General features: G+C 49.3%; 23 protein-coding genes across 23 annotated transcripts; 8 read left to right on the top strand and 15 right to left on the bottom strand.

Annotated features, from left to right (window-relative positions):
• Positions 1–22,149: 22,149 nt before the first annotated feature.
• On the bottom strand, positions 22,150–23,560 carry UCRPA7_7030 (putative -transferase family iii protein; the record flags this gene model as incomplete). Its single annotated transcript, XM_007919565.1, has 5 exons — positions 22,150–22,655; positions 22,710–23,214; positions 23,273–23,399; positions 23,456–23,487; positions 23,540–23,560. 5 exons carry the CDS (start codon positions 23,558–23,560, stop codon positions 22,150–22,152), a joined length of 1,191 nt encoding a protein of 396 aa, XP_007917756.1.
• An 826-nt stretch (positions 23,561–24,386) lies between these two features.
• Positions 24,387–25,946, bottom strand: UCRPA7_7029 (putative extracellular invertase protein; the record flags this gene model as incomplete). The annotated part of the gene is made up of 1 exon (XM_007919564.1): positions 24,387–25,946. The coding sequence occupies one exon, from the start codon at positions 25,944–25,946 to the stop codon at positions 24,387–24,389; it is 1,560 nt and encodes a 519-aa protein (XP_007917755.1).
• Positions 25,947–32,832: 6,886 nt separating this feature from the next.
• Positions 32,833–33,327, bottom strand: UCRPA7_7028 (putative l-xylulose reductase protein; the record flags this gene model as incomplete). Its single annotated transcript, XM_007919563.1, has 1 exon — positions 32,833–33,327. The coding sequence occupies one exon, from the start codon at positions 33,325–33,327 to the stop codon at positions 32,833–32,835; it is 495 nt and encodes a 164-aa protein (XP_007917754.1).
• A 950-nt stretch (positions 33,328–34,277) lies between these two features.
• On the bottom strand, positions 34,278–34,964 carry UCRPA7_7027 (putative phosphoribulokinase uridine kinase family protein; the record flags this gene model as incomplete). The annotated part of the gene is made up of 1 exon (XM_007919562.1): positions 34,278–34,964. One exon carries the CDS (start codon positions 34,962–34,964, stop codon positions 34,278–34,280), a length of 687 nt encoding a protein of 228 aa, XP_007917753.1.
• Positions 34,965–35,277: 313 nt separating this feature from the next.
• On the top strand, positions 35,278–37,898 carry UCRPA7_7026 (putative d-xylulose reductase a protein; the record flags this gene model as incomplete). Its single annotated transcript, XM_007919561.1, has 4 exons — positions 35,278–35,289; positions 35,354–36,379; positions 36,985–37,647; positions 37,698–37,898. 4 exons carry the CDS (start codon positions 35,278–35,280, stop codon positions 37,896–37,898), a joined length of 1,902 nt encoding a protein of 633 aa, XP_007917752.1.
• Positions 37,899–47,422: 9,524 nt separating this feature from the next.
• Positions 47,423–48,214, top strand: UCRPA7_7025 (putative nefa-interacting nuclear protein; the record flags this gene model as incomplete). The annotated part of the gene is made up of 1 exon (XM_007919560.1): positions 47,423–48,214. The coding sequence occupies one exon, from the start codon at positions 47,423–47,425 to the stop codon at positions 48,212–48,214; it is 792 nt and encodes a 263-aa protein (XP_007917751.1).
• A 434-nt stretch (positions 48,215–48,648) lies between these two features.
• On the bottom strand, positions 48,649–50,494 carry UCRPA7_7024 (putative chromatin structure-remodeling complex protein rsc7 protein; the record flags this gene model as incomplete). The annotated part of the gene is made up of 3 exons (XM_007919559.1): positions 48,649–49,162; positions 49,218–50,220; positions 50,440–50,494. 3 exons carry the CDS (start codon positions 50,492–50,494, stop codon positions 48,649–48,651), a joined length of 1,572 nt encoding a protein of 523 aa, XP_007917750.1.
• Positions 50,495–51,642: 1,148 nt separating this feature from the next.
• Positions 51,643–52,695, bottom strand: UCRPA7_7023 (putative transcription initiation factor iib protein; the record flags this gene model as incomplete). The annotated part of the gene is made up of 1 exon (XM_007919558.1): positions 51,643–52,695. The coding sequence occupies one exon, from the start codon at positions 52,693–52,695 to the stop codon at positions 51,643–51,645; it is 1,053 nt and encodes a 350-aa protein (XP_007917749.1).
• Positions 52,696–54,321: 1,626 nt separating this feature from the next.
• Positions 54,322–54,931, top strand: UCRPA7_7022 (putative aldo-keto reductase protein; the record flags this gene model as incomplete). The annotated part of the gene is made up of 3 exons (XM_007919557.1): positions 54,322–54,393; positions 54,456–54,515; positions 54,593–54,931. 3 exons carry the CDS (start codon positions 54,322–54,324, stop codon positions 54,929–54,931), a joined length of 471 nt encoding a protein of 156 aa, XP_007917748.1.
• A 1,960-nt stretch (positions 54,932–56,891) lies between these two features.
• Positions 56,892–57,932, bottom strand: UCRPA7_7021 (putative cyclin-like protein; the record flags this gene model as incomplete). The annotated part of the gene is made up of 1 exon (XM_007919556.1): positions 56,892–57,932. The coding sequence occupies one exon, from the start codon at positions 57,930–57,932 to the stop codon at positions 56,892–56,894; it is 1,041 nt and encodes a 346-aa protein (XP_007917747.1).
• Positions 57,933–68,712: 10,780 nt separating this feature from the next.
• UCRPA7_7020 (putative mitochondrial import inner membrane translocase subunit tim-54 protein) lies at positions 68,713–70,126 on the bottom strand (the record flags this gene model as incomplete). Its single annotated transcript, XM_007919555.1, has 2 exons — positions 68,713–70,038; positions 70,094–70,126. The coding sequence occupies 2 exons, from the start codon at positions 70,124–70,126 to the stop codon at positions 68,713–68,715; spliced, it is 1,359 nt and encodes a 452-aa protein (XP_007917746.1).
• A 1,764-nt stretch (positions 70,127–71,890) lies between these two features.
• UCRPA7_7019 (putative serine threonine-protein kinase cot-1 protein) lies at positions 71,891–73,602 on the top strand (the record flags this gene model as incomplete). The annotated part of the gene is made up of 4 exons (XM_007919554.1): positions 71,891–72,057; positions 72,165–72,665; positions 72,719–73,192; positions 73,284–73,602. 4 exons carry the CDS (start codon positions 71,891–71,893, stop codon positions 73,600–73,602), a joined length of 1,461 nt encoding a protein of 486 aa, XP_007917745.1.
• An 820-nt stretch (positions 73,603–74,422) lies between these two features.
• On the bottom strand, positions 74,423–75,166 carry UCRPA7_7018 (putative splicing factor 3a subunit 2 protein; the record flags this gene model as incomplete). Its single annotated transcript, XM_007919553.1, has 1 exon — positions 74,423–75,166. The coding sequence occupies one exon, from the start codon at positions 75,164–75,166 to the stop codon at positions 74,423–74,425; it is 744 nt and encodes a 247-aa protein (XP_007917744.1).
• Positions 75,167–75,431: 265 nt separating this feature from the next.
• Positions 75,432–76,315, bottom strand: UCRPA7_7017 (putative glutamate-1-semialdehyde - protein; the record flags this gene model as incomplete). The annotated part of the gene is made up of 2 exons (XM_007919552.1): positions 75,432–76,040; positions 76,109–76,315. The coding sequence occupies 2 exons, from the start codon at positions 76,313–76,315 to the stop codon at positions 75,432–75,434; spliced, it is 816 nt and encodes a 271-aa protein (XP_007917743.1).
• A 2,850-nt stretch (positions 76,316–79,165) lies between these two features.
• UCRPA7_7016 (putative bilirubin oxidase protein) lies at positions 79,166–80,622 on the top strand (the record flags this gene model as incomplete). Its single annotated transcript, XM_007919551.1, has 3 exons — positions 79,166–79,206; positions 79,710–80,274; positions 80,350–80,622. 3 exons carry the CDS (start codon positions 79,166–79,168, stop codon positions 80,620–80,622), a joined length of 879 nt encoding a protein of 292 aa, XP_007917742.1.
• A 2,536-nt stretch (positions 80,623–83,158) lies between these two features.
• On the top strand, positions 83,159–84,031 carry UCRPA7_7015 (putative 3-hydroxyacyl- dehydrogenase protein; the record flags this gene model as incomplete). The annotated part of the gene is made up of 1 exon (XM_007919550.1): positions 83,159–84,031. One exon carries the CDS (start codon positions 83,159–83,161, stop codon positions 84,029–84,031), a length of 873 nt encoding a protein of 290 aa, XP_007917741.1.
• Positions 84,032–85,512: 1,481 nt separating this feature from the next.
• UCRPA7_7014 (putative c6 transcription protein) lies at positions 85,513–86,325 on the bottom strand (the record flags this gene model as incomplete). The annotated part of the gene is made up of 1 exon (XM_007919549.1): positions 85,513–86,325. One exon carries the CDS (start codon positions 86,323–86,325, stop codon positions 85,513–85,515), a length of 813 nt encoding a protein of 270 aa, XP_007917740.1.
• Positions 86,326–87,187: 862 nt separating this feature from the next.
• On the bottom strand, positions 87,188–89,095 carry UCRPA7_7013 (putative small s protein; the record flags this gene model as incomplete). The annotated part of the gene is made up of 1 exon (XM_007919548.1): positions 87,188–89,095. One exon carries the CDS (start codon positions 89,093–89,095, stop codon positions 87,188–87,190), a length of 1,908 nt encoding a protein of 635 aa, XP_007917739.1.
• A 6,953-nt stretch (positions 89,096–96,048) lies between these two features.
• UCRPA7_7012 (putative acyl- thioester protein) lies at positions 96,049–97,128 on the top strand (the record flags this gene model as incomplete). Its single annotated transcript, XM_007919547.1, has 1 exon — positions 96,049–97,128. One exon carries the CDS (start codon positions 96,049–96,051, stop codon positions 97,126–97,128), a length of 1,080 nt encoding a protein of 359 aa, XP_007917738.1.
• A 2,478-nt stretch (positions 97,129–99,606) lies between these two features.
• UCRPA7_7011 (putative actin-like atpase domain-containing protein) lies at positions 99,607–100,867 on the top strand (the record flags this gene model as incomplete). Its single annotated transcript, XM_007919546.1, has 4 exons — positions 99,607–99,662; positions 99,714–100,290; positions 100,342–100,806; positions 100,862–100,867. The coding sequence occupies 4 exons, from the start codon at positions 99,607–99,609 to the stop codon at positions 100,865–100,867; spliced, it is 1,104 nt and encodes a 367-aa protein (XP_007917737.1).
• A 1,428-nt stretch (positions 100,868–102,295) lies between these two features.
• UCRPA7_7010 (putative secreted protein) lies at positions 102,296–103,066 on the bottom strand (the record flags this gene model as incomplete). Its single annotated transcript, XM_007919545.1, has 1 exon — positions 102,296–103,066. The coding sequence occupies one exon, from the start codon at positions 103,064–103,066 to the stop codon at positions 102,296–102,298; it is 771 nt and encodes a 256-aa protein (XP_007917736.1).
• A 999-nt stretch (positions 103,067–104,065) lies between these two features.
• Positions 104,066–104,764, bottom strand: UCRPA7_7009 (putative sulfate permease 2 protein; the record flags this gene model as incomplete). Its single annotated transcript, XM_007919544.1, has 2 exons — positions 104,066–104,644; positions 104,699–104,764. The coding sequence occupies 2 exons, from the start codon at positions 104,762–104,764 to the stop codon at positions 104,066–104,068; spliced, it is 645 nt and encodes a 214-aa protein (XP_007917735.1).
• A 33,532-nt stretch (positions 104,765–138,296) lies between these two features.
• UCRPA7_7008 (putative myo-inositol 2-dehydrogenase protein) lies at positions 138,297–139,091 on the bottom strand (the record flags this gene model as incomplete). Its single annotated transcript, XM_007919543.1, has 1 exon — positions 138,297–139,091. The coding sequence occupies one exon, from the start codon at positions 139,089–139,091 to the stop codon at positions 138,297–138,299; it is 795 nt and encodes a 264-aa protein (XP_007917734.1).
• Positions 139,092–140,627: the final 1,536 nt, after the last annotated feature.

The raw sequence follows: 140,627 nt of genomic DNA, 5'->3' as shown, positions 1-140,627 counted from the left end.
AAGCCTTTTTATTGGAGAACAGTGATTCAGCGTCCGTCTGAAGGTTGTATCGTTCTGGCAGTGCATAGTGATTGTTATTGTGAATGACTCTGAATATTGTCATTCCCTACTAGGCCCTGATTGGCTGAGCGCCGGTCTAGATGACCACCGTTCCAGGTGGCCACTTGGCATGCACAAAATAGCCGAATTTCATTGTCCGAGCAGACTAGCCGCAATTAGCAGTAATTTTGTGTGCATAATGCGGGCTGACCGCTCAGAACGGCGACTAACGCCTTATGCAAGCATTTCACCAAAAACCACCCCTATTTACAATGTACCGTACTAGTAGTGGTATCAGAACGGCCTCAATTCGGTTTATATGCTAAGAAAACATACTGGAATGGCGGTCATTGTAATCGAATACCTTTGCGCCGTTCTAGCATGTTTTTGTGGCCATTTTGGGAATGAGAGGGTTTTCTACACTTTGAAGAGAACCCTAACCCTAACCCTGGCCTAATTAAGTATAGTAAGGTGGGATCTGAAAGCTACTTGACGCTTGGGCCATGTTTTGTGAAGAGCTTGAAGTATCTCCTGGAACGGTGGCACGCTGGAACGGCCCTAGAGAAGGCACTCGAAGTAGTTCGGGCGGACGCGCCTACTATAAATAGGTAAACAATGCTCGAGTTAGGTGGGGTGCGTGCCGGGAAAACAATGTCGCATCTCCGGGGAGCAAATGTACGTTAGCGCCTATGATGGGCTCGCCTATGATCCGGGCCCCATCTAGCATGCCAATGTTTCGCAAGCAACCGTCATCAGCACAGATCCCAAACAACCCCGCGTCCTGTGGCAGCGTAACAAGCATAAAGATAGACGGCCTCAACGAGATCCGGCCGTTGATTCTGTTACAAGGCTTGCACTTCAATCAAGACCATTCTGGCCAGCAGCAAACCCCGCCCTGGCGTGTTGGTGATCGCCTCGAGCTCCTCAGCTCAGAGCTCCAGCTCTTCAACAACGATACCCTTCCGATCGAAGCTCCAGCATATGTGCATGCATGTCGCCTCCCGACCCGCCGGCGAGCCTCTCAAACCAGCCAGATCAAACTGACCATGGGTGGAAGGTGTCCTCAGAGATATCCACGAGCTCCCCGGAGCTAAAGCCAGTAGTGTCAACAGAGTTGAAGGGCTCTGGCCCAATAGTTGAAGACAACATGACGTCCCAACTTGATCCCACCTCGGCCAAGGAGGAAACCGGCAAATCAGAGGATTTAATCGACTTTGGTGACGATCCATCGAAATCAGTTTCCAAAGACACAAATGAAAGTACAATTCATGGGAAACTACCAGAAACTGGCCAAGGCGATGACAAAATTCGGGCTGGCGATGGTGGCGAGGCCATGTCTTCATCATTAGCGACGCTGAAGCCAACCACGCCGACCACCACCACGCCTCAGTATCTCACGATAGAAACCGTACCATATGTAGACCCGACACCACCTACGCCTATGGCATCTCAACCTCCCTCGAGAACTCACTCGACTACCGCGCCTCGCTCGAGACAAAGCTCAGAGTCATCTCCGACCAGATCCGATGCCGCATACGATGAGAAACGATATATGAGTGAAGACGAGCAAGAGAACGGCTCAAGGTCAGAAATTCAGAGTATCATGGAGCAGTTCAGCGAGGCGGGAGGTGGTCCTGGTGCTGAAGAGGTCATGAGTCCACGTCTCGAGATAGCTTCCCCACTGCTAGGTGTTGGACCGTCCCAACACCCACCACGGAAGTCGAGTCTGGAGCCCTTGGCCCCAAGCATTGCCCAGCAGCTACAAGATATGCAAGGCCTCCGCTTATCTACTGGCTCACCAGCGAGCACTAGATCTAAAGGGAAGGACCATGACGATAAGGGCCCCCCCGTCCCTCCTAAGGACGTTTCCTTTGGCCCTGCTTCACCAGGCTTCAGCTCAGATAGCATCCAGGAGTCACCGATGTCCCCAACTATGCCACTACACCGACCACCGCCTCCAGAACCAGAGCCTGAGCCCACTTTGGCATTCGATTTCCACAGGTTTCTCGAACAACTTCGCAACAAAAAAGCCGATCCTGTCGCAAGGTATTTAAAGTCATTCTTGTCAGAGTTTGGAAAGAAGCAGTGGATGGTACACGAGCAAGTGAAGATTATCAGCGACTTTCTCGCTTTCATCGCGAATAAGATGGCGCAGTGCGAGGTCTGGCGGGACGTATCTGACGCTGAATTCGATAATGCGCGGGAAGGTATGGAGAAGCTGGTCATGAATAGACTCTACTCTCAGACATTCTCCCCGGCAATCTCACCACCACAACCGATACCTGGCGCAAAACCTAAACGCAGAGGTGGTGAACGGCCTATGGGCCCCGGTCGAAGGGGACAGCATCAGGAGGATGTTGAACGTGACGAGATTTTGGCGCAGAAGATCAACATTTACGGTTGGGTCAAGGAGGAGCATCTCGATATTCCGCCTGTAGGTGATAGCGGGAGGCGTTTTCTAAGACTCGCTCAGCAAGGTATGTATGAAATATCCTGTTTGTGCTACGATGCTAACCGTAGCAGAGCTCTTGAAGATAAAATCGTACCGCGCCCCTAGGGACAAAATCATATGCGTTTTGAATTGCTGCAAAGTCATTTTTGGTACGTCACTGCGATTGCGCTTGGTACTCGCTGTTTTTCTACCCTTATGCTGACCCGAAGAAGGCCTCTTGAAGCACTCCAAATCAGATTCATCAGCAGACTCGTTTATGCCCATGCTTATATATGTTGTACTACAAGCGAATCCAGAACATCTTGTTTCTAATGTCCAGTACATACTTCGGTTCCGTAACCAAGAGAAACTTGGTGGTGAAGCGGGCTACTACCTTTCATCGCTCGTAAGCTCTCCGAAGCGGTCTACTCTTTTCGTTGGCTAATCAGAGTAGATGGGAGCCATTCAATTCATCGAGAATATGGACCGGACGACTCTCACCATCACGGACGAAGAGTTCGAGAACAATGTGGAGGCGGCAGTTTCAGCCATTGCGGAAAAGCATCGTCTCGAGTCTCCGCCTCTCTCAGCGCAGTCAGAAAAGGCCTCGCAGACTCTCAAGCCTCCTACACCGGGGGAATCATCATCTACTCGACCTTCACTAGATGTAGATCGCCCTGCTACACCAAGACGCTCAACGTCTTCTAATGAAGGAGGCTCCGAATATGACGAGAAGGCCGCTATCAGTGGGCTTCTCCGGTCGATTCAGAAGCCTCTCTCCAGCATCGGTCGAATATTCTCCGATGAGCCGACCGCTGGCCCGAGTACCAGTGCTCGCAGTCCCGCCCACACACCGCAGCCAGAAGGCTTATCTCCACGTCCCAGTGGGGATGGGTCACGGCCAGCTTCGGGTCACCAGCTTTCTGCTGAGGAGGCTGCCGCTAGACAAGCCAGCGCCGAAGCAGCAGAGGCACAACGACTACACCGCGCAGAACACGCAAATGTTGTCGAAACACTAGCCGGCATGTTCCCAGATCTTGACAAGGAGATCATCAGCGATGTTGTCTATCAGAAGGAGGGCCGGTATGTAATCCTTTAATTCCCTTATCAGTTCAATGTGCTAATCCACTTCCCCAGTGTCGGCCTAGCTGTTGATGCATGCTTAGCGCTGTCATCGTAGTCGAACAGTCTCAACGAGCGGAGAGTTATTGCAAGGCGGAGTCTACTAGAAAAGTCTATCATGAAGTTTAGGCCAGATCGGAGTGCATGCATTGGCGGGAGTCTCATCTAATCTTGTTTAATGGCACATTGCCTATCAGCTATACCCCAGCACTTCAAGCGATCTATTAGTTTAATAAATACACAATAGACTGCAGTCTTTCTGCATGATAATGTTTAACTTCTCTGCGCAGTAACCACTAATCACAAGGTCGCGCTTAGCCTTGAGATGATGATTCTATATCAACGATGCGCAAGCAAAGAAGTCGTATCTAAACTCGTCTATTAGGTTTAGCCATATAACTTTACGCTTATACACGGTAACTGGGTAGTGACTTATAACACTCTATGCCCGACACCCTCGCCCAGCTCTAGCAAGAAGATGCAAATTATACGCTGTATCAGAATTAGCGATTACTTTGTATATTATGTAAGGTTAAACATATTAGATATTTAATCCCGTAAGGACCGATATCTTTTGATAATCTGCTTGGTGAGGGTCTCCTTTCCATTGCTCTCTACATTCTAAAAGTTACAGCTCAGTCCCCATGTCGCATTCTGTGGATCTAAGGTCTGGATCTCATGCCTTATCGAACAGATACGAGGTTTCCCCTTCTGGGACAAAAATGTATTTAGCCGACTTAGTACAGCAGCTCTATCCCTCAGCTCTTTGTGTGTGTCTAAACCATGGAACATGGCAGGTCTTCCAATGATGGCTCCGGATATCCCACTCGAATCAAAATCAAACACTGGTATCTTTCATCACCAGTGAAACCTGGATAATCTGTCTGGACCAGATCGAGAAAATATACGTCTAAAAGGTGATCTGACTTGAGGGTTGGCGAGTTGTAGCAGTTTGTAGCTATTTGCACATGGTGACTCTAGTGGAGGTGTACACGATCAAGCAACATCTATTTCGAAAGCTCATAACATGAGTCGCTAAATGGGCACGCATACACTCCCTCCCAATATGTGAATGTCATGATATTGCAACATTCATTTGACAGGCCCGCACAGCCTTTCCTGCTTGTCACAAAGCTTTGGAGGTCTGCTGCAGATTTTCATTCAAGAACCACAATCTTGCTAATGATGAGTTAAGATTGACTTTATAATACTGAGTCTTGACCAAGGATGTTCTAGTATTGATGTGACCAGGTTTCTTCTCTCTGTTTGCGTACGTTTCTCTGCATGTGATTAGTTTAAGGAACTTCCGTGGATCCTAGTGTTGTGTGAACTTGTGCGAAAACCCCACTTGAGACTCTATGTAAGGAGGCAAGCTCCTCGAGGACAATCCAATAGTGTTATGCAATAGGAGCTCAAAGTTTGGACTTCTTGTGTTGACTTCCTGATCTACTGCGGTCTTTCTCTAACCAATTGTCATGTCATAGAACGTCATCTTCTGCTGTAGCCAGGTCTGCTAGATCATATCAAACGAGTGAAGTGTACCAGTTTTGGTTCATCGTTCACTCCCAAATAAACGACCGAAACTGTCTCGAAATATAAGCCCGCCATTGCGGTTGTCAGGCGGTGGCATGTTTTAGTTGGAGAGCGTTGATAGTCGGTGAAGAATGTCAGACGGGTGGTTGTTGAACCGATACTATTTATGACTGAAAACTTCAGCTAAGAATATCATGATAGCTGTCTCATGTAACGACTATATACGTCATATGCGAGTTTGTTCGAGCGCTAAGCTCAAAGCATTCCCCGGAATATGTGTGCCGTGGCTGACTTCGCCTCAAGAGGTTGCTGATCTAGAGTGCGGCTGAGATTGGTAGCCAATGACAGATCAACATCCTGCACGAGATGCCGTTAAGCCCAGGGCTGATCCTGGGGTTACCTCCCCTTAGCCCCACATGCCATACCTATGCAACATTGGATAATGAATAATACGTTGAATCAAGAATAGTTAAGCTTATCGCCAGCCGACTGGTGATCGCCTGGATCGACATGAAACGCTACAAGATGTCAAAATTTCTAATTGTAGCACAACTAAGCAGCGCTCCTCAGACAGTGACCTAGAGTTGCTGATGGACCTCATGCGCTCAGCGGCGTTCGAGTCCGTCTGTATGACATCGACAAGGCATTTTTTTGTATGATCATACCTTCTTCTTCGTGATGATGGCTCCATAATCCCTTTCAGGTGTGAACATCATGGCGTCATACTCGGATGGAACACCCTAACCTGAGGACATCTGGGATAGCAGAGGAGGGATATTACTCCGAGGATATATCTCGAATAACGAGACGCAGAAGTATAAAGACGAAGGAAATCCGCTGCGGTTGCGTTGAAGATGCATCAAACTCGAACAGATAAATCGACAAATCAGTAACTGACGCTCTTCTAAAGCAAACCCTCAAATCCATCATGAAGTTTATATACATATCCATCATCACGGCGTTTGTCATTCTCGTTCAAGCGGACAATGCTTGGTACGTCCCATCACGGAACATAACTTGCAGTGGCCACGCAGACGGTCACATTGCATGCGAATCTGGCCATATCCAGGATGCACCCGAGGTATACAATCATGTACAGCTTACATGACCTAGACTTAGGCATGCTGATCAAACTCAAGGTGCCCCTTACACACCCCGATTCTTCACCGGCCATTCGTGGTCGAGAGGCGAATCCTCTCGAAAAGCGTGTCACTTGCAACATTGACGGCGTGACTCAGGGGCTTGCTTGCTTCACTCATTGCTTCGGCATTGGATATTGCAACTCCCATTGTGATGACAACAATATCTGTCACTGCACCTGCGTAAGTGTTGAAATTTATTCTGCCGTTAGGCAACTTTGAAACCATTCAAGAGACAGGTTTCCCAGTTGTGAACCTGCTCTCGGACCATCACCAATGAAACCCTCTCATACATTTCATAGTCTCAATGAGCAGTCACTAATTGAATCATTTATAGATGGACGAGACGCCGTGGTATAATCCAATTGTCTGCAGTAAGACTAGCTGCGCTTGAGAGCATCGGCTTAGTGTTTGTAACACGAAGATGGATAAAACTGGTGTAACGCGATGGGAACTTGTGCAACAGCAAAAGAGCCTAGAATGAGAGGCTCAAATCATTCTTTCAAGTACTGTATTGACACTGAAATAAAAAAGCTGCCAATTTGCAAATTTCCTGCTTCCTCAAATGACCAGGCCCATCCAGTAACGTGTGGATTACTTTAGACAGCTATGAGCTTCTATTCGTTTACCTTTGAGCATTTGGTCCATACATTATGCTACTCATTCTATTATATTAGAATAGTTTCATGGCGTGGATTGAAATTGGACAGCAGGGTCAGTCTGCTGATTGACCGTATTGAGATAATCAACAGCCCTACACACATGTCTACACATAGGAAGACGCCAAGGCCAATAGATGCGAAATGCTGCATTCTTCGTGTTTTTTCTCGTTCGTAGGTAGTAAACCGCCTGGTCTGTACCAAAGGCACAGACTTCATTCCCGACTCTTGCGCCAAACTTAGATTCCTGATCATTGCTTACTCATACTTCGCGCGACAATGGCTATACAGACCATGTTCTCATCCAATATTTTAGAGAATCAGGCTTTTGATTAAGGAGGCAGACTAGCGATCTATACGTCGGTTGTCATTCAAGCCCTAGAGAGCACTTGCTGATAATGAGGAAAAGGCTGACTCTCCCCTGACAACCGGTTGAAGCCTCGTTATAAATATATCTATGATGCTAGTGAGCATGATTTTCTTCAGCTCTCGCCAGATTAAAGAATACATTATATGTAATTTGCAATTGCTATTGGTCGAGAGACTACTAGAATTTGGGCTTACCGGTCAGGCATTATCCTGCTACGAATTAATACAGGCGCAGACCACTCATTTTGTGTTGACTACCTGACCCACTGGCGCTACGTTATCCATTGTACCATAGCATTTACTATCGCTATGACACGATGGCTTGAGTAACTATAACCTCGGTGTTTCGTCTGGAGAAAAGGAGATTGATTGTGAAGCATGGCTAACTCCCAATCGGGCAGGCCGAACCGACAAGCTAGGATGTATGCTAAGCTTACCGATCTACCTAAAGCTTGTTTCAAAGTAGTAAAGCTTTGCACGGTTCTGCCCGCGATTCAGGAGCGGGACCTTGTCATGCAAACCTCTTATTGGGAATGAGGATAACATCGGTAATACGATGACGTGGGTACTACGCTGGAATGTGTGGGGATGCAGCCAACTCCCGGCTTGGCCGGCACCGGAGATCACGAGGCGAATTCATGTGTAATGAGATTGAGTATTCATTACTAGATCTCCTCCTGGATACTGTTCTTGTTGAATTTAACAGTCTCGTCTCTCGCCCCTGGTTTACGCGTTGAATATTTCAACTGTATCCTGTTGACCTTTTCGTTCTTAGAAGGGCCTAAGACATACAATGGAGACCGCTGAGAAAAATTCTCAGCGACGGGCCAGCATCGCGGAAGATGCCGCAGCACTCGAGAGGCTCGGTGTTAAACAGGAATTGCAGCGTAACTTCTCGAAAGTGTCTATGCTGGGTTTGGCATTTGCTATCCTGAACAGCTGGACGGCACTGGCTGCATCGCTCTCCTTAGCCTTACCCTCGGGCGGACCAAGTGCCATTATTTGGGGCCTCATTGTTGCAGGCATCTGCAATTTGTGTCTGGCAGCTTCACTCGCCGAATTCTTGTCTGCTTATCCAACTGCTGGAGGTCAATATCACTGGGCTGCGATCATCAGCTGGAAGCGATTCAGCCCTGCCATCAGCTATACTACAGGATGGATCAACGTCGCGGCTTGGGTGTGTCTAACAGCGACGGGTGGCCTCCTTGGTAGTCAATTGATCATCGGTGTCATTGCACTGATGCACCCTGATTACGAAGCTCAAGCCTGGCATCAGTTTCTCATCTACATCGCTTACACACTGATTGCTTTCTTCATCAATGCTTCTGCGAACCGGCTTCTGCCGTACTTCACCAAGGCTGCTTTCTTCTGGTCTATAGCCGGATTCGCTATCATAAGCATTGCAGTCCTTGCGTGTGCCACACCATCGTATCAAAGTGGTTCCTTTGTGTATGGGAGCTTTATCAACGAGGTCGGTTGGCCTGATGGGTTAGCGTGGCTACTTGGACTCTTGCAAGGAGGTAGGGTTTCAGTCGCAAACGTTTCTCGACCATTTTATACTGACGCGCGACTTCTTTAGCCTTTGCACTCACAGGCTTTGACGCGACCATCCACATGATCGAAGAAATACCTCGTCCACAAGTCGAAGGGCCTCGCATTATGCTCTATTGCATCGGCATTGGCATGTTCACCGGTTTTGTGTTTTTGAGCTGTCTGCTTTTCGTGCTGAAGGATGTTGATGCCGTGATCGAGTCTGCTGCTGGACCACTATTGCAAATCTTGTACGATGCTACGGACAACAAAGCCGGTGCTATTTGCTTGCTGATCTTCCCTCTGGTCTGCATGCTCTTCACCACAACCTCCATTATGACGACTAGCAGCAGAATGAGCTATGCATTCGCACGCGATAGAGGCCTGCCTTTCAGTCGAATCTTTGCTCAGGTGCACACGGGTCTCGACGTTCCGCTTTACGCTTTGGTTTGGACAACAGCATGGGTCATTATCTTCGGCTGCATTTTCTTAGGCTCATCTAGCGCCTTTAATGCCATCGTGTCTGCAAGTGTGGTAGCTTTGGGAGTAACCTACGCAATTCCACCTACAATCAACTGCATGAGGGGTAGGAGAATGCTTCCCGATACTAGACCTTTCAAGCTCCCTGAATGGTTTGGATGGACAGCAAACCTCGTGAGTCCCATTCGAATGAAGAGATCGTTTATTTGTCTCGGTGACAATCTTGCTAACCTCTCAATATTAATAGGTTGGAATTGCTTGGACACTATTGACCACAGTCTTATTTGTTTTCCCGCCCGAGTTGCCTGTTGATGCAAACAATATGAACTACTGTATAGTTGCCTTTGGCGTCATCCTGTTCATCGCAGTGTTTCAATGGATTATCGATGGTAGGAAGAACTACCATGGACCGCATCTCGACGTGGATGGTCTTACTAAAGGTGCTGTAGAGGGGATCACTGGGATTGATGGCGAAGGTAGTGACTCTGGTACTATGACGGAGATTGAGCCTGCATCAAAAGAAGCTAGAGTCCTTGAATGATCACACTATGATTCGTGGCACTGTCATACTACCATAAAGCAGTTGTCTCATATATAATCACTGTCAAAACAGACTCTTCTCTTCAAGCCAACCAGCATATAAGAACTTCTCGAGTAGACTCATTAATTATCTTGATATCTATCAATTACCAATCTCCTGTCACTAACATAAATAAGATAACTCTCTCGTTGACACAAACCGCCAGCAAAAGCCAGCAAACAATTACCATAGATGATCTATGGTGAGCTAGCACAGGTTGATGATAGACATACATAGAGTAAACGTCATCGAACAAGCAACATGGATGATTCATGGAACAGCTGAATGCAGTTGGTGATAACCATATATAAGTGCAAATACATGTATCTAGTGAAGGCCTCGACTTTGTCGTTGATGTTCATCAACACCAGACTGGTGAATACTCTCGGGACACACTCGAAAGTTCGCACGACCAAATGTCAGCTGGTTCAGTTTCATGTAGCCATCATCCCTATCTTCCTTATTCTCCCTAATCATGCGCAGCAACACGACCAATTCTCTGGGTTGGTCAAGTCCGGGAAGGGTAGGTTCGGCGATGACTTTGTTGATGTTGTTCAACTCGAGGACCCCATAACGAATCTTATTGGCGTATGCTGAAAAAGCCTTACGTGTGCCTGGGAATACCGGTGGTACTACAACAACTAGGCGGATATGCAATCGCTGACCCCAGGTTTCGTAGAGTCATTGTAAGCTTAGGACGTCTGTGGTGAAACCATCAATCCTTACAGAGAGAAGCTCGATAGTCATTCCATCTGCAGCCGTGTTGAGAACAGCTCTTATCTCCCCAACCAAGGCTTGCGCTTCGCTCAATGGCCATTTGCTTGCGACTCGCGCTCGAGGTAACGACACAATGAGGGGTGCGCATTCAGGTCGAAGTGCTGACCATGCCTTAGCGACTATCCCTCTACGGTCAAACATGCCTTGTGCACCATAAGTAGGAGGAGCCGAGCTTACTCTGATGAAGGAAATGATAATTCTCTTATAGTCGTTCGGTGGATGATCCACGAGGCCCGCCTCAATATCTTCGCCGTTGAGAGTGAAGAGTCTCACAAAAGGTCGATTCGTCACCCTGCCGTTTGAGCCACCAGCGCCTTTGTGCTCTTGGGCAGATTTGCCTTCAAGATGTTTGTAGGCCTTAGTCCATTTTCCATGCGAGGTCCACACATCCGGTCGCAGCTTGTAGAGTTGGCGGCCAGACTGGTCCTTGTACATCTGGAGTAGCTCCGCATCTTCGTTTTCCATCTCGTCTTCACTCTCGTCTTCGATTTCGGCATGCTTCCGCTTGGTACCAGAAACGAGTGATTGCCCTGAAGTAAGACGCATTAGTATGAAAGCATGCATTCATCATGTAATCGGACTTGCCATCGGGACCGAAAAGCGCTTGAACTTGCACCTTGATAGTATCTGCTACCTTCAAGGCTAACTGGATCTCAACCGTCTGTTCAGAATCGGTCAAGAGCACGCCAGACACTCCCGGCTCCTTCAGGAGTTCTGCCAGCAGAAGGCGCACTCGTTCTGTTGCCATTGGAACGATCCCAGTGTTATTGATACAGACTGCGCAGTCGGAACGGGGATCATGGTTTGTGAAGGATTGTCGTAGGATGATGCATTTAGCCCTTAGGTTCTGCCCTAGCACGTGCACCTTCTTTGACTTGTGAGATGCAAGCGTGTTGCATTGGCTGACGAACCTGGGTCGTGCTTTCCCCCGCTGGCCTGGAGTGACTCTGTTGTGGATCATCCACGAGGTATCCGCTCTTCAGACATGTATCATCGCTCCTTCCCATCTACGAACGAGTAGAATAGTAGTTTCATGTGAGTTGACCAATGCAGAGGAAGAATTACCCCACAGGGCTGGTAGTGGTGGGTGCCGGCCAAAACATCGCAGTGACTGGGCAAGCATTGGGCTTTGTTCAAATCGACAAAAACCTGTTCTCATGGTCAATTAATACGTCTACAGCATGCGTGGGTGACATACTAGTATCAACGGGGATCTTTGATGCTTGGACGCCAAGGAGCGTGCCTGTTCTTGTGATAGGTATCGAGAAACGAGTAACTCGTCCCTCAGGAGCCACGACGGCTTGATGTCTTGTCCAGGCTGAGATGATACGGCAGTAGATGCGTAGAAGAGAGGCGAAAAGATAAATTGAAGCAGGTCACCGAAGCGTATCTTACATGATGGCGAAGAGGGAAAGATTGGGTCACCGAAGCGTACCCCAGACGAGTTGGACAGTTTAAGGTCATGTCCAGGACCATATAAGTCGTGCTTAATAGGGTGATCGAAAGCCACGTGGGACTGAGGTACACGCGGTGTCCATCCACGAGGCCTTCTTCAATCTTGCCTAGCAAAAGGGGAGTGAACTAGGTCACCGAACCGTACCTGTGTTAATGTTGTGGGGGGTGAGGTAGTAGATCGACGAGGTGGTACCACAAATGCCGTTCAACGTCTTGCCCAGGAAGGTGCAGAAGATATATCTAGGTATGAGCAGAAACATCCCTGGGAGGTGTGAAAACATTAGTTTACTTTACCTTTCCGACCTACCAAATTGTACCAATACAGCCACGAGTGGGAGCTGTGCAGAGAGGAAAGCACAAAACCAAGGGGCAGGTATCAAAAGATAGAGGCGAGCAAATGATGCTCACTCGATGATTAGGTAGTCACCAGGGGAACCCACGCGCGAAGGTGTGTGATCAGACTGAAGCCGATAAATGATGACTCAATCGCGACGTGATAGATCGATCTTCCTGGTCGAGAAACGTTCGTGATTATTTGGTGAAACTATGCCAAGCTGGGACCGGGCTTTGAAACTGAGCCACATGCAATTTTACTTGTTTTGCATCCAGTTCGGAGCCTTGGTGTTTTGGCTCGTCATGCTCCTGACGCAACGGTCCGCGCAGCGATCACTCGAAGATCCTTGAGTAATTCCAAAGACGCCAAACTCATCTGCCAAGCAAGTTCACTAGGTAGATTCAAAGGAGCAATATGTGGAAACGGTGACTGTGGAGGGAAACCTAAAGAAATTGGGATGAGTTGCCGGGAGAAAGGTGGGAAGGCAGGCGAATCCTCGAGATCACAGGCTCGATTAGGCAGACTTCGGACGTGTTGACAAGAGGACGCGCCTGCCAGAAGACATGTCTTCGATGACATCATGCGTGGTATGTTCTCTATCAAGCAAGGCTTTTCTGGAGGAAATGTGATAAGATTCAGACCTTTCTCAATAGGACGGCTTGCCTTTGCAGTGCTAGCGACATGATGATTTTTGCAGAGACATGATATGCAACAAGACCTGCTACTGCTCATAGCAACATAATGCTTCATAGTGAATATCCAAAGCACTTGCTAGGACGACCACCTATCTTTCATTGTGAAGGATGACTGCTAAAAACTCGCCGAGTTGAAGCTGATCGGGGACATGTATCTGGAGCTCGGCACGGTAAAGTGATCTTGACATCCCTCATTTGCCTCATTGGGTGCTTTTCCCTTTGGAGGGAAGGATCTCGGTACCTCATGCGCTCATAATTTGAGATGGTGTCCGCAACACGATTGCAGGCGTCCACCGTTATGACCATGAGAGTGAGACCAGTGTCATGAGGATGATAAGAACAAGGGGTCAAAGCACAACGGAAAGCCTTTCGTACCTATTGGCCGTACTCGTTTCTATGCCACATGTGTTGCAACATAATCCTGCAGAATAAACTAAAACTATTATGAGCCCGGGGGAAGAGTGTGATGTAGAGGAGGTCGGAAGTTGGGCGGTGAGCACCTGCGTCATTGGAGATGGGGAAAAAAAGTTACTTACTTGCCTGTTCCTGACTTGAAGCTGTGAGAACAATTATTGTTGTTTGACATAATTCATGAAGACTTGGGGCGTAGGCAGAAGTGCCAAGTTGCTGGGGGGCATGCCATGTTTACCTTTTTACATAAAGCTTGATGAAAACAATATTTCGTTTAAGTCATAACGGAGGCTATGATTTGCTGATTTAAAAGCTATATTGATGATTAGCATCTTCTCATAATTAAGAGAAGACAAGGGAATCAAAAAAGAAAAAAAATTACGAGATAGCACGGCCTCGTTTCGATCGAGGGCTGAGTGAATGTTAATCTTAAGCACGATTGGACGAGGTGCATGTGTGTGGGGGTGTACTCACTCCTCTAGAGTTGAGAATTAGTGAAATGTACTGACACTCGATTGGTTGCCAACATACCCGGGTTATGAGCCCGGCTACTGAATGTTAGTCGATGCCAGTCACGTGGAACTTTTAAAGACATACCGCGCTTCCGCTGCGCCACCGTGCTGTGGTTGTCATTCAGCCCAAATAAAAAACCTATGTTAGAACTGCAAGTTTGACCCAGTGGGGTTAACGCTTTCAGTGGCAATTCAATTGACGTTGAAGGAAACCATTGTTCACATAACTTGCAAGATATTAATCTATCATTCAAAAAGCTATTACTCTAATAAGTCTATAACAGAAAAATCAGAGCCAAATATATTGTTCAGTTGGAGTGTAAGGAAGCGTTAGCAGGTAATAGCCACTGCTCTGGTCCAAAACAATGAGAGGATAGAGGGCTGCCTAACTTCTAGCACCCTAGCATACCACACTGTAGGCTCACTCCACCCAAACTTTTCCCCCTCGATCGAAACGAGGCCGTGCTATTTTTCTACAATTTTTGATGATATCTTTTTGTTCTGGAGATATAGGGGTTCTTTATGGGCAATTTTTGTCGATTGATGCATATTGAGAGCACTTTGCTTAATTTTAGAGCTTTAGGCTGATTCTGCAAACAAAATACTACTTCCATTCAACCATTGCAAGTCTCGGAAGTATTGCTGTATGTGAATGATGGTCCTCCTTTTGTGCGCCTTGGAGGCTTTAGATGGTGTTTGGAGAGCCGCACCCACTTTCGGACTGAAGGTTAAAGGTTAGTGGGGCCCTGTCGTCCCAGTGCGCTGGGTGTGTACGCGACTGCCCTAAATTCACTGAAAACTGGCAGCCAGCACGACTGCTCCTTCCTGGTAAAAAAGTTTAGATGTCACTGAATATGGATTCTATCTCGTCGAAGTTGATGCTTTACCACTCGATTGCCCTGGGAGAAATGAGGGACTCTAGAACCCCCACAGACATGCACACTGAAATATATTTTCATCCTGGAGGAGACGATTCGACAACTATCAGACGATGACTACCTATACTACTGGTAGGCACCGGAGAAAGCGCGAATCGCTGTCTGAACGTCACGCAAAGCATGCGCCATCCCCACTGTCAAGGCAATCAGTCGAGATATGGAAGCAGACCGTAATTTTGTGCCAGTTGATTTGATTTGACGGAGGAGGCCATGGTGCCATGGTGGGCTCGCAACAGCAATGGTATTGGCGGCTGACAACGAATCCCCATGACAAGCAACCTCGAGAATAGAAGCCTGGAACTGAAACGTTTATTGCCCTACGATTATGCTTCCTTAAAGCGAATAAACAGAACCCAAAATCCTATTCATGAATGTTTGACTAAGTTTGCGATGAGGTGATAAAAAGTAGTGGTGGGCTAGCGTCGTATAAATTTGCAGCTTCTTCCTGATTCATTGCTCTTACTGCAATAAAAATTCCGAAAACACTGGCAAATATCAACCTACGATAATATCTTGAGAGGTTTCCTAGGTAAGCAACGCCACCTATCAGGTAATCAACACTGCAATGATCGTAAAAGAGAATTGATGGACAAAGCCCAAAATTCCACCATCCTCCCACAGTAACCCCACTGTAGGGGGTCGGATGCGCACCTTACAGGGAGGGGCTCTGCAATCACAAGGCGCCGCCCCTCCCTCAAAAAAATTTGGGTGGAGGCCTACCTTGGGCACACCATAACGAAAAGACCTACACGTCCCGCCACCACAACACGTAGCATCAATGGCATCATGTGCGGTATATGCGCTGTCGTCTCTTCGCGTGAATCGCCATCGATAAGTCACAATCTGAAGAGGCGGCTGTGCAATCGCGGGCCAGATCACCTAGGAAGTCACGAGGAACGCGTTGATGGTGCTGACGGCGCTGTGGCATACCTATCATTCACATCCACCGTCCTGTCTTTGCGCGGGGATCATGTTGCAAAGCAACCATTTGTCAGCCCCGACTCTGCAGACTGTGTCTTCTGCTGGAATGGCGAAGCCTGGAAAATACATCACCACGATGTGGCGGGAAACGACGGCGAAGCCATCTTTGGACTGCTCATGAAGGCTGCGTCATGTGCGAGCGGTGATGGTTGCGAGGATGCAATCCTCAAGGTTTTGCGGTCTATCGAAGGTCCCTTTGCCTTCGTATTCTGCCACATCTCTGCAAAGAGGTTGTATTTTGGCCGAGATCGACTCGGTCGAAGGTCTCTTCTGATAAAGAAGGACCCAGAGCAACTATTGCTGTCGAGCATCGCAGATTCAACCGACTCCGCATGGAAGGAGGTAGAGGCCGATGGCATATATGCAATTTCTCTGGATTCCCTGGGAGATAATGAGGCATCACACGTTGCAACACTATCTAGATACGACTGGATAGAGAGCGCGGAGGGGAACCTGGTAAGTGTGCGCTCCCATTTCATGGGTCTTCTAGCTAGTCTTGAGGAAGTAATACGTGCTTACTCCTCTAGCTCTCTAGTATTGGCTGTTTCAATACGGACCTACCTACAGGAAGTATTCCCAAGTCCACTGAGGCATCTGCGGTTGGACCACTGCGTGAACGCCTTCGTGAGTCCCTCAGGCTACGTGTTTTAGATGTACCAACTCCGCCAGCCCTTTGCGAAACAACATCAAATTCAACAGTCGCAATACTATTCTCAGGAGGACTGGACTGCACGATACTTGCCAGGATGTGCCATGATCTCCTGCCTTTCAACCAGGACATTGATCTCATCAATGTCGCATTCGAAAACCCGAGGATTGCAGCTAATGCGAGAAAGTTATCGAGCACAGATGGTAGTGCTGTTACAATCTACGAAGCATGTCCTGATAGAGTGACAGGAAGGAAGTCTTTCTGTGAACTACGAGCGACGTGTCCTACACGGAGGTGGCGTTTTGTTGCTGTAGGTCTTCTTCTCCCCGTTTCTTACGCGCTACTCATGCATGGGGCAGGTGGATGTGCCATATGAAGAGTACTCCAGCCACCGTGCTGAAGTCATTTCTCTTATCCATCCTCACAACACAGAAATGGATCTTTCAATTGCGTGTGCATTGTACTTTGCAGCGCGTGGCCAAGGAACATGTCATATGAACTCCAACATAGACGACCGTCAACCAAGTTATTGTACACCGGCGCGAGTCCTGCTCTCTGGGCTCGGCGCAGATGAGCTCTTCGGTGGCTACGTGCGTCATGCTACCGCTTACTCCCGACAAGGCTATCCAGGACTGGTCGATGAGTTGAAGCTCGATGTAAGTAGACTTGGAAAGCGAAATTTGGGCCGGGATGATCGCGTCATGGCTCACTGGAGCAAGGAGGTGCGCTTTCCATATCTAGATGAGGCGCTTGTAAAATGGGCCATCGAACGTCCTGCTTGGGAGAAATGCGATTTTGCGAACCAAGAGGGGCCTACCGAACCTGGGAAAAGGGTCCTGCGACTTGTGGCCCTTGAGATGGGGATGCCTAGCGTCGCTGGCGAGAAGAAGCGAGCGGTTCGTTGAGCTCCGGTACCATCTCGTCCTTGGCTTACTAACTCGTCGCAGATTCAATTTGGATCGCGGACGGCAAAGATGGAGAGTGGTCGGGTCAAAGGGACGACATTAATATCATGAAGCGGTGAGTTCCAAATTGTGATTTTGGTGAACCCGAACAGCCTTAGCTCCTGGTGGTGATGATAGCATCAGATACTTCCGAGCCGGAGGGATCGATGCAGCTGAAAGCATCGTGCTAGCAACTGCGCTGTTTCTTTGAGAAACCCTTTGCTGGCCGATAATCTGCACCCTCTGGCAATGACGTCGTAAAGGCAAGTCTGAGCCAGGATAAAAAAGAGGAGCCTTTCGATTAGAACTAACACACTGAACCTGAGAAAGCTGACGTAGGCTGTTCAGTCTGGGAGATAATACGGGCTTACCCGTAAAGTTTACAAAGCCGTGCCGGAAAAGCCGCCAAGGGCACCTGTCAGGTTATCGCGATCGGCACTCAAGTGGTGGAGCGGACAAGGGGCAATCAGCAAGCGATGATACCACAGATCACATTGGGCTGTTTCACGTTTTAATCTGGTCTTGGCCCCAATTCAATTCGAGCCGCTTACAATCTGCATTACAACAATGTCTATTTAACGAAAGGAGGGCATCATGCAAAGTCTTTAATCCAGGTCACCAAGGTAGGAAGAAAGCTTTATCCAAATCGTCACTGACACACACCCATGTACAAATTGCTGTGCAGACCTGAGCGTGGGCGTCACCCTAGCAAAAGCTAAGCTGCTAGGGGCCGTTGTAGAAGCAGCAGGGCCTAGGCCCCACCGAATCCCCCTGGAGCTCAAACGAATCTAGGCTTGCTTCGACTGCCAGAACATGGGGGAAGAAACTGAGGCTTGACTCGATATAGATATCGTCGAGTTGATCTTCAAAACATTCTGCCAATGGGATTCCCTTCAAATTGCTTCTCTCTTAACGATGATGCTAGTTGATTCGTCATTTCCATGGGGCTTCTTCTTCCCTGCATCAGCCCTGAAGTATTAGAAGCTTGAAAAGTTGGCTGGCGCCTCCATTTCTTCTTCTCTTCAGTTCCAGATGAGACGATACAACTTGAAGCGACGCAACCGTTTGAGGCTCTGTGCGGAATAGGCAAATGAGCCGTTTTGAAGAAAGCATATTGCATAGCTGCGTTCAGGCCAAGAATCCTCTTTGTGCCGCCAGATTTTCGTCTACTCACTTTGAGGGCGCTAGATGATATCTCGAGGCTCGAAAGGTTCAAAGAGAGCGCCTTTGGAATCTCTATTGAGTAACGCATCAAGCCCACTACCATCCTGGGCAAGTGCTGTGTGTTATGATACTGCCCGAAAGGTGCGAACAGTGTTGCGCCTAGTCTTACAGAAATATGGCGATGGCAGCAGTAGAGGCGCCGCCAACTGCAGCGCCGATTCTTAGTCGGCCTGCAAATGTCAGCCGGACCTCGCACTTCAGTGAAGGGCTGGTGGACAGCTATGCTGCGGAGTCCATATATCAGGCCTCTTCAGATATGCACCATGACAGCTGCCATCTACGAAAGTGGATGCGTGTTTTCAATGCCCTCGTGCATATCACAGTTTGCATTCTACTTCTTATGAATATGGCCGGCTTCCTGGCTGAGTTTCAGGGGACATATTTCAAGTATATGACGTGAGAATCCGGCTCCTCTGAACCATCGGACATCAAATCTAACGTTCGTGTTAGGCCACCAGCAATTGCCGTGTGTGTACTATTAAGTTTTGACAGTGCAATTGACATCCTGTCTCTCGTCCGAGTACAATGGCAGTGGGGTGGCGGGTCACTCTTCTTACGCGCCGGTTGTGGGTTGGGATATTTTGCCGCCTTTTTGATCTACGTTACACGTGGATCAGTCTTTCCAAGCCAGTACTCTTACTGGGGCTTCGACGCGAAATACTCTGGGCCTGTTGTGTATGCATTCTTGTGGCTCATAAGGTAAAGCAGGTTCGACACTTTGGTCGCTCGATTCTAGCTAATATGGTCTGTCGCAGTGTTTGGGATCTAGTGCATGTTGGTTTTCATAGACAGGCGCTGGGAAGCGACGCAAGGACGTGCCTTGTGGCTGTCCGTTCAATGCGAAGACGACTCTTCAGTCACACAGCGGGCGCACCATGGTTCGCGTGGCTTCGAAGGCCCCGGCAAAGAACGAATGATCGGGTTGTAGATCTGGAGCAAGGCCAGACGAATGGAAGCAATTCAGCCCTGTCTGAGAGGCAGTCAGAAATGAAAATGGTGAGCACGACAACTACTACGATCTCTACGAGATCGATTGACGAAAGCCAATCAAGTGATCAAGAACCGGTCGAGATACGATCATGACAGTAGTGAAATGATACAAATAAAATCAATTCAGCTCTTCCTTCTTTTGTCTATTGCATCAAAGAATGATGTTGATACACTATGCAATCAGCAAACTCACGTTATTGAGCTCTGCAAACACAGCTACCAAAGCGACGAGGTAAGACATGCTTCAAAGTAGGTACAACCCTGGACCAATCCTGGACGGACCAGCACTGAAGTAGCCTTCACCAGTATCAGAACGTAATCGTAATGTCTCAGTCAAAGTTTTGCGGCAAAGATAACGAATCGCTTTCGAAACATTCATTCAAGGCATGCTCCGAATGCCGTTCTCCTCGATCTTTCTGCCCCTCTCATCATACACAATGACGCTGAATGCCTCATAATCGTTGCCATCGACTAGATGACGATCGTCATCGAGCTCAGACGGCAACATGCTATACAATCCTTTGCCCGGCTTAGGCCACGGCGGCGCAAATGGGGAATCCTCTCTATCATCTGCATCCTGATCTCCATCCTTGGACTGACTAGGCCCTTTGCCGTTTTTCTGCGGCGACTTTCCCTTCGGAGACGACTTGCCGCCATTGGATTGAACGCGACGAACGAAATTTATAGGGCCATTTGGATTCGCCTCGGCGCGGCTGAAAAGTCCATCAGTCGATGATCCTGCAAAGAACGACTTTGGCATGGTGGATTGTCGCGGTGATGCATCGTCAACGGGGAAAATGGGAAGGTCTGGGTATAGCTCAACAGAAACCATGAGCAGATTGAGCAACTCCGTGTGTGATAAGTTAGATAGATATGCTCGTTTCTTCAACCTGCGTTAGCCTTCATGGGCTTCTAATTGACGCTGGTACTTTCACACTTACCTGCCCAATTGGCCTTCCTGACCAACTTCCCCTAACCAGACCCTCAGAGGATGGTTTCTTCTTGACCATTAACGGAACCCGCTTTGCTTGACAGGCTGAGCAGAACCAGTTCTGATTGACGTTCTTGATGACTGAGTCATCGATCCATGGATCATGGCATCTTTGGTGCCATCCATCATTGCATCCATCACAGAACACCATCTGATTGTTTGATGGACTAGACATGCGTGTGCACAACTTGCAGAGCGCTTGCTCCTGGGTACGCTTGCCATAGTTGAGACGCTTCTTTGCCGTATCCATCGCTGCTGGATTGTACGCGGTCGGCTTGAGTACCTGCCGGCCAGACTTAGTCGTGGTAGGCGGTGCCGCAACTTTGTCTGAATTGCCACCCGCATCCTCGGCATCAGAGACCGACGAAAGGCTGCTGCCGTCGTCGTTACCCCTGCCTCTCTTGCGTTTCGTGCCGGCTCGGGATGAGCTCCTTAATGTTCTCGGTCTCTTCAACGGCTTTTTCCCAACACTAGGTTTGTTGAGCACTGCTTTCATTGGCAACCCTTTCCCGGTCAAGCCAGCGGTGACCCTCCTGATAGCACTCTCCTTCAAGGCTCGGCTGGGCGCACTCAATGCTTGCCCCTCCGTCCCCACAGACATACTTTGACCAGGCATTTGGAGACTGCTGGATACGTTCATAGACATGACGATACTTTCTCGAGCCTTCTCATATTCAGCTGGCTTGATAGATGACCTGGCGGCAGCAGAGGTGGATGCCGACGCCAGCGCCGAGCTCAAGCTGCTCGATTCCCCTTTCATTCTCTTCAGTATCATCTGCGTTGCGGCCGTAAACTGCGGCACATAGGGTGGTCGGGTGGGAGACAATGCCGAGGGCATCACTCGACGGGCTGGAGGCGGTGGGGTGGCCGTTGCAGATGGGACAGCAACAGCAATAATCCCAGCATCAGCACCAGCAGGAGCTGGGCTGTGCGATTGCTCTTTAGAGGCTATTGCCTCGACATCGCTGACAATAGGGTCGTTCATTGTGCCAGTTGAAAGCAAACCTAGAATACTGAAACATAGACTCTTGCTTCTTGATCGTCTGTGAATTGTTGCGTCAGCACCTTCATCGTCAACCTGGAAGCTAGCCCTATTGAAGCACTTGAAGTCATACCTTCCCGCGCGTAGAATGGGGCTGAATTGGCCGAATTGAGGCTCGTTCTCGGGTGTTGGGCTTACAAGTTAGAATATTCGTTGGTTTGGTCAACATTGAAGAGTGGCTCGTCCTCCAAAGTCAGATCACGAAGGTTCTCTCCGACGGCACGTGACCATCACATGACTCGAATGACCCACACGCGGACTTCTGGATTGTGCTGGACATGGTCCTTTTTAAAACCCTGAAGAAGTATATTTCTTATCATCATGCTACCTAATTACACCTCTATCTCTCAAGTCTTTGATTTGTGGTGCATCCAAACCTAGGTGGTCCTTGAGAACCTCATCTGTATGTTGTCCGAGTGTTGGTGGTGTGGTTCTTAAGCCGGGCTTGCTGTTGGAATATTTGACCGGCGTGTTCACCAATTTGATAGGTCCGCATGTTTCGTGCTCTGCTTCAATCACCATGTTTCTCGCCTTCGTATGCTCGTGATTGAGGGTGTCTTGGACATCATTCACGGCAGCATATGGCATTCCCTTTCCTTCGAACACCTCCAGCCACTCCTGGGTGGTCTTTTGTGTCGTGATCTTCTCAATTTCTGCTTCGAGTTCATTTCGATTGGCTACACGTTGCGCGTTGATCTTGTATTTGGGTTCGTCTTTCCATTCCGGCCGACCAAGGCCATCGCACAGGATGCCAAACAGCCGGTCATTTCCTCCGCCGAACAGGACATCACCGTCTTTAGTCTTGAATGCTTTGTAGGGTACAATGGAAGCTGAGTTGGTATTAGTTTCGACTATCATTCTTGTATTGTGGCGCAGAGACTCACGGTGTGCTGTGCCCCATCTTCCAGTATCTCGTTCGCCGCTGATCAAGCAGCTACTGGCGATATTTGCCAGTGTTGCAGTCTGACAATCGCTCAAAGCCACATCGAGGTGCTGCCCCTTGCCCGACTTGGCTCTGGCTAACAGGGCAGCCATGATACTGTTGCTCGTGTACAGGCCGGTTGTCAGGTCGGTCACGGCCACACCGACCTTCACTGGTGGGCCGTCGCGGGCGCCTGTGATGTGCATAAGGCCGAATTCAGCCTCAACCATGACATCGTAACCCGCTCTCTGCGAGTAAGGTCCTGTCTGTCCATATCCTGTGATCGACGCGTAGATCAAGCCCGGGTTGATCCTATGGATTGTTTCAAAGTCGAGCCCATACTTCTTCAATGACCCCGGGATGTAGTTCTCCACAAGTATGTCGCATTTAGCTGCCAGCTTATGTAGAATGTCCACTCCAGCCGGGTCCTGGAAGGAGAGCGCCAGCGACTTCTTATTCCGGTTTACCTAGGCTCAACGATTAACAGCCATTCAGCGATACAACTTGGCGGTATAAATCGCTCACGCCTAGGAAATAGGCAGACTCGCCTGGGCCATCATGGCTTGATCCGGACGTGTATTTTGCATATGGTGGACCCCAGGCTCGAGTGTCGTCACCACGAACGGGATGCTCGATCTTGATAACCTCGGCACTTGCAGACACGCCTTCAGCATAAAAAATTTAAGGAGTCAATTGACAACCACTCACCCCAAATCCCCCAAAATCTGGGTACAGTAAGGCTAAGATCCTATCAGTCATGATTGATATCAAATCAAGGAGATATATACTCACGCCAGCGAGGACTCTCGTCATATCAAGCACCCGATAACCTTCGAGCGGAAGAGGCCCTGCCGTCTCGGAGAGGCTTGCCAAACCACGGCGGTACCCCGCAGGCCGCTGGAGCTTCGCAATTGATGGTCGACAACATCCCAGCAGAGCCCGAGAGGACCGTGAGATGTTTGACACGCTTGAGGCCATCGTGTAGTGAGTTTAGACACCGCAGATCCTCAGCGTTGATATCTGCAGGTCAAGGCAGACCGCTTCGTCTTGAACTTGAGATGAAGCCAGAGACGGGGTCCGACCCCGTCGCCCTAGGTAGCTAGGCCTGCTGCTACCCCCTGGACCTTAGTGCTTTCGGTGGAGCACGGAGCTCAATCACAAGCTCCGATGACGCCGTTAGATCCCCACCATCTTAGCATTCCGGGGACACACCTCACTGGCGGTACAGCGGCATTTGCCGGCGGGAATTGGACACTTCACTTTCGACGATAACGGGTCAACAAAATGCATGTTTTCTTGGCTTCACTGTAGGTATCATCTATACTTCCTTCATGATCAAAGTTGATTTATCTCTGCTCATCAATGGCTGGCTGATCACAAAAAGTGGCCACCATCGATTCTCGGAGCCCTTGATAGCTTAGATAGCTAAAAACCGCCTTGATAGCTCATACATACAAATATCCCAATGGTTTTCAATCAGCTCTGTCTGGCCAAGCATCATATAGTCCTTCGTAGATTATTACATCTCCAAATGCCGTCTCGCCAGATCCTTCCTGGAAAAAGCGAATTTCCTTTGAGGAATTATACCAAGACCTGTTGAGTTAGCGGGTGCTTCCAACTTCCAAGACACATCTATCACTCACCTAGCCCAAGTGCCCAAGGCAAACCTGCTGTTAGCGTGCACCTCGACGACTGCATTATCGACTATGATAGTCAAATCAAGTGTTTCTACTTCTTCCTCGCCAGCCTGGACGACGTCGAACAATCGCAGTTTGCCAGCTTCGTTTCTTGAATCAATGTCATTCGTGGTTAAAGCCGCCGCGCTTGTGTTGCTCCGGTCGATAATGATAGACTCGTTGGAGAATTGGTAGTAAATTGTCGTCGACTCATACTCAGAAGCCAAGATCTGGAAGCCCGCTTTGAGATCGCTTCCACGAGCTGACTGTGGAAACTTGAGAGACGTCTTGAGAACATAGAACTTGGTATCGGGCGACTTCTGAAACGCTGCAATTCCAGAGGCGTTCACTGTTCGGCCAGGCTCGGTGGATGTCGTGCCGTTCAGCAGAGCAGCCAGCGGCTCTCTCGCAATCTCCTGTTTGAGAGTGGTGAGCTCCAAGACACCAGAGGTATTGCTTGCTATCCGCCATGACCCAGTTTCCCGTGAGAGGTCGTTGTCCACAACATTGCTGATTTTGCCTACGCTTAATTCTCGAGGGAGTAGCAGAGCACCTGTCCAGTTCTGTTGATTTGTCGCAGGGTCAAGGGTACCATAGAAGTCGCCAGTAAGCCATACGTATGAAATGAACCGATCAGGCGCACCGCTCTTACTTGACGCCAGTGAAGACGCTGGCAGGACTTTTCCAGCCGCGGCATATGCAGATGCGCCCCAGTCCAAACGTCCAGCCATGGTAGGCGTGAACTTGGCAGTGCCGTCCTTCAGAGAAACGTTGCCGGCTGCCCACAGCATGTCACGGAAGTCTGAGACCTGCGGTACAATAGGATCGAGCGACCATTCAGCACCTAAAGTGGTGAACACTTCACCTTCGGTATTGTATCCATCTTGGTCAAGGCTGAATACGTTACCGACTTCAAAATTGAAGCCCCATCGTCCAGCCCAGTCACCATTGCCCCAAGTTGAGTTCGCGGGTTCATGCCACCACTGGCCGAGCTCTTCCCAATATTGGAAGTCTGTGTCGTATTGTCGATATAGGAATTGGCTGGGACCATCGCCATGCACACCACCCGATATAATCACATACCAGGTACCCTCATCACTGCCGAGGAGCGAATCCAGCTGCGCGTTTTGAAAGACGTAGGGATCGCGGAAGCCGGTCACGTTGACTGCGAACGGCGGAGAGGGGATGACGGGTCCTTGTTCAAGCTTGGTGAAGTTACGTCCACCATCAGATGAGACCGCTAGAGATTGCGTCTCACTTCCTCTAGTGTAAGCAATGGTCCACTGAATGGGCAAATACGACACCGAGGTGTACAGCAGAGTTGGTTGCCCCCCAATACCACTAGGAATGACTGAGCCATCAAAGACGGCAATAGGGTCGTTCACACCGCCGGCAACGATGAATGGGGCTCCGTCGGGATTGAGATCGTGGTAGGTCACAAGATCATCGGTCGTAGCCCCGGCAGCACCACTGTGTAGCCAGCCAACGTGGAAGAGACCCGTTTCTGCATCAGTGTAATGCATACACGGATCTCCTATTTGACCAAATGGAGGTAAGACATGCGCTCTAGGTCTCCATGTCTCGAAAAGACTAGAGTTTGCAAGAGTTGAGAGGTTTGGCGGCGCCGCATTGTAGTCTATTACAGGCGGCTTACCTGTGCAGTTGCTTTGCCTGGCGGCAATGGCTCCGGCGGCAACGATTGGTGACAGCTTCATGACAATTGACTTAGACGCGAAGACAACCCTGGGCCAATAATATTTCGAGCGATCGGAGTCAGCTCGGGCGATGCATCTGCTTATCTATATGTTGAATGCTCTTGAGCCCGGCGCCACAGCCGGAGGGCATCCGGTAGCTACGATATTGTAACCTGGTACCGGCATGCGGGATCTTGAGACTTGGAGATGCTGCGGGGATGCCCAGGCCTTAATGCCCTGCCCATGTGGAGGTCCAACAGGGTGCGGACGAGTCATTGGAGAAATTTGGAGCAAAACATGGGGTATGTGTGGATTTCGGCCGTTTTATTCGGCAATTTTGTGGAGTTGTAACGACGTCACTAATAGAACATATGACTTTTTAAATACGCTGTGGGGGACAGTTGAAGACGATTCCTCTCTCCATGACTTGGTTGAATCCGTGAATCGGACTTGTCGAACTAATTAGAGCACGAAGTCAAGAGCATGTTTGCCCAGGGAAGTGTCGAGGCTGGCTTTCAAGACCACAGACACGCTCCACTCGCTTCTTGTCTGCTTCCAGTGTGTGACTTCTTGACGTTCCATGATTTTGGGATAAAATCATAAGCCAGGTAAGATCAAAGCCCATCGCTATTGATTCGGGCCTGCCCAGTTGTCTATACTTCCTGCTCGCAGAAATTCCATCCATCCAGCGTCGTCACCCATTACAACATTCGCAGCCTCCATAGGAGGCACATTCGGCCACATCATGCTAAAGACGCTGTTGATTTGTGTTTGAAGACTTTCTGCCACAGGTTGTTCCGCTGGCCACGTATCCATATGCGCTGTCTGCTCCGCAGTCTGATTCTCAATGGCAAGACCATTTCCATTATCGGGCTGGGCACCACCCCCCTCAAGTTGAGGTGTATTGAGGTATCTCCCACACAGATCAGAGATGATCTGATAACATCTACCCGAGCTTGCGTTCACAGGAGCCAATGCCATGATTGTGTGAAGCGTGGTATTGAGTTGGGCTCGCCAGTCGGGAGCAAAACTTGACGAGGGCTCATTGCGAAGGCAGATACACGGGATGAGAGCAGCTTGAAAAAGAAAATACCTAGAGAGAATGAGCCACTACAGCAGTGAATATTCGATATTGTTCTTACAGTGAATACCATGCGGACAGTCGGTTGTGCTCCTGTCGTCCCCAGTAATCCGCAATCATCTCGATCGTTGATTTTGCAGCTGCTAGGCAGCGATCGTATGCCTCTGTGCTAGCCGTATCGGAATCCGTGCGTCTTCTAAGTGCCTGGCGTATCACAAAGGATCGATACATAATAATGCGCAGGTTTCGTAGCCGCCAAGACATGACTGCTTGACACAAAGCGTATTTCGGAGGAAGTATAGCAGCCTCCGAGAAAAAGGACGGTAACGCAGCTTGCCAGCTTCCAATGAGCTCGTTATCTAGACGAAGGAGCTCTTCGGCTGATGGAAAAGGCTTTGAGATGACCTTTTCGTAGCATTCGTGCGTTGCTATATGGAATCGAGCTTGTGTTGTCACCGCCGTATACGGTGTGATTTGATTTGTCTCGGGGGGGTACGACGTAGATGCAGCAGTTAAATCCTATATCATGATTAGAACCAGGTATCACATTCAAATAGGTTCGAACAACTTACCTTATCATTTACATTCAGGGGAAAAGCAACCTCGACCCCCTTGTATGGCCACACGTCTGGTCGGCTAAAAGTGACCGTTGCCCCAACATCAAATACACATAACGACCACCATACTCGCCTACGGATTTCCATATTTAGTGGTGAGATATTCCACCCCTGAAACTCCTTATGTAGTCCTAAGCCCATGGCCATCCTCACAGCTAGGCCAAGATAATTATAGCCCGAATTAGGCTTGTCGCGCTTTTGCTGATAATTGGATGCGAGTGTCAAGGCTTGCACGAGGGTTAAATTCCCCAATTCCAGAAAATCAAAGCTTAGCATCGAACGCGCCTTCTCAAATAATGCCATGTCAAGCGTGTCTGTTGATGATGTAGCTGTAGTCCAGACACCAATTGCTGCCACAATGTAGGCTAATACTACCCAGCATGACCCGTTCGGACGACTGATAATCTCGCTGTACTGTGCACGGAATGTGGGCTCATGGATGATAGGATAGCTAACGTGATATACTCTGAAGTATGCATCGATCATCGCTTCTGCTACATGGCGATTGGGATTCGGTTGTGCCGTCAAGGGCAGTACATGTTGCGCAGTTTGCTGAGAACGTGAGTAAGTCTTCCAACGCGAGTTTGGCTCGAGAAGCCGCAGGAGGGCCGCGCCGGATGCAACTCCCAGGTAACCTGCTTCCCTTTCGTTGACAACTAAGGATGCCATCCCATCGGAGGGGCTCTCCTCCTCCACAGCTTCACTGGTTCCATCCGGCGACAGGCCATGAGGTCGTGTAGGCTCCTTTTCGCACCATTCAAAATCATCACGCGGTGTTCCCTCGAGCATTCTCTGATGATCTAATTCGGTGGGACGTGGGGCGTGCTCATTGTCAAGCCCGCTCTGCTGAGAGTTCAACGCAGATGTCGAGGTACTCCTACTTGATCCCGGCAGAACACCCTCAGCATTGTGATGCCTTGGTTCAGGAGCATTTGAGAAGTTGAACGGCTCTTCCGGTTGTTGCTGGTGAACGGCAGGCGGCACATGCCCCCCTTTCTCCCATGATCGAAGATGAGGTGGGACAAGTGTGCGCATGCGCTTAACAAGCGCCTCTGCTCTCTCAAGTTTTGTTTCAACCTCAGTTAGGTGCCTAGATTTGTATAGAAGGACCAGTCAGAATTTTGGTTTCGCGGGTTCGCACTTCTCTAGCAATCCTTACTTTCGTGTAAGTGGCGTCCTCGAGTGCTTCTCGTACAAGCAATGCCTCCTATACTTGATACAGACATCACATGTCGGTAGTGCCCGGTCACAACGAGCCTTTCTTCTACGACACTCTTTGCATGCCTCATCGGATAATCCAATATACGGCATGTCGGAAAGAGGGTCATTGTCAACTGCAGTTGAGGACAGTTGACCACTCGCCTGCGGTGCACTATGGACGGATAGGTTGGCATCCATGATGCATTGACTTGGTATCCCGACCTCCGATTGAAAGTCGACTGTCGCCTACGTTGTTTCGGTCAGGTTGACAGTCGATCGGAACTGGGCTCCGGTGCCTACAAGCTAATTGTGGAGATAGGGGGACTCTCGACCTTGGGACCAATGACGTGGGGAAACAGGGGCCGCGAGTCATGATAAAGGCACAGCGCTCGACGGGGTCTCCACGCTAGATCGATTTCTTGATTCAGGTTTGGGGCAGAAACTGGGGATCGCTCTCTAATTCTCGGGGGTAGCATAAACCCGCCTCGGCTCCGCTGCTAGTTCTCTCACATAGCCCAAATTGATGAACAATGGGCATGTGTCAGGTCTTTCGCAACGACCATTCAGGTGGACCAGTAGCATTTTGTGTATAACTTGTAATCCTAGCTGCACATGAAGGAGGACAAGAAGAGCATGTCTGACTCAACAGGAGATGTCTGCGGAAAGATGTATGTGGTGAAAGATGTTGCTGCCGATCAACACTCAAATAACACACTACATTGTAACCAAAACAGTGGAAAGTGGCATCAAGAGTTTAGGGGGTAAATGTTGTTGATCCGCCTCTGACAAGTCCTGTATAATAAGATTATATCTGAATGGCTCCCACTTCAATCATCAACGCAACACTCCGTTCACGATAATCTAATTTTCTTTTTTTCCCCGGAGGATTTGAATGGAATTGAGTCTTCTATGTCATACAAAGATAGATTGTGACGCAGCTATTATAATGGGCTAGTCTGCTCAGGAAATTCACACCTTCTCGTAATGGCTGACGTTATCAGCTGCGTCGTCGCCCATTTTGGTCTCTGTTGCTCGCACCCTGCTCTCGTTGATAGCATCTTCGCCATCAAATATCTTAGCAATTTCTTCCAAACTGTAACCCCTAGTTTCAGGGAAGAGATAGTAGGTGATGACGAGGAAGCAGAGGAGGAGAACACAAAAAACGATGTAGAATTTCCAGCCAATGTTTTCGAGGCCGATAGGATTTGTGAAGGCAGCGATTATGAGGGACCCATAGATAGCAAACAGTTCTACCGCAATTCCCTTTGCCCGAAGTGCGTAGGGGAAGATTTCGGTGGGATACCCCAGTAGGAGAGGTGTCCAAGCGATATCGTAATGGAAGAAGTAGATGAAGAGACAAACAACCACAACGATGCCAGCAGCCTTGTTGCCTGTATCGGAATTAACAGCAGAGCATGCAGTCCAGACAATATAGGAGACAAGCATTCCCACGCTCGACCACAGAAACAGCGTTCGCCGTCCAAGTCGATCGACAAGGAATGCTGCACTAAGCGCAGCTCCAAAGTTGAAGATTTGGAGAAGGCCATTGATGAGAGTCTGGTCAAAAGAGTCCGTGATTCCCACAGTGTTCAAAACCAGTGTAAGATAATAGCTCACGACGCCAATTCCATTCCACTGAGCGAAAGCGCCTGTACACACTGCAATAAGTGTTCTTTTGCGGTTGCCTGGAGTGCTAACAAGGGCTGACCATGTGGTTGACTTGGCTTCTTTGGAATCCTGAATCGTTTGGACAATCTCAGCCAGTTCACGACTAACAAGGGGGCTATTTTCTGTCACTGGGTCGTGATAACGGGTGAGAACGGCGCCTGCTTCGCTTGTGCGGTCCTGAGCCACGAGCCATCGAGGAGACTCAGGGACCCAATAATAGAATAGCAGCTGAACCAAAGGAAAGCCTGCTTGAAGTGCCGAGGGGATTCGCCAAGAGATAGTACTGTCGTGAGCCTGTGTTCCAAATGTTGTCCATGACGCGAGGATAGCACCCAAATAATAAAGAGTCCAGAATGCTGAAGTGTACTTTCCTCGATGTGTCGGGTAGGCCAATTCAGCAATCAACATTGGTGAAGGATGCACAACAAACATCCCACCAAACCCAACAATGACTCTTGAGACCACAAACATAGCGTAATTTACAGATGCAGCTTGTATGGCCGATGCAATGCAGATGAGAATTATTCCAGTGAGGAGGATGGGCTTGCGGCCAAACTTGTCTGCAAAAGTTCCAACGAGGGGCAAAGCTGCCACCGAGCCGATGGATTGAGCTGCATTGACGAGTCCGAGCCGTGCTCCTTGTGGGTTACCGAAGTAGTCTCGCCATTGCTCGAGAGACTGGAGGCCGTTCATTAGAGATCCTGAGGGAAAATCACGTCAGCGATTGTGAAGACTATTGACAGGCCAAGTACTCACCATCATATCCAGAGACGGAACTTGAAAGTAAAGGAACAAGGAGCAGAAGGTTCAGCTGTAGCAGATGAGGCTGTTGAAACCAGTATTTTTCAGTCTGAGGCAAAACTTCTGCCAGCGCCATGCCGACGATTTTGGCATCCCTTTCCACCTGAGAAGCCATAATGAAATGTCACCCGACTAGAAGAGGAAATGAGTCAATGAAAATTGGAAAACTGGGAATGCCTCTGGGCCAAGACGAAGGAGCCTATAGCTGTAACTTCTCTGATACTCGACAACGGAGAGACAACAAAGAGAGATCGACTCCATATATACACGCCAGAAACAATAACATAGACCGGGGTTAGGGAAAAGAGTGTATGTACACTTCAGCACCCCAGTGGGGATTTGATTTCAAAATCTGGAGAGAGGGGAACGATGTGGTGGGTCTGGGGGAGATGGATCGCAGTGACGCTATCGCGCTATTTTGGCGGGGAATGAATCCAAGCCTGGTTGACTGTCAACCTCCGCCATGACTCGCTAATCATTGCTCGGCGTATAGATAATTGCCTCGTAGGTATCGCTAATTTGGAGCTACTAGGCTGAGCTACGGGACTTCACGGCTGTGCTCCTGTTCACGTAGATCATGTTGTAGGACACCACTCAAACGAGCAATGAGGCGGCAATGTTTCAAGGAACAGGCTGGATTCTTACACGAATATGATTACGGGTGTGGAAGGGACTCATGGACAAAGTCTTTCCAGAAAATCATCTATTTCCAGCATTGTAATGATGGATCCGGAATAGTTGCTTCAACCACATTGTACAATTCAATGTGTTGACTTCATTCAAAGTGAAGGTTGGAATTTACTCAAACTTTCCAGGATCATTGCCTTTGTATCCTTGCATAGGGGGCTTTTAACCCCCGCTATTTCACCAAGTCATCAGATGACTGTCTGACGTTGACAGAGCCACGGAGAGACTTTATGGAGCTAGTTGTAGATCAAGCACCCTGCGATCCCGCGACCATGTGACAATAAAACCAGATTTGTTGAAATTACCAATGAAACCTATGCTTTGGAGTACTAATGACTTAAATGTCTGTAGTGTTTTCTTGAATGTAATATGTCGTTCTCGAAAGGGTTCCCACTGCCGCGATAAGGTACGCATTAATAGATATATGTATTCGAGCTTGAGACCGAAGTCATGAGTCCCTTGGACCTAGTATTATATTCCTCCTTGACTAAATGTTTTGCATCAGTTATAGACTCGTATTCCTTCCACAATATGACACATTGACCTTCATGTTTCCATATTTGTCGCAATCCATGTCTGAAATTCATATAGTATCAATCGGAAGCACTCTTGAACAACGTTAACGTTACTTTTGTTTTCATATTTAGACTATCTGCTACATTTACCTAGCTGTATAGCCGCCATCGACAACAAAATCCGCTCCCGTAGTGTAGGAGCTGGCGTCGCTAGCAAGATACAAGTATACGCCTTTTAGCTCCCTGGGATCAGCATCTCGCATCATTGGGGTCAAACTGAACCACTCCTCCTTCATCTCGAATGGGCAGTCACCAGATATGGCGGTATCGATATATCCAGGACTGACTGAGTTGATCCGTCCTCCCCACTTCGCCCATTCAACTGAGAGACTCTTGGCGAGATGAATGCATCCAGCCTTGCATGCATTGTAGCAGCTCTGCTCTTGAGGAACATTCGCAGCATGTCCACTCATGCTTGCAGTGATAATACCAACACCGCGCTTCTGTTCACGGAAGACACGGCCAGCAGCCCGCATGCAGTAGTATGCACCATCAAAATCGATAGCACGGACATTGTTCCAGTCCTCGATCTTATCATCTAGACCGCCAGCCTTGGTGGGAATGCCGGCGTTCGCAATCATAACATCAAGTCGACCAAAGTCGGTAACCACCTGAGCAACTGCGCCTTCGACTGCTTCATGACTGCGAACATCCACTTTATAAGTCTGGACTTTGACACCAAAATCTGAAGCAATCTTAGCGGCCAGTTTCTGTGCCGTCTGAGAAGTGTGATACCACAGAGCAAGCTGAGCAGAGATAATAATCACTTAGCAATTTTGCATCAACAAAAAAAAAGGTTAGAATTCGTCTCTTACATTGGCTCCAGCTTCAGCAAGGCCTCGAGATATTTCGTAACCAATGCCTCCGCAGCCTCCAGTGACGATAACGGTCCGACCGTCTAATCTGAATGACTTGAAGACACTGTCCTCGACAGGAGGGTTCGGTTTGCGGATGGACTGCCGTCCATTTGTACCGTTAGTAGCTGCCATTGCACAAGAGTATTTTACAAAATTTGTTTGACAGATTTGATTTCTGTTTATGACAAGAGCTTTGAAATGAAATCGAGTTCGCTCTGTTTTGGAGAATAAAGACCCTGCCTGAACTTGAGATAGCACTTTCCAAAAGTTCCCAAGCTGATGAAATGCCTCCTCATCTCGATCTATGTATCTGTAAACACCGGCGAGTTACACCGATTAGGGTGACTTTCACCGTGACTTGACTCTGGGGCCGCTAAGCCAACGCACTAGCTAAATCGTCCAAATAGTAGCGGGAGGTGACAGTCACCTTTCTCCATTGATTGTCAGGAACGTCAATGCACATGATGTGTGTAGTGTGTTCTGGTTCCTAACCCGTCTTGGAGAATGGACATGGGAGCAGTGCTCTAAGCAGGGCAGTCGATGATTAAGTTGAGAGTATAGATGTGTTGTCCACTATTCACTTGCACAGAACGTCACTCAAGACCGTGTTCGATGTGGAATACTGAATTATAGGATGCGCGGAGTTTGTATTGTGTTTCTAATTATCTCGTAAATCAGGGCTTCCTTTGCTCTATACTGTCGATCAGAACATCGAAGCGGCCCTGACTATGAATCATGACATATTTCCCATTCACCATGTCATTTTCTTCAGCTCTTTTAAGTGCTTTCTCCATCGTATCCTCAATGCCTGCCTTTAGGTGCCGTCTAGCAACTCGATCTCTGGCCAGTATTGGGTCGACCTTGACAAGCCATCTGTCATCAACAAGGTCTGCGATATCGCTCCAGGGGGGCTCATCGCTGAGCAGGTAGTTGCCCTCCAGAAGGCATACTTCAACATCAGGGCCGACTGTCAGCCCATCGATAACGGGATCCTTGACCGCGTGATCAAATGTAGGGGCGGTGACAGCGTGCTGGCCGCTTCCAGACCGAAGGCTCCGGACTAAGTTGACGATAGCGGCACCATCGAAAGTCCAGGGTGCGCCTCTTCTAGCTATTGCTTCGGCTGCATTAGGAAGGCCACGTAGGGTAGCTAATGAGAGATGAAAGCCGTCTGCGGAGATAGCAACAATAGAGGGGCTGAAGGGCAGGGCAGCCACGTGCTCCACGATGTGCCTGGCGATCGTCGTCTTTCCAGACCCAGGGGGTCCAGCCAGGGCGATAATGAGCCGTTGGCCTTGTGACTTCTTCTCGAGCCATTGAGACTGCACGCGCTGGGCTAAATCTTGGTAGGTGGCATCCATGTTTGCGATTGGCTGGCTCGTTTTGATATCATCTTTACAACGTCTTTTGGGGTCTGTCTCATCGCTATGCATATATCTTTGTGTGTCGAAGGTGTGTGTACTCCGATAGTTGACTGTATGCTGCTGTGGGGAAGCGGCGGGTCTTTGTCACCCTTAAGCCTGAGTAGCGGTTGAGAGACCACCCCCGCAAGACATCGTCAGATACCTAAACAATGAATGAAAAGGAACATGAGAGCCATTACACATGCGTTGCTATTTGAGGTGAGCCTTCTTGCATCATCTCATTTCCTTCTCAAACTCATAACAAATCACCATGACGGAAGTAGTGAGTCAACATCTTATAACCTCCGTGTCCTGTTGATTAATGCTATTTGACTAACATGATGTAGAATCGAGCATTTGTTCTTCAATCGATTAAGAACGTCTCGTTCGAGGATCGCCCAGTTCCTTCACTTCGTGATGAGCACGATGTGCGCATCCATGTAGAGCAGACTGGCATCTGCGGCAGTGATGTGCACTACTGGCAAAGAGGTCGCATTGGTGACTTCATCCTCCAGAGCCCAATTGTGCTTGGCCACGAAAGTGCTGGTGTTGTTGTTGAGGTCGGTAAGAAAGTAAAGAACGTTAAGGTCGGTGACCGTGTGGCAATTGAGCCTGGCGTGCCCTGCCGGCGATGCGACTTTTGTCGGTCAGGCGCGTACAACCTTTGTGAGGACACAGTCTTCGCAGCTACACCCCCTCATGATGGCACACTGCAAAAGTACTACACTGTCGCTTCTGACTACGTCTATCCTATTCCCGAGCATATGTCTGCCGAGGATGGTGCTCTAGTAGAACCGGTCGCAGTTGCGGTTCAGATCGTCAAGGTGGCCGACCTCCGTGCTGGACAAAGCGTTCTAGTTTTTGGCTGTGGACCTATTGGTGTCCTATGCCAGGCTGTAGCCAAGGCTTCCGGTGCTAGCAAAGTCATTGGCGTGGACATTTCCGAGTCTCGAGCACAGTTTGCACGAGATTTTGCGGCCGATGGTGTCTATGTGTCGAACACCAGCGCCCCTGAAGGAACAGATCCCGTGGATGCGGCTCGTGCAGTGGGCGAGAAAATTGTAGCTGAATTTGGACTTGGCGAAGGAGCAGACGTTGTGCTGGAGTGCACTGGTGCAGAACCGTGTATCCAAGCAGGGATTTTTGCTGCTAAGAAAGGTGGCACGTATGTTCAGGCGGGAATGGGTAGAGAAAATGTTACTTTCCCCATCACGACAGCATGCATTCGGGCCCTAAATATCAAAGGCTCTATCCGCTACTCTACTGGATGTTATCCCCAGGCTGTTAAGTTGATCGCCAGCGGAAAGATTCAGCCAAGCAAGCTTATTACCCATCGTTTTAAGTTCGAGCAGGCGGTTGATGCATTTGAGCTGGTGAGACAAGCTCAGGAGAATACCTTGAAGGTTATCATTGAGGGCGTTCAAAAATAATGGAATACGGACATCAGTTAAGCTCGTTGCTCTATGTATTATTCACTGTCTGCCATTTTTGTAATCGTCAAGTGTCTCACAGCATTCTATATTTATGTCCTGTGCATTTCTATACCAGAATCTAATCTGGACACTAGGATACACGGTATCACCTTCAATCAATAATTTTCAGGTCACATTTGCTCTGAAAACTTTTGAGAGGCATTCATCACGATACGCATTTTAGATACGAGTGCTAACCTGTAACCCCAACATCTCTGACCTCATTAGCTCCACTCTCCTTAATTTTGCGGAGGTGGTCGACAGTCACCCATAACCCGGAGACTCCACAATAGAACACAGTTTCTGGGGTCACCTGAAGATTCTAGTCGTGCTCGTGGTTTGATGAAATGGACAATACGGGCGGGATTGGACCTTGTAGTCTACAAATTTCTACTTGTGAGAGTGCGGTTGTTGGACAGGTTGAAATACTATACTTTCCTTGATCCTCACTCCCAATAATATTTTGTCAGACCCAAAGCTGCTTTGTGACCAATCAAATTACTCAGATCCATCCCCTGAAGCCATTGCAAGCCGCTAAGAAGATCGCAATCATGGTTCTCGCTGAACATCCGAATCCCACTGCTCCAGTGCTGTCACACTTCTCCCTCGATGGAAAAACAGCACTCGTGACTGGTGGCTCCCGAGGCATTGGCCAACAAGTCGTTGTTGGGTTTCTTGAGGCCGGCGCTTCGGTTGGCTTTACCTACTCATCAACCTCCACGAACGAGGTATCATCGCTAGTCAAGTCACTATCATCTGCGCACCCAGGCCGTACTATCAAGGCCTATCAGTGTAACGTCACAGACCGCGCTTCCGTTGTTGCTGTCACAGAGCAGGCAGCTAAGGATCTTGGGGGGCTCGACATCGTGGTTGCGAATGCTGGTATTGCAGACCATATTCCTGCAGAGGACTACCCCGAAGACAAGTTCAGAAAGATACTTGATGTGAACTTCCATGGGGCTTTCTGGACAGCACAGGCTGCTGCCAATGTCATGAAGGGCTCGAAGACGAGAGGAAGCATTATCTTCACCGCCAGTGTCAGCGGCATTCTTGTGAATGTGCCACAGAAACAGGCCGCTTACAATGCCAGCAAGGCAGGTGTGATTCATCTGGCCAAGAGTCTGGCCGTTGAATGGACAGATTTTGCGAGAGTCAACTGCGTGTCGCCAGTGCGTACCTCAGAGGTTTCGTTACTTTATTGAATGCTAATAGTTACCAGGGGTTCATTGCAACCGAGATGCTAGATGTGCACCCCAAGGAGTGGAGAGATAAATGGTTTGGCATGATCCCAGCTTCGCGATTATGTCAAACCTCCGAGCTGAAAGGCTCGTACGTATACCTCGCCAGCGATGCGAGCAGCTATATGACTGGTATGCACCAGAACTATCCCAGCTACTTCCAGATGCTAATAGAGGGTTAGGCGCAAATCTCGTGATTGATGGCGGTTACACATTGCCATAGAGTCTAAGACCCTAACTAGATAAGATCCATTCCATGTATCCAATTAAATCACATTTGATTTTTTAAATCTACTATGCTGCAAGACAACTCGAGACTTCCGTGAGAATTGCTGCCTTGCATCTTCTGTTATCATTTCCGCCTATATCATCAGGCAGGGACCGATACATACTCAAACGTGCTGAAGGGACCAATACTTCCAGATTGAGCTTCGGCAGGGCTGTTAAAGCTTTGTCCACAACCCTTTCTTGGTGAAGTTTGGCTGTCACCTGCTAATTTAGGTAAGATGGGTGTCAGATTTTCCATATTTCATTCGACTCCTATCTTGATGTTCTTTGCATTTTCCAGACTGGTTGGATCCAAATCGGCAGAAGTTCGCTTACGCGACCCAAGTAATTGGGTTGCTATCTCGTTGCCTGGGGGGCGATTGTTTTGAATTTTCAGGCAACAACTTAGCACCACACACAAGTTGCGACATTGGACATGTCGGAATCATTTCGGTATTTTAACAATCAACAGAATAACTATAAAATTCATTCGTGTAGTAATTCTAACTGAAAGCCCTCGGTTCAAAAACTTGGTGACTCTTTTCTCCCTTGGAACTATTGAGACATGGAGCAGTTAATGATTGACAATGCCGAGCGATATCGAAAGCTCGTAAGAGAGTACAAGCCAAAGCCTAGAAATGCCAAGGATAGCACCACAACAAGCGCTACAGAGAACATTGTTGTGAGCACGCGAATCCGGCCGCTCCTAGAAGATGAAATCTCAGCAGGGTTTCCAGCTGGCGTATTTGTCCGAGACAGTGAAGATGGCGTAGTCGATATCCACGAATTGAGACAAAGAGTCAGGGGTCCACCAACAATCACGGTAAGACGAATCAATCTCAGGGGCTGTGATTCTTTCTGACGGCAACCCATTCAGTCATCAGATTATGCCATAGATCACGTCTTCGGTGAGAATTCAACCACAGGTGAACTATATGAGTTGTTAGTCAAGCCATTGGTTTCATGGGCCTGGAGCGGCGGCGTTGCAACTGTATTTGCATACGGGCAAACAGGTTCCGGAAAGAGCTTCACGGTCAGCGGGCTTGAGCGACTTGTTGCAACAGATCTCACCGGAGGTCAGCTAGAAGGTGAGAAGAAGGTCTATGCTTGCATCGTTGAGCTTGCAGGCAACAATGCCTACGGTAAGTACAGTATTGTTTCTGTTGTCTCGAATTCATTACGAGACTAAAACTTCGCATCCCAGATCTTCTCAATTCCCGCAAACAGATATCCGTCCTTGAGGATTCATTTGGAACAACACAATTAGCAGGTGTCATAGAACATCTCGTCAGCGACACCGAAACCTTGCTCAATTACATCGAGACTGCGGCCTCTTTCCGGAAAACAGAAGCAACTCTCAAGAATGACACATCGTCCCGTTCTCATGCAATTTGTCGTCTCCGCATTGAGAACACTGCAATACCGTCGGCACAAGATGGCACACTATATCTCATTGACCTTGCCGGGTCAGAGGCTGCTCGAGATATTGCCTCCCACGATGCGAATCGCATGAAAGAGACACGTGAGATTAACAAAAGCCTATCAGTGCTCAAGGATTGTATTCGTGGTAGAGCAACTTTGGATTCTTTGTCGATTGCTGGCAAGCCTCCGAAGAAGCCATACATTCCTTTCCGCCACAGTGCTCTTACCAAAACCTTGAAACATGTCTTTGACCCTGCGGGAACTCGTGGCTGCAAGACCATTGTCATCGCATGCGTCAATCCTTGCTTGGCCGATATTGGTGCCAGTAAGAATACTCTACGGTATGCAGAGCTGCTAAGGGTTGTTGTGCCGAAGGCGGGAACTTTGAAGTATGACCCTGCTTCACCATCGACATGGTCCAATGAGCAACTCAAGCAGTGGATTGAGAACAATGTAAGTCTTTTCTCCTTCATTCCAAAGAAACCGATATCTCACAGGATTATTCATCAGTCCGGAACTCCAGCAGTTTCAGGAGCCATTCTTGCTCCTACCGAGTCTGGACAGCAACTCCTACGCCTGCCAATCCCCGAGTTCTTGGGTCGGTGCCTTCGAACTCCCGGTATCATTTTAGAACAAGCACAAGCATTTCAGTCTAAATTCTGGCAACTTCACATCGACTCCCAACGCAGCGCATCTACGACTGCTAGTAATCCCAGTGTGGCTGTGACTGAATCCGACGATCATCCACTATTCTTCAACTCAAGTTTTGATTCATCACCTGGCGCACAGTCCATTCCTTTCAAGGAGCGCATTCGACCTGGTATGGTTGTCAGTTGGACTCCTCCAAGGGGAGCTCTACGCTTGACTGGATTGAACATGGTTGTCGTCTTGTGTCCGGCGTCAGCCATCCAACCGGGATCACGGGATCTTCTAGAGCGAGAGATAAACATAGAATCTGGAGAAGGTGGCGGAGAGTCAAAAAGATGGCTTTGCGCAATGGTTTCCCCAGCTATTATGTCTGGGGCATATGACGTGAGTCTATGGCGACAAGTTGCCATAAATGTAGATCAGATGGAGACGGAAGTCGTGTTGGAGTATGATATGGGCACCAGGTACTATTACATCAAAGTCTAGAGTACTGATCTCCTTAGCCTAGAATGGTTTAAACATGCGGACCCTCATTCATAGAATAATATTCCCCTCCTCTTAGCTCACTTTTAAGTCAAGTTGCTCATTATATATACTAAGCCCTCTTGACAGTCTACTTGACCCCGAGAGAGCCTATCCCAACCACCTTCGACTCCATCTTTATCACTTATTCCCTGCCCCTGAACAACACGAATATCTGGCATGAGAGTATGACTGACCTCGAGCCAACCGTTCCAGGCCCTGCCGAAAGCCTTATTGAAGGCCTCTGCCCCAAGGGACCCAGTAGCGGCATCACGAACTCCCGAAGCGTTGAATTGAATCTTACCAAACTTTGACATCTCTTGGGCCGCTGCTTGTTGGTCTTTGTTTGAGTATACCTAATTCACATAGTTTAGAAGATTGTAACAGCAGCTCCATGGTGCTGCGTACCTTCTGCTGGCTTCCAACTTGGAGAATAGTCATTTTTACATCTGCTAAAGCTCCTCTAGCCTTCACGGAATCGACTAGACTGGCAAGGGCATTCTCTCTGGCACCAAAGTCCACGACGACAACTCGAGACGGGTTGAGTCCCGCCACCCATTCCATCGTGTCACTTATATTAGAGTATGATATTGCTTTAGTCGGTATTGGTGATTTCAATATCTGTGGCACATCGGCGATCAAGGATGGCGAGGATGTGACTTGCAGAAATCCCAGAGGTCCCGATAATTTCGACCGTCGCAGTACATTGTATGCAAAGGATCTGGCCGTCTTGCCGGATGCTGAGAGGCTGACTAGAAGAGTGCGCGAGAGGTCTGCATCGGCCGTTGACCACTCACCAACACCTAGCGGATGAATTGATGCTATACTATCGTCCTTCGGAGAGAAGACATGCTGGCTGATCAGATAACCACTCTGCCAAGTGGGTCGGAAGAGAGCTTCCCAAGCCATATTTTGAAGCTCATCTTGTCCTATTGTGGGATTCAAGGGGCTCGCGAGAGTCTTTCCCGTCTCATGGTAGATATTGTAAAGCGTCATCATCCTTTGACGATGTTGACTGACTTCCTTCCAGCATCCTGCTGGCTTTGTAGGCTTCAAGTCAAGAAGAACTAACATGTCCGCAGTTGGCCAGAATCCCCAGAATACTGTGCCTTGGGGTATAGCAGAGTTGCCGGATCTTACGACCACGCCATAGCCCCACGCTGGAACTATGCCCCAGGCCGTGGAATCATTGTAAGGAGGAGGTGCATCTTCAGGGACAGGATATGCGTCCCACCTACAATTGTACTTGTTAGCAGATAACAAAGATGATTTTTGTCATCAAGTAACGAACCAATGCAGGAACTCTCCTGCTCGAGCGTAGCTGAGATTGTTTGACGATAGGCTGACGAGTAATGGCCGAATTTGGAGCTGGGATGTCAAATGCGTATCCACCGATGCAGCAGAGCTAGGCTTAAGGGCGAAGGCTGCATGGTGGCCGTTATCAGCCTTTGATACTACATGAACTTCCATATTTAACGAGGCGCGACGATCAGTCAATGTGATTCAGTAGATTCCAGTAATTGACCTTCTACCTATTATCCCATTCGACGTGATCGGTCTTCCGAGCATACCGAATTCAACGCCTTTCGCGGGCCAAGACGTCACATAACGGCACAGTACGGCGTGTTAGTACGTAGCCTATTGGATAAGCTAAACAATAACGGCTGCATCCTCTAGCTCAGGATATCCTGCCAGCTCGAGGGGGCTGTTGCCTAGCCGTTGACTACAGGACTTAGGATTGTTCGGCCGAGAGCTCATACACTTGAAGATCGCCGGAGTTATCTGTTAAGTTGTCTGCTCTTCCTTTCACATCACCAGTTTGCCTCGCCGCATCAGCCTCTGACTAAACAGAGGCATGTTGCTCAAGCTCCCTAACCGAGAGATATAACAGCAAGATCGTCAAGGCTCGGCCATCTATGGTCGGACATGGCCACACTACTGTGCCACCTACCTTGCAAATGTTTCTTTTGTTACAACCGGTGAAGCTCTCGGTGAGTGTGTTCTATGAAGGCAGAGGAATGCTGCGACTATAACTGCTTTCTCCGATGGCTCATATTGTCACCTGTAACATCTTACCTATGCTTGTAACGTACGGCAGCTTCCCAGCGATTGCACATAGGTATCTTACAGCGTTGCTGTGAGATTATTAGCCATTGTAGTAGCCAATCGCAAGAGCCGCGTTTGTCGTACGGTCGAGAAATATAGTCAATATCATTGCCTTGCTTATCGATGAAATAGTCGTACTCCCATATCAGCTCGGTCAAGTCAATAGCCGTCGGTCGCTCAGTCTAGCCCCCAACGGTGACGTGCGACAGCTGGGGTGATTGTCGCAACATCTACAAGGACACTCTCCTGATCTCTGGTGATAGCACTGATAGGAAACTGATGTACTGCGGTCCTGAAACATCTCCACACAAGTTTACAAGTAAATCCTTGCTTTCAGGGTGAAGAGGCCGCTGGACTGTAAGCTACAGGACACAGTTGCTTTATTTGAACTGAAGTGCGATCATCTGTTCCCCCTTTGGTCAGATCGTCCGATAGCTTCACGAAAATCGTGCATCCCGCCAGCTTACTCCCGCCCGTCCAAAGTAGGTAGCTAACAGCTTGCCCATAAGATGCTTATATGTTCTCCCGAGTGGGGTGCTCCGCCCCCTAGGGCGGCCTGTTCTGATAGGGCCGACGGTCACTAAATCGCCCCGGACTATTGGGGGCTGGCTCGCTAACCGTGTCTGAGGCGTGGTAGTAATCGCCCAACGCCGTACACTATCAGGTGAATGCGCCAGCGAAGCCACGAATCCTACGGCAAGGTGCATGAACCCCCGGAGGACCGTATGCGCAACACACCCTTCTAATTGGGCATGTTAGTTGATATGCCCTAGCTGAGGGCGTTTTACGCAGTCCGGGTAGCACCATCTCGTGTAAGTGAAACGGCCCAATTATAGCAACGAAGGGTTGCAATACGGTTGATCCCGCCTGGAGTGGGTGTATATCCTCCAGGGATGGCAGGTGAATATAGGGCAGCTTCTGGGTTGATGGGCTGGTTGATCGTAGGTAGGTCGTTGGACGGACGAGTGTGCAACTGATAATAACTGCCTTCTCAATCGCACTTCAGTTTGTACCTTGTCGCCCACGCCCCGTGTCATTTATTTGATAGATATATATGGCCGGATTGGCCCATCCTCTCGAGTGACTCTCCTGGCCATGCCATCTTCCCCCATTGACTTGCCTATATCAATTAACGGACATTTGGTCGAATGACTTGGCAGGTCCATTGAAGACGTCCTCGCAAAGTGAGAGCAAGATGCATTCACTTCCTCATAGTCGAGCCTATGCTCGCAACGATCTATTTTCAACTTCGACAAATACAACAGAGAAACCACAAAATATGAGCCCTGCTCATATTTGGATGCTGATAGGCATCGTGGGCGGCATTGTCGTCCTGGCTATAGTGGTTGCATTCGCAATGACCTACCTTCTCAGGCGCCGACGGCTGCGCCAAGCACAACACAATGACCCATATCTATCCCACAAAGACTTCACCAGGAGACGAAGGAGACGAAAGATGAGCAAGGCTGAGCGGGTCCAAGAAGAGGAGCTTGAGAGACGAGCCATCATCCGCAAGTCTCTTGCTAGCAAGACATCTAGCAGGACCAGCCAAGCCATATCCGAACGGCTGAGTATGGACGACGAGGCAGAAACAAGCCCGACAAACAGCCTCAAAGACGATTGGAAGGAATGGGAAGCGCGACTGCAGCGCGAGCGGTCTAACTCGGTTCAAGATCACCCTTTGATATTGACTCGCCTCGATATGGCTATTCCAAGTCAAACAAGATCACAATCACCAAGCCGAAGAGCAGCGGTGATTAGCAAGACAGCTTCTCGTCCGGCGACGCTTCCTTCGCTTCCTCCGCTTCCACCACTGCCGGCGGATTGAGTTGGGCAAATGCATGGAACAAATGGAAGGATCAGTATAAACTGCCGAAAAGCGTTCGGCATTGATGTGCAAGCCTACCCAGGTCGGACGGTCGAGGCAATTACCACAGCCACAAACCACCACGGCTCCGCCGTGTCTCGAGACAAGCCGTATCCATGATCGGATGAATGTATACTAAAAAGCAAAAGTGTTTGTCACTATTTAGGTAGCTTGATTAGATTGTTGTATTAAACTCCAGGGTTGCTCCATAACTAGCTTGTGTGGCTTATCACACGTACTGGATTGGACAGGCAGAATCCATGGTGGTGACTTCCAGTTCTTCGCTGCATTGCTTCTCAGCTTCGGCCTGGACCAATACACGTGACAGGCTGGCAACAGCCTTGCATGGTCATTGACTGCCCTCAGCTGAACTTCATCTCTTCAATGATCCCTGAGGATAATTCAGCCATCAAGGCCACCCGTCACCCAATGGCTCGTCATAGCTAGATAGACGCATGGCTGAGTTGTATGGCTCGATCGAGCGCTTGCCCGGCGGCCCGCATATTAGACTACTCAAGTTGCTTCCGAGCTCTAGCTTTGATGATGAAGTTCAAACCAACCTAAGCGTTTTTCCACTGGAAGCACTGCCGAAGTACGAGGTACTCTCGTATGTTTGGGGCGATACAACAGTGAAGATACCAATCCGGTGCAATGATGTTTCCGTTTCTATCACTGAAAATTTACTTTCTGCGCTCAAGCACCTGCGCCTCAAGGATGAGTTGCGCATCCTTTGGGTCGATGCGATCTGTATCAACCAAATCGATTTATCGGAACGAGAGAGTCAAGTGGTCCTAATGGGGCGTATTTATGCTTCAAGCGAGACGACACTAGTATGGCTTGGAGAGGCTTCGTCAAGCACAGAGGACGCGATAGCTCTCTGCACCGCGCTGTCAACCGGAAACCCAACCGGGTATCCCTTCAATGACTCTGAAGGCCACCGCGTTCTTCGGGAAGAAGAACGGCATTGTTTCATGGACATAGTGCGAAGACCTTGGTGGACGCGTGTATGGGTAGTTCAAGAGGTTTGCCTATCACAGAAAGTTGCGCTAGTCATAGGCTCGATGACGATGCCCTGGGACGTCTTCGACGTTGCAGTAATGGCGATTACGGATTTCAAGATGGATGATTTTCGCGAATCCATGAGCTAAGCTCTTCAAGCTGCAGAGGTAATGAGGCTTCTCTTTGTAAGAGAATTCTTCTGCTTGCTGTTGATGAGGTTCATGCGCGATCGCTTTCGAAAGGCCGATTATCATGATGAGCTTTTGACCAACCTCGTCCGCTTCCGAGAATTCGATGCTACTGATTCGAGAGACAAGATCTACGCACTGCTAGGTCTGACGAATGGTTCCGAAACTCTCATACGTCCAGATTACACTACGCCCACGGGTGAATGCTACAAGAATATAGCATTCTCAATTATTAGTACCTCTCGTAACCTCCTCATATTCAATATATCATCTTTTGGTGGGCGTTCCCAGAACGCAGATCTGCCGTCCTGGGCATTCGACTGGAGTTCCCGACTGCCCAATCACTTTGGGAGCTCGTCGATTGACGAGTCATTATATCCTTTTGAACAGGATGAGAAACTACCTGTACCATTCAATGCTAGTGGCCACAGTCACATATTCACGGTTGAGAGAAAGGGCTTAGACTCGCTCTGTCTCAAGGGAGCTGTCATAGACTCCATTGTCGCGCTTGAGAAAGTGATGAGGGCACCACAAATTGACACAGATACCAGTGCTCCCGATATCGATAATTGGTCAGATGTAATTCCCATGTTTGGGATGATCTTTGGTCGTATCGGCCGGAACATTCACGAGTTGTACAGGTTCTATGCAACTATAGACGACTGGAAGCGATTTGGTCAGTCGCTCAAGGCATATCCGACGGGCGAGCCACCAATGCAAGTCCTCTGCGTTACTATCAGTCGTGGGGTTGCTTGTAGAAACATAGAGCTGTACACTACAGAGTTCCTGAAAGCGTGGAGGGCCAGAGCACCCGGTTTTCGATTCTTTCGTACTCTTATGTTACCGTTTCGCCGTTGGTTCCCTCGATTGTACGAGTTCCTTGTCATCCTACCATTTCTGATACATGGCGCATTCTTTCCTCGAGCAGGGCTTTTCTTAGCCATAATCTTGTCAAGGGCTACAGAGCGACGACTTGCTCGAACGCATGAAGGTTACTTGGCACTCGTCCCAGAGTCGGCGCAGGTCGGCGACTGCATCGCGCTCCTGCCTGGCGGGATTACACCTTACGTTATCCGCGCGAACGGCCTGCAATGGGAACTCGTGGGAGGGAGTTATGTACATGGAATCATGTTTGGAGAAGCGTGGAGCGATGAGAATTGTCACGAGATGGAGTTCGTATGAGACTTGATCTGGAGTGATGGACAAGGGTGCATCGTTGTTGAACAATTATAATGTACCATAGTCACTAATAATGCTGACACCACAACAGCGAAACTTGGCGTAGAGATATTTGATCCTTCAAGATCCGGGATCAAATATGAGTTGAAGAGTAATTATCAAGGAGGATCCTGTGTGAGTTCGCTCAAACACGATATCCCGATTCGCTACAGCGCTGGGACTTCAAATGGGAGAAGGAGGGAACTGGAAAGAGATCGATCCAATCGGCACTTTCCCAGGGGTCCAGCAGCTCGCTAGAGCGTGTTCATGCACCCCACCATGGCATGGCCACAAACTGAACAGGCTTCTGGAACTCTTACCCGCGTGCTCCATGACAGCTTTTCGACCTCGAGCCGCGATGCATGAGCTCTGCTCTGTCCAGCCTCCTGCTGCACGGAATCGCTAGCTCCAGAGCCTTGTTGCCAGCAGCTTCTCTCCTACCCCAAAAGGCGCTCCCCAATATTCAACAATGGCCTCGCGTTTCGTCTCCGCCGGACAGATCGACGCCGGCACAGGCGACGCCGTCTCCCCGCCACGGGCGACAACCACACAGGACCCGTCTTCCTCAGCAGTATCCTCGCGCAAGCAGGCAGAATGGGCCGCCGTCCAAGCCCAGCTAGACGCCGAGAAGAAGCAGCGCGAGGAGGCACAGAGGGCCGCCAATGCCGACGTGGGCCCGAACGGCGAGCGCTCGCTGTACGACGTGCTGCAGGCCAACAAGGCAGCCAAGCAGGCGGCGTTCGAGGAGGCCAACAAGATCCGTAACCAGTTCCGCGCGCTCGACGACGACGAGATCGAGTTCCTTGACGGCGTGCGCGAGAACAGTCGGCAGGAGGAGGAGCGTCGGCGCATCGAGATCGAGGAGGGACTGAAGGCGTTCCGCGAGGCGCAAGCCAAGGGGGCCCACCAGGCACCGCAGGACGACGACGAGGGCTGGAACGAAGCGACACAGGAACTGGGCGGCGGCGGCGACGAGTGGGCCGTCAGCAGCCGTAAGCGCAAGAGAGAAAAGGAGAAGGTGATCAAGGGCATCAAGAGGCGGACAAGCTCCCTGGGCAAAGACGGGGAGCACGGCGCTGCAGAAAAGCCTCCAGCCAGCCAGAGTCGCAGCAACAAGGGTGAAGAGACCAGGTCAGCCAAAGAAAATGGGCTCCCAGAAAAGCCGGCCGAGAAGGATGCCGCTACCGCTGTCCCAGCTGCCCCAGCGGCAAAGCCGAAAGCTGGCCTAGTAGATTATGGTTCAGATGATGACAGTGAGTGATGGATCATATTGGCTCAAGACAGCCATGCAGTCGAGCGTGCAAAACACGTTGCGAACATGTCATAGGCATGGGAGGCGCATACGTCTGTGCAGTACTGGCGCTACCATATATCGCAAAACATAATAAGTATCCCAACGAATCGACCGAAGCAAGCAGTTATGACTAGCTTAAGGGACTAGCTTTACGCGATCACAGCACGATAAAGAGGGCGATATTATCAGCAATATCAATTGCTCTAGGTAGCCTCCATAGAATGGAGGGCAATGGCGTCACTCGTCTAATCTGAGACGCCCTGTGATGCCTTTGGTATAAAATACAAACAATGATACAAGCCAATCCCTTTCCGTAGACAGCTGGTGTCAACCTGTCCATAACCTAAACGCCGCAACCTCGAGAACCCGCATGGGCAACATGACATGCAAGCCCCTGCTCATTACTGCATCATAGAGTACGGAACAATTGCCTTATCGATCGTAGGCGTGCGCCTAGACTTGGCCTCTGTCTCGGTACCCCATTTCTTATGCCAAGCTTTCTCCTGTGCAAGAGCCTCGTCGAAGGCTTTGCGGCACTCAGGGGGCAGCTCGTTCTTGATCTCCTCGCTGATAGCGGACAGACCGCGGAACGGCGCCAAGAAGTCACCAGCCATCGCGTTGTTCTCGGCAGCAATAGCCACATCGGGGCCCTCGAAGGTCGCAGGGGCAATGCCTGTAGGTGGAGTCTTAAGATATGTGTCGGTGACCATGAAGTTACGCGCAACGCTGGGCTTCAGCTGAGGGAAGACTTGTGAAGACGGCTCCTCTGCAGAATCTGGATCAGCAGGCGGGACCTGCACGATCTGAGCATGGGTTGGTTGCATGTTGGCCGGGTACTGCATGGTATTTGTGTGAATGTCATAAACGCCATTCTGGTTTTGACGGCGGATGGCGTTGATCTGCGAGTTGAACAGACTAGACATAACGGTCAGCAATTGAAGGCGAATCTAAACATCTATGGTTAACTTACGATGCCTCACGAGCATGCTCCAACTGCCAGTTCACGTCATTCACCGCAACTCGGCGTTTCTTGACATCGACCTTTCCGGTTTGCGCGGGGACTGCTGGGGCACTGGTGTGGTAGACAGCACTGGCGCCATGCCAGGCGACATACTGGTTCTTGTTGTAGGGCTCGCCAGGTATGAATTTGTCGTTCGGATCGGCGAGCTCGCCCTCCACGGCACCTTCCTCCTTGGCACGTGCGATATCGTAGTCGTCGATGATGCGACGTCCGCCAACGACGATGAGGGCGCCAAACTCACGGAAAACTGATCGCGCAGTGACGATACCGATGGAACGGCCTTTGTAGGAGTGAGGAATGATCTCGCGCTCGATCATGTCGCGCTTCTCGTCATCGTCGATGATGATCTTGCAGAGCTTGCGGTGCTTGGTGAAGAACAAGTACGAATCTCGGAATCCGACGCAACGGGCAGGCTCGGTAGACAACATGTAGAGGCGGTCTCCGCGACCGAGGACTGTGAATGTACGGCATCGATACTCGCGATCGCCCAGAAGGTTGCCAAGCTTGTCCACCTTGGTCTCACCTTCAGGATCCTCGGGAAGATCGACCTCGTCGTTGATGATATCCATCATGTTGCCGTCCTTGTCGATTTGCTGTTGTGTGACTGGGGCAGGTGCACCTTTGCGACCGCCGCGACCGCGCCAACCACCTCGACCACGTTTGCGCGGAGTAGCGTCGGAATCGCGAGCTGGAGTCTCGATGCCTAAATCCCAGTCGGGAGGCTTGTTCTTGGGAGGGCGGCCGAGGCGCTTTCTTCGGATGACTGGCTCCGGAGGTGGAGTGGGAGATTTTGCAGACTCTTCTTCTTCGCCAGCTTCTTCCTCGGCCTCGTCCTCGGCGTCTTCGTCTTTGGCCTCTTCCTCAGGCTCGGGTTGGTCCTTTGTATCGGGCTCCGCATCGGGCATGGGCTCATCGTCGTCATCAAGAGCTTGCCATGTCTTCGGGGTGCTCTCTAAAATGTGAAAGAACAGTCAGCTAGATGCCCTTGAGGCTGGTTCACGGACAGCTCCTTGAGCGCTTGCATGATGCTGCGCCCTGACACATGAAATTGGATCACATCTCTCTCAGATTGGCACAGCAGGCATTTTATGAGAGACTGTTTGGGCGCCAGCCAATCGTGCTCACAACGAGCTCAAATGGCAGGGGAGAAGGGAGTCCGCAAGTTGCTTACCAAGAGCTGCAGCTGCGCGCCTAGCGGCAGCACGGCCAGAGCGACGACCAGCCATGTCGACAGTCAAGACCAGCTGAAAGGGCAATGTCTTGTTGCCTTGTTGTGGTGGATCGTGAGGCGGGTATGCTGTCGGCAGGGACAAGGAAAGATGAAGGTGTCGGTCGCCCTGTGAAGCGACAAGGCTGAGGTTGACAGACAAGCTCAAAATTACGAGACGCGCTTTACGGGAATTTTGGCGCCTGCACACCCCTGTCCGGAGGATGGAATATTCCGCATTTAGTGGGGCCAATCCACCACTGCTCAGGTACTGCATGGACCACCCTCCCCAAGATCTGCACCCCAAGAGCTCCAAGGCTGCCCTTATTCTGGAGAAATCTACTAATTCAATGACATAGATCATCCACACGAGTCACTGTCTCATATATTCAAAAGCATTGAAGTTCTCAGCTTCCTTAATTTAGTAATTTGTTTGTATGTATTTTATAGCATTAGTAGGCTAAGGTTTCTCAATAGAGTTGCCAACTCTGACTTACCAGTGTCATGACATCTCAAAGCTCATTCATTCGGGAAGATTAGTCTGTAGTTTGGGGTATCTGGCAGCAGGAAGTGTATGGCCATTGTCGACAGCTTCATGTATCTCATGAATTCAAGTAATATAAGGATAGGGTCCTACCTGGAATGTCGGCTAGCAAGATCAACTCTGTTGTTTGTCGTGGAGAACAAGGGTTGGTCACAAGCAAGAGGACTAAGGCTTCAGCAATGATGCTTTTCTCATCTGCATCTACCTAAGACCCTGATGTTGATTAACCAGCCTCAACAGGCGAAATTCCGTCAAAACCATGCAAAACGCGGAGCATGCAGAATCTGTTTTTATCTCCACAGCAGAAAGACAATGCCACAACCATTTCCTTCATGAGAAGGAGGTCCCTCGAAAGCCAGTCTGATAGGAAATGTAACGAAAACTCCTGTTGCTTTGTTGTCGATTATCGCAAAATTAAGAGACAAGCCGGTAAAAGGGATCGATCTCGGGTCCAAACCCAAGTGAGAGACGTCGCAGAATCGCAGATTGATTTCGCAGTCTGTCTTGCTCTAGGCGACAACCTCAGGGCACAGCTCTGACCCCAGCTCTAGTTCCAGCTCCGACTCCAGAGTGGGTTGCTTCTTGAACTTCTTAGCCGGCAGTTCGGGCAACTGCTGCTCCCACTAGTTGGGCGGCAGTTTGTCTAAGCTGGCCTTGACATTCGGCAGCAGGTCCGCAGTGATCAAGGTCTCTCGGGCCTGGTACAAGAAGCGATATGCCGTCTTGATTGTGCCGTCGCTGACACCTGCAATGTTGGCGATCTCCTTGGAAGTCTTGGGCTCGCTGATCAGGTGGCTCGCCATGTAGATGCAAGCAGCAGCAACAGATAGAGGTGAACGACCTGCCAGGTCCGGAACAGATGAGGTCTTGGCAGCGAGAGCCTTCGCAACCTTCTCAGCCAGAGCTTGGTTGCGGATACCCAGGTTGGAGATGTAACGGGTGACCAGATCAGAAGCACTCGTTGAAGAAGTGGACTGGAAGCCAGCCACGTTCTGAATTGAGATGAGAGAACCAGTGGGATCCTCCATCTGCTTCTTGATCAGGTAAGACTCCAGCTGCTTAAAGACACGCCCAATCTCCTTCTTGGACACATGGGTCAAGTTGTAGATCTCACGGAAGGTACGTGGTGTGTTGTTGGAACGACAAGCGATGAAGATACATCCGGCGATGATCGCTTCCTGAGGCTTGCCCTTCATCACCTTGCCGTCCTCGACCAGCTTGTAGATATGCTGTGCGGAATCACGTACGACGTTTCCAGCTTGCAGAGTGTCCACGAATTGCTTGATTTGCGCAAAGCCCTCTTTCAAAGCCTTCGAGCCCTTCTCGACGGTCTTGTTTTGGGCGCGCTGGAGGTGGAATGCATTGGAGCCATCTCGACCGATGTTGGTCTGTAGAGTGCCAACGCTGTCCTCGAAGAGCGGATTACCAGCATCACCGACACGGGAAGGATCATCATTGTTCTGGTCGTCATTCGCGAACGTACGCCACTCGGATCGAGTGTCGACGATACGACCAGGAACAACGAGACCGCAAGTTCCACAGACAAGGTCACCGGAAGAGAACTCCTCAACCAGATTGGGAGGGAACTCCTTGCAGTCCTGGCACATGACGATGTTGTCGAGGTTTTCCTTAAACTCCTCGGCGGCCGAAGAGCCGGAGCCCAGAACGTCCATCATCTTGTGACCGTGGTGTCTCGAATGGTTGATAATCACCTCGCTGAAAACAGGGCGACCCTTAGTCGTCGTCTCTTTCTTGGAAGCTTTCTCTTCCTTTGAAGGGGTAGATCGAATGATCTTCTGCACCTGAGGCTTCGACACACGAAAACCTTGATTGATCTTCGCTTGCTGTTGCTTCGGGGTGTAGATGTTGTTTTGCGCGTCAAATCTGGGTCGCGACTTGGCTCGCTTCTCCTTCTTGAGGTTCACTCGATGTCTGGCAAGAGCCTTTGCGACACGAGTGGTGGGGATGGTGGTGTTGTCGGCAAGGTTGCCGATAGCAAGTTCGCGGAAGAGTTGTGAATGCGTCTTGACGGTGTCAAACGGCCGCCGCTGCGTCGCGACAACCGAGTCTTACGCAAAAATCGAACCCTGAATCTCCCGCTGAGGATGTCGCTGAAATGATTTGGGATGGAGATCGTGCGCTGTCTTACTCGATGGGTGACGTCGCAGGAAGGGATGGTGCAGAAGAAACAGAGATGAATCTCGGATCTCTCAGGCCAAAGTGAAAGTAATGCGAAACACGTCGCCAAAGACGGGGAAACAAAAACAAGATATCAATGAAGGAGAGTGCTCTACCAGCCGCCCGACAGACAGTTCGTGACCAGTGAAGGTGTCTGAACAACGAAAAGCGGACAATCGCCTTTGATCGTCCGCAATCAAATCGCTGCGCAGAACAAAAGAACTTTGTCGGTCGGGAGAATCGCCTTGTCTACCGCTCGAGATTTGACCGGCAGCTCTGACGAAAAGGTTGACGGGTGTCGTAGGACGTTGGCGATGCTGTTGGCGGAGAGCGAGTGACGAGGTTGGTGGAGGGAGGAGATGATGAAGATGGGAAGATGAGGCTGACTGTGGGCAAAACCTGCGAGAGTCACTTGTACGCCGAATCTTCCAGGCTGCGACAGAGGCTAGAGCACGTGACGGCAAACTCAGAAGTCGGTCGAGACTAAGGTGATTATTCAGCGTGACCAGAGCGCGAAGCCGCTAGCCCTTTCTACTCTAGTTTGCACCCCAGACAAGCCTGGCCTGCGAACAACCTCTGCAGCGAGACTACGCTGTCACCGCTATCCTTGGGCACAGCGGCCAGTCGACTGGGAAAGGCTCAAACAGAAATTCCGTGTCAAAAGCTCTTCGAAGAACCCCCACATCTGTGTCAGTGACGGTTTTACTGACAAGTCTCTCTAATATCGCTCCGAAGTCCGCGATCATTAGCTAAGCAGGTGTCCAGGGCTCGGCTTTAGGTTGAGGTTGACCCTCAGGATTCAACACCAGCCGGCAATTATAGCTCAAATCCTAGAACATAAGGCTTGTTAGCTCCGGTAACTGCTGGAAGGAGTTGCAATTGTATGTTTCGATGCCCAAACATGTAGCAATGTTCAATATGATACCACTACGGATATGAATTATTGTTCAAGTATGTCTTATAAAATGGGCTGCCGAGAAGCGGAAAAGGGGCGCCTGAGAATTTGTCGCCAGACAGCAACCATACAGCTTCTTGCCATATCTTCACTTCAAGATACTTTCATATCTGTTTGATTATTCAATTGCGGTGTCTTTTGAGACGTGAATTGTACAACTATCGTCAAGATGGCGAAACTCACCCCTGAGTCTACCGTCACGCTCAACACTGGTTACAAAATGCCAATTATAGGACTTGGAGTAAGATTCTCTACCTCTACGGCATGTAAGAGAATGCACCAGCTGACTCCTACCCTAACCAGACCCCTCCTGATGTCACCGAGTCTCTCTGCACCGACGCCCTCAACGCAGGCTCCAGACACGTACGTGCCCCAAGTAATCCCAGACCCCAAGCAAGAAACTTCCAGTATAATCTCTCCATACTAACAGCATCCCACAGATCGACTCAGCGGACTGGTACGATAACGAAGCGGGCTGCGGTGCCGCCATCCGCGCTGCGGCATCGAGTATCCCCCGCGAGCAGATCGTCTTCACGTCCAAGGTGCCCTACACCAAGATGAGCTACGAGGCGGCGCGCGACGTGGCCGTCCAGGCCTACTGCCCGCTGCCCGCTGGTCCGGGGCAAGCGATGGGGCGAGCCGGTGCTCCAGGCGCTGGCGGGCAAGTACGGTACGGCGTCTCGGACGGAGGCGCAGGTGCTCCTGCGTTGGGAGCATGCATGCAGAAGGGCTTCGTGCCGTTGGCCCAAGAGCGTCAACCCGGAGCGCATCAGGGCTAATAATCGATTTGTTTGGCTTTGGCTTTTTCCTTGACGGAGGAAGAAGTCGCCGAGCTCGAGACAGGTGAGTTACTCGTCGGCGCTATGGGACCCAACTGTTGAGCCCTGGAAGAAGTAAGATGTGTCTGCATTTAGATGATCGAGAAGCCCTTCGCCTAGTTAAGACTGTAGCATGCAGAGCCGAATAAGTGTATTAAAGCATTTCAGACAAGGCAGCACGGTATTCACGCAAAGATACGGACGTAGATGTGGTAACTTTTCAATTTTGTTTTGTGGTTGGGGGGTTATTTCATCTAATAATCCGATTATGACCTGCGATACCTGTCTCAAGTGATTGGACCAGGCTCATCATCAACAAAGGATTCAAGGAAATCCACCTCTCCAGCTATCACCACAGGTCCGAGTAGACGGTGCTTGCCCGTGCTTGCCCAGGTCGCTGGGCGAACCACGGGTATGCACCATGAGATAATACATGCTCGGCCATTTTGTTCTTCCTCTTGATGCTCAGCCCCTTCCAATCTCGAACTAAGGCGTGTCCTGCCTTTCCCTGAAGTCCCCCAAATTCTGTCATCGTTGCGTCGTGAGCGTGGAACTTGTTTAAAAATTCGTCCACCTCGTCAATACCAAGAAAACCATTAGAAGCCGCAACAAACGGTAAAATAAAGACCAAGCCAGCCGAAAACCCCCTTTTCTAGTGCATGCCGTTTCGAAAAAGCAACCTCTAAACCTGTGTCATGCCCTGAATGTAGAAAATGCGAGTCGGAATGCCCCTGACCACTATCCACGAGTTAAACCTAGACCGAGGGCCGTGGTTTACCGATGAACCTAATCTCGAGGCATCCTCGACAAAGAAAGAATTCGTCGATAAGAATGCAAAGAAAGCCCCCCCAATTTTGTTCCACTGAACGCGATGCATCGAAGAAAACGACCGTGCCGCCGTTCCACTTTTCATCCTCGGTCCGAAAGCGAAAGAAAAAAAAAATCCAAGCTTTGAAAATAGCAAGAGTATGTACCGCATTCCAGCAAACTTTTAGATGGGATGTTGCAGATGATCTTTTTCCGAATCCGCCCAGCCTCGAATAACCGTGCAATCTGAAAACGCCTTGCTGATGCCACAAGGTGGCAGGCTTCTAGGAGTATAGCCATCGACCGACGACGAGCCGCGGTGCAAGATGACTATCTGCCATAAAGAATCGAAGACGGTCTGTGTGCCCAGAAAATAATTACAAGAAAAATTTAACTTCGTCCTGATCTCGACACAAATGGAAGTCGATTTGAGCGATTGTGATAATCGGGCGAGTAGCGCTCTGGAGCTGGGGTGCAGGGTCTGGTTCATTTGTTGAGTGTTCGTTAGGAAGCTTACCACAATCCAAGTCCAAGACAAGCGTCAATTGGATGTCGTCGACTGTGATACGAACATTTGCTGGAAAAAATTGACAAATGAATGACCAGAGCCGCTTGTACCGCCAGTGAACGCATTCAAGCTGTGTAGGTGCAGCAATCTATGTGAGGGAAAACCGAAACCGAAAAGCCGATGGTATAGATCCAAAAATAAACGCCGGGCGATGATATATTACCGAGTCGCAACCCAAGGAAAGAAGTAATTGTTCACGATCATTAGATCAATAAAGCAGCGGACACGTGGCTGCTGATGTCATCGAAGGGCAATCTGGTCGGCGCGCGACCGTCATGCCAAACGAGAACGTCGAAATATAGCCCGCGCTGCAAGTCGTAGAGACAGAGTCTCGAAATCGTAAGGATGAGTTGAAGGCCGATTAATGATGTTGTCCAAGTGGACGACTAGTTGGTCCTTCTTTGGCCGTGGGGTATCGAATGCAAATTGAATCATTCTTCCAGCGTGATAACCAAGCCCTCACCAATGAAAATGCAAAGCTAAACTTTTTGTTGTCATGCGTTCTTAACATGGCAGGATGTCACCATGGACACGGGATCAAACGGCTTAGCCCATCACCGGCTGCCCATAACCCTGAGGAGCCATGTGGAAGTACTGCTGAGGCTTCCCGTGAATTGGTCCGACGCAGTTTGCGCAGTTGCAATCCGCGATACCATGTTCCCAGATACTCGAGCCGTAGTTGTAGTAGCCAGAGAAATTACCATGTCGAGCAGAATGATGGAACATGCCTTGTCCAGGGTTCTGTCGCACAGATCGTTGAGCGTGGATGCCGTTGCTTGCAGCCCGATTGAAGAAGTCGCCGTAGTACTGCGTGTTGGCAGACGTCGCACAGTTCATGTACTCAGGCGTACCATATCCGGAGTCAGGAGGCGTCAGAGGTGCTGCGCTTGCCCATCCCGGTGCCTGGTACTGATTCCACACAGCCTCATGAGGTCGATAGGTTGTCTGCTGAACATGTTCGCTACGCTTCATGCTCGAAAGGCGCTCGTACTCCGCGATCTGCTGCTGATGCCAGGAAGAGTAGGCAGGATGCGTGCGTGAGTGGACGTCGGTCTCGATTGGTGGGACGAGGGCGGCCAGTCGCTCTCGGCTGGCCTGAGCCTGTTGTCTCTTCTTGTTCTCCTGCCACTCTTGCCAGCTGTTGAGCCACGCGTTGTAATCCTTGCTCTTATCCAGGTTGACATAGAGGCACCAGTTGATTGCACCAAGCCACTCGTGTTCCAACGAGTTAAGCTCCTGCACAGGAATGCCGCTCACTTCAGACCATGAGCGATTCTGGAACGTGTTGTCGTCGAGGAACTTGCTGCCGAGAAGCAAGGCAATGGTCAGCATTCGCCAGACCTGACCCTCGGTGGTCTTGAGCGGACCAGCAGCGCTCAGCATGTTCGTTCGCTTGGCGAGATAGTTCATGCCGAGAAGGATGGTGGTACTGGGAAGACGGGTAGAGGTGAGGATCTGAGAGACGAATTTCCGGAAAGGGGCTGTGACGTGAGACTGCGGCATGACCAGACGCGTGGCCATCTCCGCAACGTATTCTGCCATCTGGTCGACCTCATAGTCGAGGACAGCACAAACACCTCCAGGCATGATGGCGGTTGGAAGTAGAGAACTTGAGGAAGAATTCTCAAGTTCTCGGGGAGAAAAGCTCGGGGGCTGCTTCGAGCACCTGGAAAGTACAGCTCAGCAGGGGAGGGCAGAGTGCCGCTACTTGCTGGCGAGTGTTTCCAAGGCTGAAGAGTCGTGAAATCGCCGAAAGACGAGGGAGGGGGGAAAGTAACACAATTACAGAGACGACCGATCCATGAAAGCGTGAAGTAGCCAAGATCCGGTTGAAAGGTCTAAGCAGAAACGGCGAAAAGAGATTCGATTCCGAATATATGTAGAGCGGCGATGCTCAAGAAAGATGACAAGCCGATTCGTCTGGTGTGAGGTGTTCTGAGCCGACAGAAACCACTCGCTGATTCGGAACAAGGTTGTTGAAGTCGTTAAAGTAGGACGCAAAGGCAAAGACACCGAACCCGAGAAGTCCTCCGCAAGGTTGCCGTGAAGAAGTGTCAGGTGCTCGTAGGAAGAGATTGTATGCACTATACAGTTGTCGAATTATTAGTCAACGCGTTCGTTTGGCTTCTTGCAAAACAGAATTCGCCAATGAATCTATTGGGTGAACAGTCGGCCAGGGGGGGGGAAATAATAACGACGGGTGTGGCGGATTTTGAGGATGTTGACGTCGAGGAGAGGAGGCGTGGAGAAGACGAGATGTGTATGGATGATGGATCGAGGCGAAGGGGACGCTGGAGATTACAGTGACAAGCGACTGTGGCTGGTCACCGGTCTCTTCAATGTCGTCGTCGTCAACGTCGTCGGAAGGAAAAGGTGAAGATGGTCCCAAGAAAGAGTTGAGATGAGTTGGAGTTGTCCTCCTTTCTGGGGGTGAGGATGAAAACCAGAAAGGTGGGAAGGTAGGTAATGTCTCCAGGAGGATGGTTTTGTGTGTGTCGGGGTCGGTCGGGATCTAGCAGGGACCGTAGGGGTTGTGGTGTGGTGGTGGCTCCTCTCTCGCTCTCTTCGTCTCTCGCTAGGCGGACAGGGATAGGGTGGATTAGGGGACGGAGACCAAAACAAACCAGGTCCAGGTCCAGGTCCAGGTCCAGGTGGTAGGCAGGCGAGGCAGGTCCTGGTCCCTAGCTCGCGCCTTCGAAATTGTCGAAATTTCCGGAGTCGCCCAACGAAAAAAAAGACGCTGCACACCATAAAGAGAAAAAACAAGGGACCCGGAGCCGGCAACAGGCGAACTTATTCGGATAGAGAGAGAAGCAGATGAAGTGAATGAAGTAGAGTAAGTAGTGACTAACCTGATGGATGAATGGGGAGGCGGATGCAGCGGCTTTGACGGATGCTGGATGCTGGATGATGAGGATGATGATGAGGATGCTGCTGCTGCTGTGTGCGTAATCGTTCTCTTTCGTAGTACCGGTAGCTGCTTAGAGCGCTATGCTCGCCCTTTTTTGGGGTGGTGTGTGGTGGTGACTCTCCGGGGCGGTGGCCACACAGAAAAACGCACTGGCTGCTGCTGGCTTGGCTGGCTGGCTGGTTTTCCGAGCAGGCGTAAAACGTGCACAGCAACGCAACACACACGCGGAGAAAAGGAGCGGGATACGCTACGCTAGATGAGATATATCTCTTTCTCGTCGTTGCTGTCGAAGGTCGAAATGTGCAAGCACCGGAATCCCTGACGTGGACGACACAAAAGCGAATTTGGCCGTCGTCGAGTTTGATCGTTCGAGAGGAGATTTCTGGGAGGATTCGGCGTCCTTGACAAGACGGAAAGATAGAGAGAGAGAGGAATACAGGCGTGGAGAGGAGGAGGAGGGGAGTGGCAAAAGAGAAAGAAGATCGAGTAATAAGAGAGAGATGGAGACGGGGGATGAAGAGATGAATTGAGAGCAGAGTAGGTAGAGTAGTAGAGTAATACCTACCTAGTAATAGACCGGGGTTTGGGGGGGCGGATGAGCATGGGATGGGATGGGATGGGATGGGGGATGGGGAGCAATGATGATGACGACCACCACCAGCACCAGCACCAGCAGTGACCACCGGCGACCAGCGGCGACAGCGGTACAGTACACCACAGTACCCCCTACACCTACCTAGGTATAGGGGAGGATGGGTGGACAGACCACGCCTAGGTACCTCACTACGGGGCCCCCTAATGTAGGAGGTTCCTTAGCAGAGGTAGAGTAGGTACTTTCTGCACGCTACACCTGCAGTACGAGTAAAAAAGCCCAGCAAGTCCCAAATCCAAGTCAAATCGACTCGAATTGGTCCTGGGCGGCGGCGGATGGGACGGCGAGATTTGCTAATATGGGACAGGTATGGAACTGGATGGGATGGATCCAGTGGGCGGTGGGCAGTGGGAACTGGGAACTGGGAACTGGCCAGCCAGTGGGGAGAGACAACCTGACTGCCTGCGTGATGAATGACCAGCAACTCAGACGCCTCTCGTGCTACAACTGACTAATCCAAGAGTCACTCAGCCGTTCAAGGTACTTCAGAGCCAGGGCAGGAATAGCCCCATTTCCGCCGTCATGCAAAGTATCTCGCTGCAATGTGCTACCTGGGAAAAAAGTGTGTCTCTTGGTGTGGTGGTAACGTTAGTGGTGGTGCTGGTATTCTTTAGCCTTCAAAAAAGATCTTTCTGGCGCCTGTCCACTCTTCCACTTATTTTGTCCTTCTCCTCCTCCCTGCACCCGCTAACAAGTACACTACGGCCTACTACGCAGTAAGTACTTCGAGAAGAAGAGTGCGGAGGCATACATAGGCAGAGGAAGAGGAGGAGGCGTGCTGTGCTCTGTGTGGGAGGAGGCAAGGAAAGGAAGGTGGCCAACCGGGCCAGGGAGGGAGTGCGAGATGGAATTTGCCCAGACGACACACCCCCTCTCGCCCTCGCCTTGACTCTCCTCAGAGTCTCCTGAGTCCTTCAGAGCAAGGGAGCAAAAGAAGGAAGGGGGGGGCGTGTGGAAGTGTGTCAAATCGGTGTGGTGTGGGAATTGCACAAAAATGGCCGGGCTCACAGTCTCGAAGCCACCCAGCCTGAGCCAGCCAACCAGCCTAACACAGGGAAAAGCAGGATGCTCGTCGATCACCGCCCGCACCGCACCATACCATGTACCATGCTACACGCCAGCTGCGTGTGGTACTTTGTGCAGAGAGAGCACAGCCTTGCACCTGGCGTACCCGATCTGCCTGCACTGCACCTCACCAACGTTGGAAGCGAACTGATCTGGTCTGGCTGACTGCTCTGGCTGACTGGGCAGGCATTCCAATTCTTCCTGAGAGACACCTCCGGGCGCGTGGCCCGCAATCCACACACCCCCGAATCACTCCCCAGCGCTGTTGCTGATGAGGTCGATGTGTGCCCGCCCTGCATTTCCATCAGGATGGGGCGGTCCGGCTACCTGACTGGGGAGAGTGATTCTGACTGCTCCCTATTGAGGTAGGTCACCTCGTAACGTACCTCCGCCAGTGCGGTACTGTACATCCTTCAGGTGTTTTCCCAAGGCAGAGGACAGTTGCATCACAGATCCAACATGGACATGCAACAAGCAGCCTGTGATCTCTCACTCTGACCTTCCACCTCGGACACTTGGAGTCTCGGTTGCCCCAGCCTGCCGGTCTTCCGGCAACCTACGGGGCCCTCCAAACGACGTAGTCTCGTAATCTTTTTCCGCCAGTCGGTAGAGCGCTGGGCCATTTACTCTACAGTGCTGAGTGCTGCTCAACGGGCTGTCTTCTTCCATTTCGTCCAAGATCAGCCTGTCCCGTTGTGCGAGGAACATGTCGCGCTACATTGCCTTGAAATTGTCGAACGGTTAAAATCGACCTCGGTTGGAGAGAAGTGTCCCAGCAATCTCGAAGTAGCGGTACTCGGCGATGCAGACCTGCAGATGAGCTGTACCCACCGAAATTTGCACAATTCCACCGCTTAAACGCGGCCGTCTTGGGCTCTCTGGCTCTTCATCTGGCGGTGGAGATGACTGAGGGATATTTTGGTCCTGTATCGGTACCTCAGCGACCAATCTGCTTGGCGAGGCTTGGGCTACCTTCTGCAAGTACCTCGCTGGGGAAATCTGGCGTGCATGCCAGTCCCAGTCAGGTAGTCTACCAGAGTGGCCAATGTGCGTGCACTCTACGGCGTATACAGTTCATTCATTCATTGCTTCTTCCTCTGCGCCCGCCTGTCATATCGTATGTAAGATGCATCCCTTCGCTGCAGACCGTCTGACGGCTTGCACGGCCAGCCATTGGGAACGGCGCTGCATGTCGCTCAGTCAAAGGGCGACAAGGGATGGCGGAACAGAGTCAGCGAACAGACGTGCCGTGAGGATCAGCCGTGACTCTTTTTTCAGGACATCTTCCATCTAACCGTTCATGTCTGATAGCTGATAGCTCCGTCTCCTGTCACGCCTGTCTCTCGCTGCGGCGCCTGCCCATCACATTTTCCAGACAGACAGGCTGTCCTTGAAACTAAAGAGAGGGCGGAGGCGTGTCTCGAGGGGCACTCCTGGTGTGGTGGTATCCATGTATCTTCTCTTCCGCGATCCGCGCGTCCCAGACTTAACAAGTTTAGCGTGCCAGAATCCCAGAATCAGGGTCTTGGGCTCGTGAGGTACCCCTTGTGCCTGTCTCAAGCAGATTGATACTTCGAACCGGAGCCTGGAGACCGGCCGGTTGTAATTCAATATCTTCAACTCAGAAGGCATCCAATTTCGACACATATCCCTGGCCATAACTGTGTCATGAATGACTCCGAATCATTGAAATCAGTTGCCTAAAGGTATTCGCGTCGTCTCATGGTATAGATCGATGAATAAGGAGGAGGAGGCTAGGTAGCCATATCTTTCCATTCATTCTCCAGGCACTCCGATACGTCCATGGCAATCTGGCACCATGAAGCAATTTCAGTATAGTATGGTAGACACGCGATTTGAGTCTCTATTCACCTAGTTACTAGTTACTAGGCAGGCTAGGACCTCATTGCGCAAATGATCCCCTTGATGATTGCTCCTCAAGCACTCTTTATTAGGGCAGTCCGCAGGCTCGAAATAGCCATAGACGAGAAACGGATCGACAGTGCTTCGCCATCGTGATAAAGCCATCTCTGTACACGTCTTGGGCAAGGTGGTCTCTGCACATCTTCATCTCCACCAAAAAAGTTCGAGCTTGACCTTTCTCCAGAAGACCCTGAAAGCGAGCACTGTCTCCAAAACAAGGAGAGCAGGGTTCAGCTAGTGAGCCTGTAACCTGTAACGCGAGTAAGGCAAGTTCCAGAAAGCCGTTGTGAAATTAAAGGAAAATGGCAATATGCTCCACCCCGCGAACAGGGCCTTGGGAGGCGAGCCTGGACCTCCACCGCAGCCTATCGGAGCGGCCAGATAGCGGATTTTGTCGACGTTTTCCTGGATTTCGCTGTGCAGCCGGGGCCTTACTCGAAGGGGCATCTTTAGTGTTCCTGCTAACATTTAGCGCTCCCAGTCCCATACATGCACGCCCCGTGGTTCACGTGTCGCCCTTGGTGGTGGGAACCCGAAGAGATGGCGCCGGTTGGGCCCGGGCTAAGGACAAAGTTGGACAGCATCATTGCATGGCTCAGCATGGGTTTACGGCGGACTTGGGACTGGCAAAACTCCAACCCCAAATTTTGCTCCCGCGGGCGAGTGTGGGTGGGCAGGTGGTTGGATGGGTGATCTCGTGTCCGCTGCTTGTGGCGTTGAAGCATACGTCTTTTCTTCACGGGCCTTGCATTCGTTTTGAAGATGTCATGTGGATGCACCTATAGAACTTTTCTTCGTCTCTCGTGATACATGACTTGTCCGCGATCCGCGCACCGCTGAGGCGGGTGGCAGCGGAGATCTGTCCTTGACCATGAGTTCACTCAACCAGTGGGTACACTGAACTTACTTACGCAGTCAGTGCCACTGGTGACCAATATGTCTCGCTTGGTTGGCAAGGCAGCCTTGTCAAGTCGAGTCGACTGGAGTTGAGGAGGGTGCCAGTAAGTCGGTCGGGACGGGCGATTCCTCCTGACCGGACTGGATCTCTGGATCACACTGCCCGGTTCTATGAATAAACCTCACTCTCACTCACGAACTCATCTTGCGACCCCACTTGCAGTGCAGCCAGACTCGATGCACTATCGAAAACTACTGTGGTGACCTACCATTCATGAACTAGACCCCAACGAGGCAGAGCAGATATCAGCATAAGCCAGCCTCGACAGCATGGGCCGTTGACAATAATAATGCAATTTTCACGATGACATGCACGTCTTTGGGCTCTCAGCTGCTGCGATGCAGTCAGTCACAAGCGACTAAGACTACCTTACAGACGAGCTGGCCGCGAGAGCCGATTTTAGGGACTGACAAGCCACCAAGCCAATTGTACGATTTGGCTTTTTTTGGTATTTGAATTCTCCACAGCTTGGCATCCATCCTGCAGCCATTTCCACGACAACTCGAAATGTTCTATGGAAGCAGCAGATGAGCATGCCGAAGTTCGGCCGTCTTTTGGAAGACCCAAGTGGCAGCAGAGATCCGGGCCCGGGCGTTTTACCCTTTCTCCGCCAGAAATTCAAGCCGGCTTGTTCGCTTGCATCTCACGATGCGTGAAAATGGAGTCTTCGTCGCGGACCCTGTTTTCCCCTCTTTCCCGCCCGGAATTGTCGCGCCAGAGATGCAGCAATGAGGGGGTTTAGGCATGGTGAAGCGATCAGGTAGAATGGGGGTTGGTCCCTCAAATCCCTCCTCGCCGTCTTGTTAGAATCGGTTGCCTGCACTTGAAGTCTCTTTGGATGATCAAGCTCATCATTACCGAGGATAGAAAGGCATCCCGCTCGTCAAAGGGCGTAGACTCCCGCTGCTTTCCCATGTACAAGCCTAAGGGTCGTGGCTGACCATTCATTCTGCGGTAAGTCGCCGTGCAGCTGTAGGAGTGGCCACTTAGTATCACCTTCAATACGCCATGATGGGTCCGTTGATGGAGCCGTCACTCGACGATTTGACGCGAGCAATGGGAAATGAGAAACTATCCCAAGGCCTCCCCACGGCTAAAATCTGTAGAAACTCTACTTTTCTCTAAGATATTGAATTTTTAACGTGTCCATACGCCGAGCTTCTAACAAAAACTCTTTGGGCCGCTTTCATCATTGGGCAAGAGCTGGAACACAGGATCGGCTCTTTATCCCTCAACTGGCCGATCCTTCGTTACGTTTGGTCACTAGAAAACTAGACCAGCAAACTGTGACTAGATATGCGGATGACACTTGAGATGACGCCTCCATATAAGGGCCTTTTTCCGCGTGGCTGTCTCTCCATCAGACTGAGGAGACCATTGGCTGGACGACACAATTGGGAACAACCCTGCTAAAGGACTAAGCCGCTCGATCATGTGCAGCATTCACAGTAGATACGTAGGTAGAGTAATTCCCACGATGCCCATACGTCTTGGACGTCCTGTACCATCTCCCGGGCATGCATCCGAACTGATGGCTTCATTATACACCCCGCCATCTCTCAGCCCGCGTGCCGTTCCCGGCCGACCCCACCACTAGATCTTGAGATCCTGCCATCAACTTTGTAGTGGAATATCAGCTCCGGTAGCCGGTTGCTGATTCAACTAATTACCACACCGATTCGATATGCTCCAGCTCTAGAACTATGTATCCCCATATGGCTTTTGAGTCACGAGTGTTCTATATGCAAGTCATTGTGGGCTAGCCCCAGACTTGCACAATCCGGAGAGCTGGCGGTGAAGAGTCTCACGAGGGGCAATTTGGCAATATGGCTCGCTGACTGGCTTGCTTGCCGCTCAGAGATCACGCCGGGCCTTGCCCAATCAGGCCAGATTCCAGCTATCTTCCTAGGTCACAGCCTTCCACCGTCCAACAAGATTGCACAGATGCACGTGCGGTCAACGAGGTGGATGCATATGTAAGGTGCAGAATGCTGGCTCCGGTCTCTTGAGTGTTCACGAATGGAAGTAAAAACACCCCACGGGCTCCCAGGGCAGGGAACGGATGACTGGACCCAACGACGTATGCAGGACCGTCCCAGCGTGCGAGCAGGCTTCGAGCATGCAGGTCGATGATGTGGACGGCGGGCACTGGCGAGACCGGACAGGCAACCGTGGGCCCAGCTGAAGGGCCCCTTCCCACTTGCGGTCGCCCGTTTTGCTCCTCAATTCCGCACCCATGTTGCATATGCAGAACGTCTGTGTCTAGCCTATCATCGCTGTCGACGTGAGAAAGCAGAGCTCGGCCGCCGGGGTGGCACTCGTCAGCGACTGCCTTCGGAATCTTACACGATGATGAACGTGATTCGCGGCGGCGGGTCGCCGGGAGACTTGCAGTGATGAACTATTCGATAATGGGCATGTCTAAGGTTAGAGTCACCCAACGACGAGATATGCTCACGAGAGTCATCGTATGAACCAAGTTGCCACAATTAGCCGTCAGAGTTCGAAATTCAGGGTCCTCCCGGGGGCGAAAGAACGGTGAGACAGACAATTTGGCTCCCTTTCGAAGGACGCCGAGCTTGTCGATCATTCACTTAGGGCAACACAGGCAGGTGGCGGATCAAGATATGGCCGGAAGGTACCTAGGACCGATGTGTGACTTTGAGCCGATCGAATCTCAGCGGATGAATCTACCTGGTTTGACAAACTGTTCCGTCACCCCCGAAGAAGTGGTTTTTTGATATGGTGCTGCACTGAGGACTCCATCCGCCAAGGCTTCGTTGTAGTCCGCACCACTTGCCTTCCATTCATTCTTCAATTTTCAATTTCTGGGTAAAAGGCCCTGCTCAACCAGGATACCGTTCTTCCATACTTGCTCAAGTCAGGAAACTCGAAGGGTAAGCCCCACCCGATCAGGCGCGAGTTGGATGCTTGGGTGGATAGATTCGGGCTGTCTTGCAGGTGTTCTCAGTGTGTCCTGCATGGGAGGGGTGCTGTTAAAGTGCTTGCAGTAGCGCGACCTTCAAAATATCGCTCTCTCCTCATGCTTCGGAACTGCTAGGTAGGATGACTGGACTAAGGATGCTGAACGGAGCAAGCGGAGGTTGTGCACACGATGATCTCTAGCAATCCTGCCAGGGCGATGATCAACACTCATTGTGGCACGAAGGATGGGATGGTATCGATATCAGCCTTGCGTCCAAACGGTCCCGCCTAGCCCGGGCCTTACAATGACGCTTAGTTCAGATTCTAGAGAGATTGACAGCATTTTCCCACTCCACGACATGAAAACTTTGTGTCCAGATTTTGTCATTGGACTCTGCATTGTATAGTCGCCTCGGTTAAAGCCGACCAGTGATCGACCATGAAAGTAGGATGTGGCGTAATGTATGGGACCGCTGATCGCCACACCAGACAGGTCTTTGATGACATGCCTCTTTCATGCGGGATGCTCTAATTCACTGGCCAGAGTTGACCCTGCTATCATCAGGATCTTAGGAGCATGATTACGGTAGTGACGTCCTGGCGGCTGTGCACGAGATTCGTTTGGAATTATGTTGATCTTTGGGCGAAAATGGTGAACGGCTGACCTACGTCATAGCTGGAGTCGCCAGCTGTCAGCACCTGATCTGGGCGGTCACTTAGACACAGCTGCCAAAACTGCCAGGTGGCAGAGCCTTGTCTCTGATATCCACCTCCTCCTCCATTCCTGTCGGAGGTTTTCGATCGTGAGAAGCCGTTGAGTGCCTGAGAATAGGAGAACCCATCTTGGAAGGAAAAGCATGATGATTAGACATCAAACTTTTCTCGTGTTCTATCAAAAAATTCTTGATATATTCTCCATTGTGACATTTGGTCATAATGGTTGACTTTGACTTCGAAAGTCCAATGATGTAGGGTTGCCCTGTTTCCAAATAACTTGAAATAGTAGGTTGCATACAGTATGTACTTTACGTTGCCAATAGTCTAAAGAAAATATTGATTCCAAGGTTGACAATTCTGAATTAATGCTAAAGCTACTCAATTAGAGGTTTGGGCAACATTGATTATTCATACCGGCAAAAGGGTTGGAGACGCCTCATTGAATCATTACACTCTGTTGTGCACAATCAAAAGGCGTATAAGCTTGAACCGTCGAACTCAAATTCGATATACTTGCTTGCCTAAGCGTATGATTATTCTTGACTTTCAATATTCTCTCTCCGTGTACAATGCAAAACGTATCTACAAGTAGTTAAACCCTCAAGTCAAAAGTTGTGAACACCATATTCTAGCTGTTGTTCATTAATATATTTAATATTTATAAGTTGCTCTGGGGAGCAGGAATGTCATCACATCGAGGAGGAAGGTTGAACCGCCCAGATTTACAGACGCCTCTCGACACGCTGAATAATTGCTCACGTTCAAAACAAAATCTGATGATCTTTGAAATCTAACTCCCGGCTTTGGGAAGAGCTTATATTTGAAACACTGCCCAGATCGTCTTCGAGCTAATGTCAAACAGGTGGTTGTGCTCAGGCTGGGCAAGTAAGGAATAAAGAAGATGTGGTGGCTCAGCAAGAGGAGTGAATTATGCTATGCTACACGGTCTTCTGGTATTGGAGTTGTTGGTTCCCCATCTATGCCTAATCCATATGATCTTGTCGCCGGTCAATGACACGACACCCTCCTATATAATTGATCCATATCTTACACAATATTTATAACAGGGGAGGGGCTGATATCTACACTCCTATTTTACACATATATCGCGTCCAAGGAAGGGTTGGGAAGCTTCGAGGTCAGAACCCTATCCGTTATATCTCAAGAGATGGACAACCTCAATATGTCTGTTATCCGGAAACAGATTGGCGCATCTTTACTCCGCTTCGTCGTCGAGGGGGATTGTCTTCTTCTCCTTGGAGAACTTGCCAGCTCCCCATCGCCAGATGTGCCGGAGGTTCCCCTTGATCCAGCCCTCGATCTCTTCTTCGGGGATGACGATCTGTCTTGCACGCTCTTCATCCTCAGGAAGGAGCTCGAACCTCCGCATACGCATAGCAACCCTTGGGTCCATGACAACTGGCCGGGGCCATATCTTCTCTGTCTTCGGCGTCTCTGCTGTAGGTTTGGCATCGTCTACCGTGGTTTCTTCTTCCTTCCAAGTGCTCTTTACCCAGTTTTGCTCCTCGTGAGCTAATGCGGTCTGCTGCTCCCACTGTTCCTCTGTGGTTGTGGCTACATTATCAGCCTGGCGGAACTCTCGATACGTACCGAGGCAAACCGCAGCAACCTCACGGCCAATTTCGTCCGCAAGTCGACGCTGTGTGAAGTAACGGTAGGTTCGAATAGGGGTGTTGAGGAAGCCGAGAATGTGAGGGAATGGTATCGGTGTGGAGGGAGTAAGTTCTGAAGGGATCAGAAGTGGAAGATGAGCGGTTGAATAATCTTCAACGCTATTATAGGGCTTGATCTGTGGCGGACGTTTCGGCTTCTCCTCTGCTTTCTCGCCTTCGGATTCTGAATTCTCTATAGCTGGAGGGAGTTCGGGCTCAGGCTCAGGGGGAGGGGCCAGGGGCCCCAGCCAGCCCTCGTGCAAGCCTCGAATGTATTCTTTCCACGTGTGTCGACCGATCACAATATCACCTCGCACGCCCTCGAACTCAGGTACATTATTCTTTCGTCTCCAAGTTTCGACTGCATCATCTTCAGTCTGTAGGGATGTTTCGATGGCCGAATCTTTACCGCCAATATCAGCCTCCGTGTTTCTTCTTGCTCGCCTGACGCGTTCTGCAACGACGGCTCGGACATCTCCCTGCATTCGTCCCTGCACAAAGTCCCAGTCAAGCCCGCTGGCTGCCAGCACAGGCTTCACGTACTCGGTGAAATGATCTTGGGCGATGCGCAAACCGTCACCCGGAGGTGCTTGTAAGTAGATGGTCAACTTCCTGGGCATGGCGCTTGGTGACGGGAGGGGCTCATTTGCAAGATGAGACACAGCATGCGCCCAGCGTGCGGTCGCGCGCTTCTTCTCCCGTCTGTCGTATATAATAGCTCCGGTGATCGTTGTTGAGACGGTCCAGAAAATCATCCAATTTCGGGACGGAAGCTTCCGGGGGAATACCGGCAGCCCGAGCATTCGAAATGCCTGATTCTGCTGAACAGGCTTCGGAGGCTTCGGGACTGTGGATGACGGCGCTGAGGCCTGAGAGACAGAGTCAATTGAAGCTCCCCAAGAGAAAGCAACGAGGGTAACTTACAGCAGCCGGCGCAGAGGAGCTAGGATCAGCCATTTTCGGCCACTTGATTATGACCAGCTACAATTGCAGGTTCTTCAGAACTCTCTCATGCAGAGACACGTAAATGCATGCCGTGATGTCTTAAGTAAGCTGCTTTCCAGCCACTTATGTTGTCGTGCCTAAGATTTTCGCGAAGGTGGGAGGGAAGCTGGTCTGGGATGACCTCGAAAAATTCACGACATGGGTTCTGTCGGGAGGCTAGTCTGCGCCGATAAGGATTGCGATAACGGATTTATGATGGACCGTTGTAGAGCACCTCGATTTGAAAGGTCTCTTTTCATGGCACAAGTCAACAAGATATTTGATTTATGTATATAGAGCCTACGGCATCTATTCGCCTGGTGGCTGCACTGGATTTTCTTGAAAAAATGGGTGTATAGTTGTTGTTGTGATTGCTGTCTCTAGGATCATCCCCATCGATGTATAAAGTAGATAGATGGGTTACGACTAAGTGCTTGATAGCATCGTGCCTCTCTACGTCTACCTGCTGGTATAATCATAGCATTTTACCAGATTTTATCAGAAGAGAAAGAATTGCACCATGTCATTTTCTATAAACAATCAAAAAGTAATACCATCAATGAATTTGAAGAGTATGACAGCAGTAAATGTCGTGAATAAATCTAGTAAGGGTTGAATTGGATGGGTGAGGCTCCTTTTGGTCTGAGCGCCAGGCGTACCCCCTAGCTAACAATTTTTGGCGTCTTTGCAACTTCAGGGGTTCGTTTAGGAAACCGAAAAACACGCCCCCCAACAGCTCCACTGCCAGAGTGAGAGCTATCTGTCTCGGTTCTCCTCCTCCATCCTCACCAACAGCTCCATATCGCCTGAAAGAACACAGGAATCTCCTGGATAGCAGGGTCTTTGTGCGTCATCTAGTACCGTCTTTTTGCCCTCTCTGAGGCCCAGATTAGCGTCGTCGGGTCTTGCTGCATCTAGCCGCGTGCTTGCTGCCCCTCCTTTTCCTGCTTCCCCTGACCCAAGGGCGGCGGCTCAGTTTGTTTGACGGGGAACAGCGACCGACCGACCGACGACCCAGATCACACTCAACACACTCAATCCCTTCATTGTCGAAGCTGTTCATGCTCTGACGCCAAGATCATTTGTCTTCTGGCCCAGGTGCTCCTGTCCACCAGCCTGACATCCTCTCACCTCCCCCTCACCGCCAGGCTCCACACTTGCCAGGGGCTCTGAGCTGGCAATCGCCCACCTTAGCGACAAGGTGACCGCCTCCTAAACTACCAACTCCCTCATCCACGACGCAAGACTACAGGCGAGGTAGCAGACAAAATAGAAGCCATGGACAACCAGGGGAACCGACTCTATCTCAATGTTGGTAACAACAACAACGATCGATTTGCTGGGAATGATCGGGCCTATCCCACAACTCCCTCCACCTTCCCACAGCCTGTCTTCAGTTCCAACCAGGCGCCTTCGTCCTCCTCTGGCCTCGGCTCTTCTCAGCAAAGCCAGCCATACTCGACTGGATATGCGCCTTCTGGGTACTTCCAACAGAATCAATACCCTCCTCAGTATCCTGCCCAGCCTCTCTCCAATGCTTACGGCCAAGCCCGATCTAATACCCCAGGCGCCAGCAATGACCCCAACACTGGTCTAGCCCACCAATTCTCCCACCAAAACCTCGGTGGTGCAGCAAGAGCTTCGCCCTACGGATCGCGAGGCCCCTCTCCCTCCCAGCGCCCTCGAACAGCAGGCGCTTCGGGCCAGCAACCTTCATACGACTACCTTAATGCTCCAATGCCCAGCCAGCCCGCCCAGACCCCAGTCTTCGAGTTCCAAGCTGCACCCGAGCGAAACCCAGACAAATATGGCCCGAATGCGAACAACAACCAGAAGAAATGCTCTCAATTGGCCGCAGACTTCTTCAAGGACAGCGTCAAGCGTGCTAGAGAGCGAAACCAGAGGTGAGTGACATGGTCTTGCTGTCGCCGCTGTAAACGATTTTCGATTTTATGCTGGACACTTGCTGGAGTGATTCCTCAGTACCCTTGCTAACGTGCCTTCTTTACAGACAGAGTGAGATGGAGCAAAAGCTTTCCGAACCAAATCAATCGCCTTCAAGGAGAGAGCAGATTTGGTCTACTGGTGGCCGTCGCGAGGGCTCTTATCTGCGTTTCCTGCGCACTAAAGACAAGCCCGAGAACTACACCACGGTCAAGATCATCGGAAAAGGTGCTTTTGGCGAGGTCAAATTGGTCCAAAAGAAAGCAGACAGCAAGGTCTACGCTATGAAGTCATTGATCAAGACCGAGATGTTCAAGAAGGACCAGCTTGCTCACGTTCGGGCCGAGCGAGACATTCTTGCCGAAAGCGACAGCCCTTGGGTGGTCAAGCTCTACACAACATTCCAGGATGCTAATTTTCTGTACATGTTGATGGAGTTCTTGCCAGGTGGAGATCTAATGACCATGCTCATCAAGTATGAGATCTTCTCGGAAGACATCACGCGATTCTACATTGCAGAGATTGTGCTAGCGATCGAGGCAGTTCATAAGCTGGGCTTCATTCATCGGTATGCGCCCTCGTGCTATCTCTCCCTTCTAGGTAAATGCTGACTGTACTCAGTGATATCAAACCCGACAATATCCTCCTGGATCGCGGCGGTCACGTCAAATTGACCGATTTTGGCCTTTCGACGGGATTCCACAAGTTGCACGACAATAACTACTACCAACAGCTTCTCCAAGGAAAGAGCAACCGTCCTAGAGATAGAAACTCTATTGCCATCGACCAGATCAACCTGACTGTCTCTAACCGTGCTCAAATCAATGACTGGCGACGAAGTCGTAGATTGATGGCTTATTCCACTGTTGGTACCCCAGACTACATTGCGCCCGAGATCTTCACAGGCCATGGATACAGCTTCGATTGCGATTGGTGGAGCTTGGGCACTATCATGTTCGAGTGTCTCGTTGGTTGGCCCCCGTTCTGTGCAGAGGACAGCCATGATACCTATCGCAAGATCGTCAACTGGAGACAAAGCCTGTACTTCCCGGACGATATCCAGCTTGGTGTAGAGGCGGAGAATTTGATCCGAAGGTATGTCTCTCTAAATTCTAGGTCGAGCTCAGATTGTTCACTACAATCTCCCTGCAACTCCCTCTCGATTTGGCCGCTAACATTTCATCAGTCTAATCTGCAACACTGAGAACCGACTCGGCCGTAGCGGTGCTCACGAGATCAAGAGCCATAGCTTCTTCCGAGGTGTTGAGTTCGACTCTCTTCGTCGCATCCGTGCTCCATTCGAGCCCCGCTTGACTAGCAACATCGATACAACGTACTTCCCCACGGACGAGATCGATCAGACTGATAATGCGACGCTGCTTAAGGCGCAACAGGCCGCCGCTAATCAGCAACGCGCTATGGCCGGAGTTGCTGAGGAGAGTCCCGAGATGAGCTTGCCCTTCATCGGATACACTTTCAAGCGGTTCGATAACAACTTCCGATGATGTGTCTATCGACGGCTCTTTAGCTCACACTCTGCGGCAACTCTTGTTTCTCCCAGCCTTGGTATTTGCTCTCGTGGTCGATAACTATCTGCAATTCTGTCTACCTTATCCTGTTCGAGACGATTCAAGTTGCGATACAAATTCTCCTGTAATTGCTCAACATTCCAGAACTGGCATCTATCGGTGCTTGCAATGTTTGAACATGAATTTCGTGACGTTCCGGTTTCGAGATATGCCGAGTACATCCATGGTTGCGAGCTGCTTGATTCTCGGGTAGAGCTAGAGAGAGGATACGGTCTGGAACTGGATACAGTTGTGGCCCGCGAGGAGCTAGATGTTGATGACAGATATCATGTAGGTTTCATTACGATAGCCCACTGTGAGAGTGGCTTGTTATAGGTACGCACATGGTACACATGAGATGAGCAATGGTAGACGATGGATCAAGATGGTAGATGACGGACATTTCAGCTCTTTGAGCGAATGTTGCATATAGGGGTATCATTAGTACATAGTACTCAAGATCTCTCGATGAGATCGCTATACCAAACTATCAAGTACAAAGATCGCATTCTATATCCCACTAACACATGCCGTCACCCGCCATCGGCATGGTCATGCTGATCTGATTGCGGTCAGTGACTTTGAATGGATGACAAGCTGTAGCCATAGCGTCTTACAAAGTCTCTTTCGTGGATCTTCTTGCTCTCTTGTCGAAATGTTAGAGTCAGACCCCTTGAGAAAGGATGACTGCGATCCCAAGCTACGCGGAAGCGAAGCCTTAGCGATTATATTAAATGGTCCATTATTTCCTCGACCATCACCTCCGACCGGCGAGACCGGGCGCCGCGCCGAAGCGCTCCTCTCTCTCGGTCATGAACATCACTTGGATCCAGTACTCCTTGGCATCGGGATCCCAAAAGCTGAATTGTTTGTCCTCGCGCTTGTCGAGCTCACGCGCCGGAATCTTGAAGCCACAAGTCTCATATGGCTCCGCCGCCACCAGCAGATACTGGAAGTTCTTGTCCGCTTCCTCTACTCTCTGGCTGAAGGCGCTCATGACCTGCCACTTGGGAGTGACGTCGCTGGCGATATCCGGGAACTGAAGCTGGAAGAGCAGACCCTGCTGTCTTGTGACTGGGTCGCGGACTTTGGTGATCTTGTAGCCGGGACGTCCAATCTTCACAACGTTGCGCCGCACGCCATTCGCGCCTAGACCGAGCGCGCTGAAGCCAGCGCCGACGACGCCCATGGGGAGACCAGTCTGCGGGTCGACTTGGCTCTTGCCTTCCTTCTGCTCCTTTGCCGCGCGCCGTGCGAGGTTGGTCTGATGCTTCTTGCCTTGGGTGTGGGCAAGATAGGAGCCATCGTTTTGGTGTACGGTGAGACAGAGACGGCACTCAAATGAGCCGACGTGGTTCTTGAAGAAGTAGGGGTCTTTGTCGAGGTCGATCGTCTCGAGGGCGAGCTTACGAAGCCGTTCGCGTCGGTCGGCGTTGGTCGCTGAGTGGCTGGCTACGCCTCCACCGCCGAACTTGGAACCGGCACGGTTCTGATAATCCATTGCGTCAAGGTTATAGTACTAATGTTGCCTTTGAAATGGCAAGGGCGGTGATCTTCTGGTTGCGCGACGTAAGAACGTTATGATCACGATGGCGAGATTACCTAGGTAGAGAAGAAGATTTGGAAGTGCCTATAAACGATAAGATAAGCAGAATCACGTGCGCAACTAAGTATGGCCAGCTACCTAGATACCTCTTCAAAGCCACGCCCTCTTTCAACCTTTGCCCATCAAAATGTCTGGATTTTTGTATTGAGAGAATTCGTATCTAAATGCGAACCAAGCTATGATGTCGCTGAAGGAATGCAGAAACACATTCGACGAACCTATCTAGCTCCTCCTGCGGCGTCCCCAGCACCAAAGCGATGCTACCTCGCCGGGTAATCCAGAAACCCTCCTCCATCATCTCGTACCAGAACAGCTCTTTCAGTTTCCAATCCTCAGAAGTCTCACGCTCAATTGCTTGCAAGCCTGCTGAGGTGAAGTGAGACCCGAACACTGTCCCAATGCCCGTGAAGCACATCTTGGTCCCTTCCGTGACCTCGGCCAAGCGAGTGAGGAGACGATTGCCGAGAGCATTGAACTCGGTGCACACTTCTGGCGTATAGATTTGAGACAAACCAGCATATCCTGCATACATGCCCAATGAGTTATTGTTGAAAGTTCCATGGTGAGCGAGAGGCGCCGTCGTGGTGCCAGGCCTTGGGTCGTATACGGCCATCACATCAGCACGTCCGCCGAAAGCACCAAAAGCAAGGCCGCCTCCGAGATACTTTCCGAAGCTCTTGAGGTCAGGCTTCAACCCATATATAGACGCAAGACCGCCGGTTGCCACACGCGAAGTCATAACTTCATCTAGAATGAAAACAACGCCTGCCTGATTCAGGTACTGTTAGCCAGGGTTGCTCGAACATATGAAGTCAAGCTTTGAGTGTCATTACATACTTCTTTTGCGGCTGCCTCGATGGCCTTCAAAAAAGGTTCCGTTCCTTTGATAGCACCGGGCGCTCCTTGCATGCCTTCTATTAGGACGGCCGCGATATCGGGCTGCTTGATGGCCTCTACGGCGCTCGCAATGTCATTATACTGTGCGATGATCCAGTCATTTCGATCGACATTATTGGCAGCAGGCACTCCTCCTGCAAATGTCATGACACCGCCATGATATCCACCAGCAAATACGACAACCTTTTTCTTCCCTGTGAAGGAACGAGCTGCAGCGAGGGCGTGTAGGTTGGCTTCGGTCCCGCAATTGGTGAAGCGTACACGCTCAAGCCCAAAACGCGCACAAATGGCGCTGGCATGGATGTGTTCCTGGGCGATGGTGGCACCAAGATTGATGCCGACATTATTCAGGACCGAGATAATGGACTCTTTGATGACCGGATGGGAATGACCATATAGCCCAGCAGTCAACTCTCCAACAAAATCTGTATATCTGCAGTACCATGAGCTTCAACAATGACTAGATTCAACAGAGATTGATTATACATGTGCGCGTCCTCTGATGTCACCTGATAGGCCTCTCCAGATTTCATACAGACCGGGAAAGGGAAGGTATGGAGCTGCGTCCTAGTATTGCCGCCTGGCATGCTCTCAGTTGCCAGCTTGTGGAGCTCCTGTGAACGTGGGTTGCGTGTGATGAAGCGGTTGATAGCATTGTTGAGAGCAGTTTGAGCAGGATCAACATCATCGGCAAGCTTCGAGGAGATAACATCCCCGAAAGTCTGTTTAACTGTCTCAACTGTACTTGTCGCCATGGCAGATTATTTATTTTGCTTGTCCAGGCCAAGGCTTTGGTAAGTATGACCGTTGTAAGGATGAAGAATATCGACTTTATTGCAACATCCTAATATAAACAGATAGGTCTTAGATAACACTTTACACTATAGATACATGTAGATGTACTGGAGCTTTTCATTCCGAAGCAGGATCGTCATGGAGCTCTGGATGCCTTATCTAGCTTGTGATTCAGGGGTCTCTATGCCTTGCGGGGTCTGTTGATAAGCATCCGCAGCTTAGTCGGTTGGTCCATGACAAGTGAACGGCTATCGGTGTATACTCGGAAACGAGAGCCTGACCGACATCGGGATATCGCTATCTTTATTTGTTGTGTCAGAAAAGATACATTCATGGTCTAATGAAAACTCAGTGGCTCCGACGTCTCAATGCACATCGGGCTTTTGAGAAATGCACCGTGGCGTTGGACATGTTAGATCGTCATCGAAAATGGTTACGGAGTCCTTCTCTGGGAATAGCAAAATTTTTCTTTACAGATTTCTAAACGTCAGCTGACAAAATGCCAACCGAAAGCATTGCAACTTGCTCAATGGGTCATGCATCTTTTGTCTTGGTATCTCCGTGAAATTTGGAAAGGATCGAAGATAATGTGGATTTCTCCCTGAATTTCCGTAATATATTGACGAGCAACCCTCTGTTGCATCTTGTTCACATTTCGTTCTTAGCTCCTGCTGAATATCGGAGGCAGGGCACTTAGAGTTAAAGGTCACAAAGGCAGATGTATCTAAGCATAGTTCACACGAGACATTCGTACACCCACAATTGGCCAAATCACTGAGTTCTATTCAAGGTATCGCGACTCATGCAGGCCTTCAAGACTATGACTAAAGCATTTGAAGACTCAGCTGATCGTGTAATCGTGAGAGCTGCCCACTTGAGGCGACGGAATGGGCTGATCAGACCGGTGTGGTTGCACGGGACAGACGCCATTTTTAATGCTTTTGTTGCCAGAAACTAATCATTGCAGGCGATAAGCTTTTAAAATCAATTTGATGATGATCGATGACGATACCATCCGAGAACTACGTGCTCAAACATTGGCATTTATCTGTTTATGAAGCTGGAACTACTTATTCTATTACGTTGAAGACTCATTTGCCATTACCGTGGCTGAATGGGTGGCTGATGTGTAACGAAACCCTTTGACAGGACGTGCCCAATCAAACCTTAGGCAAGCTCAATTTCAGCTGTTTTATCGACTAATGGAAACACACAAACTATTTGTGTCATGCTCGATGTACTATTTCCCGTCTTGCGTCCGCCTTCTTCAATACTAGGCAGTGAAGAGAACCGCCGCACTCAATTTGAGATACTTTAGGACCGCACTATTGCAGCACTAACTTCCTAAAAGCAATAGACTGTTAGAGAGATCTCGACTCTATTTTATCATGATGTGAAACAGACACCTTCCCGGACAATCTAGTCAATAAATACGTATTTGACATGAAGTTCTGGTCCGAATCAAGGCCTATATAAACGTCTTGTCCAGTCGTAAAATCACTCAGCCAAGACCTGTCTATTTCTCGTTGAGACGGAGCCCACCCTCCGAACTTGAAGCATCATACCTCTTTCTCTATCTCATCGTGATAAGAGATATGAATCTACTTTTATTCTTCGCCCTCATTGTACTACCGGGCTCTTGGACCCATGCACTGAAGGAGATAGCTCCCGCCAGGTTACATAGAGACATAGCACTAGACAAGCGCAAGTCATGGCTCAGCCCTCCGTTTACATGGCTCTTCCAATTTCCATTGCCAATCCCATCCGTTAAGTCACCGAAATTGTATGAAAGCAACACTTTAATAAAGGTACCTGTCAGCCAAGCTGACTACATGCAATACAGAACTGTAACAAATCCCGTCACAGGCAGGCCCATCGACTATTATGAGATCTTCATCAACCCGTTCTCTCAGAAAATTTACCCAGACCGAGGGAATGCATCATTGGTGGGATATGATGGCCGATCGCCAGGTCCAACCTTCATTGTTGAGAAGGGAAGAGAGACAGTCGTCCGGTTTGTGAACAATGCAAGTATGGATAACTCTGTGCATCTCCATGGATCATATTCTGTGAGCTTCTCGAGTCCTTGAAATAATACAGAACTCACAAATAATTATAATTAGCGTGCGCCTTGGGATGGCTGGGCTGAGGATGTCACTCACCCCAGTCAATTCAAGGACTACTTCTACCCCAATAGCCAGAATGCGCGTATGCTGTGGTACCACGACCATGCTATTGATCATGTAGGTCTCACAACTTCCTGTACTTCCATGAAGAGATTGCTGAGAACTCAGTGCAGACCGCCGAAAATGCATATTTTGGTAAAACTATCTTTTCCGTCTCGCTTATCGTCTGTATTAACTCATGTCATAGGACAAGCTGGCGCGTACTTAATACATGACCCCGATGAAGACGCCTTGAATTTGCCAGCAGGGTATGGCCAGTTCGATATTCCCTTGATCTTGTCCGCCAAGCAATATAATAACGATGGTTCGCTTTTCAACCCCAAAGCAGAGACAACCAGCCTCTACGGAGATGTAATTCAGGTTAACGGACAACCCTGGCCATATTTCAAAGTGCAACCTAGAAAATATCGGCTTCGCTTCCTCAATGCCGGCATCTCACGCACGTTCTTATTGTCTTTTCAAAGAGCGACTGGATCGACAGACAAGCTCCCATTTCAAGTCATTGCATCAGATACTGGACTTCTCTCGGGACCAGCAACCACAAGTGATCTGTATATCAGCATCGCTGAACGCTACGAGGTCGTTTTCGACTTTGCTCCATTTGCAGGTCAGAATATCACACTAAGCAATGCCAGAAAGGTCGCTGCCGATGAAGACTTTCAGGAGACAGACAAGGTGATGCGCTTCGTTGTGTCCACAACACCTGTGCAAGATTCCAGTCGTGTGCCGGCAGCTTTGCGTACAGTGCCATTCCCGCCGCCTGTAGATGCTGCACAAGTGAACCAAAGCTTTGAATTTGAGCGGAAGAATGGCCAGTGGGAAATCAACGGTGTCAACTTCAATGAGGTCGATAAACGCGTTTTGGCTAATGTACCGCGTGGAACAGTGGAGGTCTGGGAGCTCAAAAACGGTGGTGGCGGATGGAGTCACCCCATACACGTCCACCTGGTCGACTTCAAAGTCCTGCGGAGGATAAATTCTAAGCGCCCTGTCTTACCTTACGAGTCACAGGGCTTGAAAGATGTCGTTTGGCTTGGTCCTGGTGAGACTGTCTACATCGAGGCACACTACGCTCCCTGGGATGGTGTCTATATGTTTCATTGCCACAATCTGATTCATGAAGATGTGAGTTATTTCTGACACCAGCCAGCTATTTTACCACATATTATGTCGACCATGGACTGACACTTATGTGAATAGCATGCAATGATGGCCGCTTTCAATGTAACAGCTCTCCTGGATTTTGGCTACAATGAAACGCATTTTATCGATCCTATGGAAGGCCGCTGGCGCGCAGAAGCAGCAACAGCTGACAAATTCACTACGCAAGCTATCACAGCCAAGATTCAATCCATGGCAAGACTTCAACCGTACAATAACGTTGACGAAGTGTTCCGTAAACTTGACGAGTATTGGGCAACCCATTCCGTCTCAAAACGTGACGATGTCAAAATACAATCTCTGACGACATAATCACTCCTACGGGCTCAAAGTAGACATATCAGAACATGTCAGGGGCTGTGTTCGGAGATATTGCGAGTTATGATCGAAGAGCTTGCATCATGGGAATCAGACTAAGCTGCACGTTTCTTCTTGTCTTTATTCGTTTTAGCTTGCCTTTTTTTCACTGAGAACTTTGGATCTGTATGATAGTAGTTTGGGTCAATAATAGAGTTTGAAAAGACCACATGTTACGAAGGCCCTCTCCGGCTCAGTGTTTCAAAGTCGGCAACTATATTCGGTACTACAGTGCGGATCATATATAACTGACGTTAACGCTACAAATATGGATGTACCCCACCGAGAGCCTAAGAAACATAGGGTTTCATTCAATGGAAGGCTTTACGGTAGTTACTCCACGATTGAACAAATCAAGATTATCCCGACATTAGCCATTACGACTTTAATGCGGAGGCTGCCCCAAACTTCCCAGTACCCGGGAGATCGATCGGCTTGCATCAAACAAGAATGCCTTTTCCCATTATCCGAAGACAAATTATGGAAGAACTTATCGTTGATTGCTAAGGTACTTAAAAGTGCAATCCCCTGTGAGCTCACTCTGCTATTCTCAGTGACAGGCAAACTCCTATGTCATCGCGAGCTTGTACCATCTCAACAAATATGTATTTGAATATCTGCAACTTTGTGGCCATTTTGTTGGCAACATGCTCCTTGGGATCAGCTCTTACACCAGTTTCTGACTGGGGCGGCAACCCCTCTGGCTTGAAACTCGATATCTATGTGCCTTCGAAGCTGAATGCTAAGCCTGCGCTTATCTTAGCTGTAAGCTACCTTTAGCAGGTCAATATCAACATGCGCTGACCGCGTCCAGCTTCACTATTGTGGTGGCACTGGGCCGGCTTACGCTCAGGGAACTAAATACAACTCCCTAGCAGATCAGAAGGGGTTCCTGGTCTTTTATCCTTCAGCGCCACATGACAGCAACTGCTGGGATGTGGCATCCAACAAGACTCTGAGCCACGACGGTGGTGGAGACAGTAATGGACTTGCCAATATGAGTAAGTAGAATGTCTATCTCCCGACAGTCATCAACAACCTGCTCATACTAGCGATGACAGTCAAATGGGCCATCACGAAGTACAATGTAGATCTCACACAGGTCTATGTCACTGGGTCTTCATCAGGGTGTATGATGAGCAATGTCATGGCTGCAGTGTATCCGGACCTTGTCTCGGCAGTGTCTTGCTACTCTGGCGTGCCAGCAGGCTGCTTCGCCGGTTCGCCAGGCTCAAGTCCCACCAGCGCCAATCAGACTTGTGCTCAGGGCAAGGTCGTCAAGACTGGAGCGGAGTGGGCTTCACAGGTGAAGGCGATGTATCCGACCTGGGCTGGGAGTTATCCGCGATTTCAGACGTGGCATGGAACTGCTGACAACTTTGTCAACTATTATTCGAACTTCGCCGAACAAACGAAGGAATGGTCAACCTTGCTGGGCGTCACTTTTACTAAGAACGTGACAAACTCACCACAGTCTGGCTATACACAGATGGTATATGGCGATGGAACCAAGTTTGTGGCATATTCAGCGGCTGGAGTCGGCCATACGGTCCCAGTTCATGAGACGGTCGACCTGGCCTGGTTTGGAATCAATTGAGGTGAACAGACCAGAAATCTGTCATGTTAGCGGCCTAAGTCAATGTCAGGGGTGACTATGAGATTACCTAGATAGCTGAATTATCACGGGTAGAAAACAAAATTAGGACTGCTCATACCGAAATCCAAAAATCACAATAGATAAATGGGCTAATAAGCTAGGTGGATTAAATGCTACTTAAGCTCAGGCTCCTTCGCGAACTCAACATGGTCTCGGGAGGGGCCGAATCCATTGCAGCGGGACCCGATCCACTAGATTCCCTTCCCCCGATTGTGTATTGCGGGGGACGCACCCCGCCAATTCACGCCACTTTCGGGGACTGGCCTGGCATCAGATGCGGGTGTTGTGATGTGGAAATCAGACCACCTCCAAGCCGCATAACATGCCATCAAAGGCCTCGTCTAAGAGGTGGCCGAGGATGCGTGACTTACTAGGGCGAGTATATATTGCCCGCGAGTAGTTCTGGACTGACTTGCTCAGGATGGCTTGACTCCAAGCTACAATCGTGAGCAAACAATGACATCTTTGATACCGTCTTCGAGCGCAATCTGGAGCAACAACACAAAACTCCTAGGGGGAGTGTGCTGTTTAGCAGGATCTCGCCAGCTCTCTAAGATACTGGGCACCGCATATACGGGTGCCTCAACCGCTGGTGGTTTCCGGAACTATACTTTGACCCGTGCAGCGTCCTCGAGAGATCATCATGCACCGAGCGAGTTTGGGACTGGAGGAGTGAGCTCTGTGCGAGCACCAACATTGCCGAGCCTAAGACGTGACATCTCCACCACGCCTGTGGTTGCATCCTCGCAATGGAAACCCCCAGCGGAAACGGAGCTTGAGAAACGACCTGTATTGGTCCTTGGGGCAGGAGTCCTGGGGCGGCGACTTGCTGTGATGTGGGCATCAACCTCTCGGCCGGTGGTTCTGTATGACGAGTCGCCCGAAGTACTCACATCGGCTATCCAATACATCTCCGATACACTTGGATCCTACTGTTTCGAGCAGTCTACTCACCCCGGTCATGTCGGTACCTCTGACAGTCTTACCTCTGCCTGCAGCAGCCAACCCTGGATGGTCATTGAGGCGCTCCCTGAAGAACTTGACGTGAAGCGGAAAGTTCTCGCCGAGGTTGAGTCGCTGGTCACAGAAGACTGTATCCTAGCCAGCAATAGCAGCAGCTTCCGCACAGCGGAGATGCTGGCTACCCCAGACAAGCCCGGGGTTAAAGACGCAAGCCGCCTACTGAATACACATCATTACATCCCGCCTCGCAATCGAATGGTGGAGCTGATGTCCTCGGGGTCGACAGCCGAGACCATCTTCCCATTTCTGTCCGCCCAGATGACATCAGTAGGCTTGCGTCCCATGGTCCTGCCCAACCACGTGCAGAGCACGGGGCTGGTGTTTAATCGTATCTGGGCTGCAATCAAACGAGAAACGCTCGCGGTACTAGAAGAAGGTGTCTCCAAGCCCGCAGATGTCGATGAGCTGTTTCGAGACTTCTTCCACGCCGAGAAGGGCCCGTGCGAGAAGATGGACGAGATTGGACTTGACACCATTCACAAAGTCGAGGCGCACTATTTAGAACAGAAGCCAGAGCTGCACAGTGAGAACCAGCTGGAGTGGCTGGGGAAGAAATATATGGATAAGCGCAACTTGGGAGAGAAGAGTGGCAACGGCCTATTCAGTGCCGAGGAGAGGACCGAGCTGGCAGCACGTAGGGCGCGGGAGAAGCGTAAGATCGTGGAGGAGAGCAGAGGTGCATAGGTGTATGTTCATGGCCATGACAAGAGGCAGTCGAACCGGGAATTGGGATATCACAGGGCGTTTATCAATGGGACTGGTAGGATATACAAATCTGCATTGAAATGATCAGATAATATCATTCATGCTTTGTTGTCTTTCAATTGAACGAGCAATATCTTTTCGGATTCATTATTGCGGCACGAATTGAGATTCCTTATCGGGCATTCTGGCGCCATCCTACAGGTCGAGAGCAACACCGATACCCGCTCCTGTGGCTGACAGTGCTGCCGGACTACCTAGGATCACTAGATCAGATGCTCATTATCTATGATAGCTCTTATCGATCTTGCATCGTTCTATCTTTTAGATCTTTTCTGTCATTCGCCAGTGCCGGATAGTTTTATGAACTCATAGATTCATTATCCATCGTCACTGATAGAGGAGAATCGTGGGAAAGGCGTGTTAGGCCATGAAACGCCACCACAAGCAGCGAAAGGCGTACTTGACAACTGGGTCGGCAGCGCCATAGATTTGCATGCGTTTTCCACATAAAGCCAAGATAGATTGGTATATATACATGGCCATGTAATATGAATAATCTGCCATAACTCGGCTTTTACTGTTGTTTTCATGCTTCCGTGATCTAGATCGCCATGGCTTCTGTTCCTGACTTTCCAAAGCCCAAGTTCGTCACCGGCGGCTGCCTCTGCGGCGCCGTGCGCTACAGGATCGACTTTGCCGACGAGTTCGAATTTACCAAGATGGTGAGTTTCTCCTTGTAGTTTGTCAATTTGCTGCTTCTAATGCCGAGTAGACTGGCACATGTCAATGCACACAATGCAGGCGTAACACTGGCTCGCTCTTCTATCCTTATCTGCGGGCTGATCCACCAGCGAAATTTGCCTGGCTCAAACCTGAAGCTGCTCCTTTCCAGGAGCCGCCTCCGCAGTATAAGAAATATTCGGCCAGCACCGGTGCCTATCGCGGATTTTGTGCCACCTGCGGTGGCTTCATTAGCTGGGAGAAAGAGAACAGTGATTTGTGCTCTATCGCGGTCGGGACAGTTGACCCCTTGTACCTATGGGGTGATGGGGCGGACGGCGTTACGGAGCAAGACGGACAGATCGTGCCGAAGGAGGGCTTCGGAGTTGCACTGGCAGGCGGATATGGCATCCATGAATGGTGTGGCAACCAGATCAAGGGCGTGACAGACAGCTCGCCCTTAACAGGTGTTGGGATCGGGAAGAGGTGGATGGGAGAGACATACGATGAGAGTGCGGGAGTAGAAGGATGAATGATCGAAACAAGCAGTTGTGATGTCTATTATCTATGCTCTTATGAGTAGTGAATTGAGAAAAGACCTTAAACCATCCTTGAATAAATCTAATGCAACATAATGTGGTATCCTCGAAATACCGCAAAGAAAGCATCTAGCGTCTATAACCATTAAATCCAACGCTTGCTAAATCTCATCCAGAATCTCACCCAAATTCCATCATACGTTACTTCACATTCAGTCTGACAATGGCATTCCCGGTACTGTTCTCACTTGCTGCCGAATTTGGGCGACTGTTCGCCTCTGGTGTTTGCCGGACATAGTTGTCGGGTTTGTTGTTCTCCTCGCTGGCTTTTGCTGCATTATATTTTTTGAAAGCCACCTCAACAAGAAAACCAACCTCCTTCCTGTCTCGTCCGATGATGCCAACTGCGAGAAGAGACTCGGTTTCCTCTATCCAATCTTGCAACTTGCGGAACTCAATCTCGTCTTTACGCAAACGCTCCGGAAGGCCTTGTCCCTTCATAAGGGCCAAGACTCCTGCGATGATGGTATTAACAGCGCCGAGAATGGTTATCGTCAAGGCATGATGCGCGGCTGCTGGGCCCAGTGCCGTTAGCACGGCGCCAATGACGATCTGGGCGAAGTAGCAGAGGTATATTAGAACGCCGACGATGCGGTGCTGCCGCTTCTTCGTTGTTTGTTCGTGGAGGACGGCTCGATAGACGCCGACCGCGGCTTTTCGGCCCTGCTCGAGGGTGCCACCTTCAGTAGAGGTTGAGAGGTGGGAGTTGATGCCCAGGGCTCGACGAAAGATGACGAGGTTCTCATCATTGGGACCCCGCGGTGGGAGACCGGCGGGAGTTGGCCATGAGATGTTGGTGTCAACCTTGGGCAGGGCCGGCACTGATGGCGCTGTGTCGAGTGAATCGTCCATTGGAACATCACATAGTTCCTGATTATTTGTGTCAGGTTCGTGAGGTTGTTCCGAGTTCGCGAGAAGCGGAGAGGTCTCTGATGGCTCAGACATGAGAGGCATTTCGCTTCAAATAGAAGATATCCTTGTAATACTCGAACACGATGTCTTTGTTGTGCGAGCTTTCGATGTCGTCGTTCGTCCTCGAGCCAAGGGAAATCCCCCAGAAGAAGAGTAGCACATATCTTCCCCCGAGGCAGGCAACCTCAGTCCCGAGTGGGCTGTGCCTCGGTATGAGACATACTCTATCATATTCAGCCTCATCGTGACTGATTGTATCGGTCACTTGATAGTCCAAGGCAACCAAGAGTAGCAGTGGGCTGAGCCTTGTGTGAGTGCAGGTGTGTTTGGTGAAACAGGGCGCGTGGGGGTTCAAGGCACGCTTTGTGGTGGCGTATCGGGCCCGCTAACCAACCCAAGGTTAGCCGCGGGCATTTCAGTGCCGACATGCAGCCCTACCTCCCTACCTGAAGTACCATTGCATCCCGATTGGGGAACAAAGGAGACTCGTCTGATCAACTTGCTTATGTATGCCGAGACGAAATTCAAGCGTACCAATATCCGTGTCCGTACTGAAAAGTGAACTGTCACCATCCTAGGGTAAGCTGATTCTAAGCTTAGACTGAGTTGAGTAACTCAGACCTTTGACAGAGTATCTGATTGATGTCGACGTCTGTCCACATGACGATGCCGGCCCAATTTACGGCGAGAAACAGCGTAGTACCGACCTTAGGCAACCTGAAACTGACATGTTATTGAACGACTACAATCACATGTTACTAAGTACTTGGGACACTAGATTCTAGTGGACCTTAAAACAAGCAGGTTACCTACTACATGCTTGTTTCACTACAGGAAATACGTTCATCTATCTTTCGGTTGGACTCTGTCTTGCCTGCCAATCCTTAGGTACTCACCATTGCCTTTACGCCCGCCTAAGGTGCTTAGATCCAGATGACCCGCTATCCCAGTCACCATTTGGGAGTCTCTTTCGCGTCGACTCCTGTTCCCGGCGATCCTCTATCTCAGAGCTGATCAGCTGGGACAGGGGTGCCGCAATATCGGCAGGACAGCCCTGTGAAATCGCCGAGTCCAGTTCTCTCAGGGCCTCTTCCCTACCAGAGCAGTGCACAATGAGCTTCTTCAAGACCGACGAGATGAACATGGCCCGCTTCGGATCCGCTGCAAATCTCGCTAGAAGGCCTTTGAGCTCGGTGCAGAACGACGTTAGCACAGGCTCCTCCGGTCGCCGCCTCGCGAGGTTGCCAAACGCCGTCTCGGCACCCGCGCCTGCTGCGCCAGCGGGATCGGGGACGCCGAGGCTCGCGCCCACCCGCAGGAACGCGTCTAGAGTCCCGAGGTAGTCTTCAAAGCACTCCTCGCCGAGGAACTTGGATAGCGAGATGTCCAGGAAGTGCGAGAAGACGGTGTGCGCGCCCCAGCGGTCCAGAAGCTTTGCATTGGGGTCGGCACCATGGGCCATCAGGCGGTTGAAGGTCGCCTGCTTCAGACACTCATTCCACCGCAAGGCCGGGAACATGCAGGGCCCGGACAGCATGTTGAAGACGGACATGGTGCTCCGTGCGAAGAGCACCCACGGCGATGCCGTGTCGTCCGATGCGGGCCCGGCCCCAGGCTGACGGGGTCGCACGTTGGGGTCTTCGCCGCGCTGCAGGAGAAGGTCGAGAATCTCTGACGCGGGCGGAGGACTATCGCCACTGTTGCGCGACATGGGCATGAGTGCGGCAAACAGCGGCGACTCATCGAAAACGGCGAAGAATTCGGGCTGCTCGCGGATCTTCTTGACGAGATAGGGTGCCAGGTCGTGCCTCAGCAACTCCTCGCGGAAGACTAGTCTGGGGTCGCAGTCCCGAAAATTGACTCCGCTAATGCTGACCTGGCCGACGTTCACCATGGTCACGATGGCTGCCTCGTATTGGTCTAGCAGTTTCTCTACCTGCCGGTGTTGGTGAGAGCCGGCCTGATCTGTCTGTTTCAGAGCTTCTGACGTGTACACCAGGGCCTGATTTAGATGCGAGATGAATGGGCCAGTATTCAGGCCACGTCCCTGTCGTATGACACCTGCGACAAGCGGATGGTCCTGACGTGTGGTTCTGAGGAAACTAAGATACGCGGCAGCGATGGAAGCGAAACCATTGTAGTCCGCTGGGAGCTTGCTGCGAAGGTACTCCCCCATATCTTTGGTCAAGAAGAAGTCTTTCACGGTTCTGTGGAGAAACTCGGCTCGTTCGTGTACAATACTGAGCAAGCCCTTTGTTTTCTGGTTGATGCTACGAACAGTCTGCTCTCTGCGGGCGGCGATATTTTCAGGGGCTGACTTCATCAGACCATGAGATTTGGAATCGTAACCGTCAAGATCTTTCTCCAGATGCCAGTACAGGTCGACGTGGAGAGGCTCGAGCGCGTGAACTGCGGCCTGCAAGATACCTGCCATCTTAGGATGGTCAGCCAGGTTCACACTCTCTAGCATGTGTTGGAACAACTGGTCTAAATCTGACGGTAGTTGGCCGAAACGGATTTTCAGGTCTCCGATGCTCTCGTCATTGGAGAGGCCCTCGCCCAACGACCGCGTCACGAAGAAGGCCCAAAGAAACACGCCATCCGCCTGGGCCACTATTCGATCTACGAGCTCAGCTTTCTCTAAAGTGACTTGCTCGGGCACCTCGGTAGTCCAGCGGGAGTGGGATTGCAGCTGGCCATTTACAAATTTCCGAATATCGTTCCGTGTGAGCTCATGAATATCAAGGCTCTCCTGGCCGTCACCACCAAAAGTTCTCTCGAATACAGGCCATCGACGACTAGATAAACACATCTTGATATGAGGAGAGCTCGCCATATCATGGAGAACCTCACAGAGTTCGGAGTGATTGCTGTCGTATTCGTCGAGCCCATCGATGAAGAAACACATCTTTAGCGACAGGTTGTTAGCAGTTGCCAGAGCTCGTAGCGCTGCGGCGAGTTCGGAAACGGACCAAGGCTCTGCCGCGGTATCCCACCGTCCAACTCTGGCGGCTGCCCAGCGGTTCGGGGCGGCCAGGGAGATAGCGTGTGGGTGTCCGTGAAGGAGGTCGAAGAGTAGAGATTGCAGAAGTCCCTGCCAGGATTTCTGAATGGGCGTACCTGCGATCCAGAAGTAATGTGCCGCAACAGCCAGCGATTCTGAAGAGCCTGCCCAGCCTGCCAACAGCTCCCTTGTCCGAGGATGCTTGGATATGAATTTCATAAAGGTGGATTTACCTGACCCTGGCTTGCCTGAGATCCAGAAAGTCCCGCTCCCAGCGCGGAACCAATCCGAGAGTCTCGAGTCGAAAGCCCATTGAAAGGTATCCTTGTGTGCCTGGGGGATAGAATCGAGGCGGATAGGCCGATTATTGTAATTCAGGCTGGACACAATTGTATCGGCGAGCAAGGACTTTTCTAACTCGGTCAGGCCTGCCAACTGGGCTCTAAACATTTTGATATCTGACTCCGTGAATGCCGTCGAGAGGCCTGGATCTCGGTGCACCGACCGCTTCTGCACTTCTCGTTTCAGATCTTCTAAGTCGCGAGACATGACATCAATTTGAGACTCGTGTTCTGGTCTGGTATATCGCACTTTACTCTCCGATGATTCTACGGTTTGGCTCAGGTCGGATATTCGAGAGCTAGCATCTTGTGTAAGACTTTTTCCATTCGTGCTATTAAATTGGAAATGAAAAGGAACGCTGCTTAGAACATGGAACTCTGCACCACATACCTGAGAATAAAGCTAACATGATGTGTCACAGCATAAGAAAGCTGCTCTGATTTCTGAACGCAGTTTGCATCCGCGAGCTGAGATCTCAACCAGGCTCTCGCGTCATCTTCCCATGGCTGCGATCTCGGATCATCGGCTAATGATCTCAGTATACTTTCGATATTCTCTAGCAGCGCCGAGGAATCATCCCGAGCAGAAACAAGATCTTGCAAAGCTGGTACATTGCTTGTAGGTTGGGATGCATTCGCAGAAACCTGCGGCACAGAAGGCATTTGAATGTCGCATAATGCGGCTTTCAAAGTCTTGACATTTTCTAAAATTGAAATTGTGGGCTCATCTTCGCGATTCAATGACAACAGTGGCTGTACTGGAGAGTCTGGGGAAGTTAAGAGGTTTGTGATAAACTCCGTGATGGAGAGGATGCACGCAGCGGTATCGAGCGCTGAGATGGCGTCCATGGCGTCCATGGAGGTGATCGAGGTCATGGAGTTCATGGAGATTGTGTGGCGTCCATGGCTGGCTACCTAGGAACGGCCACCTAGGAACATGCCATGTTCCAAGTTTCTCTGCAGCAATCTGGCTCGGACTTCCATGATATGGCCTATTATGGGAGTGGAGCTCAAGGGACGACCCTAGACCAACGGCAGACAATCACTTCCTAAGTCGGCCTTAGGGATTGCCCAGACAGGCATATTGCGCACAGACACCCCCACATACACATGCGCACAGACATCCCTCTTGCGCACAGACGTTGCGACTATCACGGAGTAATACCGCCTGACATTGAAGGAGTATTGTATGTACTCAGGTATTTCCTTCAAGCCAGTTGTTCAAAGCCCAAGTAAAGACCATGGAATGTCTTTACCATGTTGTGGTCTCAATGAATAATCAATCTAACCCCACCACTCTTCACTCTATCTGAGCGACCTGACAAGCCACTTTCCCCCTTTTTACATCACCGTCATCCACAAGAAAATGCTCGCAGAGCCTTCTTACTACCAGATACCGGGTTTACTGGTACTCGCTAGTCCACTCTTTTTCCGGATACTCTGGGCTGGGAAAAAGCCTCAGTAACTCATCGACACAGACACAACATCGCCTACTACAGCACACACGGTTGCGGTGCTCGGTGCCGGCTTGGCAGGCGTTCCGCTCGCCCACCGTCTCTTGAAACACACGCCGGCGTCGGTCGGCCTGCGTGTGGTGCTGGCTAGTCCCAACGAAGAGTTTCTGTGGACCTATGCAACGGTTCGCGCCATTCTGTCAGACATGTTTGGCTACGAGAAGATCTTCCACCCCCTTTGGCCGGGCTTCGCCAAGTACGGGGCAACCAAATTCGAGCATGTAGTAGGCATGGCACAAAGTCTAGACCCCGAGGCACACCGAGTGGTTGTGAAGACGAACAGCAGCGAGTGAATTATCGACTACAACACGCTGTTATCGCTACCGGATCTTTCTTCAAGAAAGCCATGCCCTTCAAAAATCTTAATGATACAACGACCACTAAAAACGAGACACATAATCTTCGCCAGAAAATTGCAGCAGCGCGATCCATTGTTGTGGCCGGCGCTGGCTTGACGGGCGTCGAGGTGGCAGGCGAGCTGGAGGCTCTAAATGTCAAGATTATGACACACACACGGGTCATGAGCGCCACGACGACGCCGACGGGCAAGCGGGTTCTAGATTTAGGGACGGGCGGCAAGAACAACAATGAGATGGACACGAACCTAGCCACGACAATTCTCGAGACGAACCTTTATATACAAACCTTTGGCGTGCGACCTAATACGGCCTTCGTCCCAGCGGCAATGCTCGATCTTGACGGCCGCGTGAAGGTAGACAAAAAAATACGCTACAGGCCATGGGCTGCGCCAACGTCTTTGACCTAGGCGACGTGATCAACGCCCAGACAGCCAACGGGAAGCACGCTGATGCACAGACACGTTTCGTCGCGCTGGCCTCGCAGTACTGGCTTATTGGATTTTCTCCATTCTCATTAGAGGGCCATATATAGTTGAAGTCAACTACCAACATGGCTCATTTTAGCAGACTACTGGGTATCAGATTTAGTCAATGAGATCTCAGAGACTTTCATAGCTAGACTTTATTTATTCCAGATCAAAGACTGAACATTCACACTTTGCTCATAGACTCGGCCCAAGTAAGAGCCAATGAGGCCTCCAACTAGGATTGCCGAAAGCATCAAAGATCAGACAGGGTGACATAAATAGCATCAGAGTTTAAAGGCCCGGAAATGGGATCGAGAGACTATCCAGTGCTACTCTGGAAAAGGACGAGTAAGCGACGACGGCCGCAGACGGCCACTGGTACTGATTAAGAAGTCGCTTGAATTGCACAAGTCTTAGGGTACCAAGGGAATCAAGTTGTACCTAGCATACACAAGGATCACGTCTATCAGGCAGCCATTCAGCGTGTAACCACGTGCCTCCATAGTGACAGATCGGAGTTACTTCGGGCGTCCTTAAAGGTGTTCAACTTTTTTCGTCTTTTCTTATCTTCCACAGGAATCATCGTCGCGCATTGAATACCTACATGTAAGCATTGTCTCATTCCGTTACTGAGGCTGCATAATTTCTTCGTGTCAATTCCGTGACGTTAGAGTAGGACTGGGTGAGATTCGAGCTTCACAACGAGACGATTAACGCCGATGACTCACGTCACGTTGCACTCGCACAAGCTGATGATACAGGGAAGAGCATCGACCTGGGCACAAGTCTCCGCCAGGTTCCAGGCGACTTCACAACCAGTTATCCGTTTCATGTTATGTTTGGAAATAAATCCAAGATCGTGGGAAGTTTAGTTCAAGTATTTAGCTTCAATGATTTTCTAAGCTTGATTAGATTTGGATATAGAAATATTAAAAAAAACATAGACACCAACACACTAACTTGAGACTTGATCTAAATAATAGTTAAAGGAACATGCACTGGAAACGAAACACACCATCGCTGAGGAACCAGTCTCCATCAAGCAACGTCAGTCATCCCCATCAGCCTATCGGCGATCCTTGAAAAACTGCTCTTGCAAATTGCTAAAGACTCCTGCCTTGATTGTGTAACTATTTCCAGAGTCTGTCATGCGAGGTTCCGCAAAGTTCGTGATCTTCACTAACGTCGGTGTCACCGCCAAAGTGGTCAGCTTCTTGAGGGCATCTGGCAATGACCCTGGACTACCAAGGAGAGAGCTGGCCTGTTCTTCGAAGACACAACCAGCCTCGGGGAATAAGACGATATACTGGGTGTTTTGAGACCTCAACATGATGTCGATCTTTGCGGCGCATCGCACGAAAATGACACGATCTTCAATCAGAACCGCCATTTCCCGCTGAAGACCCGAGGTGGCCCCAGAAGCTCCCCAAGAGGGACTTTAAAGAGGCTTGAATCATGGTGTCCTTCTCAGGGGATGAACTGTCAACATTAGTAGTAAGGTTAGACGATGTCGCGAAGCGATAGATATTGACGTGATAGAGGCTATCTTGCTTTTTCAGGAGCACTTTAGCTTTGTCGTGCACATAGTCCTTCTCTCTATGACCTTTGTGCTTGCCGGCCCAGTATCTGGACTTCGCTGCAAAAATGCACTACGTGAAGGCCTGCCACAAATGTCTCTGAATGATGTAGGTTCAGTACGCTCGAGACTGTATGATCCTGTTGGCCATGTGAGAGTAGTATTGGAACTCTTGAAATCATTTATCGGAAGTGAAACCTCGTGACATGCATGTAGGAAAGTATTGTTTATGAGAGCCTTGATGCGCTTGTCGAGCCCCTGCCATTTCTGTATAATGTAACCGTCGGGATCTGTGAGACTGGCGTTTCTGCGCCATTTTCGACCTTCTTTGGGAGATGATGACGGTCCCCGTCTTCGTCGATGTTTGGGAGGTTCACCTATGCCTATAACCATGTTCAGTGCTGTTCCAAGTTGTGAAAGTCTACCGGAGGGACTGACCTGTGCTGACGATGATGACTGCATTGGACTAATGCCCGAGTAGTGACCAAGTTTTCTTGTCGCAGCATTCTCAACGTCCACATCGTCATCTTGGTCACTCTCATCTTCCAAACTATGACCATCGTTGTATATCCAGACCCATATGGTATCAGGGAAGTCCTCCATAGGCGGCAGAGTTGGCTCTGATACACCTTCGACAATTACACCAAGACGCAGATGTAACTGAGGATTTCTCTTTAGACCCCATTGTTTCAGGATAAGAGCAATCTGGTCAATTCGCAGGTTATTCGTCGAATTCAGTCCTGCGTATTGCGTTCCCTTATTGAACTCTCGTGCTTCTGGCGTGTTCAAGAGTGATTGGAGCTCTTTGATGGTAGGGACATGCCACTCTGGAAACTGTGCTGCTATGCTGTTTATGAGCGAGTAGAGACCACAGAGAAAGCCCGCCGCGGATGTATGTATCAACCTGCCCCCGTGAGGAAGGCCGTGTGTTTTTGCTTTAGCAGACACGTCGATGACCTTTCCGTCCTTCCTTAGAGGTTGGTAGCCTTTGGAGTTCACCGTTGATTGATACCCCCCCCTTTTGGTAGAAGTCTTCTTGGCAAATCTAGCACCGACCCAACTAGTCTTCAGACCTCCATTAGGTATGATGGGACCATATCCAGTTGCCAACATAAGCACTTCTTCGTCTCTCTCATTTCTGTGTTTCGGCTTCTTGACTTCATCGACGAATGGGTTGTCGTCTTCTCGGCGGCGTTTTCGTGCTATTTTGGACACAATGGAAGCATCCTTAGAAGCTGCCGGCTGGACATTTGATGGTATTTTGGGTGGCATCGTTGGCTTATTGCTGCGTCGTGCACAGCGAGACGTTTTTATTAGTTATAAAGTTGCTCCTTTTCAATGAAGCTTGCAATCTCTTGAAATCGAAAAGTTAGTCACACAAATGTGCTATCATGCGATGAGGCTGGCTTATACTCGGACGCAATATGTGAACAAAGGGTTGCACACACTCGACTAACACTATTGCGGAACTCAAAGGTACAAGAAGGACAAAGATGCACCGCTTCCCTCAGGCGAGCATTGAACTCGAAATAAATGAATGCGGCGTACGTAGGCAGATTACGATCTACAATTGATGATGATATTAAAGGAACATAGCACGTTGGGATGTTCTGCCTCAAGGATGCGTCGATTGCTGCACATCCTGTCTAACTGACCGACCCTGCCTCTCAGAAGAGCACAGGGGAAATGGTGTTAAATTCTTTACCATGATACTTCAAAATACTGTAATGAGATTCAAGAAGACCTGTCCCGCTCTTTTCATTCAAATTTGAGGATGAAGACTCCCACTTTCACGGTGGTGAGCTCATTGACTATGCTGGTGGTGAAAGGAATGAAGTGTCAAAGAGGTACTCAACGTTCTAGCGCCATTCTGCGGACGCTGAACCCCGCCAGTTGGACCCACTGCCGACCAGCGTGTGAGAGCCGATTTAGCGTGTGCTTCGGAAGAAGTCGTAGCCATGAGTAAGATCGCTTCGCGTTAGACAAACTGAATCGAGCGTCTTTTCACTTCAACTCACATTTAGGCGGCCATTGTCCCGCACGAAGGTACTCGTCATGGCTTCGAGGAGTACGACGGCCAGGAGGCTGCTCTCCTCTGCGCGATGTCTGGATACTGCGACGCGTCCGCGGGTGCAAGCGAGATGCTTTCGCGCTGGATCGCCTAGGCGCACCGATGGCGTTTTTCGAGGCTTGACAGACAATCGGCTGCCTACACCCTGGATCGAGGCATGGAGACTACAGCAAGACGGACAGTCTCTTGAATTCGCGGAGGCACATCATCACGAACGCGACTTGTCGCCGAAGAAGATGAGCGACAGCTATCATCGAGTGGTAAGCCCTCGGTCTTGCTGGACAGAGGTGTCGCTATCATTAGAAATTCTGACTCACCTTTGCAGGTTCTTCCACTTGGACGAGATCCATGGCTCTCTGATACATATATCAATTCATCGGGCCATATACGGTAGGATCGCAGCTATGAGACCGTGTGAATCGCACTGACACCAATGCATAGGCTTGGTACAATCTTTATGGACCTTGATGCCCTGTCTGGCATCGTTGTGTACAAGCATACCGGTCCGGGTGTCACTACTGTGACGGCTGCGCTGGACCGCATCACGATAGCTCACCCACTTACAGAGATTTGCGATCTCGAATACAGTGGTCAAGTAACCTACGCAACCGGCCGAAGTAGTGTAGAAATCACATGTAAGGTTGCTAGAGCTAGAGGAGAAGGCGAGCCCAGCAAGCCGGAAGACGTACTGCTGACATGCACCTTCACAATGGTTGCTTTGGACCCTGTAACCAAGAAACCAACCAATGTGCCAAAGCTCATCTGCTCTACCCCCGAGGAGGAGGAGATATTCAAGGCCGGCGAGGCGAAATCTCTGGCCAAGAAAGAAATGCTTAAGAACTCTCTTCTCGAGCAGGAGCCCAATGACCCTGAATCGGCCCTGATTCACAAGATCTGGCTGAAGCAGGTCGAGTACCACGACCCAAACAAGAGTTTGCGACAGCCATCAAACGTGGTGGCTATGTCCAGGACACAGCTTTCGACAGCTTCCATCATGCAGCCGCAGTACCGCAATAGGCACCAAACGATGATTTTTGGTGGCTATCACTTGAAGCAGACCTTCGAGCTGGCTTTCTGCTGTGCTGCCAGTTTCGCGCATGCACGCCCTACATTTATCAGTGCCGATCCCTGCACCTTCCGCAATCCTGTTCCGGTTGGTAGTGTGCTGTATCTGACTGCGACTGTGGCATACACCGATCCACCATTGCTAGAGGAAGATGGCAGCGATCCACAGCAGAAAGACCCAAAGAATCCAATGACGCGTGTGCATGTCCGCGTCGACAGCAAGGTCCGAGATGTTGAACATGGCAATGCCAATTCAACAGGGCAGTTCAATTACACCTTTTCTGTCCCTAGGGACGTCAAGGTCTTGCCGCATACATACCAGGAGTACATGATGTACGTCGATGCCAGAAGGAGAGTGAAGATTGGAGATCTTCAGAAGCGTCAAGATGAGGCCGACTCACCTGACGACAAGATCCGAATCGCAGAGAACGCGAGCGTTACAGAGTAATCTGAGAGGAGAAGTCTAGCTAAAGTTGTTAAATCTAGATTCTGATTCACGACATTGGTGACTGCAACTTGGTTATCTCACTTATCTAGACTTTTGAGGCCTGACATTAGTCGTACATAAATATGAAGCTCTAAGCTCGATAATTACATGTGGTCTACTTCAAGTCCTAGCATAATAGCAATGTGTTGCGACTACTAATGAACAATAAACTCATAGCGCCCATGTCGTCTAATTTTTGGCACGAGTTGTGCTTCATAAACGTCGAAAAAGGGACAGGTACACGCTCTGGGAACCAGAGCCTGTCTTCATATAACCCTAACCCTCTCGGAGAGGTCGGGTGCGAGGGTCCACGTCTTAGCTCGCGACCTTACCTAAACATTTTTGATCCTCAACACCAGGTCGAAAGCATCGAATGGACGATGGGCAGTCTGCCGCGTAAAGTGGTGTGTATCATTGGCGCAGGTATCGCTGGACCTACTTTGGCATTGCAGCTGCTATCTCACGCGCGTCTTGCAGCGCGCTTCCGCCCCATTCTCTTTGACCACTCACCAAACCCAGCAGCAGTGTCTTCCGATGAGGAGAAGAGGCATCGACCATCTGCAGGCGCCGCGATTGGGATCTTCTCGAATGGATTGTACCCATTATATCAGTTGGGTTTGAGAGATAAGCTGCATGAGGCGAGCTCTGAGTTCGCCGGTATCCGCGTCTGGAGAGGGAGTCTCGGCGATGGAGACAGTCCTGGCTTATACAGATACCTGAATGGCTGCAAGAACACCTGCTGGAGTGCCGAGTTGCAAACAGGTCCGAGATCAATTGAGCGTAACAGGTTGCAGGCTCTGTTGCTTGAGGCTGTCCGTAAACGGGGAGGCGAGGTCCGGTGGGACCGGAGGATCGAAATTATCAAGACAGTGGGTACAGGCACAAGACTTCGCTTCGATGATGGGTTTGAAATATATGCAGATCTTCTCGTCGGAGCAGATGGAGGATTCTCATACGTGAGAAGGTTCATTCTGTCACAGAGAGATCCGTTGACAGCTGAAGATCGATGGCTGCCCGACTTCATGAATTTAACAGGGTTTTATGGAATGTCTTCTGGATACTTCCTCGACCCCAGTGATCCACGCACAACAGAAATCCATGGCATCTGGTTGGATCAGGGGTACCTATCTACAGCATGGCTTCCTGGGGGCAAGATCCGCTGGGATTTAGTTCTTCCTGAGACAGCAGCACCGCCTTCGCCATATACATTGAAAGGCGACGAGGCAAGTACACCTGCTGGATTTGGCTGGGAGCGATCCATTTATCCTAGTGCATATCCGAGGGCTTCTACTGTTGAACTATTGAGGAAGCATGCTGGGGTTTACCATCCACTCGCTGGTTCATTTGGTGGTCTTCTCGAAAATGCAGAAAGAGTTATTCGTAGCCCCCTGAGGCAACGAGTTTGGAAGGCAGACGAAATACATTTAGATAGTATCGCTTTGATCGGGGATGCAGCCAGGCTGATGCTCCCTAGTAGTGGACAAGGTTAGCAAGTGTATCAGTTGGAAAAGTGGTTGCTTACTGTACACAGGCACCGGATTTGCAGTCGAAGATGCTACTGTGCTCGCCGGAAATCTTCTAAAGCATCTTGACAGACCGACGAAGGGAGATGGTTTCCGAACGCCATTGGAAAAATATGCCCATGAACGTGTGGCTAGGTCTCAACGAATGGCAAGAACAGCATATTGGGCGGGCAAGCTTGGAACGGGCAAGACATGGGCGTGGCGGACAATTAGGGATCGGCTTCCACTCGGAGTCGATATGAAAGAGCAAGTGAATCATTTTGTTTCTGAAAGCTTTGTCAACTAACACAAATAAAGAAAACCTCATTCGAAAGAACCTTGGCCGTTCGATGCGAGGTTTGAGGTCGAATGAACTCCCCCAACACTGGGCTTGTGGGCAAAACTCGGCTAGTAAATACCAACCTGACGTAAAAGTGAACCGCGAGCAGGTCAAAGGACAGGTTGGATGTCTACTTTCTCCAAGAACATTCGAGCCTGCGCTTCAACTTTTTATTTTCTTTCTGAGAACTGTCTTCCCGGCAGACAATAGTTTCGCAACCTCACCCTCGACGGCTTAAATAACGATCTCCCACTCCACCACATTAAGAAGACTTGTCTCCTCTCTTTCTACAAAACCTTGACCACCCACTACGGAGTCGTGCCAGCTTGACAGATTTATCTTCGCGCAGTGAGAGGTCACATCCACATCATCCCGCCACTCTGCACCTTCCGCAGACCCGCTCACTCACGTCTTTCACTCCAGATTCCTCTTAGAAAGCTACACCTGCGTTTGCGATCTGCTCTATCCCAACAAACTGCCCCACTTCCTTTCTCAATCTATTCCTTACCACGAACTCCCTTCCCTCACGTCAGCTTTGCCAAACCCCAACCACATCCAGCTTTCGGATTCCTACCTCGACATTGAGAGCCCGCCATCATGGCGCCTTCTGACGCAGACCCAAATATTGTGATTGGCATCGACTTTGGTACCACGTAGGTGGAGCTTCCATTAGGCATTTAAGAGTACCCGCTGACCGAGTCCAGCTATTCCGGTGTTGCATGGACATGGTCCAAAGTAGAGCACACCGAGATCATCACGAGCTGGGAGTCTAGAGAATATAGCAACTCTGACAACGAGAAAGTACCTAGTGCTATCAACATTAGCAAAACGCCTGGAGGAGAGGTTTCGTGGGGCTATGCGACTGATCCAGACGAGCTTCCCTTGAGATGGTTCAAGCTATTGCTGATCGAGGAGAAAGACTTACCTAACGACGTCCGAGAAAGTTCACAGCTCCGAGAAGCTCGCGCATACCTCAGAAACATAAATAAGACGGCTATCGAGGTGATTGGCTTGTACCTGCGCCATCTCTGGAATCATGCGATCCAAATTATCACCACGGCTGTCGGCAAGGCGGTTCTGAATTACTCCCAACATCATGTCGTCATCACACTTCCAGCTATCTGGCCCGAGTACGCAAAATCTCGGATGCGGGAGGCCGCAATTCTAGCTGGAATCGTCCAAAAGCGCCTGGAAGCAGAAACTTCACTTACCTTCGTATCTGAACCTGAAGCTGCTGCACTTGCAACTCTTTCAGATTTGACACAGCGCCCTGATATTAAGGTATTTTCCACCTATGACTACATAACATTATTTCACTGATAAAATCTCAAGAAAGAGGATACCTTCGTAGTTGTCGACTGTGGTGGTGGAACCGTGGATATCATAAGCTATAAAATTGTCAGTACGGAGCCTATGACTGTCCGTGAATGCGTCACAGGCCAGGGTGGGCTTTGCGGAGCTGTCTTTGTCGACGATGCCTTCGCGAGACTCCTCGAGTTGAAGATGGGCAAAGCATCGTGGGACAAGATGACATCGACCAGTCGTCAACGCATCTTGAACGATGACTGGGAACACGGCATCAAGAAACAATTCCTCGGCCAAGAGCGGACTTGGACAATCCAATATCCCTTCGAATGCATCGACTCTCATGAGAGGAAGTCTTTGAAGAGGTGGCCCAAAATCGAACTTGATGCAGACGATATGTGTGGTGTGTTTCGGCCGGTCATGAACAAGATTCATGACCTTATCGAGAACCAGATCGAGAAAGTGACAAAATCGGAGCATAAGGCTCCGAAGGTTAGTGTGACATTTGGATTTTCAGCTCTCTTTGGTGCTATCACCTTTTTCAAAGCCATAGATTCTCTCACTCTTCTATCAGATGGAGTTACTGACGTGAACCCATTAGTATGTCATCTTGGTTGGTGGATTTGGACGATGCAAATATCTCTTTGAGGACCTTAAATTGAGGTTTACCCCTGAAATCCTCCAATCTCGGGGAACAGGACCAGTAAGTCAAGTAACCTCTACTGTTCAAGTACACCTCCTAGAGTCATGGTTTGAGTTTTTGAGATCGAAATTGTCTCAACCTGAACACCACTCTCGGGATATCTCCACTCGGCTTTTTCAAACTCTCACGCTGGTCTCATAAGCAACAACTGACCCTAGATTTGTAGTGGACGGCTATTTGCCGAGGGGCTGTCATTCATGCCTTGACGACACAGAACTTGCATCCTGCATTTGCAGTTCATGTCGAATCACGCGTATCTCGGTCGAGCTATGGGGTAATGTACTATACCGATTGGGATTCGGGCAAACATGACTCCACAGATAAGTTTTGGCATACGAAGGAACAGAAATACAAGGCCAATAACCAAATGAGATGGTTTCTCAAGAAAGTCAGCATTGGAATAAGAGTGGCATAAAATGTAAAACAGTAGCTGACAATACTCAAAGGGCGAGAACATCGTGGGGAAGACCCCAGTGCGACATAGCTATTACCGGCTATTTGAAACACCACCGACTTCTATTAGCCAAACCATATACATGTCTAGGACTTCTCCCGCATCTGCTCGCTGTGACAAGACCGTTACCAAGTTTTGCGAGATTGTTTGGGAAATAAGGATTGATTTTATCAACCTTCCTCTTCTCAAGAATAGTCTCGGTAAAGTCTACACAAAAGTGGAATATGACACCGAAATGACTTGTTCCGGAGGCTCGGTCGACTTTGCTGTCTATCACAATGGGAAGCGAGTTGGATCCAAGAATGTCTCTGTAGAGTTCCAGGACCATCATGGCTTCGCCGACAAGGTATGAGCATTGGATGTTTACGAGAACTCCACCCGGCACCTGAATACTAGTTCCGACTCGGAACTCCTTTATTCAGGCCGAATATTATGGATTGCTTTGCTTTAATGTCTAATTTACTGCTTTTTATTTTGGAGGGATCTGCGCTCATCGAGATGGGCTACATAATCAGGAGTAAGTAACACCAAGAAGAATTGAGATTAGAGGGATATCGAGCTAATATGCCTTTTTCAAGGTCACATTGATGGTGTCACACATGCAGGGGTGCTGGAGAATGACCAGGAAATTGACATCATTTCAGTGTGACGATAAGTCAGGACTGTGTGTGAACGCATTCTTAGTTTACTTGTTACTTAAATCTTGCTCATGTCCAGAACCACCACCCACTGCCCTTGATAAGAGAGAAACAAAAGAAATAGCGTCCCGTCAATTGAGAATGAGCGCATATGACAGTTATTTGCGCTCATCATAGGAGAGGTGATCACAACCTCTGAGCACCCACAATAGGGCCTCCTAATGGTGCTTGCACCATCACAACCGCACCAAGCCCTGGCTCCATGGCGCTTCGAGCCACAGGCAAGGGCACAACCACGTTTCCTCCGGTCCATTCACCGATCTTGATGATTTCCTTGACAATGTTTTTATGCTCAACCTTCTTCCCCTTGTTTGGGCCGTTCTTGATTTTGATATTCTCGCTTTTAGCATCGAAGACGACCACGAGAATGTCATGAGGCTCGATTTCTTGCTTATCCGAGTCGATCCTCACATCAGTGTCGTTGGCATCAACGTAGATGTGCCAGTCTAATGCGTGTCCCAGCCCACGTGCTCGCGAAACGATATCAGCGACCTCGTCCTTCCCGCCAGCACCACTGCCATCGGCGATTCCATTGACCACCACCATAGGCGTGAAGAGGCTGTTGCGTGCCCATTTTCTAACATAGGCACGCTGGCGAGCATCCCATTGGGTATTGGCGAAAGTGTCCTTCCATCCAAGATGGTCAAACAGAGTGACGTTGTAGGAAAGTAGCTGAAGATTGTGATTGTTCGCGCCTTCGAGGATGCCGGGGATCGCGGGAGGACAGGACTGGCAGCCCTGGGATTGGAAGAGCTCGACGACGGCTAGTGGTTCAATGTCGATGAAGCACGCCGCTGTATGCTGATGAGTGTGATCATTGTCCATGTCGAGCTGGACTGCGCACACCAGAGGTGGCTGCTTCTTCCGGCGGAAGAGCTTACGGAAAACCGAGGCCATAGTTTGTTTGAAGGAGCAAGAATATTGGTGTAAAATTGCTGTAGTTGTGAAGTGGACTATTTATCGCTTTGAGTTCGATTGAATATTTGATAGAGAGATGTAAGATGGTGAGTCCGTTGACAATGCATCGAGTGTTGCTGCTCTTATATACCCATATCCTCCTGACGATCCTCGGCCAAAACACTATGTAAACCTCATGATATCAATTAGATATTTGGAATGGTTAGGCACCTATAGCCAAGCCAAGGAGAGGCTGAGCGAGCTGAAAAACTTGAAACTGCACGAAAGCAGATGCTATAATTTGACTATGACCGAGAAGTAATTCGAAAAACAAATCATCCTAGCATCGAGACACCATGGGTGACTGAGTGGAATCATTGGGCTGCAGTGTTGGTTAGGTTGTGGGTAAATGGGATGGTGGTGGCTGTGCTACTGGAGTGCTGACTGGACTGAAAATATGGCAGATGGAAGCGTTCGCGTCTAGTAGCCTTGTCCGTGGCCGAGGCACTTGTGATGACCGAAGGTCTTACGCGAGGTATAAGAGAGTTGGTTCCCATTCGCTGCCATCATTCCAATTTGGGGTCGTCAGTGGCTTGAATCCTCCAGAACGCACAGGCATGGGTTGAAAATGCTGTTGGAATCAATACGTGGCTGATCAGGGCTCTAGACACCCGAACCGAGATTATCGCAGGACCTTTCCAAAATAGGCAGTCTTGATTCCCAAGTCGCCCACTTGATTGGTTCAGGTTCACCTCAGCCATGTCCTGTCAGCAGGGCTGGTAACGTTCGTCCAACGAGCAATTCAAAATCAAGACGCACGTTGAACAGCTCTCCACGATGACCTAACTGTGCAGGTAGTTTACAGGTCTATTCACCAAGTATAAATGCACTGATCAGGCACCCAACGTAATGCTGGTAAAGGAGTGGTGGAATAAAAATTTACTATCCCGACAAGTCCTTGCCTCAGATCCTTGTTAACAACAGCGTTTGCCTATCTCGCTATCGGGATTGAGCATGGAGAATAGCACTATCAACAGCCGTGGCTACGTCAATGAAGAAAAATGGGCGATTCAGGCCCCAAACTGGGGCCAACTTCCCATTGTAATCCTCATGTGGCTGCTCTACCAGCTTGCCATCATCGCCAATTGTAGGCGAGGAGATTACAGGGGTGATTGCGACCCCAGCTTCCAGGTCATCACCAGGCTTTTTCTCGGAGACAGAGCCACTCGCATCGCTCTTTGCGGTCAGCACTTGTGAAGGTGCCACGGTGACAATCTGATTGGCAGGTGTAATCTCCTTGTCGCCATCAACGCTCTGAGACGCGGCACCGAAGCCTGCAGCAACGAGTGCGCGCTTGCTCCAAGGGTTGTTGACGGCCGCGAAGTACCACTCAACTGTCGAAGGTGTGGCGTATCGCTGGAACTGATTGCGCAGATCGATTAGCGCTTGGACGGAAGTCACGTCGACGAAGTTGACGGCGGAGAAGTCGAGAATCACAGCACGCAAGATAGGTCTAGTAGCCACATCATCTGACACTGTCTTTCCCCGTCTTGGGCCGGGGTCGTTCCATGGTCGGTCCTATCATCACATACGATCAGTAAAGGGTCAATTTGCAGCTGTCTCACAACATACTCCGATCTTGTCATATTTATCAAGTTCAGTCCGCCGGGTATGCTTGTAAATGTATACAGTGAGCATGTCAAGATGATGGGATGAGTTTGTATAATTGAAGCCTTCCGTGAAACGATAAACAAAGACCCCTGGGAAAGGAGACTCAACAGGAACACTAGGATTCGAACTGTCGGATTTATCGTAAGGTAAGAAAGAATCTTTCGTCTGTCCGACATTTCCCCCAGCATTAAGGTCGTGAAGGGTACCGGTGATGGTCTTGGTCCGTCCTAAAAATCTGCCTGATGATCTCGCTAATCGGTATAGAAGAAGTGCTGCCGATGCGGCCATGTTTAGATAAATACCATTCTCTAGATTCGTGAACACCGTTAAGATAACGCCAGCAAAGAAGATGAATACCTCAAGCGGCGAAGTCTTCCAATACTGGTATAGGGTGTTTGGCGGAGTAATGAGATCGCCAACTGCGTGTATGATAAGAGCCGCTAGGGAGCTTGATGGAATGTAGAAAAACACAGAGGTTAAAGCATATAGTGCGAGAAGTACTATGACGGCTGTGAAGATGCCTGCTAGAGGAGTCCTCACGCCTGCTTTCGACTTAATCGCTGTTCGCGAGAAGGAACCTGTTGCTGGATATCCTCCTAAGAATGGCCCAAAAATATTCGAGAAACCAATTGCGACCAATTCCTGGGATGGATCGATAATATAATTATTAATCCTCCCGAATGACTTTGAAATAGCAATATGTTCAATAATCAGAACGAGGATAGTGGTCGGTATGTCTGGTGCAAGTGCTGAAAGGAGATCCTTGGTTATCTTTGGTGCTCCAGCATGTTGAAATCCTGAACTGGGTGTAAGCTATCGTCTGCTAAATCAAGAAACCAAAATTGAGTCGAAGAAACTCACCACTAGGCACATGACCAAGAATCTTGAACTTCGCCTTCTTCGGATCCTCAATACCCCTATTGACTAACCAGCTGACAAGAATGTACAGCAGAACGACGAATGCCATACGTAAAGTAGACACAAAGAACCATAACTTTTTGTTCTTGGGCTGCTTCCTAGACATAAAGTTGCAGAACCACTTGACAAAAAAGAGAAAGAACAACGCAGTCAATCCCATTGCTGAGTCGAGTTTAGTTCTAGGAAGACCTTTGAGAGTGTTGATGATAACTCGATAGGTGGCTTCTCGAGTATTGACTCCAGATATGCCCATAAGCGCTGGGACTTGTCCAGATCCAATGCTTATGGCCGCTCCCGTCATGAATGAAGCAATGGCAATCAGGGGAATGAATTCAACAATAAAGCCCGCTCTGATGAGTCCAAGAAATAGTAGGACAGCTCCAGAGATGACAGCTAAACCCCGAGCAATTTGGTCGGCGGCAAACTCATCGGGATACTCTTCTTGCACACGAATCACGATGTTTCCTACAATTGTAGACATGACTGCTACAGTCTGTGGAGTATGTGAGCATAGTCACAAGCTCTATTGAGCACCAAGAACTTACGCCGATGGTGATGTCTTTTGATGTTGCAAACGCCCAGTACAGAAGAAAGCCCACGAAGCTGGTATAGAGACCAAACTCCGGTGGAAGCTTCGCAAGAAGGGCGTAAGCCATCCCCTGTGGAACAACAACGAAGCCGACAGTGATGCCTTGCAATGTCAGCTATTAGGTTCAGAAGCGGACGTCTGAAGTAGAATAAGTTCCACCTCATGCATTTCCCTACCTGCTATTAGGTCGCCAAGTAGCCAAGTGAAATTGTAGTGAAAAATCCAAGACCAAAAGGGAAACAAGCTTTGAATGTAGTGGGTCACACCAGATCTTGTTGGAACAAGACTCAAAAAGAACTCCTTGGATGTGGGGATGGATTCGTTGTATATATCAATTCTTGAGCCTGGCTTAACTCCTGGCCCGTATTGCGATGCATGTGGAGGATCAAGCTTGATGCCAAATGCCCGTGCCAGTCCTCTACCAAAGCTATTGCGAGCCATGTTTAGTAGCTAGATTTCAGCGAACTGGAGGAACAGCAGAGCAATGATGTCGCAGGAACTGGATTCATGTCGAGAACAGTGAGATTCTTTATGTCAAGTCACATTCAGAACATATGGCGTGCCCAGCTGATCCAAGATTTCTTGACGGCAGCCAAGTGTTCGCTAGGGAGCTTGGCTGATAGCAATCCCACTCCTCAAGAGGCCTCATTGTCAGCCATCGACTTGGCGCAGGCTCGGCAGTCCCCCTATCCATGGCGATACTTCGCAAATTACCGCCGGTCCAATCACTATTAGCGAGATAATTTCAGTATGTCAATTGAAATTGAAGAGGCAAAAGCTGAACTTTGTATCTGTGATACGTTTTACACTGACACATATTATTGTCCCGATTTTGGTGATGGCGGCGAGCTGGTGGCTGACACATACCTTCAACACGGTAATTTACTCATAGATTGACCCCTGACTAGAATCATTCCCCAATAACATCATTCCCAAGGAACAGTTGCAATTAGAAAACCTTTGCGAAAAGGAAATACAAAATGCCATTAATGATATCTGATTCTGAAACGAGACAAACTTGCTGGGACTGGGAGACTTGCGGTTTTCGTCGTCAATTGGAAAAGACTTTAGACTCAATTAGGATAGATAATGCAAGTTCATGAGGCTCTTGGAAGATAGTCAGATCAGAAACCCTTTGCGACATCATTGCTCGTTGCATCATATTTGCGAAGATAGACTCCAGGATTTGCACATGCTGGTAATCGGTGAGTTGATTCCTTTTGGTGACCCTTGAGCTGTCTGAGCTGGACGCCGGAAATGTTGGCATCGGTCGAGATGACCACGATTGGAAGGCTAGTCATGGTATCAGTATCGCGCAGATGTCGCCATAGCTGGGCGTCTGACGCCATAAAACCAAGACTTTTGCGCTCCACACCAATCCCGAAACCGACTCCCGGCCGCAAACAAACTGCAATAAAAACTCTTAAACAGATGCGCGTCCACAATTATGTACGAGAGGCTTTTGCCACAAGCTGAGAATTGGGAGTGAGAGGGCACCTTAGATTGGGGGGAAAACATGATTGACAGAATGTGTTTACACAGTTAAGAAATCGCATGCTTGCATCTCCATGAAATCGATCCATCAATGAACATACTCATTCTTCAAAGGCTCTTACTACTAATACAATACGTGTTGAGACAATGACAGCAGCCCATTTCTAGTTGAATGTTGCGAGATACATGAAGATCGTGTCGTAAATCGTAAAGCCAATATCCCGTTGACGTGCTCACTTTCCAAGACATGGCTTTCCACTCAGAGACTACTCGTCAATTTGTGAAGTCGAACGGGACTTCCTTAACTGGCAGACAGCATTATCTACTCACTGTGAAATCATTTGCTGTTGCCAGACAGTTTAGGTAAGATAGTGTGTCTCTTGAAAGAGTGATGATCCTAAGCCAGACAGGTCATGAACGAATCGCGTCGAAGTCTCAGCGCTAATCCGTGAATATGATGAGTACAATTGTTTATGATGAACTCAAACCAATGGGTCGGCTTGCACTGATAGTGTCAAGAAAGGCAGATTGTTCGACATGGCGAAACTGCCGATCCAAATAAAATCGTTGGTTTCCTAAAGTAGTACCTTCGTGGCGCAATCCGGACCAGCTTCGAAAACTTTGAGGATCATTTTGAGGCTAAACAAGGCTTCTTGACACACAAGGACCCCCACATGTCGTTCCTTTTGCTACACCTCAGCCAGGGTAATAAATGTTAGTTCAGAAAGGGGAATAGTACCTCCTCAACTAGGGATTAGTACCTTCGTAGAAGCTAATGACCCATAGTAATACAGAACAGTCAAGATCTTGATAAGTATGATAGCTCTTAACATTAAGTATCTTTAACCTTTCAAAAGTAACATTTGATACCCTGGCGGAAACGCAGTAGTCAGAGTCATACGCCTATCATTTCGGTGACAAGAGATGAGCTGTGAAGTAATCGCCGACCGCATGAACTTCTTCCTGGTCAGCCATGCTGACCCATGTCGACAAATCTGCGTCCAGAGGCTTTTCGGCTCATCACAATCCGCCAATCAGAGGGGGCTGAGTAATTTAACCATCGCCGACGCTTCAGGCTTTCCTGGAGCATGCAAGCCGGGATTCGTCGTGGGTGAGTACTGCCGATGCTTATAGGACCAGGTCAAATCCTCCCATGGCTGCTTTTTGATTGATTCATCACTTAGCAGTCACGGGAGGACTTGATATGGTCTTACAAAGTTAATTTAAAGTTGTCCTGGAGTCTATCGACTGGCTTCAAGTTGGAAGGTACCCCTGCGACCGTTGAGCATACCTCATCGACAATCTTGCCCGGTGGCATGTAACCAAACTGAGGCCAGTGTAGTAGATGATCACTCTTCAACAAGCTTATCAGAGATAAATTCTCGTCAAAACAATCGTTAAAAAAAAACTTGCACAGATATTGTTTATGTAAAAATGAGCGCTGTACGCTAGATAGTCATTTGTATAGTAGCAGGTCTTACACTGGGTTGCAGCCAGAGCACGATATGGTGCTAAGTGAGACTAAAGACTACTTTCTCACGCAACTGTCGACCCTACTCCGTAGCCTGAGTTGATATCAACCCCCCTCCTTGATATTACAATCTATCTTATAGACGTGGTTTTCTAATCTTCATCACATTACGTCGTAGTTCGTGACTTGCCCATAGCAGCACTCGCCATGTAGGATATATAAACTCCTTCAAAAGCCATTCAAGAAAAAAAAAGGTAAAACCTCCTGTTTCAGCCCACCCTATAGACCAATTTCTCGCCTCTCACTTTTCCAGCTTTGATATCTGCAAAGCCTTGCGCAATTCCTTCAAGACCACCATCCATGATACGAGACGTCACGGGGATCACCTTTCCCTCTCGGAGCAAGCCAGTGAGGTTCTTCAAACAAGTTGAAGCAAGCTTGTGATCCTCCGGTAAAGCTGGATAATGTTTGAATAGAAACCAGAAAGGCTGTACAGTGTTAACTTTGAAGACTCCTGAGGAACAGGATTCGGAAATTCCTTGCCTTTCCAAAAGCGGTGTATGTCAAGATCCACTCATCTGCCCGAACGTCGGAAGGAATAGAACCCTTGACTAGTGCGGGCGGTAGTGTCCGTATTATTCTCCGGGGTTTCTTGGGTATAGAATTGTTGTCATATCCCTCCTCATTGGGGATCATGCACTTGGCAGAAACTGCAGTTGATTGGCCCTCAGAGAAACAGTCTACGCACTTGGTAATATTCCTTCCGAGATTCCTCACATCACTGACTAGGGAAGGAGATTTGTAATCGAATATTTCGTTCGCGCCCATCTTTTTCAACATGTCATGATGCTGTTGTGACGCCAATGCGATGATGAACGTGTTTGGATACATCACGCGTGTCTGCTGTATAGTGTACATTCCCGTGACTGTCGCTGCGCTGTATACTAGCAGCTGATATTATGATGTATTAGCAACGCCCGCCATTGAAAGGAACAGCCAACGTACAGTATCGCCGTCCTCCTCTTTATCATAATCGGAATAGAGTCTCTGCCTGAGAGCTTGCATGGCGCTTAGCCAACCCACTGTAAGCGTGCACGCCTTCTCCAATGGTACCTCGTCCGGAACTTTAAAAACAAGTTTCGCATCCGCTACCAAGTACTGAGCGAACGCGCCGTTGTGAGTAGAGTGACATCCGTGTACACCACCAGCAACTCGATCGCCAATGTGCAAGGACGGGTCTTTGACGTTCGACCCAATAGACTCTATGGTGCCGGAAAAATCGCATCCAATTACCTTGCTAGGCGGAAGAGCGACAGCGGCATGCTTGTCTTATAACTTGATTAGCCGAGTTTGACTATATTGTAGCATCTGAAGGGATTAATGTACAATCTGTAGGGTTGAGTGATACGAAAGCGACTTTTATGAGGAGCTCATGGTCTGCTGGTTTGGGGATCTGTATTGTCGACAGGACTGGGGAACGCAAGAAGCGTGTTTTCAACGCTTCCATACTCATATTGGATGTCTGAAATATGTTTGAATCAGACTGCTTTGGCTGCTTGAATAATATTCGAAATATCCTTTTATTATATACACATTAATGACTCTCTGGTCTACTGCGTATGTAGTCGTGTGCTCAAAATGAAGTATGTAATGGGGTGACTTAAACCCCAGTACCCGCTAAGTCGTCCCTAGGGTTCTCCGCCAATAAGAGCCGCGCGCTGTTTCCAAATTGGGACTGTATCGCACTCGCTTGTCCTCGCTAGTTCTCTTTCTCTCTCCCGCACTCGCTTAAGTTTTCGGGTAGACAGGGGCCTGAAGGTGTGGCATGATTTTTTGGGTGAACCACCATCTCACATTTCCCGAATGAGGAGCATCTATCTTTGTGTGGAAGGTCATGGGTATCGCTATAGCGCCAACGGACTTTGAGTTTAAACTCCTGTGGTAAACCTGAGGCCCGGCATCCTCGCCTCGCGCCGTTGACCAAGCCTTGACTCTACCCATACTGCAAAGAAGGGAGCGAGCCTATTTCGCATTCGGGTCGACGTTATTGGAATTTGAGTATTTATACCTTCGAACCTTTCCTGAATTTGAACTCTAATACATCACAATCAATTCAATGACAATAATCATTCCTTGACTTCATCATCACAACCAAAGTCAACCCAACCCTCATAATCCTTTCACGTCTACCTCATTCATCTAGCCTTCAAAGGTTAGGAATATCATAACAATGTCAGCGCATCTAACAATCCTGATAAGGAAACTCGATCACCTCTCAAACGAGGATTTCCATCAATAGTACGCCGCGCGCATTCTCTTACCTGGAACAATACTAACGCGATAGTAGCTGGTCAAAGAGCCACCCGACTGTCTTCCTCTCTGTTCAGGTAGTGCGCTCCAACCTCAAAAAATACGTTCAGTTCCACATCAACCACACGGTATCAAGCTCTCTTACTGAGGCTGGGCTGCCTATCTCCGAGTGGGATGGTGGAGTTGAGATGTGGGCGGATAGTTTAGAGGATATAATGGCTGTAAGCTTTTCTATCAAATAATTACTAGTTTCCGGAACGGCGCTGATTGAAACAGGTCTTCCAAGATGAGGAGTATAATAAAGTGGTTGTTCCGGATGAGGAAAAGTTCTTGAAGAGAAAGGAGGCGAAGATGATGATTGGTTGGGATGAAGTGAAATGGGAGGGCCTCGAAGCAGAGAACGCAAAGGGGAAAGGAACACAGTAGAGATCATAAAGAGCAGGACGGCCATAGATACGGGACTGCATTTGCCGTATGCTGTTTTTGGTAGATGTCGTATAGCTTAATTAAATTTTTATCAATACACTAGTTCAAGGTTGGTGAAGGCAAGCCAGCACGATTGAACCAAGTTTCATAGGCAAGAACCGAGAGAGAGACTAATGAATTGAAGTAAACAAAAAGAAATTCTAGCAATAATAAGGGCCCTTGTATACTTTTTAGATCACCCTAGTTATAGCATTAAAGGAGCTTCTAGCTATCAAGAGGAGGAGGATTTTCAGAATGATTGTATATACAAGTACGTTATCCATCTCGAGGCGCAAGGTGCTTTGCGATGTCATTGGAGAGTCCGGTCCATTATCCCGTATCGTCCCTCGTAAATGCGGTCCTTTTTGCTTCCCGCGGCCCTTCTGGTCGAAAACGTCCCATTGAACCCGACATAAGTCCCCAGACTTGGCGGCAGGTCCTGCACCCTGGTACCCCAAGAGCTCTCATTCTTTCCAAGTGTGAGCACTAGCTGCTTACCTTCAGTGAAAAAGCTGTGATCAATCCAGTTCTTTGTATATGGCTCGCCGTCAAGAGTTGCACTTTGTATGTAGATGGCCTCGTACGTAGGATCGAAATTGACGTTTCGTACGGTGGCGGTCTTGCCTGTTAGGGGATGAGTAATATTGACTGATTCGAAATATGGCGGGATGATTAAATAAACGTCCTGTCCGGGGTTGGGAAAGAGGCCTATCATAGAGAATGCTAAAAAGGAGCCCATTGCACCACTATCATCATTGCCTGGCAATCCGTCCGGAGTTGGGGCGAAGAACTCTGGGATATAGAAATGGGAACGCTTTGCAGACAAAGCAGGCCTACCAGCGTAGTGGTACTGAAAGACCGTCAGGAACGCAGGCTCATTGCCAATATAGGTGATGCCGTTATCATGGAGATAGTCAAGACGGCGCACAAAGGCTGCTGGACCACCATATAAAGTCATGAGCTCTGCCTGGCTATGTGGAACAAAGCTACTCAAGGCGTTAGCAGTTGAGTTGGAATAAAGCGCGCTATTGCAAAACTTACAATCCGTACTCCCATATGCTACTTTCGAAGGTCTCTCGCCCGGTATTCTGAAGTGAACATACGCTAAAATTATCGATGTTGCTGCAATTTAGTGGGTTCTGATATCCCCAAGTCTCATTCAGATATTTCGGTTGGAAGAAGCCCACAAAGCCGGTATCTGTTCCATTCCAATACAATGACGGCTCATCGGATTTGAAGAGATTCTGCCAATTGCCGCTCGAGTCAATGTACTTCTCGTAATCATTGGTGTTTTTCAAGCCACTCGCAATCTGGGCGATGCAGAAATCGTTATAACTATATTCCAGTGTCCGTGAGATGCTTCTGGTCATTGTTCCGAAACCCTTGTAGTCAAAGTCTTGAACCGGTATGTAGCCAAGAGATTTCCAACTATCAAGCCCACCACGACCTTCACAACACCAATCAAAAGGTTCCACTTCCGCGTCTTTGACAACAGCCTCATAGCCGACCGTCCACTATAATGATGTCAAGGAGCGTCCAAATTGGTGCAAATTGAGGGCACTTACGTCAATACCATCAGAAATGCCTTTCATAAAAGCATCCGCAAGGACATTGTCGGCATTTGAGCCACCCTGGGATGAAATGAGAAATCTGAAGGCACAATTAAGGAGTGAACGAACCTGGGTATACCCCTTATTAAGGCTCATGCGGCAATCAGGTAACCAGCCCTCGTGTACATACGTGTCAATCAGAGATCTAATCATCTCTGATACGGTCGTGGGATCGACGATTGTCAAGAAAGGCATCTGTGATCGAGATAGGTCCCAAATGCAATAGAACGAGTCGAAATAAGGCTCATCGCTGTCCCACAGCGGGTTCTCTCCTGTATAATTCTGTGGATTAATCATCGTCCGGTAAATGCCGCTGTAAAAGTTGGTGACTAAAGGTTCATTCACTCCTGCCGTTGAGACTACAATAGGGCTTAATTTGTTCCGCCAAAGCTCTGTCGCGGCAGATGATGTGCCTTCAAAGTCAAAATCTGGTATTTCTGACTCTGCATGTGCACATGCTTGAGCAGCACTGATAAAACTCGTAGCTGTCCTGGCTAAAATTGGACTGCTGCCACTTTTGAAACGAACAAACGCCCCTCCTGGGAGGGGATAGCCGTTGATCGATCGAGAGATGGTGAGATCTTTGACTGCCGCGCTGGCACGGCTGTTGGCAAATATGCCGTTGTCTACAATCTCAGCCCCAGAGAAATCAGTGCAAAAGTATAACACATAAGTTCCTCCCCCGAAGCTCGGGAGAAACGTCGCATTGCCAGTAATTCGGCCAGTATCAGCATCCACAGTTACACTTCCATTATCCTGACGTGAATTTGACAAATCAGTCAAGTCTTGCAAAATCAGCGGCTCGGCTGGGCCGCCGTCGGTTCCGTTGACAGGGAAAGTGAAGCGGAACAGCGATGTATGCTGTGCAGTCGTCATCTCGGCCCGGACGCCGCTGTCCAAAGTAATGCTGAAATATCCTGGTTGCGCAGACACAGTCTCGTTTTTGAAAAATCCGAAGTCCGCCCGTGTCTTTTTGGGAAACGCGCAATTGTTGATATCGCCCCCGGCGCACTTCGGGTAAGCAAAGAGTGCAAAATTCCCAAGCGAGGGCGATCCTCCAGTCCCCGAATCGTGCATTACGCTGAAACCTGTGACTGGCGAGCCGTCCAATGTGAACCCGCCTTGATTGGAGCTGCTGTTCGTATCGGCTACTGCCTTTGCCATGCCGTAAGGCAGAGATGCGCCAGGAAAGACATTGCCGCCATTGCTCGCTCCGATGAGCGGGTCGACGTACTGTAACGGATCAAATGCCTGGACCAGGATGCATCCAGCAAAGCAGGCGGGCAGGAATACTCGAAAACCCATCTTCAAGACAACATTGAGTTGGATTACGCTTGAGTTGAGATCTCCCAGCTGCGGCACCTCGTTATTTATCTATGCTATGTATAATATTTCATTCCGCCGCGCTGCTTCCACCATGGGGGGTATATCATCCGCCGATCCTGATATCGTGCCGTGATCTGGTCAAATGTTCGGCTGAACATGACATGACCCCTCTGCAATGTTTGTACAAGGGTGCTGGTCATTTCCATAGCCATAGCTGTGCAGATGATGAGCTTTAATCAATTTTGTTGTAACATCTACTCTGTCCCATTTCGATTGCAACGCTGTAGGTTCGCATTGTCATGCACCACGGGACACATTAGTTAGAAACAAGCTTCCAGGTACCGGGGAAGACGCTGAATAATGATCCTATAGCCACTCAAACAGGCCAAGATCATCAGGGCAAGAGCAGGCCTCCAGTCAGGCACTGGACACAGCGGCACTCTGATTCGGCATTCATAGGATGCCAGTCTAATCAGTGTCATTTTAGCGTTATCTGTTCGCTGCATCTAATTTGTGTCCCGTTGCAACTGTCTGACGGTTACGGCAGGTCGATGCAGTGCCATCGCAAACGAAATCCACGTGTTGCGTGTTGGACCACAAGAATTCCAATGTAGCTATAGCTCACAATTTGGAGGAAGTGTGTGGTGACAATGTAGGTGCGTCGATTATAAACGCCATGTCCAAGATCGCTAATAGGCAGAGTGCAGCGGTGTCGCTTGGTGAAAAGTCACTTGTTGATTCTTTGATTTACAATTTGGATCAACAGCCCCATAGCCATACAATCACTGGTTTCTCCGTAGTAGTGACCAGAATGGCAAATCCTTCTGTGGTCATCCTCTTCAAGTCTTCTCGGAAGTCGATCACGGATTGAACCTGATGATTATAAAGCTGGTACTGAGTAGGCGTGCGAATAATAGAAGCCATCAATTGTCCAGCTTCGTCACTTGGCCGTTCAGCGTTAACCTACCTCAATCTTTTGACAGTGCGTTTGTCAACCAACACCCCTCTCCCAGATGCAGCGGGGTAGTTTGTGGGGGCCACTTCCAAGGGGTTTCCGGAATTTACGGTATTCGTGCACCCCTTAACTGGCCGGGGCTCCGTGTTCCGCAAGCAATCGGATGGGGCGTGTAAACACCAAAGCTCAAACTGCGCAGCATACATGCTGCATATTTCGTGTGCATGAGCATCATATGTACAAACTTTGGCTTACCTAACCTCTAATGATCTGTTGTAATTAAAGATTGTTTAAAACTTTTGCAGATGTCTACGGCAGACCTGGGTAGCATGACAGCCTCTCTTCAAAATGGCGATGAGCCGTACATGAAACCTTCTACGAGGCTTCGGAAGCTTATCTCACAAGAGGGAGTCTGCATACAGGCTCCGGGGGTTTATGATGGCATTTGTGCCCGTCTAGCGATCGAGCAGGGTTTTCAAGTAATGGTACGTTGATGTCGTCACGCTTCATCTCTTGAAGTGAAGAACTTACGAGGTTGTTGCGCCCTGCAGTATCAGTCAGGCTCAATGACAACGGCGGCCCGGCTTGGACGGGCAGATCTCGCGTTTGCATCTTTGAATGATTTCGCGCAGAACGCCCAAATGATTGCAAACATTGATCCTCGAATACCGCTGATTGCGGACGCGGATACTGGGTTTGGTTCCCCGCCCAACATTGCCCGAATGGTGCAGATGTACGACCAATGCGGTGTCGCCGGATTTCATATCGAAGATCAAGTGACGAACAAGAGATGTGGTCACCTAAAGGGTAAAGAAGTCGTGGATATTGAGTGAGTTGGTATAGAAGGCATTATCTACAACATGGCACTAACAGTACAGAACATGGAAATCGAGAATCCGGGCATGTGTTATCGGCCGAAGCTCCATTTATGGAGGAAGCGATATCGTGATTATCGCAAGGACAGATTCGCTTGCCGTGGAAGGTTATGATACCGCTCTTGAGCGAGTACGATACGCATCTTCAATTGTTTCTGAATGTTGCTAACGATACATTGAATTCAGTTGGTTGCAGCGAGGGAATGTGGTGCAGACATGGGTTTCTTAGAGGCTATTGAGACGGAGGAACAGATAAAGAACGCTGTCAAAGTCCTTGCTCCTATGCCTGTAAGTTAGGTTCGGGATGTTGAGGCCTGCGTCAAGAAATCTAACCAGAGATCGGCAGCTACTTGTAAATTGTGTCTCAAAAGGCAAAACACCGTGGTTTTCACCTGAAACCCTCGGACAATGGGGCGTCAAGGCTCGTAATTTCATTCTCATACTGGCTATTGTTCGGATACTAATTGTGACGTAGCTCGCCATATACCCAGGCGCTGCAGGTAAATCTGTTTTGCACACAATTAGACGGGCATATAAGTATCTTAAAGAGACCGGAAAAGATGACGCAGAAGCAATGGGACTAGATCCCCGAGGTTTCTTTGATGTCATGGGTTTGCAGAGGGAAATGGAAATTGATAGATTGGCCGGTGGAGGGGCGTTCTCGAACGGTGCATAGCCCTCCAGTATTGGTAGTATCAAAATGTATAAGTTCTACAAATAAGACTGAGCATGTTGGCCATGCTACCTTTCCTCATTGATAGACTTACCTAAGTTCCATGTGGGCCAACTTTTGGCGTACATACTTGAAAGCAATAATTTGTGAGAGAACAAACCCTGCGTTCTCTTGATCTCGGGGAAAGTTAAATAGTTCTCGGTCAGGATAATAAACATTAACTCCTTGAAAGCCATTATACGAAATGACATGGCTCATGGTAATTATTAGTGTCTCAAAAATTCTTCTTGTTACCATAGCCCTATGGAACTTCTGTCAAGGTAATAATTCCTTGTTGAGGAGATTATGATACCCTTGCTGAATCAATATTTATTATCTTGATGGAGGCGTATATAAATTAGACTGGTATTGTTTAGAAAATATACTATGCAGCTACAAACACAACTCTGTTCCTGAAATATGTCTTATATCTACAGCATTGGGTCTCATATACCTCAACAAGAGGCTAGAATCTTGTTCATGTCCTCCTTAGTCACAACTGGTTGCCATGCTTTGAATGGCATATTCATTGTCTTGGCTTGTCTTTTCTCATATGCAAGGAATTCAGGAGTAATGGCGCTGCCCCTGACACCTCCACGAACCGCCCCCGCCCTGATGTCACCCCAGTACTCGGCCCACTGGGGAGGCAGAGGTTGAGAGGTGGGGATAGACATCCAGAGACGCATAAGATGGCGTTTGTCTTCAGGATTGGGGAAATCCTCAAAAGGAGTACGGGAATGGAGAGTGACAAAACTGTTTAAGAGCTGCATGTCACCGCGCTCGAGTTCCATTGAATAGCAGTATTCTTCGGTAGGCATGATTTTGTCCAACAGGTCCAACGCCTCACGCTGCTCATCTGTAAGGCGCGGCACTTCGGGAAAGTCTCTTTGAGCTGCCTCAGTATTCTTACGATTTGCACGGACGCAGAAGAACTGGGAGTCATCGCCAAATATAGGACAGCGATAGAATGGTGGTTGAGATGGGTCTTGGGTATTCTGGAAGCTGTGGAACCAGTTTGAACCCTGAAGGACAGACACAAGGTCCGGTCGGAGTTGTTGTACACGATCGCGGAGCGCGACGGAACTCATGACTTTGCTCGTACCTCCAGACATTGCAGTGCGGCGGCACAAAAGTGCGACAATGTCGCATGAATCCTGATGAAAGTCCAGTCCAGCGTTGGTATTATAGCCTCTTCCACCTTTGACCTTGTAGCTCCCACCAGCATCTCGCACGTCGTTGATAACCTCGCTCGCGCGGTTTTGGGTTCTTGCGACACCCATATATAAGCCCATTCCCCAGTATGCTATGCGCATTTCTTCCTCGTTCCACTCATCAGTTGGAAATCCCTTGACAAGACACATTCCCCATCGTCCCTGAGTAGTATCAATGGCGCGTTGAAGGGCACGGCGAGATGCCTCTGGAAGAGGATAGTCAGCCTGTTCCATCTCAAGCAATGGTTTGTTGACCTTCCGCGCTTGAACAAGGGCACTGCGGAAGCCCTCGATCTCCTCAGGGGTCAGGCGCAGGATCCAAGACGTGTCTTTACGAACATCTTCGGCTTCCCAAGCCTGTGGACCGGATTGTATGGCCATATTATCGATGTGAATCTGATACAGAACAATTTTGCGTTGGGTAGTAAGTGTGCTTTACCCTCACTCCTAGGCTCGCATTAGTTGAAAATGTGAGCTTCTTGTAATCAATGGGATCTGTCTAAGTCGTAGTCGGCAGGTATCGCACGCTCAACTCACAAGATGGAAACTGGCTGAAGATTTAAGCTAATTATCAAGCATGTCGCATATTCTCATGTAATTCCTTCCCAAGACTATGTCAGGCCATCTATATCAACTGACGGATGATGTTGCGCACGGAATCGTAGTGGAGGTAGGGTCATGCCGGGTTTGCCGGCAACTAACATAATTTCTGGTGAACTTGAAAGAAGTGCGCTAAATCTACCAGCGCTCGGTATTCGCGGTTTTGAATGTGTCATGTGTTGTGCGTACCCTGGTAGTGGACCACAGCTAAGGAGTTCGGGGGACGGGCGATGGATTACATTGCCGGGGTTCGCAACCACTAAACATCTACATTGCATGGAATTAAAGGGTACCAAAAGCATCTGAAACTCTTCAAGGCGGTGTGCGGTATTCGTGTAAAATGGGTTTCGGCGGATGCTGTGTGTGTTAGTGTCTCAAAAGCTAGCGATGGAAGTGTGGTAATTTAAAAGAACACTAGCACAACAAAACTACACAAATCTCTTCGCAGGTAACAGATGTCGTATGGAAATATATCAGCAATGATATTGAGTTTTCACGTGTGCCGCAATCCTTGTGTATTTTGTTAGTATCGTCCATCAGTAATGGATCAGGTACCGCCGTCCTCATGGGACACGCATGTCCATGTTTTCGATCCCGAAACCCATCCATATATTCCCAACACTCGCTATTCACCACCAGCTCGCAGCACAACAGACCTCGTTGAGGCTACACCATCGAGAAACTTCGTCATCGTAATGTCTGGACCGGAAGGTACCAACACAGCACTGACGATTGAGTCCATGGAGCAACTTCGTAGCATGGGACGGGAGGCGAAAGGGGTGGTGGTGATGGATATGGAGCAGATGACGCCCTATGAGCTTCAACGATTAAATTTTGCTGGAGTACGATCAGTACGTTTCAACACAAGACGAGAGGGCACGACTTTAGATGAGGTCTATGAAGAATGTGCTCGGAGGATCCACTTGGCAGGAGTAAAATGGAGCATTGAGGCAGCAATATTTGAGGTTGCACTCTGGCACAGTCTGATACCGACTTTTCGCTCTTTGCATAAGGAATACGGCACCATCTTTGTGGCAGATCACGTATTTGCTGCACAAGCATCCGAAATCGCTTCACGAGAGTTCCTAGGTTTATTAGAACTTGTTGAAGAAGGTATTCTAGTTGTGAAGATTTCTGGGTTAACGCGTTACGGCAGAAATGCACAATCTCTGATGCCCATAATCAAAGAGATTCTGCGGAAAAGAGAAGGCACGGGGGGAGTCTGGGGAAGTGACTGGCCACATGTTAACTCTAGCCCCGGTGCAACAGACTTTCTACAGGTGGACTTGCGGGAACACCTTAGCTTGTTGAAAATTGTATGCGATGAGCTAGGTGACCATACATGGGAGAAATTGATGAGAGACAATGCTGTCTCTCTGTATATATAACTTGGGGACCGGTTGGCTACGCGCTTTAATGAATTGATAGATTCAAAAGAGCCACGGGATCTTTTCTTTAGAGAGTAGCTTGCTTCAAAAGACCTGTAAGTTGTAATATCAGATAACCCCAGCAGTAGGAGGATATTGGAATAAAATCGACTTATAATGAAATCTGATGAAAGACAGTATTGTGACGCGATAATGTTTCGCCGTAATCGGGAAATGTTTTTGATTCTAAATCTATAAACCGTACACGAATGTGTACTTCTTATCACCCGCTCTAGCATCCGATCTGTTCTCTTCTTCTACCTCAGCAGCTGTCATATTCGCAATCTTCTTCGCTCGTGATCTATTAATCAATCTCATGGCAATAGACGTTGCGGCGAAACCCGCCCATCCTACACTCATAAGACCAACAGTGACACGAAGGGGATATAGATAACCGGGACCAAATCTCGACTGGAAGAGCTGCGATCCAATTATCCCAGCTATATTAGCCCATCCTGAGATACCAATCGTGACAACACGCTTGCCAGGATCTGGCGTGTTTCCGGCAAGCCAAGCTACCGCAACTGATGAAAGAGAACGTCAGCACACATTTCTACTTTCTGGATGAAATCATACTTACTTGGCGAATGAATGAATGCACCGAACATCAACACCATGAGTCCAGCGTATCGTCCGCCAATGTTGTCTAGAGGAACAACGGTGGTAAGAATAAGCCCAATGATGACTATAGTCATTCCGGCCAACAGATGGTATGTCCGTTCTTGGAATCGATCAGAGGACCAAGAGAATAACCAGACACCAATTGCGCCTGCTACATATGGAGGAACTGTCATGAGATTTGCAATAGCGCCTTTGCTATAACCGAGCCCCTAAAGTCACTATTAGTGATATGTTGCTTGAAAAGAAAATACTAGCTTGCACAATCTGCCGTAGGGATATGAACATACTTTTACCACAACTGGAAAGAAGATTGTAAATCCTTGGGAAGATAGACTAGCAAGAGTGTTTGAGATCATTACAGCCCAAACTCTCCAGTCAGTGAACGCCTCCTTAAAATCTCGGGCGGTGACCTTGTGGCCATGGTCGAAGTTGGCAGCCGAATCGACTACCATTCGCTTCTCTGCAAATGCTCGCTCTTCTGGTTTTAGATACCACGCGGTACGTACGTCTCTGGCGAGCCAGAAAGGTGCAATGATCCCAAGTATTACCGGGACACAGCCTTCGATGATGAAGAGATATTGCCAGTTTTTTAAGGCTCCATCGGCATGTAAGCTAGGCAAGAGAGATCAGTACGAATTGTATCAGTATCACTAAATTGGTAAGGTGTTCTTACATTCCGAAGGCGATGAGGCCGCCAAATGCGCCCGCTACAGAGAAAAAGCCGTAAAACAGAGCAAATCGAAAGGCGCACTCAAAGCGAGGATAGAATTCCGAAACTGGTGTACAAATTAGTAACTTTGCGAACATCCACATTGGGCGTTCTACTAACGATATGCAAGAACTGAAGGATAGAAGCCACACTCTGCAAGTCCCATCAGAAGTCTCACCGCAATGAGCTGAGCATTATTCTTAATAAATGCATGGCATATTGTGAGGACCCCCCAGAGGATGAGGGTTGCACCCATAAACCTTGGGGCACCGATGCGACGTCCGAACGCAGATGCTAGCGGTTGGAAGGGAATATAGGTCGCGAAGAAGATGCTACTAGCGTTGTTTACAGCTGAAGACGGAATCCCAAGGTCACTGCTGAAGCCCGCTGTCTGTGCATTCCCAAGATTCGTTCGGTCTAATTGATTGAACATGTAGCCAAAGGCAAGAAGCGGAAGAATCTGCGGGTTGGCGTCAGCTGATAGCCACGAAAGCGCTATTCAGTTTCAAAGGGAACAATAGAGACGTACCATGAGGTCGAGCTTCCAATTCAAACGGCTATTCAGTCGGCTTTCCTCGCTTGTGATAGGTTTCCACCCTCCCTGCCTATTGCGAGCCAGTTCCGCTATGATTTCTGCAGCTCGCTCGTCGTCGACCTGGAGCATCTCATCCGCCAAACCAGCAGCGGTCACGTCTTTCGCCATAACCTCGTCATGAATGTCCTTGGCATGTATAGCGTGCCTAGACATTCCCTCGAGATGAATTGCCTGGTCACCCTTTTCGGTTGGCTGGCCGACGGCCGTCGTTGTTTCCTCCACTGAGGGCATGGCGAGGTTGGTAGATCTTAACGACTGTAGCACGATGCGTATCGATCAAGGTATACCGTATCCTGTCAGCCAGCAGATGTATCGAAAGTGGAAGATATGATCGAGTGGTGAAGGGCAACTTATAGAGCCTGCCCAAGAGGTAGTTGAAAAGGTTAGGAGATACGGTTATACCAAGACCATGATTTTGGAGTCTTCTTCTCCAAGCTTGGCAGAGGTTTACTAGTGTTAGCGTGGTTACTTCAGATAATAGTTGCCAGTTGGGAAGAACCTGGGGCCTTCTTCAAGCTAAGGCCTGTCCGAGGCGACCCGTCTCCTTCTCTCAGAACCGACGACTGTGCACACGTCCGCGGTACTGCGGTTCTGGGTACTTCATGAAAGGGGCGATATGGCTCCTGTTTGTGGAGTAGATACATAAACTGAACTTAGCAAGGTTAGCACGGCAAGGGTTGCTCCAACATCAAAGAAATTGATCAATGAGCATCTGTCGAATATAATCCTGCCCCACCACCCCGTGGGGAAGTCGATAAGCCCCCGCTCACGAAATCCGTGAATACCGCTTAAGTTCCAATGTCTCAATTAGTGAGATGAGGGGTAAGTCGAAAGCCGGCAATGTCAGATGCGCTACGGCGCTCTTCAACACGAGTTTTGTACTAAAGGGGTAACAACTAGCTGCGTTCTCTCATGTGCACTGGCAGATTTCAATGCATGCCAGTCCCTGAAGGATCATGTACAGGCACAAACAATTCGAAGAAATCAAAGGCTCCGACTCCAGTCCCATTTCCATCAAATGTACGGACGGGGCTTACTCCAGGCAACTGTTGTGAGTGAAGCGCTAGAATCCATTGTCCCGCCCTGTTTAGAGTAAAGAATTAGTACATAGAATTGAGCAAATTAACCATCATTTTTCGGGACTTACTCAGACATGCTCAAAATTGGATGCTTGGATACTATGTTACACGTTGAGGTAGAGATATGGTGGACGGATCGTCGAATGCTAGGTACACCATTGACGCTCTAAAAGCCAAAGAACTACATTAGCAAACCAAATACCAATGACTCGTAACATTAACGTACATCTTCCATGATGCCGAGCCATGTACGTAATCTCATTAGAGCACCGAGCTGGACTTCAACTCGCTCAGCCTCCAAAATCAAGATGTCAAAGCTTCTGCAATTCCAATCATGTCAGCGAAGAGTCGACGCAGGCCCAGAACAAACTATTGACTAGCAGACGCTAAACTTACGCTGCTACGAATGAGGAATACATGGCAACATATGCCATTCGCTCTCCGAACGTTTGGGTAAAGCTAACGGCCATCTGGTTGGCTGTGGTGCTGTGCTCGAGACATGTAGCAACATGTTCAGCCCCAGTGGCAATGTCTGCTGGGTCAATTATAAGTCTGTAGAGTAAAATACTGGACGCGTGATAGAGCATCCTAATCCACCCAACACGGTCAGCCAAAGTGATGCAATTTGTCAAGACAAGCGATGAGACTGTACTGTAACATGAAGATCCACGGTGGGGGTGAGGGCTGTGAAGGATTGAACTTCATCGTGTCTGGTATCGTTGTCCACACATTGTCGAGACGCTGGCGCGTTTTGGCTATGAATCCCATTCTCTGACGGCCCTTAAGCCTGCTCTCCGTACTGTATAATTCCATGATTATATCGTGGAGGATCTAAAGCGCTCAGAGATCAGCAAGCTAAACCAATGCAAGGTATTGGCTGTAAAAGAGGCTGGGTGTTCGCTAAGACTTACCAAGCAGATGCGTGCAAGGAATCTAAATGTAGCCACACGCCGCTTCGGTTGATACACGTAGTTGATAAGTGCCGGTGGACAATTCATAGAGTTAACGAAGTAGGCTGTCCAAGGCGCCTCGTCATCGTCAAAATCTGTCATCGTCGCGGGATCCCGCCCAAGTCGTGGGGAAAAGGTTGGTTCGCGGCCCAGTGCGAGAGATATGGACCTAAACATAATGAGAGATAGTCCTAATGCGCCAATTCTGGAGTAAACCCAAGGTCGGAAACCTTACTTGTCCCAGATGAATGCTGTCCAAAATAGCCTGTCTCTTGTGGCTTGTTCCTCAAATGAGAGGCTCGACACGCCAGCAAGCGTTTCCGGGGCGAGATGGATCCCGAGCTACGGATTAAGAATGAGAACAGTGCGAAGAATCCCATACCCTTCAAGGATACTTACATCTTGAATCATCCGAAATGCCTATAGACTTGGGTCAGCTTCCTCTAGATCTCTTCTAGTGCGTATCAGTAAACACCAACCAAACCGGCATGGTTCCATCCTTGGCTAATGTTTCCCAAAGCACATTCCCTTCCAGATAGAAGGAGTAACCCTTGGATGGTGGTTATCTTCGCAGGGCCATCCATTTCCTTCGCTAAGTAGCCCTTCGCAAGCTTCTCGAACAGCTCGTCTTGGGTCCTTCTTTGCTCCAAATCTAGTCCATCAATCATCCGAGTTGCTGAAGCGTACATAGACATCAAAAGGAATTCGGAAAACATCGGCCCTCCCAGAGCCATGTCTCTCAAAAATGTGGACCGTTGAATGATGTTAAAGACCTGATAGCAGAAATACGCTTCAAGTAGGGCGTCGCCTAGCTCAGGCGCAACGGATATGTGTTTGGACGTAGCAAGTGCTTGAAAGATGGGAGCGAAAGCCGGGTCAGTCATCCCATCCGAGAGTACGGTCGGCATCGGAGGAGGTAGCTCGCTCGTAACATTCGGGCCTTGGCTCCAGCTGGTGAGCCCGTGATAGACAACCTCGTTGGAAGTTAGCATGAGATCACATGAAGGAGCCCTAGTCGATCATCGCGAAGGTCATTGCGATAGGATACACTCACGTTACCCGTATCATCAATTGTCAACCTGTATTTTGCTCCATCATCCTCAGATGCTGCATGTATCCTTCTATTCTCCCCATCTATCGTAGCAGAAGATCCAGGTCCTACTGCCGAAGTGGCATGTGCTGGCGGCGTGCCGGACGGATTCCAATCATGCTCCGCTGGAAGATCCAAAACATCCTCTACTTGTTCCATTCTCTGCTCCATTCGCCTCAGGCGCTCCGTAAGCTGAGTTATTGTGGCATCTGCACCTGAAGGAGGTTTAAGAGGGGCAGACGTCGCCTGCAGTCGGCGCAATGGGCGAGCAGATGTCCTACTGACAATAAGTAGCTTGTCTGTATGACCTCATGTCCTTCATTATTGCATCAATTCGAATGTTCTGGTTAACTTACGGCACTCTGCACTCTTCTTGAGTTTCTGCACACCCACCACACCGGGGCCGGGCGCCATCACAAGCAATCTTTTTCTCCCTGCAGGCCTGTGCAAGCGATGGAATAGTCAATTGATCCGAACGGAAAGCAAGAATCATTGAATTGGCTCTTACCATGCATGACACGCCGTACGCGCGTTTTCGCTTCTCCCCGGGCATCTTTGCTACCTCTCAAGAACATTGCTTGAAGGAGAATGCACAGGCCAACGGAGTTAGTGAAGAGTAGAAAGTCTGCTGTTGATCGGATCTTCCGAAGCAGCAATTATCACTTCGGGCTTCGACCAACTGATTACCCCGCATCCGACTGGCTGGAATTCCCCATCTTGCAGCCCCATAGAGCACTAACCGCATGAAGAATTAGGCGGGTGTTAGTATCTTGGAGGAATATCTCGATAGCAGAGGAGGTCAGCCTCAACCACACTCCTCCAGTTGGACTTATCCTTATGGCACGCCTAGTTCTTGCAGATACGACGAATCGTCTAATTACCTCAGCCTTCCCCCCAGTTTGTTGCCTTGTTCAGGGTTGGTACAGGTTATCGTAATGCTGTGACTACAGATGTCACTAAATAATCTGCAACCCTTGAAGCCTGGCCTGTCTGCCTTAGTACATTAAGCGACAATATTTTCCCGGAATCATATATAAACACATGTAGGCAGTGCGTGGTCCTCTGAAGTTAACATACTATCACTGAAGTCATTCGATTTTCGATTTTCTCCCTGTTATGTGAGGCTCAAAGTCATATGGTTTTTATAGCGAAACAGGCTTTCTGAAAGATCGATGTTGCGTCTCAGCCACGAGGCTGCCTTTCTTTCCAATCATAAATAACGCGAGCCACTCTGCCATAGCGGGCATATCACTTACTGGGTCTCGTCAATTAGCCTGGTTATAACGACAAGGAGTGCATGGCAAGAAGACGTCTGAAGGTGTGATTATAGAATTGAACAGCCGAACGCTTTTGACCTTCTGAAACAAGAACGGAGAGACACAGGAAACGCCTTGTTTGGGATGAGCAGGAGGGGTGACACCTCCATCAGAGCCTCACCTGCGTGGTCACCCATGTTCGGGAATGAGAGCTAGGATACCAGAGGGTTCTATATGCAAGTCGACTATTCAGGATAGGGTTCATGGGTTGGGCAGCACCTGGCGGTTTTCGTTGGCCCCCGGATAATCCAATGGCGAACACGTTCACCAAGCCCACGCAAGACGGCCCCATCCGGACAAATGAACGGCCAAGCCATGTCGTCCCGGACCCCAGGTGTGACACACCGAGAAGAGCTTATTCGACGGCGTCCTATCGGGAGCTTATGGTGGCGTATTCTGAAAGGATCAACCCCGCTGTCTCTTCAATGCTCTCCGGCTTTAGCGCCGAATTGCTCCCAGCCAGGTAAGGCAGGCGAGGCTACGAACAGATGGACACTTCAAAATTGGGAATTCCCATTCCCTGTTTTACTCGATTCTTTCCCCTCCTCAATCCTCATCTATGGAAACTAGTCAAACTCCGTCAGCATGTCAAGAATGACTCCGATCCCTTCACGGGGATTCCGAGACCGAACCGGTTCAGTAGGTAGAATCTAGTTGTTCAGAAGGAAGATCCGTCCTGACAACTTTAGATGTCCCATAGGTCTCCGGGCAATAGCGATCTTAACCTTTCGACGTCTCCTCGATCCAGCGCTTCTGGACTGTACAATAACCCATTCATTCGACGCGTCACTGGGACTTTCAGGTCTGCTGGGACTGCCGATAGCGGTTATGCTTCTCTTGGAGGACGTAGGCAATCCTTCCGCAACTTTGCAGAAGGAACCGGTCCGCATGGCCTTAACTGCGTCCATAACCCGCCTGATCCTGTGGCGGATCTGATTTTTGTCCACGGTCTGCATGGGGGTTCCTTCAAGACATGGCGGAAAAAAGAGGAGAAGGGATTTTTCTGGCCAGGAGAGTGGTTACCAACAGATCCGGATTTCGAGAATGTTCGGATACACACATTTGGATACTCTGCGGATTGGAACGAGATCAAGGGAAGCGTTCTCAACATCAATGATTTCGGCAATTCTCTTCATGGCGCAATGGTTGGATCATTGCAACTGAACAGAGGAGATAAGGTATCAACCACGAGATTAAGGCTGAGAAGATAGGACTAACAAACAAACAAACAGACCCCAATCATCATGATCGGGCATTCCATGGGTGGGCTTGTCATTAAAAAGGCAGGTACAATGCTTTGGATAGATTAAACATTATCTAACAGTCTCAAACATTAGGCCTGCCTCATGTTCCACCAGGCTTCCCAGGCTGGAGAGAATCCTCACTCCAGTAATCTGATGGAGAGGATTAGATGTCTGATGTTTTTGGCCACCCCTCATCAGTGAGTTGAATTGGCTAATGAAGATCTATATCTCAAATGATAAATATTGACAATGTAACTATTAGTGGGTCTGATTCTGCGGAGCGACTAGATAGGATCCTTCGAGCAGCGATACAGCCCATGAGCTCTAAAGAATATGTCAAAGACCTGAAACGGGAATCATTGTCAAACCAGACCATCAATGATCAATTCAGGTTTATTGCCGATGCTTATCTCCTCTACTCTTTTTTCGAGTCCAAGCCAATGCAGGGACTCGGTTTTGTAGTCGATAAAGACTCGGCATGTATTGGTGAGCACGAAGCAGGTTAACCTCGAATATGGTTCCCTGACTAACCAAGGAAGGTGGACCGAAACATGAGATCGTTCAAGCTATGGACGCGGATCATCGCAGTATTGTAAGCGGATTCCCTATCTTTCCATCTCATCGCCGTCTGCAAACCTTTCACTACCCTTGAAACATCATGACCCAAGAATCAAGAAGCGTCTCCGCAAGTGGACTTCTATGTCATCATACCCAAAGCAGCCCAAATTTTGCTTTGGCTGGAGAATTGAAAGTTCTGATTCGAGCTATGAAAAATAGTGCAAATTTGAAGACGAGAATGATCCGAACTATCTTCTGATCCACGATCACCTGATCACAGCTATGGACGATTTCATAGGTGACTCACCTATTGTCTCGAGGATTGTAGCGGTTTTACTAACTTGAGCAGGTGTCGAGTCCGAGTCCGAACAAATGGATTCATTGGATGTCTACCTTGACTGCGAGGAAACGCAAGACGAGACGCTTGAGACCATATTAGAACGGAAGATACGTGGTACTTGTCAGTGGATCAAAACCCGACCGCATTATATCCCTTGGATGCAGAGTGGTGGGGAAAACGTTTGGCTATACTGGCTTCACGCATCACCAGGAACCGGCAAATCTGTGATGTCTGCCAGTATCATAGATGCCATGAAGGAGAAAGATCTGTCATACTTCTTCTTTATGGATGGTAACAAATTTCATCGCCATGTCGCCACGCTTCTTCGATTCCTTGCATTACAAATGGCAGAAAAGCATGTTGCTGTTGCTACGGCGATACGGGACATGCAGCGCGAGAACGTCCATTTAGATGAGGCTGATGAAAAGAGTCTATGGAAGAAACTCTTCATTAATTGCATTTTCAAGATTCCGCTAAAAAACACGCAGTACTGGGTTATAGACGCACTTGACGAATGCGCTGATGCTCTCAAGCTTTTTCAGCTTCTCAAGTTGACCAAAGCGGAATTCCGCCTCCGTATCTTCGTCACAAGCCGACCATCCATGGACATCCGAAACCAGATTTCACAACTATCTAGTGCAGGGTGGAAGTGTACTGAAGATAAAATTTCACATGACGATAATGGAGACGATATCCGCAAACTTCTAAAAGCCAGGGAGGCCATGATTCCGGCTGATGAAGGCGTGCAAGAACGAGACAATATGCTGGATAAAATTGCAAAGAAGTCTCAAGGGTCATTTCTTTGGGCGAGCTTGGTCCTTCAAGATTTGGAGTATGCTTATAGTACTGAAGACATGGAGTCTATTCTGAATGATATTCCGTCGGAAATGGTACCTCACTACGCAACGATTCTCGATCAGATGTCGCTCAAACATCCTCGGAAAATCGACCTCATTCGGGCGATGCTCTCTTGGGTCGTCTGTGGTTCACGCCCACTACACACCACCGAGCTTCACACTGCACTGAAGCTTGATGTCGACGAGAGAGTCGCTGGAATGCAGAGAACAGTGGAAGGCCTATGCGGTCAAATTCTGACCATTAATAAACACGGCGGAGTTCAGATCATCCATTCTACAGCGAGGGCCTATCTTTTGGACAAGAAAAACTCTTCTTCGAAGTTTTTCATCAAGAAAGAAGACGGCCATAGGAAGCTAGCCATCACCTGCCTCAAGTTTCTAGCTGGTGAAGAAATGCGTCCCAAGGGTCGTCTGCTTACCGGCTTAGACTCGACGGCTTCCATCGTCGAGCGGGTGTCGCCTTTTGCAGATTATGCAGCAACTTCCTTTTCCCTACATCTTGTCAATAGCCCTTCGGATGACGAGACAGTATTTCGACTTCTTGTAAGGTTCTTAGATTCTCCAAATGTACTCAGCTGGATTGAGTATGTTGCTCAGAAGCATAAAACCCTTGAACATGTCAAGGAAGCTGGAACCAACCTTCGAAGATATCTAGAGCGAAGGCTGAAGATTCTGTCGCCCCTTGGGTCTGAGTATAAGTTAGTCGATGCCTGGAGCATAGATCTGCTGAGACTGGTATCGAAATTCGGCAGGAATATCTTAGAGGCCCCTTCCCGATTTTCCGTCCTTGTACCGCCAATGTGTCCTCGAAAGTCGCGCATTTATCAACAATTCTCAAGCCACGCCCGCGACTTACATGTTGTTGGAATTGCCGAAGATCTTTGGGCTGATGCTATATCATACATCGAGCATCCCGAATCGCAGCCTATTAGCCTGGCTTGTGGCTCTTCTTACTTCGCAATAGGGAAAAAGAACGGCATAGTTCGTATATTTGACGCAGGAACTTGCCAAGAGCTCACATCTGCTAATCACGACGAGCCTGCTACGCGTATTACATTCGATAATTCAGGGAAAAGACTGATCACGTCTGGACAGGCGCGATTGACGCTCTGGTCTCTGAAGGATCTCTCTTCACCCGAAATCATCTGGTCACAGCCGATAGACTCTCCTTGTATTGATTTCTTCTTCACACCCGATGATGAAGCTCTTTTGGCAGTGACTGCCGATCAAATCTTGCTGCATATTCGATTGCCACTGGATGAGGAAGAGGATTATATACCGCGGATAAACCTCGATCGCCAATCACTCACAGGCATGTCGATTTCATCACGAGCCACTTTCTCACCTGATGGTGCCTATCTTGCGATTGCACACGAAGGCGGCCCAATATCGGTTTGGAGTGTTGATGGTGGTCGCTTCTTGGGAAAGTGTGGACGCGCACACCACACCGTGGAATCTATTCTTTTCAACCCTAACCCCGATCTTCGTTTCCTTGTTGTCACATACTCGCAAGGCGAGCTTGCACTAATTGATTACGATACATTAGAGGAGAAGAGGTTCGTAGCTGCGGAACCTTATGCTCTGTCTCTGACGCCGGATGGCAAGACTTTGGCAACTGGTGATGGGAAGGGTAACATTCAATTATGGGAATTTGAGACGCTCGCCCTATTGTATCGCATTAGATACAATTCGTCAGCCGTAAAGGACCTTATGTTTAGTAAGGATGGTCTGAGACTACTGGACCTTCGTGACAAGCATTCTGTGGTATGGGAGCCTGCCGCACTCATTCGTCACAATGAAGAAGAGGACACATCTTCGAGCTCCGGCATGTCCATGTCATTCAGACTTGATGCTGGAGAAGTCGATGACTATAGTGATCCCACGGAAATCTCTGCCATCGCAAAGCACACTTGCGGATACTGGGCCTTCGTTGGGAAGGACGACGGATCTGTTTACGTATACAATATGCGAAGTGGAGAAGGTCATGGGGAACTGCTTGCTCTGAACAAAGGCGCGTCAATAACGAGCCTACTGTACCATGACAAGCGGTCTCTAGTTGCTGCATCTGATTCCAGAGGAAAGGTCTTCGTGGTTAGAATTGGAACTAGAGGCGTGCCTAATGTCTCGAAGACACTTCTCACCATCGATAATTTTGGCGAGCCAGTTACTCAGCTAGTCTTCAGTGCGTCTGGCAAGCGAGTAATTGTTAGCGGTAACAGGGACACGCAGATATGGGAAGTAAGCGATGGCTGCAGTGAAACATTGACGCCACTCGTAACTTTTCAATCGCCTGTTAGCAACTGTTGGAGGTTCTTCCCTTGTCCGGACGAAGCCGACACCTTTCAACTGATAGACAATAACTTTATACCCGTGGAAACTGGACATGCTGCCAGGAAACTCAAGCGGACAAACACTATGGACGGCGATGGCGGTGATGCGCGCCACGTACGAATACGTCGAGTGGTATCAGATCCTGATACTGGCTATCTTGTCGTAGAGTACGAGGGTGCAAAAGCCGCGACGCACCTGGTGATTCTTGAACGAACAGCTCAAGGCCCAGACCCTAACACTCTTTCACCTCCAGACATGAGTCCATTTGCGCCTCCTCACTCACCTCCTCCATTTGCGCACTCCTTCCGATTCCTCGCACATATCAAACCTACTCACATCAGAATGTTTCTGGGAATCTATAACGGCGCAGCGGTATATCTCGGACCTCACCTTTGGGTAAGGACAGTGAACCTACGTCAACTAGGAATTACGAAGAAGCTCGAAGAACGAAAGAACTTCTTCATCTCACACGAGTTGATTGGCGGAAACCATCATGTACAGGCTATAGTGGGAAACCGGGGAGAAATTATGTTCCCACGGCGTGGAGAGTTAGTCATCGTATGGGACGGCATCAGATAATCGAGATTGAACATGTTGCTCAAAGGTCGATCCTGTACCAACAAAGAAGGCTAAGGGTAAAAGTTTTGGTAATTCGGCTTGTCTTATCACTCCGTTCTTTACAAATTTCGCGTTCTTTAATTTAGTTCCAAATAAATTCGCATGCAAGATCGAGCTACCTAATTAATGAGGTGTATGATCTTGATACGGCAAGAATATAATGATCCGTGATGGAGTTGAGAGTGGAATAAAGCTCCTCAGCATGATTGGGATGAGGTTTCTTTTTATTCCTCCTTCAGGGTAACAATTGTCAGTTTGTCAAGGATATATCACCTTTACAAAGGTTAGTAAAACTATAGTAACAAACAGAGTCTTCGAGATATCCACAAGAATCATAACCCTATTCATTTAGTACTATGGCTCTTGAAGAATTAGCGTTTATTACCCTAGCAGCGCACTATAGTTTTCTCGGTTGTGTGTGGCGGTGGGGATGTCGAGAAATAGGACGAAACGGATATCCCCTCATCGAAGGTACATGATATGAGAGGATGCGACGTATCGCCCATCAAAGTGGAACAATGACAGACAATTCTCTTTACGATTCAAGATAGATCACCTAGGTAGCTTCAGAATTCTAGCTAGATGCAAAGCTGCTGTTATGACCTATAGCCACGAACTCTTATGTACCTTCCCATATGCACAGAGCGTTCATTAGGCTACCCCTGAACTAGCGTCGTTTCTCCTCCTTTTCTCCCACCACAAAATCTCAAAACCCTAGGACTCTATTCCCATATTTTAGGATCTCTGCTTCCCCTGCGCCTTCTGCCTTTTCTACGTTGAACGGAGCAAAGCCTGCAGCGCAACAACCTTCTTTGCTGGCCACTGCCTTTAATGTCTCAGGCCCAGGTCGACCTTCATGCTGACTCTCGCCAATTCCACCGGGGAAGTCAGATGGTGGAATGCCTTGGAGGAAATGTTGTCGTTGTTGTTTTGCATAATTGATGTTCACCCGTGTTGTGGGGCAAGCAGGAATGTACATAACGGATGAGTCGCCCTGCCCAGTGTGAACACTATCAACAGCGTGAATAGTGTCACAATGCCAGGCAACATAGTCACCAGGTGCTATGCGAGGCACATGAACCATGGTGTTGGGTAAGTCGAGATGTGGATGCAGAAAATGATTCAGTTCCTGTCCGTGCCCGGGCCATGCGCCGTGCAATGTGGATGAGACAGGCTCGTCTTCTATCTTCCAGTTCGAGGGACTTAGATACTCAGACGAGTATGTCTCTCCAAGTGCCGATATTGGCGTGGACTTCGGTGTGAAAAATGGTCGTAGAAGGAAGTATGAGGTGGAAAGTGAAAGTAAAGGGTTGACGAGAAGAGTGCCTTCTTTGGGACCAGTGTGTGACATACTAAGCCAACCTTGAAACATGCGGAACATAGTACAGGCTCCAGCTCCGTTATAGAGATCAGCATCCCCAGTAAGTCGTGTAGAGAGTTCCCAAGGGTCAAATTGCTCCCATTTTCCTTCAAAAACTTTGTCGTAGACATGTCCTTTGCCATATCCGTTCTCTTCCCAACGCTCAACGCTACCACCATCTACGTGGGGGCCTAGCGCGAAGCCAGCGTCACCAGGTTGTCGTATGCGGAGGCGATCGGCATATGTAAGAGGTTGCTTCGTAGAGCACTCGGCATGCGGGGTTTGGGAGTGGTAGTATGACATTAGGAAACTCTGCGTTTTAAGCATGTTCTTATGGCTTCGTGCCGCAAGCTGTGGTTTTGACCAGTAAATTTCAAAGACTTGCGGGTCGTCGGGCGGAAATGCTGCAGAGGGGGAGATGAGCTAGATCCAAAGAACGGGAATTCGACTGAGATGCTACAGACTGACCTTTTGTAGAAGAATTCGCAGCAATGTAGGCCTCAATTTCTTCTTTATATGATCGGGCCTCCTGCTCGGGGATGACTTGCCTCACAACGGCGACACCTCGTTTACGGATGGCATCACTGAATCCAGCTGAGGGGTTATCAATGTCTGAAAAGTGTATCTCAGGCACGCTAGCCGACCCCTCAGCTTTGATTACTTCCGTCTCATGTTTAAGCCGTTCTAGAAGCCTTACCCAGCTTTCGTATAAGGCTGCCTTGTCGTTGATCAGTCTACGTTTTACGTCGGCAAATTTCTGTGGTAAGGGTTATCTTCCCCGCCGGAAAGAGATCTAAAAACAGATGAGATGTCGCCTTCTTGCCTTGAAACTGTCTGCTGTGTTGTAATAGACCGACGCTGCCAACTTGAAAGACGAAGACAGACTGAGCCAGATCTGGTTGCTGCTTTGCGAAACATTGGCAAGTTTGAAGAAGGCGATAGTATTTTGTATTTTGGTAGGCAATATTGGAGATAACTCCGACTTGTTAAAACGATCGAGCTGAGCTTTATGCGTTCTAATCATAGAGTGCCCCGAAATCCGATGGAAGCGACTTCTCATGGAGTCGAATGTTGGCTCTTGGAAAGCCGCTGTATCCCGAATACGCGGGATTACTGTTTACGGAAATTTGAGGCTAAGTCGGATATTTCCTAAAACTGCAATCCGCCTTCTCCAACGCCCCGCGGTCTCCACACAACGATCGACATCATCGTGGAGAACTGCCCCTCCCAAACCTGCCTTTTGCCGCATTACCCCACAAGGTGGGCAAAGGCGATGAATGCTCGAGGGATGCAATAAACGCTCCTCGGGCACAGGCATGCTTGACATATTCAAATGAATTGGTTATCGTTCATCCATTCCTCCGGCACCAATGGCAAAGTTGGGTCTAAGTTTGCCGAGAAAACTGCGTCAATTCTGTTGAGGTCGAAGCTTGGGTCGAAGTCGCTGAATATCCCAGCATCACCCACGTAATCGTTGAAATTATTCGGATTCAATGCAAGTAATGCAGCCTCGAGCGTCGTTGAATAAGGACTTGGCATTTCCATGGACTGAGACGTTTGGAGGCTGTTTAAACCTTCTTCTGAACGTGAAATTGATGCCGGTAAAGCATCAGGTAATGGCTCTGAAAGCTGAAATGTGCCATTACGTTCATTAACGAACTGCCCGGATCGTTGCTGGGACCGGGCTTCTTTTCTGCCCACTGCAACCCTCTCAACCTCTTGGAGAGTATCCATAGCCAACCGAGCCATGACTCGAGCAGACAGAAAGCCTTTGCTGAGCTCGTCAAGGATATCACAGCTACTGTGAAATAACGCGTAAGCACGCTTTCTTTTGTACGGAATACTGCTGTTTCGTAGGCTCTTGTACGCAACTGAAGTTGCTAGTGACACGGCGTAGGGGACGGTAGCCCAAAAAGTGATGGATGACTTAAACTCCTCTGAAGCAATGGAGACTATACTTGTTGCGCAAAATGTTTGCACACTCGAACTTGGAGCTCGTTCTTCGCCGCGCTCGTCTTGTTTTGGCCTGCTCCTCAAAATGACCACTGCTAAATAGAAGAGCTCGAGAGATGCTATGTCCCACTGAGTTAGTTTCTTGTAACTTCCGAATGATACCAAGACGGGACTGAAACAATTGGAAAAGAAGACATAGAAATGCTCCAGAGCTGAATGACATTGTCGGGGAGCCACATCTTCATATCCTTACCTAGCAGAGTATCCACTGTACCGGTCGCATCTGTTTCGCACACAAGATCTTCAAATGTAGGGTTCTCCTGTACCTCGTGCTGGCTTCCCGGTCCCGAGTGTGGACGATATTGTGATATCACGTCATCCAGGAACTTTGAGATACGAATGAGAAGTCTGAATGATGGAATCTGCTCAGTAACAGAATCCATGATCCTTTTGTCCATGTCACGGCTGTGTATGAGGACTGGCCGGCCATTCGTTGCAGCGTTGAGGCGATCCAAAATCCAAACGCACCAGAATATGCGCCTCGACTTTTCGGCTTTGGCACTATCATCCGGCCAGCCGAGATGTAGACCAAGCGTCTGGGAGTGATGAACAGCTTGTGCGCTGTAGTAAGTGGAGACTTCACTACAAGAGGGCTTGTCAACAAAAAATGCCATTGAAGCACATACTTGTAGTAGAACAACTTTGTCTCGAATGAAGCCCATATCCAAAGATTGCTTAACGGCTCCGGCAAGACAAGAACGAAAGTCAATAGGAGAGAGGATACGCTCGGTATGTGGTAACCTCAAGTGCCTCTTGAGCGACGGATCAAGAGCTGCTTGGAGACAAACACACTGCTTGAGAGCAACGGCTTCTATGGCACTATAATCCTCGGTATTCTCTCCATGAAGAATTGGGAAGAGGGGGTCGATCTTTTTGTAGTAAAGCTCTGTCATGAGCGTCAACTCGTAAGGTGGTGGAAGGACAGCCATGCATTCTTCCCGCAAGTGTGACGTCAGTTGCTGTAGACAATTGAGACCCAAAGGTTGAGATGGGGATACTTGATCAGCTGCCCTTGAAGGATCTGACGCCCCTGGCTGAGGGTGTTCTTCGGATTTTTGGCCAAGCCAGACTCCTACATCGGCAAGCCTAGATTTGCTTGAGCCTCCATTTTCCTGAGGCGCTGCTGCCAAGAATGATGCCTCGGGGCTTAGATCTCCTACAAACCGCAGGTAGGCATCATCTGATACTTTCGAAACAGCTCGTCCATCCGTTCGATAAGCTCCAGGTCTCGTTAATGAGGATTCGTTCTGTGCAGATAGCTGTACAATAGCGGCGCTGCTCTGTGAGTTATTGGGGCGAGCGAAATGCCTCTGTGTGTCCAGTGACGATGCTGGAGATGCCACGGAGACGCTTTGAGATTGGGCTGGCGCCGACATGTCCACATGCGAGCATCGTTTCTGCTCAAATATGTTAAGGATATATCATCCACGAGTCATAGGTGTGCGCTTACGTGGCGTTTCTTGCAAGAGTTGCATGATTTGTGCGAATGTTTACGCTTGGTTCCCACGCCCCCGACATTGTCGGATACAAATTTAAACATGCTCTTACATTACAGTCAGTAGCAGGTGCTAGGTAGATGGAGTTGAATGGAGGTCTCAGGTTGCCGGCCCCGCTGAGTTCAGCCTCTGCACTTTATGAGCGTGAGAGTCGGCAAGCAAGTTCGAAGGTCGTCGAGACTGGATAAACAGAGTCCTGATAGGCCAAGCCGTGGTGAAGTACGGCAGACCAGGCACTAAGGATTAGTGGACAGGTTGGTCACTTGTAGCGCCCGACATCGGCCTAAGGACCTACAAATCCTCCGGCCAAGCTATAATTCTCCCTACGAGCGTTCTGAAGATGGACTGTTATGTAAGAGCACATTTGTATTTGTTCACATGTGCATCTTCTTGTTATTATGTTGGGGCATCTCATTTCTCTAAGGGCCTGAAGGCAAGAATGTGCTCGAGGACCCTGATTCTCCGTTTTGCTTCTTCTTGTATGTAGGATACTTGTCCATCATCATTCTAAATAATTTCAAGTCTTCCACCGCATCAGTCGCTGTCGTTTTGATTTGTTTTCCATGAACCGCGATTTCATAAAACTCCCTCAGTTCAGCGGTGTACGCATCCTCGTAAGAGGTTTGGAGAGATCGATGGCACTTCTCTCCGTACTCGTTCAACTCATCAATCTCGACGGTGATTCCCAGTCCCTTCACAAACGGTGTATCGTACGCTATCCTGACCGTCTTCTTCTCTCCAAAGATTACGACCTCTGAGTCGAAATGTGGCACACTGTCGATTCCCGTCTCGTAAAGCGCAGTGAAGCGCTCATTCGGGGCACTTTTGTTTCTGTAATCGAACATTTTAGTATACCAGCGGGCGTTATCTGTAGACGCAAGCACTTCCTCTGGAAGCCCGCCTAGGACCTCCCTCATGAGGCTCAAACCATGACTACCCAAGTTCGCCAGCAAACAGCAATAGTCCATCTGCGCAGCGCTGAGGTCCGCAAACGGCGTGTCCCATGCTTCTTCTAGCAACAAGGCGAGACGATTCTTCCTGTCCTGTCCGGCCTCGAGTGGAATGTCGTCGAAGAATTTCTGAGGCTCGGTTCCTGATTGTCCAATAAAGTAGGCGTTGGGGCCAATGATGTCGCGAACGCGAGCATATTTGATCGTTTCGATTGTTGACGCTTCCCTCTTGAAAGCTTGTAGACTTGGGGCATAACGGCGCATATACCCGACGAAAACTCTGGCTCCATTTGGAGCTACGCGCTCAGCGTCAAGGATTTGTTGCGCTGTCTTGAGGCTCAGGGTGAGTGGTTTTTCTACGAGAACATGTTTGCCTGCCTCGAGGGCGGCTATAGTATAGGATGCATGAAATTCGTCGGATGTAAGGACAAGGACAGCGTCTATACTAGGGTCGTTCAATATGTCTGCTGCGTTGGTTGTTGCTTTCCTAATTCCAAATCTTTCAGCACAATGCTCAGCCGTCTTCTTCGACACATCGCATATTGTTGTGATCTTGAATAGGCGCGACAGGAAAACCAAGGTAGGGATGTGGACGATCTGAGCAACATCTCCACCTCCGATCACGCCTACATGAAGTACTTTGCTAGCCATTGCAGGAAGTTTACAGCCACCTTTTAACAACAAATTCGAGGCATCTTACATTTCAAGTCTCGTAAAACAGCAGAGGCGCGTTGATTTTAAGTCATCAGTCACAACAGCCAGTCTAACTAACTCGCGTTCTCCTCAAGCGGCAACTTCCAATTTCAGATAAGTCCGATGCAATGAGCAAAACTCGTCGCTTAACTAGTGTGGCCCGCGATTTTAGGTCTTCCAACGATTTGTCACTGCGGGGTTGAACATCTTGCCAACATCATCAACATTCGATGTTCTGTGAAATTTCCAATTTCGAATCACTCATTTGACAGCTGTCTTACCTTCCGATAGCCTCTTCGCGTTGCGCTCGACGTTGTCTACCTGCCAAAATGTCCGTTGGGGTCGGACTAATAGGAGGAGGTATGCTCTGACCCAGTCTCGTCGTGTAGAATTATCCTGACACTCTTGCAGGAATTTGGGCGAGAGAAGAGCACGCTGTATGAAGCTCGAATAAGTCCCCAAATTAGAAAGAAAACTGACAAGATTCCACCTAGCCGGCGATTTACGCCGCAAAGGAGCTATCGCTCAAGGCTGTCTTTTCTCGGTCTCTAAATTCAGCCAAGTCTATCGCCGACGGTGCACCGAATTCGGTTGATTTGTATTCAGATGATAGTGACCAAGGTTATGATGAAATACTCAAACGCCCAGACATTACAGCGGTTATAATTTCGTAAGTTTGGGAGCATGTACTATATACTATGAGGTCCATATTAAAGTAGTGGGTACAGGTTGCCTATCAAGAATCAAGCGGAATACATCCGCAAGGCTTTGCTGGCAGGAAAACATGTGCTCTCCGAGAAACCCGTTTCCGAAAACGTCAAAGAAGCTGAGCAGATGATCGAGTGGTATCGTTCAGAGATCCAAGGCCCGACTTGGTGCGTCGCAGAAAATTGGCGCTTCTTGGCGAGCTACGAGTATGCCCAGCAGGAAATTAAGACCTTAGGTAAAATAACAGGTTTCCAGGGGCGACAGCATTCGCTCATGCCACAGTCAGCAAAATGGTACAGTACGTCAAATGGATCCTTCTCCATTGAGAGGTCGCAATTTGACTGATTGCTCCCTAGAGACGGAATGGCGTAAGGACCCTACGCATCAAGGCGGCTTTCT

This window comes from Phaeoacremonium minimum (genome assembly GCF_000392275.1).
Source record: "Phaeoacremonium minimum UCRPA7 unplaced genomic scaffold PA7_03_scaffold_496, whole genome shotgun sequence".
Classification (NCBI taxonomy): Eukaryota; Fungi; Ascomycota; class Sordariomycetes; order Togniniales; family Togniniaceae; genus Phaeoacremonium; species Phaeoacremonium minimum.
This window is presented reverse-complemented; position numbering and strand designations above follow the sequence as displayed.